General features: G+C 42.8%; 3 protein-coding genes across 21 annotated transcripts; 1 reads left to right on the plus strand and 2 right to left on the minus strand.

Moving 5' to 3' along the window:
- Positions 1-7,112: 7,112 nt before the first annotated feature.
- LOC308339306 (uncharacterized protein) lies at positions 7,113-61,956 on the minus strand. 16 transcript variants are annotated; one of them, XM_080797845.1, is made up of 8 exons: positions 61,819-61,936; positions 28,747-28,912; positions 28,427-28,653; positions 24,678-24,795; positions 13,604-21,072; positions 9,836-9,909; positions 7,994-8,118; positions 7,113-7,893 (listed from the first exon to the last, which is right to left on the minus strand). In XM_080797845.1, exons 5-8 carry the CDS (start codon positions 13,626-13,628, stop codon positions 7,539-7,541), a joined length of 579 nt encoding a protein of 192 aa, XP_080653971.1. In that variant the 5' UTR covers positions 13,629-21,072; positions 24,678-24,795; positions 28,427-28,653; positions 28,747-28,912; positions 61,819-61,936; the 3' UTR covers positions 7,113-7,538. The 16 variants fall into 16 exon arrangements, 11 of the variants coding, with proteins under 11 accessions (XP_080653971.1, XP_080653970.1, XP_080653972.1 ...); XM_080797844.1 differs by lacking the exon at positions 28,747-28,912 and having other exon boundaries at positions 61,819-61,948; XM_080797846.1 differs by lacking the exons at positions 28,427-28,653; positions 28,747-28,912 and having other exon boundaries at positions 61,819-61,923.
- Positions 42,454-45,177, plus strand: LOC308340331 (serine protease 58-like; the record flags this gene model as incomplete). The annotated part of the gene is made up of 5 exons (XM_080799461.1): positions 42,454-42,511; positions 43,042-43,222; positions 43,623-43,876; positions 44,491-44,639; positions 45,028-45,177. The coding sequence occupies 5 exons, from the start codon at positions 42,454-42,456 to the stop codon at positions 45,175-45,177; spliced, it is 792 nt and encodes a 263-aa protein (XP_080655587.1).
- A 34,539-nt stretch (positions 61,957-96,495) lies between the features above and the next one.
- NAB1 (NGFI-A binding protein 1) lies at positions 96,496-140,517 on the minus strand. Of its 4 annotated transcripts, none has more exons than XM_080798610.1 (8): positions 140,286-140,517; positions 129,650-130,487; positions 117,595-117,728; positions 114,946-114,997; positions 104,876-104,965; positions 102,889-103,048; positions 100,841-100,954; positions 96,496-99,015 (listed from the first exon to the last, which is right to left on the minus strand). In XM_080798610.1, the coding sequence occupies exons 2-8, from the start codon at positions 130,466-130,468 to the stop codon at positions 98,927-98,929; spliced, it is 1,458 nt and encodes a 485-aa protein (XP_080654736.1). In that variant the 5' UTR covers positions 130,469-130,487; positions 140,286-140,517; the 3' UTR covers positions 96,496-98,926. The 4 variants fall into 4 exon arrangements, with proteins under 4 accessions (XP_080654736.1, XP_080654734.1, XP_080654735.1 ...); XM_080798608.1 differs by having other exon boundaries at positions 102,889-103,051; XM_080798609.1 differs by lacking the exon at positions 140,286-140,517 and adding an exon at positions 130,967-132,293 and having other exon boundaries at positions 102,889-103,051.
- Between the last annotated feature and the right edge of the window lie 3,662 nt (positions 140,518-144,179).

Raw genomic sequence — 144,179 nt, forward strand, 5'->3', positions numbered from 1 at the left:
GACATTGGGCAAGTTACTTTATTCCTTAAGGCTTTGATTTCCTCGTGTGTAAAGTGAAGGAAGTACATGGCCTTCAGGTCACCTCTGGTTTCTTGATTATCTGGCAATATGATTGCACAGATTTTCTTGTAGGAATCTGTGCTGAAAACATATTTTCCAACTTGAAAGTTATGGCAATAGCCTTATAACAGAGAGGCTCGAGACATCTTACTAATTTTATTTCAGTGTGTTTCTCATAACCAGTTTTTTTTTAAAGATTTTATTTATTTATTTGACAGACAGAGATCACAAGTAGGCAGAGAGGCAGGCAGAGAGAGAGAGGGGGAAGCAGGCTCCCTGCTGGGCAGAGAGCCCGATGCGGGGCTCGATCCCAGGACCCTGAGATCATGACCTGAGCCGAAGGCAGAGGCTTAACCCACTGAGCCACTCAGGTCTCCCTCTCATAACCAGTTTTAAATAAGACTATTGACTCGAGTCAGATCATCAAGTTGAAGACCATGTTGTAAAAGACGTTATCCATGTGTATTCAGCAGACATTTTTGAGCAACTGTTGTGTTCTAGACACTGTTCTAGAAACTGTAATGATGCAAAGATAAAGAAGACACAGTCCTTATTATCAACAACCTGATGGTTTTGTAGAAAAGACAAAGTGAATTTGAAAATGGAATCCAAATTCTTTTAACCTTTAAAAGGCACATGCATTTGCATCAATACTCCCCAAAACAATAGCAATAGATCTGAGAGAGAATTGTGAGAAATTTGTTCTTTTACTGGATTCTTTTCTTTCTTGAATAATTACTGTAAGTCCCTGAGGAACACTTCCAGGTCCTGCCGTCTGTTCAGGTAGTCACTGATCAGCTGCCCAGCCATCCTGATCTAGATGGTGTAGCTCCAGATCCTACAACTGATTTTTTGAAGTCCTGTAAACATCTTCCCATGCTGCTGTTGGCTCTTTTTCATTTCACACCTGCTGTACGCTGAGTTCTTCCTTAATTCCTAGAGTGCCGCCAAACCCACCATCACACTTAAGATTTAACTGAAGGCTTAGGGATAACTCAAGCACCATACAGAAAGCACCTTGCAACTCAGCTGCCCCTAAAAGTTACTTGTTACTTTTAGGATCTTCCATTAATATTAAATACAAATAAATTAATATTGTGTGTTGGAGACATGGCAGGTCCCCCAGGCATCTTCGTGTTGTGGAGTTCTTACACTTAATCCTCTTCTTTTTCTATAACCAGGAAGAAGTCTGCCGTCTTCCAGTCCATTCCCGGGCCTGCCTCATCTTCCACCCTAGAATAACTGACCATGGAAACATCCAGTTCCTTTGACCTCATCCACCAGATGCTCTTTAGCCTCAGGAGGTCAGCAGGGTGAGAGTACCAGTTTCAAAGACATACTTCAAAGTCTGGTTTATGCGATTAAAAAAACCCGTGGGTGGGTTGCCAGCAGTTCAGCCATGGTCCCGCTCTTACAAGACCCTTCTGGGACTTAACTGCAGCATGATGCTAAGAGAAGGTAAGACCTGGCTCCTGATATAGACTCTTCTCAACCGATCTGTGAGAAAACTTTTATGTAAAGGACATTCATATCTCCCAACGAGAGAGGGGGGCAATTTTCAGGCATAAGACTAAATCCATATTTAGGAAAAAAATTTTATCTGTCTCTGTCTCTGCAAAGGTATATTAATGCTAAAGATAGCAAAATGTACATTGATCAATGGTGCATTTAGTGTGTTTGTCTGAAATACTAGCTTTCAGATTAATGGTGACTTAGTATTTTTCTCTAGGAACAGTAAGTAGTTATTCCGTTTATAAGAGTATTCTAGTGATTTTCTAAAGCAAAAGAATCTGCTCCCAAGATGAATTAATGTTTCCACTAGCACTTTGAGATGTCTTTCCAGTAAAGAAGAAAAAAAAAAACTTGATTTCACTGAATACCCCATTCTAAGGGTGAGAAAGGCCTTTATCCAGACGGGGGATGAGAGGGAGTGAGGATGGAGAAGCTGTTCAGGATGGGGAATGACTGAAGAGCGCGCCGAGGTCCAGATCAGGAGCCAAGTGAGTGGGGGCAGGGAGAGATCAGGAGACAGCGATCCAGGCAGTTGGGAAAGCATTTACTGAACTCCTAGAGACCAGAGAGAAAGAGGGTGCCTCTAAGAGGAGGTGACATTTTGGTTGTGAGGTCATGGAGGGGGTCACATTTTGGTTGGGCAGTTTTGACATTCACACCTATTTCATGACTCTAAAAACAAACAAACAAACAAACAAACCAAACCATTAAACTTTGATTTTTGAAAATCACTAGGCAATTTGTGAAACAGACACTCTCACCTCGTCTCTTATTCTCGAAGACAGAAGGGCACCACAGAGAGAAGTTAGGTTGAAAATACAATTAATTGTATGCTATATCAAAGACTACATAGTTTGTTGACTAGTCAAAATGGACATAAAATATCTTATTTCCTGAGGCTTTATCACAAAATTTCTCTGTACCTCATACCATGCCTGCAGTATTCTATATCTATTTGATGAATGAATGATTATGGGAAGGCTATAAAGGAATTTAATATAATTCCTCAAATAGGTGTCTCATTTCTAATTTTCCCATACCCTAGTAAGAGATTTAACTACCTTAATGAGATGATCTTATTATTATCTCATTTGATCATCCTAACAACTCCATAAAGTATATATGGCATATAATTTTCATTTTATGGCTGTAGAAACCTAAGTTCAAGGTAAGTGATCCGAGGTCATGATTAAAAATGAAAAAAAACAAAGTGAATTTTGAGTCTAGGTGTACGGCTTCTAGTTCCTTCATAATTTATACATTCAGCTAACATCTGCTGCAAGCTCTGTTGAAACCTCGGCTCAAACCACCGAGTCACACAGGACAGTAACTTGGAAATAGGCTCTGTTGTTGACTAGAACCATTTTATGAACTGAATCAAAACTTTCCAATATTTGTCACAAATAAAGACTTTTGGGGAGATTCTGGCTAATCAATTATATATTATGTCAAATTGTTCTATTTTGAGATATAAAGAAGTGTTGATTGCCTTTGGTGATCCCAGCCACCAAAAAGGTTATGAGGCCTTCCCCACCCCTCAACGTCTCATACATGTATTTCAAAACAATTTTTTAAATTTTTGTTTATTTATTGAGAGAGAGAGAGAGCATGAACAGGATGAGGGGTAGAGCGGAAAGGGAAAGGGAGAAGCAGACTCTCCACTGAGCAGGGAGCCTGATGCGGGCCTCAATCCTGCCACTCAGGGATCATGACCTGAGCCAAAGGCAGGCACTTAACTGACTGAGCCACCCAGGTGCCCCCCCCCCAATTTTTAAAATTATGATTCATAATGTCAGTGTAATGTAGTTCATTAAAGTCTACTTTCAACCCACTACTTGTAAACGCTTTTGGCATTCTGTGGTACACTAAGCACATACTTAAGTTTGCTCTCTGCTCTTTGCTTATTCTAATCTGGGATACCAGATGTCCATTTGTACATTTTCTTTCTTTCTTTTTTTTTTAGATCTATTTATTTATTTTATTATTTTTTAGAAGACTTTATTTATGTATTTGACAGACAGAGATCGCAAGTAGGCAGAGAGGCAAGTAGAGAGAGAGGAGGGAAGCAGGCTCCCCGCTGAGCAGAGAGCCCAATGTGGGGCTCGATCCCAGGACCCTGAGATCGTGACCTGAGCTGAAGGCAGAGGCTTAACCCACTGAGCCACCCAGGTGCCCCTATTTATTTATTTTAGAGAGAGAGAGAGTGAGCAGAGGAAGGGGCAGAGGGAGAGAGAGAATCTCAAGGAGACTCTCCACTGAGCATGGGGCCAGACATGGAGCTCGATCCCAAGACCCTGAGATCATGACCTGAGCCAACGCTGAGAGTTGGCCACTTAACTGATTGAGCCCCCCAGGTCCCCCTGTCCATTTTCTGTAGCATTGTGCCCTACTCGTATATTTGTTGGTTAATTTGGAAACCAGAGATCAGTTGGCAAACTAACTTTCCGGTTGAAGGCTATAATTCTGTTCTCAAGTGGAGAGGAATTATTGCCTTTTGTGCTTCAAAGGGAATAAGCTATGAAAGTCCCCTCCCCCTATCCCAGGTGGGTAGAATGGCCGACATGGTGTGGTATACAACTGATTGTGTTACTAGAATGCCATAGAGATCTTCTTCAAAAATTGTGGTCTATGTATTTTGGTATAGGAAATGTTGACACTTTTGAAGATAAATATTTGAAAAGGTTCTTGCTACTCCCAATGACCTGGAAATTAACATTTTTGAAATATTTCTGCCATTTTGAAACTTGAGCCTTCATTAATTACTTTTAAATTAGTTGTGAGAACTGTGTAATCTTATAATTGTAACCTACCAATAAAAATCTCTACCCTTGGACACCTGGGTGGCTCAGTGGGTTAAAGCCTCTGCCTTCAGCTCAGGTCATGATCCCAGGGTCCTGGGATCGAGCCCCGCATCGGGCTCTTTGCTCAGCAGGGAGCCTGCTTCCTCCTCTCTCTCTGCCTACTTATAACCTCTGTCTGTCAAATAAATAAATAAAATCTTTTAAATAAAAAAAAAACTCTCTACCCTTTTTAAAGAAACGTATTACGACCAATTTGAAATTTATAATTAATTAGGAATTAGCTGGAAAAGCTTCAAGACAACGAAGACTCTTGTGTAGATAAAGGCAGATAAATCTTGAGTTACAAATTAAGTCTTGTGTTAAACTTCTTTTCTCTTTTAAGAACAAGGGGAAATCAGAAAATAGAACTATTTTTAAACATCAGTCATATGTTGTGCAGGCCAAGAACACAGATATTTTCTTGACAGTGAGAAGTGCAAAATTTAGTTTCAAATACCCTGATCTCTGTGGATATACTATTTGAAGATAGTGTTCTATGTTGTTTGTTTAATGTCTTTTGGCTTTCTTTGTCAAAAATTCCAGTGATAGAGAAATAAGGAAGTCATTTGACTTTTGCAAATCTGAGTTTCTTCATTTATAAAATAGAATTCTCACACACACACGCACACACACGGTTGGGGGAAGACAGAGATACACATTTCATAGCAGTTAAATCAAATCTTGAGCTGTGGAGTCAGACAGGTATGGACTGATATCCTGGTTCTGTCATTTTCTAACCTTGGATAAGTTGATTCTCTAAACTTCAGTTTCTTTATTTGTAGAATAAGGATAATAATAGAATCTACTTCTAGGGCTCTTTTAAGGGTTAAATGAGGAATGCAGTTGAGTACATAGCATAGTGCTGGTATCTTGGACTTTGTATCTATTCAGTAAATTAAGTAATTATTGTTTTATTAAAAGCATTTTACAGATTCATAGTGCTAGTTGTTTTCATCAGAACCATTTATGAAAAGTGAGATTCAGGTGAGATCTGTATCTTCCTTCACAATATCAGAAGTAGTGACCACCCCCCTCAGATTCCCCATGCACACTTTACTCATTTTATAGATTCGCGTCCGACTTCTGCAGTCAGAAATGATTATAGCTAGCTAGAAATGCCTGCACCCATCCTTCTCACTGGCTTATAAATTCTGGAGGACAAGGACCATATATTTTGAGTTGAATTTTAATTTCACCCCGGCTGCAATTATACTGTCTGCACATAGTTAAATTATCAGCAAAGATAAAATTTCGGTCAACAGTTCATCCCTGCACTCTTGAGCCACACCAAAGAACAACTGAGAGGGAACCTCTACCTGACTGTTCTCTGGTTGGGGCCCAGCTCTACTAGATGAGTGCTTGTGGGGGTCCTACAGGGAGCTTTGGGGTAGGAAGAGTAGTTGGGCTTTGCTGGTCTCCAGGAGGAAAGCTAGCACTCTTCATGTTAACATGGTTGCTTGTGCCCTGGGTGTCCTTAGAGACGTCTATCAGGCCCTGATCTACCCCAGTGATTGTCTGCTCTTTGCAAAGAGTATATGTGATGGGATTATGAGACCTGAAATTCCATTTCTGCTAATAAATCTGCTTTCCTTCTAAACATACCCACATGTGCCCACACACAGACACATATACGCAGCTATATGTAACCATATGCAGAGTCCTCATTCAGTGCTAGTCCTGACCTGAGCTGCAATACCATTTTAATGGTGTGAAACTCCGTGGAAAGAAAATTAGAGAAGTCTGTCATAGGGTGCGTTTATTGTAATGCATCAGTATATCCATTTTAGAAGTGGGCGGTATTTTACATGGCTATTTTGTGTTACTTGAGGTTAATTATTTCAGATCTTTTTTGCTCATTTCTTTATAGTGTTCTGGAGAAAACTTTTATAAAGATGTAATCATAACTATGTCAATTTAATTCAATTCATTAAATCACTTTCGAGCTTCTATTACATACAAAGCACTGAACTAGGCAATATCAGAGATAGACAAATGAATACTACTACATGGTCCCTGGTCTCTGGAGAGGTCACAATTTAACATCACTAGCATTGTCAAAGTGTGTTTCTTCGTGATGATTCTATCCATATGTGGTATGCCTAATGGGGTATGAAACTGTTAAGCAAACATCAAAGCCTGCTCAATTTTTTTGTTGAAAAAGAGAATGTATATATATATAAATAATAATATGCTAGTTCCCAAGACTTACTTTTGACAAGCAACACAAACACTAATAAATATGAAATACGTTCAATTAAAAATTATAGTAAAGCTTAATCTATCCATATTATGAAAGAATGAGAATGTTTATGTATTTTAATTTTCCTGATAATGGAAACTTACATTCCTTTTTTTTTTTTAAGATTTTATCTATCTATTTGACAGACAGAGATCACAAGTAGGCAGAGAGGCAGGCAGAGAGAGAGGAGAAAGCAGGCTCTCCACGGAGCAGAGAGCCCGATGTGGGGCTCGATCCCATGACTCTGGGATCATGACCTGAGCTGAAGGCAGAGGCTTTAACCCACTGAGCCACCCAGGCGCCCCAGAAACTTACATTCCTTTTAAAGCACCAAAACATTTTAAATCTTAACCAGTTTGAGGTGTATCTTTCCAAAATGTGTGATCTATTTCTCTTCCCTTCTAAAGGTATGTATCCTGAACCAAATTTAACAGTTTCTTAATGAGACTGGAATATTATCGTGAACATAAAATCGTATGCTATATTATACATAGGGAAGTTTTCAGGAAAAATATTGAGGTGTACAATATAGTGGTTCAACAATTCCATACATCTACTTCAAGTATTTTTTCAGAAATCTTCTTCCCTTAGTGGTCTGATTGTCTGAGTCAGTCACTATTGCTATGTAATAAGTCACCCTAAACTTAGCAGCATGAAAAAAAATCGTTTTATTATGCTCTTAGAGTCTGTGGATCAGGAGTTCATTGTGAACAGGTCGGGGCAGCTCTTCTTTGCTCTGATGTCTGGCCCTCAGCTCGGAAGACTCAGGTGAGGAAGAGCGACTCTGGTAGACGACGTCTGCGGTACCTGGGACGAGAGGACCCAGTTGCAAGGTGGCGGCTCCCTCACGTGTCTGGCACCTGGGCCGGAGCGGCTAAAGGCCGGGTTTAGCTGGGACCGTTGCCCCGAACCCCTACCCAGCGCCTCTTCACGTGGTTTGTGCTGTTCACGGCCGGCGACTGAGTTCTGAGAGGGAAGGCCGCAAAGAGGGGCTTCCGGAAGGCGAGCCTTCGAAGAGAACCGAGGGCACGTTCCTGGCCTTTCCCCGTGGCCTCAGAAATCGTGCAGTGCCGCTGGGTTAGCAACGAGTGAGTCACGAGATCCGCCCCAGATTCAAGGGGACGAGACTGCGCCTCCGCTTGTGGACGGGGCAGTGGCCGGGCTCCACCGGAAGAGAGCAGGAGGGACGGGAGAGGTCGGTGCGGCCTTCTCTGGAAAACACAGTCCGTCGGCTGCCGGCCGCTACGTTTAAAAGGTAAATGTGAAATCAGAGTGTGCAGTCATTTGGGGGAGCCCTAAGGCTTTTCGTATGAATGGGGCGACTGAGTCTCAATACACGGACCTGAGGATAGCTAGTCTGGGGGCTGTGAGGCGGTGAGGGGATGCGGCGAGAAGGTGGCTGTCCGCAGGCCAGGGACAGAGATCTGGGGAGAAACCAGACCTGATCGTGGACTTCAGCCTCCAGAACTGTGAGAAAATAAATTTTTGCTGTTTAAGCCACTCAGTCTGTAGTATTTTGTGTGGCAGCCCTAGGTTACTAACACACCAGATAACTGACTTCTCGGAGGATATGGTCTTAGTCCTACTGCCCTACCAGCGTGCTCCTCTGTGCTCTCTCTGCTCCACCCAGATAGTCCCATTTCCTGTGCCATCCCTCAAGCTGTTCCTTCTATCTAGAAAGTCCTTTCCTTCTTGTCTGGGCCAATTAACTCATTTCTCAAGGCTCAGCTCCGATTCCTTCTTCTCTGTGTTTTACTTAACCATCTAGACAGAATTAGACACCTGATCCCCATACACATACCTTGATTTTATCATTTTTAATGTTGAGTGATAATTAGTCGTCTCTGATCCCCTCTCCCCAGCCATAGAATAAGATGGTTGAGGGGAGGGACCACATCCTGATTCCCCCAATCTCTGGTACAATGCCTGACATTTAGTAGGTGCTCAATACATATTTGTTGATTTCATACATTGCACTAGAAACACAAAAAATGTAAGATCTGGAAGACACCTCAATGATGATCCAATCTAGACTTTCACTTTATAAGTGAATAAAAGGTTGTTTCAGACAGATATTCCAAAGGAAATCACCACCACACTTCCAGTTAGTACAAAAAACACCCTGAAAAGAAAAAAAACCACCCTGAAAGGTAATAATTTTAGGGAAGACTGAACAATTGAAAAGGCACGAGCTCATAGAGTTGAGAAAGGGAATGTGTCCTGGACGTTGGGAGGGATATCGAGAAGGTTTGGAGACAGAGGGGGATGACTGCATAAAGTGAGTACCAAGTTAATGTGTGCACATTTAAAATACATTATTGTGATTTAGAGGGTCTATTCACAAATCGTTAAAGAAACTACATGTTAAATTTTGTTATTTTTATTATCTCTATCTCCTAATTTTCCCTACCTCATTTTTGATGCAAAGGTTGTTAAAGTGACACAAGTCAAAACTTTATTTAAATGTAGATTCCTTTATTTTCTGAGTAAAGCAGCATTGTGCTGTGTGTAACTGCAGATAAATTAAAATAATAATTTTCCCACCAATCAAATTTAAAGTAAGAGCAGAGATCTTAAACACCTCCTCTCAGTTCCAAACTTCCAAGGATAGGCAGGGTTGCGATCCGTCATCCCTCATCCATCTTCCCTCAGAAATACTTTCCATTCATTGGGGTGTCTGGGTGGCTCAGTTGGTTACATGGCTGACTCTTGATTTTGGCTCAGGTCATGATCTCAGGGTCGTGAGATCGAGCACCGTGCTGGATTCCATGCTGAGAGTGGGGTCAGCTTAAGGATTCTCTCTCTCCCTCTACCTCTCTCCCCACTCTCTCTCTCTAAAATAAATAAATCCTTTTTTTAAAAAAAGTGGGCGCCTCAGTGGCTCTGTTGGTTAAGCGACTGCCTTCGGCTCAGGTCATGATCCTGGAGTCCCACGATCGAGTCCCACGATCGAGTCCCACATCGGGCTCCCTGCTCAGTGGGAGTCTGCTTCTCCCTCTGACCCTCTCCCCTCTCATGCTCTCTCTCACACTCCCTCTCTCTTAAGTAAATAAATAAAATCTTTAAAAAATAAAATAATTTTTAAAAAAAGAAAAGAAAAAGAGAAATCCTTTCCATGCAGTCCTCAGGGGAAAATGCTAAGGGTTGTGAGAGTATGATTACTTTCTTGTCTCCTAAAACGTACTGGCAGTGTGGCCTCCAGGCAGTAACACGTGAAAGGGCCTGTTTGCCGTCCGCTTCTTAGAATGGTCTTTGTGTCTAAAGAGACAAACAAAACGAAAAATAACAACAACAAAATAGCAAGAAAGGCACAACAGGAGCCTACAACCGCACGCTTTCATTATGGAGATAAAGAGGATGTTGACCGACACCCAACCAGCAGCCCAGGGCTTGCCGTGCGCCTTCAGCCCACTGACACTCTGAGGCGCTCAGTTCACGGTTCACTTCCTGCGTGAGTGTGCGCGGGGCTGTGGACCGTTAGCTGTGAACATCGGCCAGAAGTTCCACGTGGCAGCATCGCTTGCCGTGTATGTGCGTGTGTGTGTGTGTGTGTGTGTGTGTGTGTGTGTGAGAACTTGGAATAATGACTTATCTTCATGACCCTCAGTTTTCTTGTCTGTCAAATGGGGATAACGATGCCTTTCTGGGGGGTTATTGTGAAGATTTGGTGAAATGATAAGGGAAGGGCACAGTGCCAGCCACTCACAAAGACAGATTTCCTTTTATCAGTGGCAACACTGGGGTTCTTTTTTTTTTTTTTTTAAGATTTATTTATTTTAGAGAGAGGAAGCGAGTGAAAGCGTGGGGCAGGGAGGAAGGGCAGAGGGAGAGGGAGAAGCAGGCTCCCCGCTGAGCAGGGAGCCAGATGCTCGATCCCAGGACCCTGGGGATCACGACCTGAGCCAAGGCAGATGCTTAACTGACTGAGCCACCCAGATACCCCAATACCTGGGTTCTAATTTTTAAAAACTAATTCTGTAATGACTTTTGACAAGTCAGGCCTTTGAAGCTCATTTTTCTCATATAAAATGAGGTGTTGGGCCAAGGGTATCTCTTTTAACTGGAACTTCTTAATGAAGAGGGACCCCCTCCATGGGGCCATCACTCACCATTTGACCTTGGCTTCCTCTTTTCTCCCTCTGCTTGTTGGGGTCACTGTAAGACCTGTGTTAGGAATCTTTATGAGATAATGACAAATGATTTGTCCCATACATGCCCAGGATTTCTCTTTCATGCATGGCTACCTCCTGAAAATGTTGAGATTACTAAGTAAATAATGTGTGCAGATGAAACATTTAATTGTGTTGTCATGGTCTGGGCTAGTGTTAGCACAAAGTTTCTGTTAGCGGCTCAGAGCTTGGATACCGTCAGGTATCAAATCCTTGTGCCTCCAAGCTCCACACTCTGTAGGAGTCATTCTCTCAGTATTTGTGCTTAAGAAAAAAATGGAGACTTGAGAGTTAATGATTGAAAGGACTTGATTGTAGAATTTTTAAAAAATCAGTAAGAGAATCCTGAACACACGAATGTCAGTCTGAAGGTTGACTATTTATATAGCCCAGGCCTAGGATTTCCTGTGTCTCTGCCAAGGTAGAAACTTACAAAAATGAGTCCCCTTTATCTTTCGCGTGTTAGAGTGAAGGTAATGAATGTGAAGTTTCTCAAATCCTGCTTTTCCCTGAAGTCCACAAGAATTAATGGGTAGCTAATAAGCACAGATTCTACGATGTATTAAGCATGATTTGTCTTCAGTGATGGGAAGAAAGTTCCCTTAGAATTGCAGTTTTCTAGAATATAAAGGGCACATAACACAGAATGAAGAAAAAAGCTTTGGAAAAGCAAGACTGTCCCTTTGAAAAGTAAGAAAGGAAATGGCAGTGGGAAAGGACGTGGGCGGCAGAAGATGATTCAGCCGGAGGGGGCTGGGGTGAGTGCTGTGGGCTGGTCTGACTGAGTGTGAAGTAGGCGGGCAGTTATGACTAGCATTGAATGGGAGATAATTAAGAGCAAGTCGGTACCAGTAACTGCCAGGGAAGGGAAGAGAATATGTCCAGAAAAAGCAGTTCTTTATTTTAATGCTGAATTTAAACACCTACCCGTTTGGGGCTTGAGAATTTCATTTTGAAATGAAAAAGTGTTTGCCGGAAACAGCATGCAGATAATTGTGAAATTTTACATGCCTTCTTCTAGTTGTTGTGCTGCAAGAGTTTCAAAATGAAATAACTGTGCTGGCTCCTCTTTCGTAGAAAGAACATACATTTTAAAATATGAGCCATTCTCTAAAGGAAAAGACAGTGCTGCTCAAAGTCATGCACAGCACAAGTATCGTGTTTCAATTTGGGATCAGCTACACATACATTTCTGAATCGTTTTTTAAGAGAAAGGGCTGAAAACGCACAGCTTCCATCGTCCTTTAAATAGCTTTCTGGATTGAGGAGCATTATAATTAAACTGCACCGAGTGTCACTGTAGAGAAGCTTCTAAATTATGGGTCTGAATGGGGGCGAGAAATGCTATTTGATTGCTTGACAATCAAACCAGAAGATGTTCAGATATGCTCACCCCAGACTTATTGTAATTATATCAGATGGAGACGTGGGAGGAATAGGTGTAGCCTTGAATTCAGTAATTACTTGTTTATCTCTCTTTCAAAAATTTAAAAGAAAAACTATTCATAAATACTCAGGAATGCATATTCACAGAGTAGTCTTGTATAAGAAAGAACAGATTAGCAAGTAATCAGTCCCTTCAGTGTGTCCCAGAAATTGGTCATGAAAACATGACCATGTATGCCCTCAAAGTACTCTCAAACTTCGGAAACTAGTACACTGAACTCTTCAATAGGTACTTTATTTCACACGGAATGTCAGAAGGGATGTCCGTCAGGGCTCTGAAATCTACTTGGTGCACTGGTTTGCTCTTTGCTCCCCGGAAGCTCTCCTTTCTCTCTTAAGGTGGAAAGGAATAGGGAGATGTTCTCAGAACATCGCTCAGACAAGTCAGAACCTTTCTTGCCCTTTAAAGAGGCCCAAAAGATGCCTCTTGGGAGGAAGGTAAGGATCTAATACCATGCCAGCACCTTTACAAAGTGTTTGATACTCTGTTAGGTACCACATATGGGGAACAAATATTAAACATTTGACTGGGAAACAAACTTCCCAGTTTTTTTGCCTAAAAACTATCAGGCTGAAAAAGGAAGACAGCACAGTTTTCATGATGCTTTCCCAGGTGAAAAACTAAGATCATAAATTATACACATAATACATGTATTATCTATATAAGCAAAATGATGTCATGTTCTCCAGTCTTCTGGATTGACCTTTCCTTTAACATTTAACAAACTATGGATCTAGTTTCCATCTCATGTGATGGGAAAGTCCATTATCCTCCTCCAATCTTCCCTCTCCTGGGCATTTTTCACTCCAGATTCTCACTACTGGTTTTGTATACTAATTAACAATTTTTCTTTCATAGATAAATGAGTGAAATGTAGAATATATTCAAGAACAATTAAACAATTTAAGAATTGGGATGAATGGTTCTTTCTGAAGAGGGATATTTCTAGACAGTAGTACCTAGTCCCGTCAAGTGAACCACTAGCCAGTCATAGACAGTTTCACTTTAGTAAGGGGAAGATATTTCTGTGGGTCAGAGGTTTCCCAAGACAGCCTCGGGATCTAGGGATGCAGAGCCCTTCATCTCTGGAGGTGTCTGAGTATTCACTGGCTACAGGAACTTGAGATTTTCTCACAGAAGTAGACCCTGAGACGAGGATCCACACAGAAGTAGCTTCTCCAGTAGGTGAACCCAGGAAAGACTGGTACGAAAAACAGAAGTGAGACAAGAAAAGGATGCTGGGTGTGAAGGATATACTGTTCACACAAGAGTCCAATATAGAAATAGGAACTCTAATTTCATTTGGAAATTCTGGAGACCAGTCTAAAACACTCACCTCGGGAGAGAGCTGGGATGCTCATGCACAAATTTCCATCAGCTGAGGTTGAAAACTACTCCAGGAAACCATCAGTCCTCTGCCGTTTTCCGCCTGCCTGGCGCTATTGCTGGCAGTTGAAAGCCAGGCTGGGACACGATGAACTGGTCAGAATGAAAACGGTGTAAGTCAGGGTCTCAGTAGTATCTGTTACACTAACTAAAAACTCGAGAAGGCTACTGTAGAAAAGAGACTGTAACATGATAACCAAAGGACTGACTAATGCCCAGGGATGTGCATTTAATGGCTTTTCACAGTGTCAATTTTTGAAATTGAATTTGAATGACCACAGGTGCTACCATACCCTCTTCAGTATGCCTCAAGCCCCATTACTCTCTACGGCTAGTCTCACGTGTTTGCATCACTTGTCTGCTCTTTGAATTTGCTGCCCAGAAGGAAATTCAAATCTGAGACAACGGATGAGTCTGGGGAATCTTGCAGGTCACTGCCGACTGTGAAATTCTGTGCTGCTATGACTAGATGATCCCTAAAACTCCTTTCAGCAATAAAATTTTGTAGTTTAATTATATGCTGTCTTTTTAATTATCTTTGCAAGTTCCTTAAGGCCAGTAATATAGGTGCATAAATGCTCTTGACTGGCTAAAATGCAATTATGCAATTCTAAATGCTAATAAATACAGCCACAGTCATGTATAAATTCACTAGCCTGACACACATCTGGACAGATAACAAAGAGGAAGAGCTCAGTGTTCAGCAGGCTTGATTTAGGGTCTACGGTCACACCTCGGTGAATTTGTTAAGGCAAGCGTGCACGCCGATGCTCACCCACTTCGCCTGACATCGCAAGGAGAGATGACCTTGGCAGACAGCGTTGGAGCTTTAAAAATTGACCTTACAGTATGCTAAGTGCAAGAAGCCAGACATTCAAGGCTATATACTGTATGATTCCATTTATATGGCATTCTGGAAAAGACAAAACTGTCTGGACGGAAATTAAGTCCCTCCTTGCAGGGTTGGATGTTATGGTGGGGGCAGCTCACTACGAAGGGGCAAGAGGGAGCTGTGTGGGGTGATGGAAGTGTCCCGTCTTCTTCCTCCTGGGTTACACCGGGGTGCACGTTCGTCAGATATCATCAAACTGTACATGGAAAAGGATGAATGTTATTGTATTGTATATTATATATCTATGTATAATACATTATATATATACACACATATATGTGTATACACACATACATATGTATATATATATACACACATACATACATATATATGTGTACATATACATATACATATATATGTATACATATATACATATATATACACACATACATATGTATATATATATACACACACACACACACACACGTATATATATAAAACCTCAGTAAATCTGACACTTTAAACAATTGAAGAAAAAAACAAACCTCTAGGTCCCAGGCAAGTTCCTTACCTGCTGCCACGTGGGAAGCTTCCCCCACATCCCAGGAAACCCCGGGGAAACTGGACTGGACGTCCTCTCAGATAAAAACACAGTTTCCCTAGCCCCTGCGTTACCTCTTCCTTTTAGCTCCAGATCATCTTTGCTCCTCCAACTTGACAAAACCAGGTCAGTGGATGAAATAAGGTTTGTTCCGTTGTTTTCAACTTCCCGCAACAGTATCTGCCTTAAGCCTTTTTACCCCGCGTGTTTTTCTCTAGGCCCAATTTCAGAATTCACAATCCAGTACACTGATGTACACTGATGTACACTGATGTGTTTGTTCTTCACTTGCGGAATGGACACCCGCAGGGGTATCTGGCTTCCGAGCAAAACCCTAGGCCGAAGAACCCTAAGTTGAGAGGAGCGACAATGTGGTTTGACTAAGCCCGAACGCCTCCAAGATTTACTTCAAAAGCTGAAGGGCTGGTCTTCCCGGTCCAGTCCGTTTCTGTTTTCTTGACTTGCCTGTGCACGATCCCTTCCTGAAGAAGCTTGTCCTGGATTCTCCCGTGGGTGAGCTGCTCTCCGTGCGGCTCCTTCAGGGGCAGCTGCGAGGGCACTAACGCGGGGAGCAGCCCGCAGGACGGAGTGTCGGGGTCACTGCAGCTCCCTAGACAAGGAGAGTGCGTGCCGCTCCGTCGGGGAACGAGGGTGAGTCTAAGAACCTGGGCCTGCACCGTGTATCTACTCTTGTCTCTGCCAGCCTCGAGCGTCCGGCACGTTCCCCGCCTCACACGAGGTGCTTGGTAGCGGCCGGTTATTGGACGGACGGACCCCTACTTCTCTCCGTGCCAGGGTTTCCCTCCCGGGCACTTGGACTCGCCCCTCATAGCTCCGTGCCACATGCTGACCCTCCAGATCCGTCCTTCCCTCCCAGCCAGCCCTGAAGTGTGTCCTAGGCCCCCCTTCTCTGAGCTTTCCCAAGATCTCCTCATACCTATCGTGGCCTCCATCCCTCTGTATTTTAACTGTTTCCTTAGTTTCTCTGCCCACCCCCTCCTCCAACAGTAGGCTATGAGCCTTTCATTCTTGGTGTATGTGTGTGTTCTATCTGGAACATTCTTGGTGTATGTGTGTGTGTGTTTTCTATCTGGATTCCTTATAAATGTTTGCCCGTGAGCCAATAAAAACTTGCTCATGCTACTTTCAGAAGTCAGCTGTGTTCGTTGGAAATGATTTCAAATACAAGTGAAAGAAAAGCTTGCTAACCTGTGTTGGCTTATACAAATAGACATTTCTTTGTCTGGTGTAAAAAAGGTTTGGAGAAAAGCAGCTGCTGACCATGGTTTAGACATGCAAGAGGTCAAGGCCAGAGATTTCTGTGATTTATTTGACATTTCCTTTATGATAACAAGATGGTTTTTTAAGCGCCCAGCTTTTGAGATTAAGTGAAAAGGAGCTATATTAGTTTTCCACTGTTGTGTTACAAATTGCCACCAATTTAGGAACTTAACACAAATTTGTTATCTCACAGTTACTATGGGTCAGGAGTCTAGTCACTGGTTGAATTCTCTGCTCAGAGAATCACTAGACTGTAATCAAGGTGTCAGCTGGGGCTACATGTCCTCCGAGGTTCAGGTCCTCTTTGAAGCTCGCTGATGGTAGAATTCAGTTCCTACGACTGAGGCTCTCACCTCCTAGAGGCTGCTCCAAAGCAGTTCACAACATTGCTGTTTGTTTTCTTTTAAGAGTCTGGCAGGAAATGATCTCTTTCAAAAAGCTTGCCTGATTACGTGAGGCCCACTCCCTTTTGATTGACTCGAAGTCAACCAGTTGGTAACATAATCATAGGGCGATATCCCATGGTTCCACATACTCAAAGGGAGGGGATTCTACAGGGCATGGACACCAAGAGGCCATCTGAGAATTCTGCCTATCACGGGAGCGATGTCATTTGAAAAGCAAATGGCTTCTCAGAGTTCCTCATAATAGAGTTCTGCTTATATCTCATTGGGCAGAACTACATTATGTAGCCAGTGCTAACTGTAAGGAAGGCTAGTAAAGAGGACCTCTAGCTTTTCCAGCTTCTACAGAGAAGACAAGAAAAGGAGAGGGGCTGGGAATAGATGTTGGATTAGTCCATCGACAGACAAATCCCCTCAAAACCTTAATTATAGAAGATTAGATCTGGAAGAGCACTGAAAATCATTTAGTACAGCTTTTCAGTTTTCTAGATAACAAAACCGAGGTCCAGAGAACTTAGGGACTTTCTTGAAGTCACACATGATTTCCTTTGATGCACTGGACAAAGCTACCCTACCATATTCAGCTTCTTTAACAGTTTAGTTTATCAAATCTCAAAAAAAAAAAAAAAAGGAAGGAAGGAAGGAAGGCAGGAAGGCTATTATACAAATAAACTAATGGTGGAGTAATCTCTCTTGAAGCTGATCACTGATATGCCTTTCTATCACATAAAACAGGTTTCTACCTTCTACTCGTAATTTGTGAAGCCAGCAGCTCTGGCAAGAGGGACGGCTGGTAAGGCACAGATGCAGAGGGCAAGTCCGCATGAGTCAGAGAAAGTAGATACACTCGTGGCTCAGGAAGTCAGGGAAAGCATCAAAGAGGGCCTGGACTTTGAGATGAGCCTTAAAGGACAGATAACGGCGTAGCACTGAGAGTTCGAGGAAGGCGTTCCGTCTAGAGGGAAACAGCAAAACAGAAATGATACGTTAAACTAGAAAAATGTGCAAGGAGAGATCAACTCAGCTCAGCCAGGCGAGTTTCAGAGGCCGATTTATTAGTCAAAGAAAGAGGTAGTGATGACTTGAACTTAGAGGTGACAATGAGGGTGAAAGGCATGACTGTGAGACGGAAGGAAAGCTGGATGTGCTGATCGGACAGGTTTTCCCTGAGTTTCTAAGCACAAATGTAGAAAGTGGGTTTATTCGCTTCCTATCCGCAGTCCCGTAACCAGTCCCCGCACATACGAAATACTCAAGTGTTTTTGGTTGAATTTCTGAATGATTTGGTACAGAAGAGAAAGGAAAGGTGAAAAGAGCCACGTGAGGCTGGATTGGAGGTCGGGAGGAGGGCGGAACTGGAGAGGGTATGGAATTCAGTTTCAGGTATGTTGAGCCCCAGGTAACTTCTGGAACCCAGCGGTGGTATCCAGTGGGTCCCTTGGGAGAGGAACCCAAGAAGCTGCCGGGCCTGGAGATGTGTATTTGCAATTTGTAGCTGTGAGGGGGAAAAAAAAGGTAGTGGAGAACTTTAGGCGGCGCTTACAGGTAGAAGGGGGGAAGACAAGGCAAAAAAGGAGAATGACGAGTTGAGAATATGCCTAAGGAGAGAAGATGACAGATCCCAGCGGACAGGGAGTAAGAGCGTCTCAGTGACAGTAACCGACAGCGAACACGACCATTTCAGAGAGAGTGGGGGAGGGAACGGAGAGCGAGGGTTTGAAGAACGAGTGCGGAGGAAGAGCTCACAGCTAGTACAGTTCACTCTCAGAAGTTTTAAAGATTTTATTTTTATTTATTTTAGAGAGAAAGTGTGTGTCTGTGTGTGCATGAGCGGGGGAGGGGCAAAGGGAGAGAAAAGCTCAAGCGGACTCTGCGGAGCTCAGAGGACAGCGCGGAGCTCAATCCCAGGACGCCGAGATCATGACCTGAGCCAAAACCAGGGCTCAGACGCTTAACCGACTGAGCCACCGGGTTCCCCCCGGAAGTTTTAACGATAAGAGGAAAATCAGGGATGACAGAATGAAGGGAAGATGGTTTGGTTTATTTGCTTTTGAAAATGAGAGTGACCTGGGCACTTAGCTTCTGTTCAGCGGGATGCGTCGGGGAAAACGGATCGTGAATATAGAAGAGAGATCCTGCTAAGGGAGACCTCACAGCCCCTGGAGGGCACTGGAAGGAACTATCAGGGGAGGAACTATCCCTTATCTTCTGAAGCGAGAGGAAGAAAAAAGGAGAGAGAAGGAAAGGAAGGCTTTTTCCATCGCCCTGTCACTTTGCCGCCCCTGGGCCACTTTGAAAACCTCGCTGAATCTCAGTCTCCTCTTGCATGAAGTCAAGCCTGGCTTAGGTGGGCCGTAGGATAAACTCTGTAGTTTTGCTCTAGACAAACTTCTTAGGATTCCCTCCCCTCCCCTGCTGTCGTCAAGCAACCAATTGACAATAATGGTGATAACAGCAATAACAGCAGACAAGTCTCAAAGGGCATACCCAGCTCGGGTGCATTCTGAGAAGCTACACAGGGGAGAAATCATTTGAGTGTACCTTGAAAGATGGCATGTGTATGTATATATGTATATTAAGCGTCTTAGTGCAAATATCTCAAATCTTATAGGTAATGCGGTCTAATACTTATTCTATTTCTTTCCTGAGTTCAGTCGACTCTCTCCTTTCTTCCTGGCTTTTTGTCTGTTACTGTTTCTCATATTCCCAAATGCTTGTTTGAGGATATATAATTCAGTTTGGAGAGTTGTGTTACAGCGGTGAATTTTCTCCCACTTTGACATTATTTGGAAGAGGAGTTTTACGAGTTGAATTTTTTGGATTCTTTTTGTCTTTTTAAAATATTTTTATTTTTTAGATTCTTTTTATTTTAATTTTAATGATGTCTCTTGCATGAAGACTGAGGTGCATTTCCGTGGGCAGGGCTGAACAGTGGGGTGGTTGCAAGATTTCCGGATCAAGAGCGCCCTCTTCTGTCAGTGTAGCAAAGTACTTTCTTTTTTCTTTCTTTTTTTTTTTAATTGATTAATTATTATTTTATGGAAGAGGATTGATAGGAAAAGAGATTATGCTTCCTTCCATTTTTAAAAAAGATTTTGTTTGTTTATTTTGAGAGAGAGCGTGCTAAAGCGGGAGAGAGCAAGAAGAGCAGGGAAGAGCAGTGGAGGGAGGGAGAAGCGGAGCGGAGAGCCCGAGGTGGGGCTCCATCCCAACACCCTGGAATCATGACCTGAGCTTAAGGCAGATGCTTAACCCACTGAGCCACCCAGGTGCCTGCCTCCTTCCATCTTAGAGAGAGAGGGGGTCTGATAGTTTCCTAAATTTGCCCCTCAAGTTTTTTCCCCTTACCCTGCATGATTTCTGAAAGCCACCTCTACCTTCTTCTGACCCTTCTGCCTAAAGCTCTGTCTCTCCAAGACTGACCCCTTGCACGTCACACGCACTGCGAGATACCGTCTCTGTAGCAAGCGCTCTCATCTATCAGCATGTTTTTTCGGTATTTTCAAAACTAAGTGGACTTTCTCTTTCGGTTGGTGGCTTTAGATCAATCTCAAATCCATCACTAGCTCCCCTTTTCTAAACTCTGCACAGTTTTTCTCAAACTGACTTTGTTTTCCTGAGAGGGGTTTGCATCAGAAGTGTGGGGGCAACTCGCTGGGGCTCAGTGTTTATTTTCTACTGACAGTTAATTTGAAGTTTGGACACTCTGCTTTCTAGTTATTATGAAGACATGGGCATTCTGTAGTGTTATTTGATCTTCTTGCTCTTGGTGCTTTTTGTGGAGGGAAGAATGTGAGAGATTCTGACTCATTCCGCTACTGTTACGTTGGCTACCTAGAATTCCTCCATAATGTTTGCTCTCAATGTAATTTACCAACAAGATACATAGGAGTCCATTGACTCAAATTATCGCATCTTTCTCTTTAAGCTTCTGTATCAGTTAAGAATTCGATTGGGCTGCTGGTTGAAGAGATTCCAAAGTCAATGGTTTAAACAAATAAGGGGTTTTTCTTGTGTAAAAAGAGGTTCGTGGCAGTGAGCATTGGTTCAGCAGCACAGTGATGTCAGTGTTTATATCTCTGTGACATCGTAGCCCTTCTCTTAAGGTTGCCACAGTTACAAGAGGATTGTTCCAGTTCTAGCATCAGCTCTAGAATCCAGCCAGGAAGAAGGACACAGTACACAGGGCCAAAGGTATTTGTTAGCTGTCAGCTCCATTTTAAAGATCTTCACTGAAAGCCCCATCGAAAAACTTTTGCTTATGCCTAATTGTCCAAAGCTGGGTTGATGATAACCTCTAGCTGCAAGGAAAAATGGGAAATGGAGTCTTTGTTCATCTGGGGGCTTTTTGTTTGTTTTTCCTAAGTACCTTATTACCCACAACAAAACCGGGGAGCTCATAATAAGGAAAAGGATATAGAGTAGGCAACTAACAGTTCTCTTCTACAGCTCCCAAATTGCAGAGCAGAGAGTTGCTGGTCTTGCACCATTGACCCAGAAACAATTCCCAGACCCATGATTACTGACCATCTTTGGAAGGTTCTAGGAGAAACCCAAATCAGAAGAGGTAAGAAAATGACCTAAGGACTGACCAACTATGGAAAATGGTCAGAATAAAGTAAAACTAAACATTGTCCCAGACTGATTGACCCTTATCTCAGGAGAGAGCCAAAGAGCTAACAAGCAGTTCTTATTTAAGAAAAAAATAAATAAAACACATTAAGGAATACCTTAGTTTGTAAACAAGGACATAGTTCTTGTCATATCTTTTGTCTTTTCTCCATTCTTTCTCTAAATGGACATAATTCTATATAATGAGAAAACTTCTTTAGGACATAAAGTCTAGTAGAAGATCATCTGCTCTCAGCATGGAAAGTTCTAAAATTCATTTCCAAAATGAAACTCAACCATTTCATCACACACACACACACACACACACACACTCCTAGAGACTTTCATGTATGATACCCTCATAGATACATGTCTCCAGGTAATCATGAACTGAGTTACATATCCATTTGAATAACCTCATTTGCTGAAATCGTACATTATTCTTTGGTCTTAAATGCAAGCTACTTTTGTAGGTACCCCAATTATTTAAGATTGATTTCAGAGACTAGGGAACGAGATAGTGAAAAATCTCCAAGCCCAAAGACAAGCATCCAAGTTTATGAACACACCCATTTATTTACTTCAGCAGACAGAATCTTGGCATATAATAATTACATTTTGAGCCACAGAAAACGCTTAGGAGATAGGAACTTCTGATTCTACCACTAGCTAACTGTGCTGTTTAGAGCAATTCACTTAGCCTCTCTGAACATCATTTCTTATTTTTAGAAGAGTGAAATTGGCATTAGTGTTTATTTCCTCTAAGTTCCAAAATCCTATGGTTTTGGAGATTCTAATATTCAGTTAGCATTTGTTCAATGTCTGCTCTGTGTTAGGAACTGTTCTACACACTATGGACACATTATAGTCTAGTTAATACAATGGGGGAGGATTTTTAAGTCAATTCAAAAGAGAGGGTAGGGGCGCCTGGGTGGCCCAGTGGGTTAAAGCCTCTGCCTTCGGCTCGGGGCATGATCTCAGGGTCTTGGGATCGAGCCCCGCATCGGGCTCTCTGCTCAGCGGGGAGCCTGCTTCCTCCTCTCTCTCTGCCTGCTTCTCTGCCTACTTGTGATCTCTCTGTCAAATAAATAAATACAATATTTTTTTTAAAAAGAGAGGGTAAATAAAATACCTAGAAATAAATTGAAACAAAAGGTGAAAGACCTATCCACTGAAAACTACATAACATTGCTGAAAGAAATTACAGACTTAGATAGATGGAAAGACATCCCATGTTCATGGGTAGCAAGACTTAATATTGTTAAGATGGCAGTAGTACCCAAAGTGATCTACAGATTCAATATAGTCTCCATCAAAACTCCAACCACCCTTTTTGCAGAAATGGAAAAGCCAATATTCAAATTTATATAGAATTGCAAGGGGCCTTGAATAGCCAAAACAGTCTTAAAAAGAATAGTAAGAGGACTCACACTTTTCAAAACTTACAATAAAGCTGCAATAATCAAAGTGGTATAGTACTGGCATAAAGACTGACATATGGACCAATAGAGTAGAATTGGGAGTTCAGAAATAAACCAATGCATCTATGGTCAATTGATTTTTTTTTAAAGATTTTATTTATTTATTTGACACAGAGAGATCACAAGTAGGCAGAGCAGCAGGCGGAGACAGAGGGGAAGCAGGCTCCCTGCTGAGCAGAGAGCCTGATGCGGGGCTCGATCCCAGGACCCCGAGATCATGACCTGAGCCGAAGGCAGAGGCTTTAACCCACTGAGCCACCCAGGTGCCCCAATGGTCAATTGATTTTTGACAAGGCCGCCAAATCCACTTAATGGTAAAACACCAGTTTCTTCAACAAAAAGTGCTTCTACATATAAAAAGAATGAAGTTGGACCTCTATCTTACGTAATATATAAAAATTAACTTAAAATGGGTCAGAGAACTAAATATAAGTGCTGAAACCATAAAACTCTTAGAAGGAAATAGAGGCAAATCTTCATGATCTTGGATTTGGCAGTGGATTCTTAAGTAAGACCAGAAGTGGGCAATGAAAGAAAAAAAGAGATAAACTGGATTTCATCAAAATTAAAAACTTTTATGTATCAAAGGACATTATCAAGAAAGTGAAAAACCAACCTACAGAATGGGAGAATATATTTGCAAATCACATATCTGATGAGGAATTAATATCTAAAATATATAAAGAATTCCTACAACTCAACAATGAAAAACAACCCAATTAAAAACTGGGCAAAGAGGGGTCCCTGGTGTCTCAGTCACTAAGCATCTGCCTTTGGCTCAGGTTATGATCCCAGAGTCCTGGGCTCGATCTCCGCATCTGGCTCCCTGCTCCACGAGGCTGCTTAGTCCTCTCCCTCTGCCCTGCTCCCGCTGCTGTGCTCTCTCTCTCTCTCTGTCAAATAAATAAGTAAAATCTTAAAAAAAAATGGGCAAAGAACTTCAATAGAAAATTCTCCAAAGAAGAAATACAGATGGCCAATAAACACATGAAAAATGCTCGACATCACTGATCATTAGGGAAATAAAAAATGAAAGCCGCAATAAGATACCACTCCGCACCCATTAATATGGCCATTGTCAAAAGGAAAATAACAAATATTGGCAAGGATGTGGAGAAAGTGGAAACCTCATCCTTTTCTGGTAGTAATGTAAAATGGTGCAGCCATTATGGAAACAGTTTGATGGTTCCTCAAAAAGCAAAACATGAAACTACTACATGACTCAGCGATTCTATTTTTAGGTATATACCATAAAGAATTAAAAACAGGGACTTGAATAAATATTTGTATGTCAATGTTCATTGCAGCATTACCACAATAGCTAAAAAGTAGAAAAAATTTAAGTGTTTATCAACAAATGAGTGGAGAAATAAAATGGGACATAGATCTATAATGGAATACTATTTGGCCATAAAAAGGGAATGAAGTTCTGATACATGTTCCAACATGGATGAACTTGAAAACATTATGCTAAGTAACATGAGCCAGGCCAAAAAGGACAATTATATAATTGTTCACTTAAATGTAATACAAGAATATGAAATATCTTCTACAAAATATTTGGAATAGGCAAACTCATAGAGACAGAAGGTAGTTTAGAGGTTATCAGGGGTTGGGATAAGGGAATTACTGATTAATAGTCACAGTTTCTGTTTGGGTGTTGGGACTAGGAAGTGGTGATTATTTATCTAATGCTGTGAATGTAATTAATGCCACTGAATTATACACTTAAAATTGATTAAAATGTAAGTTTTATATTACATATATTTTAACCACAGTAACATTTTTCCCCCAGAAATCAGAAGGTAACATACCTAGGTAGGAAGATTTGGAGACAGCTTCCTTAATAGGAAGCCACTGGCTCTGCCTTGAGACATGTATGCAGATGTATACAGACGCAGACTTAATCGTGCGTAAACACAATCCAGGTACCTAAACACAGATACCCAGATAAACACAAGAGTTACATGCCTCTTGGTATGTACATACCTACATACCTACCTGTATATAAGGGCGGTTGGTTTGAACCACCATCAGAATTCAACCATTCGCACTGTATTGGTGCATATACCTACACATTGCATTATGTAGTGATTTAGCTACACGGGTTAACCAAAGAACCTGTTCACCTACTGAAAAGCTGTTCCATATGCTACACACACAGAAATCCTAATGCGTGATGTAACAGCGAACGGGTTCAAGGGCATGTAAATGGGTTCACTGATTGATAGGAGGGAGAATCAGGGTCGTGAGCAAAGGGACAAGTGTTGGAAGCTAAGAGTTGTGCGGAATGGAGGGGGTTGGAGGATGGGTGAAATGACTGAGTGGGAAGATGAGTGGCTGTCATAAGAGAGCATCATACAGCTTCTTTGTCAAAGAGATTCAAATCAGAAAAGGCTTGAGTTGCCAAGTTTTACTCTTTCTCTCCGCTGCTACTATATGATCTCTGGTTGTCAGAGAACAAGCGATGCACTCAGTTACCTTTGGAATTGCACTAGCCCTTCTGGCGGCTCCCCACACGATTGTAGGGGAATTCTCGGGTGAGTTCGATGAGCTTTCTGTGTCTTCCTTCTGCCCAAATACAATGAGCCCCTCTCCCACACTGAGTTCAGCAGTGGGAAGGTGCTATGTGCACTGGCATCAAGCTAGGGACCGAGATTGAGGAGGGAAGCCCCACACTGACCGAGATCTTTTTATGGATGGTCAAGCTGCAGACGTGAGATGCTGGGAATGGTGAGTCCCGAGCTAACGAGCAGCATTTAGAGCTGGTTCTCGAAGGGAATAGCCAGTGGTGAGAAGACAGACGAGATCTTTAAGAGGAACAGTACTGTGGAGGCCTGAGTGCAAGGCTTCCCCCAGGACACGGCTTTTGTGCTGGTTCTGGTGTCATTTGCAGTGGCAAAAGCTGTAGTTAACAGAGAGTTGCTTAGGGCAGCACTTCGCGAGGGTCCACCTGGGAGCCCCCGATGGAGACAGAAGGGCCCTGTCTCCAGCTTCTTTCCCAGGCCTTTCCACCCCAGCACCAAAGCTCTGTTTTCTTCCCTTCAGGGACTAATTCCCTTCTACCTCCAGTGAAAATCCTGAATGACTACGAGAGTTGACCTCTTATCCTTCTCTGTTAAGAAAGAGAATTCTTACTGCTAACCAGTAAAATCAGGATGAATTACATGCGATCATCAGTACTTCCTCTTTTTCATCCTGTTTTGAAAAGCCAAAAAATAGCCTGTGCCAGGAGAAGATGTTACAATTTAGCAAAGCGACATCTTGGTGTGTTCTGTTTTTTTTTTTTTTTTTCTGAGTTCCATAATATAATAATTTTTTGAAAAGAGTATGCTTTTTTTTGAAAAGAGTATAAAGATTGAATAAAAGTTGGTCTTTAATGGAAAACCAAGATTGGCTTTGATTTTTGATTATAGGGGTTTTTTTTTTTAGATTTTATTTTTTTGACAGAGAGATCACAAGTAGGCAGAGAGGCAGGCAGAGAGAGAGGGGGAAGCAGGCTTTCCGCTGAGCAGAGAGCCCGATGTGGGGCTCGATCCCAGGATCCAGAGATCATGACCTGATCCAAAGGCAGAGGCTGAACCCACTGAGCAACCCAGGTGCCCCTGATTATAGGTATTTTTAAAAGTACACTACTTTCTGTTAATTTTCAAGTATAACTATTATAATTTTAACAGATATTAGTAACATTTGAGGTGTGTGTTTGTGTGTGTGTAAGTGACAGAGATGTATGATTTCGCTGAGTGAAGTCTACAGCCCATAAAATCACTATTCTTATTACCTAATGCAATTAAAAACGCTTTTGTCATTCGACTGTGATGTCCATATTACAAATTATTTGAACATAAAGGATGTTGATTCTTAGATGAAATTATCATGTTCTGGCTCTTCACTGACTTTGAATTCAATTGTGGTAGAAAAATTATTCTATCTTTGAAAATAATTTAACTTTTGTAAGCATGCACGCATGGATGACTCCGACATGAATAGTGAACTTTAGAAGCTGAAACCTCTCCTGACAGCAGCTCGACTTAATTCTGGAAGAAATGAAGTAAGAGAAGTCTCCGAAGTACGTGCCCTCTTTCAGGCGTAATACAGACTTGAGACAAATAGACAAACATTCTTGACTTGGACCATCGGAGGAAAGATTCTGACTGTCTTTCCATGTGATTTGCATATAACTCACAGGCCTACACAGAATGTCACAAGCCAGCTGCCTCTGCGGGTTTCCTACTCAGAGGAAAGAAAGCAGACCATTGTCAGAACGAGGGACGTGAGGAATGAGGAGCAGCGGCTGTGCGTGGACCCGCAGCCTGTCTAAGTCGGGCACCGAGACAAGGGCCGCCCCAGAGCGCGGTTCCCCAACCTCCATCCCACCCACCGGCCCCTCCCCCCCCAGTGGCTAGGACAGCTCCAGGGTCTCGGGCATGGAGGCCTGGAAGACAGAGTCAGTGTGGGTGTCCAGGTGGTGGTTGGGTTTTTTTCTTTGACATGTGTATGGATCAAAACTCTGTGTTTCTGTTTTAAATGTTAGGTGTTTTCATTTTTCGCTTTAAAATAAAAGTTAGGGGCACCTGCTAAGTGTCTGTTAAGCGTCTGCCTTAGGCTCAGGTCCTGGGATCCCCTGCTCAACAGGGAGTCTGCTTCCCCTTCACCCTCTCCCCCTCCCCTGCTCCTGTGTGTGCTCTCACTCAAATAAATAAATAAAATCTTTTAAAATATAAATAAAGTAAAATAAAAACTCATTTCTTTTTTAGAAAAAAATCACTTGTTTATGTAAGAAAATTTAAAAACAGGTAAGCAAACATTATATATATAAGATATCAGTTTGTACACCTATGTCTAGAATATCCATTTTGATTTTGATTTTATATATATTGTGTGTATATATAATCATTAAAAAAATCAAAATGGGAATATTCCAGAGAGACTTATAAACTGATATTTTTATAGAATGTATAAGGAACATTGTTTGATATCACTATATAGACATTTATGGCATCATTCATGGCCACATGATGTTGCATTAGAAGTAGCATTAATTTACCTTCAGTTGCTGGGTACTTATGTCTTAAAAGTGTTTCGCCATTATTGGCGGTACTATGCTAAGTATACTTGTACATGCATCTGTTTATATTACCTGTTTTTTCCATGGATGAAATTCTAGAAATAGAATTGTTAACTATACCTTTTTTGAGGTTTTTGATTCGCATAGGTAAATTTCCCTTCGGTAAGATTATCAGCTTACATTCCAGCCAGCTCAGTGTCATCGTGCTGGCTTCTATACATTCTCAAAAAAGCAGAATATTAAAATTCTTCAAAACTGGTTAAAAAAAATAGAAAGAAGAACTTGTAGAGAAGCAACACGGAACGATAAACGAGGGAAATACAGACAAGGCAAGAGAAATAATGTTCTTTTCCCCCGACAGCTCCCACTCTGGGCAGATTCCTTAGTCTTTCTTCTCCTTATGTATTTATTTACTTAGGCCATGTGAAGGACATTGCAGTAGACCCTCACCAGACTGATGTCTTTCCTTCCCGTGCACGCAGCCAGACTACATACCACAGGCTCCTTGAGGCTAAGCGTGCTCGTGATTTCTGCGTGACACGGTGCGGGTGGGAATGACAACATGCTGTGAAGCCTGGCCGGGTCCTCTTTGTGCTTCTCTTCCTTTGTCCGCTGGGTGCAGAGGCTCTGGGAGCACCGCAGGATGCCAAAGTCTCAGGAGGGAGGAGCCCAGGTCCCTAAATCACCTCACAGAAGTCCATTTGTCAAAGGCCCACACTGAGCTGTTAACACATGCAATTAATAAATTCTGTTGTCTTAAGCCATGGAGATTATAGAAAAACTATAGAATTGAGATAAACAAAAGAAAAAGTTACCCAGACTTCTAAAGACCAGAGGGTAACTAATTGTTGCGGAAAGTAGTCCAGCCTGACAGATCCGGGCATGTTGCTGCTTTTGGTGAACCCACATTGGAATTCGTGGTAAAAAAGGAGGGCTGGGTGTTATTTTCTCTTTCACAATATCATCCTCCCTTTGGGATACCTATTGTGGAAAATAATAAGCTATTATGTATAAAGTAATTATGTATAGAAAATTGTGCTTCTGTGTAGGGTGTCCTCTTCTCTACATACGTCTCACACTCAAATATTCACGACAAAGGAGTAGAAAATTGACAAAAGTAAATAACTTAATATCACTTCTTTGATTTGGGATGATGTCAGCCTGTGGTCAGAAAGGCACAGACCATTTTACGCAATCATCCCATCTATTCCCCAGACTCCTAGCTCCTTGGAAGTAAGGAAGACCATGTGGCCAATGAAAGGTGAGCAGAAGCCCCAGGGGTTTCTTCCGAGAAGGTTAGTGCGAAGCCCACCTGAGATTCAACGGTCTGTTTCCCCGCGGCAGTGACCAGAGAGCTGGGGCGGCCACAGGATGGCAGAGCCCCCACCAGCCTCCTCCCTGAGCGAACCCCCCTCCCCATCTGGAACGCACGCGTGGCACAAGCAAGAATGAAACCTTTCTTGCGTTAAGCGCTGGGGTTTCAGATGAGTCGGAAAACTGCAGCACAAACCGGTCTTGTCCCAGAGCGAGGCTCACCCAGTCCTCTGCATCTCGCACGCTCCCCGTGAGCGGCCCAAGCCACCATGGATCAACCTCAGACTCCCTGCGTGGGATCTGATTTCCCCGATAGGAGGGAAAGGGTGAGGTAATGAATAGGACTTCAGAATGGAGAAAGGTAAGCGCTCCCTTCCCAGTGCAGGAGTGATCTTCCCAACGCAAATAAGAGGCAGATGTGGTTTTTTGGATTTTTCTAGCCCCAAGTGGCTTATGAAATAAATTTAAATTACACTTACGCTATGTGAGAATCACTAATGGCGCATAGACATAAAGGTAGTAATGACAAGGAATGAGTCGGATTTCTTGCTCGGGGAGGCCAGTACATTGTATCACTTATTTTCCACCAGTTCATAATGAAAAGTGATACATGGCAAGGAGTGAAGAAGTTAGTTTGCAAAGAGAGAATATAAAATGAAGCAGACCTTTTGCTCCTGTAGTGTCTAATAGCTTTAAATGAATTCTCTTAAATCAATGAATGATATTTTCTATCATATCTTAATTCTCTTATAATGAACTTGTATTATTTTTGTAATTAGAAAAATGTATTTCTGTTTTGGAAAGAAAATCACCGTGAGTGAATGAAGAATTAATAATCATTTCCTCCATTAAGCTGCATGTAATAACACCTAACACAAACAATGTCCACCCGCCTCTTTAACTGTTTAGTTCAAGGGCTGAGCTCCTGCGGGGCAGATGCGGCTTGTGATTTCAGCGAGGAAGCACATCATAGAGGCTCAAATATGTGAGCTGCGTATTGGATGATTCTGCCTACCCTTTGCGTGTTTGTCTATCAACTCTGTCATTCCGGAATCGTTTGCCTTAGTTTCAGGTGATATCCCAAATAGCTTTGTGGGCTCTGGACTTGCCCATAAGTTCACACACTTAGCAGAATCCAGGGATGCAGTAATGGAATTGCCGAAAACAGAATCCGGATTTCTTGTTAAATGGAGTCTCTGTGCACAAACTCCACATCACTGGCATCATCACTCTCCCAGATAAAATCAGGCAAGCAATTATAACACCAATTCCCTCTCTTTTCATACTTTTGTATTACCCAATTACTGCATGTGGGTAAGTATATCAGAATCATCTTGTTATAGCTGTAGATCAAGTTTTTGTTATCCTAGTACCCATTTTAGCTTCTTTTTCCTTTGCAAGTTATTTGCTGTCATTCCTCACGCTAGGAACAGCTGAAGGTCATTTTCTAGATAAGCAATTTGCCCAATTTATTTCAATTTTCCCATTTTTAAAAAGTTTTGGCTGCCAGGAATATAAGATTTCACTTGTGTTAATTACCAAATTTCAAGTAAGTGGTAAATGAAAACTGCCTGTTATTATGTAAGGTAATTTAAACTCTTTGTGGGAAGCGATTGGTCTATTTTAAATAAACCTTCTGTTGACATTGTTTAGCTAAAACTATTTTAAAGCCTCCACGAAGGTCTATATCTTTCATTTTACTTTACTATTATAGTCATTTTACTAGCTACAAAACTACAGCCATCTATCTCTGGCTGTGTCTTTCTGACACCCACAGATGTATCCGCCCACACACTCACCCACACAAACCTACACTCTGACTCACATTCAGAACGATTGTCAAAAAATCCCCACTCCCTGTCTAACTAAAATGTTCCTTTCAAACACATGCTACTTGTTTGATCTATTTCCATGTATCTGTGAGTCAGCTGAGTCTTGTCTGATCGACCCAGTAGACGAGAGCCTACATGTATGTCTTTTTTTTTTTTAATATGGATTTGGCAAACCTGATACATATTCAAACATTTGAGATCATAAAAGCCTGGTGAACAGTTTTTCCACTCACAACACTTTTGACATTAATTGTGTAGGTTTTTTTCCTTACACCAATGAATTTTTCAACTCCCCAGACACCAACTGTGTGTCCTACGGTTCAATCCTGGCACGAACTGCAGAGTTAGTAGACAGGTTAAGAGCTCATTCCCACAAAACTGCCCCCACTTCAGACACCAGTCCTAAATCCCGGCCAACCGTATTTCTGATGGTCAGGCTATTTCCCATGACCCCCTTCTCAAGTTCCGTAATTTGTTAGAATGGCTCACAGAAACAGTTTGCTTGCTATTTACTGGTTTATTACAAAGGATACGACTCAGGAAGAGCCAAAAACCTGCTTGGGCAAAATATAAGGTGGGGAGGAGGCAAAGCGCTTCCGTGCCCTCTTCAGGCCTGGGCACATCACAATGACTGTTGGTGATTAAATCAGTCTCCAGCTTCACTCTCCCCTCCCTGGAGGTCAGCAGGATGGGGCCGGAAGTTCTAACTCACTAATAAGGTCGGCTCCTCTGGGAACCAGCCCTCATCCCGAAGCTACCTACACCTACGGGCACAACAAGAGTCGTGCCATTAGCATATACCACTCTGGTGTGGTTGAAACGGTCTTAGGAATGACAAAAGGTGCCCCTACACTCTTTCAGGAAATTCTAAGGGTAGAAGCTCTATGTCAGGAACCAAGCACAAAGGCCAAATATGCATTTATCACACTTGAGAACATTTACTATAAATGAATGCTGGCAATTATTGCTAATTTAAAATATTATTCTAGAACTGGCAACATGTTTAGGGCTATCATTTCAACGCACCTAAAGAATGAGAACAACTACAATTTAATATCACAGGCGTCTACCTGGACTGCTGTTGAGCAATTTCACAAGGAAAGGAAAAAGGATGCGACTCGTTTTATTACAGAACAGCAGAGCATCATGTCACTTACATATAACTCTTTCATCCAGTGTCATCTAGTATCTGAACCACAGCTGTGATCCAAACAGAAAGGATAAGACTGAAACCTCCAAATGAATGTACTCAAGCTTTTTTTGGGGGGAAGGGGGTACATTGCTTATAGGAGTGACCCTTGGGCACACGCTCTATGCTCATTTAATTTAATTTTACGTGGACTATTAGCAAGTTTGTTTATGTGACTGACCAACCCGTCAGCTGATTAGGGAGCATCAAATTATAGCAACAAATTCGAGAGAGAGGCTGAGAGAGGCCGCTGCATGTAGCTGGCATTCTGTCAGGATGAAGAGACAGCTGACATCTCACAGCAAAGCAGACAGCAGAAAATTTGTGAGAAATAAGTAAAAGTGAGGACATTTAGTGTGGGAGTAAACCTTCCAGTACCCTCCAGGACTATCTGAGGGTATCATGGTTTTGTAGTACAGAGAAGAACTGGGTTTAATGATGATGATAATCATCAAAAGAAAACTCAGTTTGGCTCTGTTTGAGAGGTCAGAAATATATAACCCATTTGTTTGTGTAAAAATAGTCCCAAGCAAATTTTTTAAAATAGCAAAATAATATGTATTAATTTTACTTTAAAAAGTATTCTTTATAGAAGAGTATAAAGGGAAAAGTAAAAACTTTCATTTAACTGCCCCTACCCCTTCAATCTTCGTCCACAGCTTAATGGGGGAAACTCCAGAAATCTAGGAAATTCCTTTATCTAGAGAACCCATTTTCTCATGATCTTGGCTAAAGGCAGCAGGGCTATATCTATAACTCAGTCCCCATACACTAATCTGGTCAGGATGTTTTTGCTACAGAAGAAGATAACGCCAGTCCCAAATATGGAGATCAAAGGTGATATTATCTCTTCTTGATACTAGCCTCTGTATTCATATCTCTTTATAGCCACTAGTCTGACCACTTCTCATTGTTTTTTTGGATGCAAGACCAAATTCTAAAAGAGTACCAATGCTTAGTTTAATGAGTTCAATCATTGATGCCTGGTGGTTCAATGTGCTTTATTTATTTATTTATTTATTTTAGATTTTATTTTATTTATTTATTTGACAGAGATCACAAGTAGGCAGAGAGGCAGGCTGGGGGGGGTGGGGGAAGCAGGCTCCCCTCCAAGCAGAGAGCCTGATGCAGGGCTCGATCCCAGGACCCTGGGATCATGACCTGAGCCGAAGGCAGAGGCTTAACCCACTGAGCCACCCAGGCGCCCCTCAATGTCCTTTTTAAAATATGCCAACAAGTGCACCCTTCGGCAGCACATATACTAAAATTGAAATGATACCGAAAAGATTAGCATGGCCCCTGAGCAAGGATGACACACAAATTTGTGAGGTGTTCCATATTTTAAAATAAAATACATTAAATAAAATAAAATAGCCAACAAACCTAAGAAAACCATTGTAGGGGGTCACAGAAAAAGGGTAGGCAGCTTGGTTTAGCAAGAGGGCTGGCCTCTTGGCCTGACTACTTCCTGTCCCCCTGGTTCCTTTTCAGATCTGGACCAGATGGGAAAAACACCAAACGTCCACTACCACCATCGCCTTATCTTCAGAGGTAGTTTCTAACAGGAGCTGAATTCCCACGGACCCCAAATAGTCTTAGTTATAGGCTCTAGGGTCTCAAGCGAAGGCTTTCTAAGTCTAAACAAGAACCTGGTCTGTGCCAAAAATATCTGTCAGAATGAAAACCGCTGTTTCTTATTTGCTTGAGGAGTAAAGAGAGGTGTTTAAAACAATAGACAACATTAAAGTACAGAATTTGAATATCTGCTTATACCATTTGAGGTCAAAGTTTGCTCAGAAAGAAACAAATTTCCATTGGTAACCGCTCTTTTCTTATGAACTCTGTATAGCTTGCAATTGAGACTTATCTATAGGAAGCTGGAAACTTTCACAAGTGGCGCATGAATTTTTGATGCATTCGAAATACAGATTGGGCTGAAGTTATCAAAATAGAATCATATTTCAAAGTAAGAAATGCTGTGAGTCAGGACAGTCCTACCAATTGCGGTAACCTCGTTTCTGAACGTCTGAGAGCCTGGGTCAGCACGATGACCGCAAAGCAATGTTTTATCAAAACGGTGCAGTGAAGAATGGGTGGTGGTACGTTACCCCTCCTCCCAAGAGTTCCAAAATGCCTTTGAACATGTTTATAAATATTTGTGTTTGTGTCATTTTAGGGGGAGCTTTCCATTCAAACATTTGGCTTTCAATGAGTCATCCCCAGTCTGGTTCACACCCAGAAGCGTCCTCATGGCCATCAGTGGGTACTGGGCTCCGCAACTGCCTTGTTTTCATAACCGGCTGGAGTGAGGATGAGGAAGGTGGTAGAGGGAGGAAGACATATTGAGACAAACATGAGAACAGTCTTGTTTCCTTATGGGATTGCGACAAATATGCACCAATACCGTACCATTTAAGCTGAGCTTAATGCTGGGATTGTGATGGGTTTGTTTTTGACCTTTTAAGAAACATCCAGATGATTATCCCTGATGTTGTTACTTTTCTCAGTCATCATGTGTATTTGCTAGCTAAGGACACCCCAGAATTCAAATTACAATATGCAATTTTACTTTTATTGTTGTAATTACAGTTATTGGATCCTAAAACCATGAACTAAAAGCAACTGGAAGAATAAATTACCCTTCCCCGTATTGAAATCGAAGAGAATGAGGGTCCTCAGTTAGGATTTTAATTAAATTGTTCTTCAGCTAGAATTAAAAACTTTTATGTAAATAAGGAAGCAACAGTGATGAAGCATATGAATTAGCAATGTGTCTCTTTTTTATTTCCATTCCTAAAGGGAAAAACTTGGGAGTTGAAGTAGCACATTATATATCTCGGGGGTTAGATGTCAATAAGGAAAAAAAACCACTAAAGCTAAAATTGCCATGGATGTTAATGTGAATTACAGATTTTTTAAAAATAAGAAGTAAGTACTTTGCAAATTATACAGTAGGTAGAATATACTATGTATTCCTCTTTACTGGATTAGAGGAAGGGTTGCAAACTCAGGTCCTTGTATCTTGAGCGGCACTCTGTGTTCCTGGTCATATTTTGTTTGCAGATTACATACTAAATGCTTAGGAATGATCTTTGTTCTCTCTTACCTCCCCAAAACACTATTCCCATTTTTCTTGAAATGTGTATTTCTCTCTGTTTACATTTTATTCGTCCCAATTTTTGTGTGGACTTGGTTATCAAAACAATATCACTTTTTCTTCACTTTAAGAAAAAAATGGTGTGAGTCATACATTTGTGACTGACAACTGCCACTTAGCCTTCAGGTGAAAGAGGCAACGAAGAATGGTGACGACTGTGATAAAATAGAAAAGCACATGCCTCCTTTGAAATGAGGATCCGCTTCTACATACCAGGAAATATGGCAATAGCCATATCCTTTTTTCAAGAGAAAGCCCGAAGGTATTTAAGTACTAAGTATTTAAGTATTTTATGGCTCAATGCTTTAAAAACAAGAAATTCCATTTTAGGAGGCTGAAAAAACCCCCAATAATTACCACTGGAAAATGTGAGACAGTAAATATTTGTACTTCAGTTCACATTAGGGGAGGAGAGAGATGGAAAGTGCCGAGGACCCTGGAGTGGTTTCCCTCGTGGTCGGCCTTCCACCTCTCAGCCAAACACCAACACAGGTACTATTCATGGGACACCTGAGGTGCCATCAGTCATCTCTGATCCTCTTATAGAAACCATTCCCTAATTTGCTCCAGAGTGAATGTTTCACACTTGAATTCATACTTGCTGGGAGAGATGGCAAAATCTTAGGGCAATTATAACAATAACAATAATGAACTCATGTTGAGCATCAGGCACTATTTATTCTTTCACTTAACAAGAACTTACTGAATGCCTGCTATGTGCTAGAACTAGGTTTCTGGGATGTATTAGGCAATTTGTAGGCATTGGAAATATATCAGTTTTTAAAAAAAAAGAAAAAAATGCCTGTCCTTATGGAAATTAGATTCATTGGGGAGACAGATAATAAAATGAATAAGTATACTAAGTACATTAAAATGAATAAGTGTATTAAGTTATACTTAATAAGTACTATTAAGAGATGGTAATATATGCTATGGAGAAAACTAGAGTAAGAAAGAGTAATTTCTCTGGTACCCCAATGTGTAATTGAAATGTATATACTTGGTAACTGGCAGAACCTCCACACTGATTTCTTGTACTGTGGGATAAAAGCTGTATCAGTGGGGAAGACAAAGTGAAATATCTGAAACCCATATATGATAGTGAATAAAAAACTATCACGTCCTGGGGGAAATGGCAGAGTTTAGTGCTACCAATCAAGACCTGAAGAATACAGGGTGATGGCCCTCATTTATCCCCATGTAATTCACCAGTCTGACCCTTACAAAAACATCTGATCCTGGGAAATAATAAAGTCAACCAAATAGTTGCCCTGATTGCAATCGCTGTGCCAGATGTAGTATCTCTGCTGAAACAGACTAATATGGCCTCGGGTACCTTACATTGATTGGCAAGTGCATTCATTTCTATTCCTATCAAGGGAAGGGAACAGAAGTATGTGAATGACACAAACATTTACAGTCTTGACCAGCATTAATTCTTTTGCTCTCTGTGGTAATATAAGCAAAGGAACCTAGACTGCCTGGACATTCTGCATATCATCACAATATTGAAGATATCATATGTGGTGGTTTTTAAGTAAGCCCACAAATGCTTTGGTATTTCTCCCTTCAAGAGACAGAGCTTAATTCCTGTCCCCTGGAGTGTGGTCTGGCCTTAGTGACTTACTTCTAACAAAGAGAATATTGCAGAAGTGATGATATGTGACTTTTAAGACATTACAACTTCATTCCTTGCTCTCTTTTGGATCACTTACCATGAGGGAGGTCAGATACCATGTGATAAAGGCACTGGAGTAGCCATTTCAGAGAGATTTATGTGGAAAGGAACTGAGGCCTTCTGCCCAAAGCCGTGTGAGTGAGCCATCGCCGAAGCAGATCCTCCAGCCCCAGTCAAGCCTTCAGATGACTGCAGCCCTGGACAGCATCTTGCCTGTAACCTCATGAGAGACCTTAGCTATACTGCCTAGCAGACCTATGCTATTAGAGGTATGCGTGATGGGAAAAGACAATTTATGGAGTTTCCAGCAAGCCCTGGTAAGAGAATCATTATGAAGATGTTAGAGTTCTGGAACAATGTTACACCATCTGTGGCAGACACCATTCAAAATATAGCTCCTGATGTGCTACTAGGCCTTGGTAGAGACAGAAGACCTGATCTTGGGATATCCAGTGACTGTGCAGCCAGAACTGTTTGTTACAAGGTGTGTTCTGTCAGATCTACTAAGTCATAAGGTCATGTGAGTGCAACAAAAGTCCATGAGATGGAAGTGGTACATCAAAGGACAAGTAAGCTGCATGTGTAGATGGCTTAGATTCCTGATTCAACCATCACTATGGCACCATTGTCTCTCTCTCTCAGCTTACATTCATGGTTTCTTTTTGGGGGGTGCAGTGGTGGACAGGAAAGTTCCCTTATGATCAACTCATGGAAAAGGAAAAAAAAAAAAAAAAACCTGTCCTGATACACAAATGGATTAGCTTGGTATGTGGTGAAGCCAGAAATGAACCACTGTATTATAATCCCCATCCAAAGACGGCCTTAGAAGACAGCCGTAATGGGAAGAGCTTTGGGGTTACACCTGGTCATCTATATTGTGTGGAAAGAAAAGTAGCCTGAAATAAAAATGTAAGATTCATGTGATGAGTAATGTAGCTGCTTAGTCAGGGGTTTGGAAAGAGAAAGATTGAAAAATTGGGAATGAGCAGGTCTAGGGAAGAGACATGTGGATAGACCTGTAGGAGTCCATTCCTCCAGCTACTGGAAGTATTGCAGAAATCCTATTCAGAATATATTAAAAACCCTTCACATCTCAATTTTAAAGAATGAGACAATCCAGTTTAAAAATGGGCAAAAGACCTGAACAGTCACTTTATTGAAGAAGATGTATGGATGGCAAATATGCACATGAAAAGATGTTCAACATCATCAGTCATAGAGAAATGCAAATTAAAACCAAAATGAAACACTATTTCACAGTTAGGAGAATAGCTGAAGTTAAAAAGACAGAACATATTGTACACCTCAAATTCATACATTATAATATGTCAATTACATCTCAATGTAAAAAAAGTTTTTAAAAGACTGAGCACACCAAGTATTGGTGAAGATATAGAGGGACTGGAACACTTACACTTCTGGTGAAATACTTTAAAATACTTTTAAAAAATCTATTTATTCACATAAGAGAGAGAGAGAGTAGGGAGAAGGGGAGGGAGATAGAAATTTTAGCAGACTCCTTGCTGAGCTCGGAGCCTGATGAGAGGTTTGCTCTCACAACCCTGAGATCATGACTTGAACTAAAACCAAGAGTTGGAAGCTCAATTGACTGTGCCGTCCAGGGGCCCCAAGAATGTAAAATATTCAGAAAACAGTTTGGCTGTTCCTTTAAAATTTAAATATACACTTACTATATATGATCCAGCCATTTGATCTTTATTTACCCAAGAGAAAGGGAAGCATATGTTCACATAAAGACATTTATACACATATGCACCTACATAAAGACCCACATAAAGACCCCATAAAGTAGTCACAGATGCTCTATTTTTATAATCCCAAACTGCAAACAACCAAATATCCATCAATAGGTAAACAAATTTTGGTCTATCAGTACAATAGAATACTACTCCGCAGTGAAAATAAATGAACTCTAGAGTCACACAACAACATGCACGAATCCAAATTAATTATGCTGAGTGAAAATAGCTAGACCAAAAAAGAAAACTTACTGTAATGACTCTATTTATCTAGTATTCTAGAAAATACAAATTAATCTATAGGGACAGAAAAAGATTAGTGGTTGCCTAGTGATAAGGTGGTAGGTTGGAGGGAAGGAGGAGGAATTAGAAAGGGGCATAAGGAATCTTTTGGGAATATGCTTATTAACTTACCAAATTGTATATTTTAAATATGCAATTTATTGTATGTCATTACACTTCAGTTAAGCTTTTAAAAGAAAAAAAAAAAAGATTAAATCTCATGCCAGTGATGTCTAGTACCTGATCCTTGGAATCAAAAGCCATAATCTTGAAATGCTATTCCCATTAACTCACAAGGAAGTGACCTGAGGCAAGCCAGGGAGCTGACATTATCTAGAGGTCAGGTCAGTGTGACAGGCTGTTGGGAGTTTTAAGTCAGGAGATAGGTGGTATTCACTTATTCATCCAAAAAACGTGTGTGTGTGTATGCATGAGTGTGTGTGTGTATAAAATCTGCTATTCAGGGATGCCTGGGTGGCTCAGTCAGTTAAGTGTCTGCTTTTGGATCAGGTCATGATCCCAGGGTCCTGGGATCGAGTCCCCCCTCAGGCTCCCTGCAAGGAGCCTGCTTCTCCCTCTGCCTGCTGTTTCCCCTACTTGTGCCCTCTCTCTCTGACAAATAAATAAATAAAATCTTTTTTAAAAATCTACTATGCAGTACCAGGTATTATTTTAATATCTAGGGACACAGAGTTGAATCAGATACAAATCCGGCACTGAAGTCAAGGTCATGAACCAGGTAAATGGAGCTTCTTAATCTGAGACCATCCAGAAGCATGTGAGTATCTGATAGGATGAACAATGAGTGTGGCGGTGACAGACCCAGATCAGGTAGTACTGGGCACTGAAGGAGAGCTACATTGATCCAGGAAGTGTCTCTGAGGATCCAGATTCTGGCCCTTGACATCCAGGCTTGAGTCACTTAGCAAGGGTTATGGACAGGAGCAGACTCCCTGATAAGCGGTGAGATAGGGTGGATGCCCCCAGTTTTGTCTATACATTGAGCCAAAGAATGAAAGGAAGCCTGGAGGGAAATGGTCAATGTGAAGAATACCGAAGAAACTAGCCAAGCGTGAAAAGTCTACAGTGAAGAAGAGAAAAGTAATGCACCAGGGAGTAGTTTGGTGGGAGAGACAGTGGAGACAAACTGGAATCTGAGGGGCTCTTAAGACCCAGTCTGAACAAGTGGTGCTCACTGGGTGCCAGCAGGGGTTAGCACGAGAGGGAGCCGGGAAAGGTCTTAGTGAGAGGCGCAGTCCAATCAGAGGTTGGATGAGAATCCTTTCTCGTATGAACCCAGGAAGTATAGACAAGGACTCACAGCCAGTCAGGAGAATATATTCAAAAGAGGCCTCTGACCAAATGATGGGGGGAGGAGCCAGTCCTTGCTCATCAGTAGGGAAACAGATGACCAGGGAAGCATGACAGTCATGACATTTTTGACAAGGATCCAAGGAAAAGATACCCAGATCAGAGCAGAAATTGGTGCCTATGGGGTGCTGATGGGAGCTGTCCAGGGGAGGCCAAGGTAAGAGGGCTAAAAGTCAAAGATTACAGCCAATTTTAAAAGATATTAGGACACACAGAGACTAGGGTGGGTCAGAGAGAGCTAAGTTCACCAACAGATCTTACAAGGACACAGGCTCCTTTGGAGATCACCCAGGGACTCTGACTCTGCCCATTATGTCATATTCCTGCATAGTCATGTGTCAGTCCCAGGTTACTGAGGGCCTCGGCAGTCAAGCTAGGAGTTTAGACATGAAGAAATGGGCATGAGGAACAACTGTAAGCTTTCAAGCAAGAGCACAGCAACAACAACAACAAAAATCACTCTGGCAAGTTGGACAGAGAAGGAGATAGCTTGTCGAAGAAGCCCAGTTTGGAAACGATCACAGTCACTCAGGGGCTATTTGGTGAAGGTGGCAGCTGTGAGAGAAGGAGTTGCTGTCAGAAAGGAGAGAGAAGAAACCAGACTGTAGGAGATTAAGCTGGTTGCCCCTATGTGGTAGATAGTTGGATAGCTATGTAATAACACAAAGATAGTAAAGTGTTAGTTGAAGAAAATAAGTAGGAGGCATGGCAGTATCCACAGTAGAGTACTTTTAAATTTTTTGTATGTTTAAAAATGTACACAATAAAATGGCAGGAAAAAATGGCAAAAACTATGCCCCTTCTATCTCTGCTCTTGTAATATGATTTTACACATTCTCCCTTCAGGTAGTGGACTCTTTTCTACCTGTGACTCTGAGTCGGCCATGCAACTTGATTTGGCCAATGGGATGTTAGTAAATATGACATATGTAAAGGCCTGAAGATTTGGGCATTGAGATATACCATTTTTCTGAACTTTGCAATTACCATCATATAAATGATCTTGGACTAGCCTGTTGCATAATGATAGACACATGGCCTAGTTATCCTCATCACTCTAGCTGACAACAAGCCAACCGTTGGACATGTTTGTGGGACCATTGGCTGCCAGTTGATCACAGATGCATCAGTGAGCCCTGCAGAGACCATCCCAAACTGGCAACCTACAGAATTGTGACCAAAATTAACTATCATTTTAAGCTACTAAGTTTTGAGGAAATTTGCCAGGAAAAGCCAACTGATACATTCTACCTGTTATCCCTTTGACTTCATTCTGAGGGAACTCCATGCTGAGCCCTGTCTGTCTTTATGTGGCTCTGCAAAGTTTCAGGGGGAGGTCAGCTGCATCTGGGGATTAGAGGGAGGATGACATGGTATGGGGTCTGTGACATGAGAGGATGCTATGGGGTGGAGCCAGTGTGACATTAGGGCAAGAGTCAATGTGACATGGGGGAAGGCTTAGTTTGTTAGATGAGGGCTCTAGCTCAGAGTGGAGGGAGTTTATTTTGAGGTTGAGGGCTAGTAAATGTCGCACAGGTAGATGAAGATCAGCCACACGAAGTGAGGACAGGTGAGTAACTGTAAGGGAACCGGGGACTGAGGTATTACTGGGGACAGTGGAATAAGGCAGACACAATTGGCCAGTTGAGATTTCTCTTGGGTAATAAAGTTCTTAACTTACAGGATATCCCTCTGTGGTCAGGCATTTCACCTTAGAAAAATTTCCCAGACTATAATGGGAGGGCAGACACTCTAGAGAAATAGGGCCTGGCTGTCTTTCCTCCCTTTGATGCCATCCTCCCCTGGTTCGGAGCATTTTGCTCCCTTGATATTCCCACCCCCTTGATATTTCTCCCTTTGCAAAGCTTCTAGGAGATCAGACTTGTTGGTAGTTCACTCCCAACTGTAAGGCTGTAAGGTCTACTTACAGCCAGCGAGCATGGAGATCACAGGCATGAACCACCTCTTTCTAGTCTTCAACATTCTGACAGCGACTGGTGAGTGCTGGTGCCTAATTTGGCTTAAAACTTTGAAAAGGTCATATTGGAGTAAGGTGTAGGAAATGGGTCTCGATAAGACTGGTGGAGAGAACATTAGTTAGAAAGATAAGAATTTAGGATCCTGTGATTGGGAGTTGCCTTGCACACTCAGCTATCTAGAGCCACTGACTTTCCTCTGGCTCCATGGGTCCAAGAGAAGATTCATACTGAGATAATAAGACTTGGCACAGTAGATGGTGGGTGTCAGCAAGAGGATGTGATTTTGCTATGTAGTTAGGAAGGAAGCTTGAGGAAAAGAGAGGATAATCAAGCTGAAGGAAGAAAGGAGAGGAGGAGTAAAAAGGAGGATGCAAATACAGAGGGAAGTCTAAGGGAAAATTAACAAAAGGACCCTGACATGGTTCAATAACACCTCAAGCATCAGTGACACATTCACTATTTCCAAGCATGTCCACATAAAGTGTTTCAGACTTCCATCTTCTGGAATGTCCGTCTGTCTCTAAAATTCTGTCTTCCTTTCCCGACAGTGGTGACAACAAAAACTGTAAAACCAACACCAGTGCAAGTAAAATTAGCCCAGCAGTTCAATCAGGTGGACAGCAAAACTGTACCAACCTTTTTGGTTTTCCTGAACTCAGAATATGAGCCTTGTTTGGGGACCCTGATCCACAAACAGTGGGTTCTCACTGCAGCCCACTGCTTCTTGCCGTGAGTAATGGGGGGTCTAAATGGAGAGGTAGCCCCCTTAGTCACCGAGATTGCCATGGGGATACTGAGGCTCAGCCCTGAAGAAACTTGCCCAGGGGTTCTCAAGCCTGAGAAGGGATTGGGAGGAGGCGGGAAATAGATCTAGGTGGTTATGAGTTGGAGTTCTGGGTGGGACCATGTAGACAGAGGGAACTGAGGACTACGGGATGGATCGGTAGGGAAGAAAGGCCCGTATACAATGTGGTACAGATCTGCAGTCGAACTGCTCATTTGCCAGACAAGGAAACGGAGGTCTTGGCAAGTTGTGGAAGGAATTCATGCAAAGTCACAAAGCAAGTTGGGGAGAAAGGATACAAGGTGAACAATAGAATAATATCTAATCCTTCATGGCCTATTACAGATTTCTTGAGATAAACATTGCTGCTTCAAAAGAGAGTTTCCAAAACAAGATTGGAAACTTAAGACCCATGCTTACTGTTCAACACCCAGATTTTACCCGGGATTCTGCTGAGCATGACCTCATGCTTATCAAGCTGAATCGTCCCCAAAAGCTCAATGATCAGGTGAAGCTGGTGGTTCTGCCCAATACCACAGATGACAGAAGAGGGGAAAAGTGCACAGTCTCTGGCTGGGGCTGGGAATGGAAGAATTCCAGTGAGTGACCTTCAAGACAGACCCTTAGTGCTCCTTAAGTATCCACTCAAAGAGGATTATCATATAATTACTATTATAGATTATGAGAATTGGAAGAAGCCTGAGAACTTATCATATCTTAACCTCTAGTTTTATTCATTTGGAAACTGAGGCCCAAACTGGTAACATGACTGTTTATGGCGGGAGGTGTCTGGAATCCAGTGTTCTTGGCTCCCTCATCCCCCAGGTGAGGGGTGAAAGGTGTCTGGGTGAGGATAGGGCTGGCTGGTGATCCTGCTGGTGGAGCTGAGTGTGGCTTATTCATTAGAAACTAAGAGACAAGCATTCACAAACAAGAGCACGCACACACGAGCCCACGGTCTGCAGTTTGCGACACTGGGACTAGACCATGGTTTTCTCGTTTCATTATGTTTCTTCCTTGGTTCCTTTTCATTTTGGCTTCTTCTTTGATTGAATAATGGAGAGGTTAATGACAGAAAAGAGGGAGGGAAGGGGAGAAGAAAGGGAGATGAACATGCTAAGGTTCAAAGAAAAACAAAGCCTTCTCTCTCTCTCTTTCTCTGTGTGTGCATGTGTATGTGCACATGTGTGCTTGCACATGCTCGTGTGCATAGACACAGAGCCTGATATCCAGATAAACCAGACAGTCTTTTGGTTCCCTAATGATGACTGCCAAGAATCCCCTGTGAGAGAATTTCCTGTTAAAATCACAGAGAACATGTTCTGTGCGGGATCATCTCTGGAGAGCACACACACGTGTAAGGTAACTCTTTTCTCTCTGCCCCATTTGAGTTTGGTCTGGGACACTGTTCTGGGGTCCATTTATCTCCCTCAACAAATCTAATTTCCTGTCTCTACATTCAAGAAGAGGTAAAGGTAAATGGGATCCAGGAAAGGATGTGTCCTTCCAATAATGAATGAACTTAGATGCCAGGGTGAAAACATCTTAAAGTGTTATTTCTTCATGGATAAGTCTGATGTGGCCTAGAATGAGTGCTGGGATGTGCCCAATATGTCCAGCGGACATTTCTGCCTGTCCTTGTCACCTAAGTCTCTCTGTTCTGGACCCCTCAGATAGGGACTTTGCACTAGGTACCAGGTCATCTTTGTTTTGGCCATCCTGCCTGACCCATCTGTCCTTTCTCTAACAGGAATTAGCAGCTGCCCCAATCCTGTGCCAGAATCAGCTCCATGGGATCCTGTCTTGGTCCGCAGGATGTACTCTGAGAGGTGACATTGGCTACTACACCAGGGTTTCCCACTATACAGACTGGATCCGCAAAGTCATCCGCAGCCCCTGAGCTCCCTCTTCCTTCTCCCAGTGGCCTCAGAACTGGGTCTGCCATCTTGACCCTTCCTTTCCCTCGAGTCTCAGAAAAAGATGGGAACAGAGTCTTTGGCCATCAGAAATTGTCTGTTCCTCCTGTTCTCTTGACTTCCCTTTTCCTTTCTCAGTCCTAGCCTGAATGATCATCGAAGGATTTGAGCTGGATAACTTTCTCCTACATAAGCTAACTTCTCACCACTCCCTTCCTCTCCTCCAACTTCCGACTCACCTGCCATGGTTTCCTCAGACTTTTACGGAGCAGTTCTCCTCCAACCTCTACCCTCTGGAGGGCATGTGGGCCTCAGGAATGTGATGGTGAGACTTCAGGACCCAAGGTGACTCCTTTGTCTGACATCACTTAGAGCTGAGTCAGGCCTCTGAGTCAGGCCTAGACCCTTTCACTCCATCGTATCTAATAAGGCTCAGTAAATGCTGCAGTGTTATTAGGCTGCTGGCAACATAAGAGATGGAAGCTGGAAGCTTATGACAATAAGAACTATAAGGGTTGCAAAGAGGGTTAGGAGATGAAGCAGAAGTGGGTGCAGAGAGGGGTTAGATGGGTCAGACCACCAACAGGAGAAGGGATGATCTCCTGAGAGATCTTTCCTAATGCTAAGCACAGAAAAATCTAAGGTAGATGGCTGGAAAGAGAATGGTAGAAGGATAATAGGGAAATTTTAAAACCTAGGTGAGTATAATTGTGTTTGTGTGTGTCTATGAGGGTGCATATGCACATGTGTGTATATAGATTGGTGGAGATGTGTGCAAAGAATGATCTCACTGAACCAACCAAAATCTACCCTACACCTATTACCAATTCAGCTGATTTTCTCCAAATCCTGAATTCACCTGCTCTTATCCTACCTTTCTCAATTATTAAATTAAAAAGAAGAACTAAAGTAGATCCTATTTCTATTATAATATTTTATTTTGAAATTGGTTAAGATAAGAAATTGTAAAAAAAAAAAAAAAAAGTTACAGGAAGTTCCTGTGTACCCAGTCTTGCCCCACTGATAATATTTTCTATAACCATAGTAAAATGTCAAAACCAGGAAATTCACAGTGGTACAATTCTGTTCATTCAGGTACAGATTTTATTTGGCCGTCATCAGTCTTTCTTTATATATACTCTTTTTCAGGGTAAGATTTGAAATCTTATCACATGTATGGATTCCTATAACCATCACCACAAGCAGAACCCAAAACTGTTCTATCACCATATCATCAGAAAGAAACTTCTTCCTGTTACACTTTAATAATCACACCATTTCCTGGCCCTAACCCTTGCAACCACTGATCTGTTCTCCATCACTACAATTTTGTCACTTCAGGAATGTCCTATAGTATGCAATCTATATAATTCCACTGCTCTTTTTCTCATTTGTTATGTTCCAAGGGTCCTTTCATTGTCATTTCCTTTCCTTCTGAATAGCTTTTTAGCCATTCTTTTAGAACAAGTCTGCCGGTGACAAATCCTCCTAGTGTTTCTTCACCTTATTTCTTGAAGGATATTTTTTGCTAGATAAAGAATACGGCAGGGGGCAGGGGGTTGTGTCTGAGGGGCTCAGTCCATTAAGCATCTGCCTTCAGCTCAGGTCATGATCCAGGGTCCTGTGATAGAGCCTTGCGTTGCTTCTCCCTCTGCACCTCTCCCTGCTTGTGCTCATGCTCTATCATAAATCAATAAAATATTAAAAAAAAATTCGGGGTTGACAGTGCTTTTCTTTCAGGACTTGAAAAATGTTTGCCTTTTTCTTCTGTCCTTCAAGTTTCTGAGGAGGGATCTGCTATCTCTTGACTCATTGTTCCCCAATAGGTAATGCATGGTTTCTCTCTGGCTCTGGAAGCTTTTGAAAGTATTTCTTCATCTTCTTTCATCTTTCCTTTTCAGAGATTTAATTGTGACATGTCTGGCTGTGAACTTTCAAAAGTTTGTTCTGGTTGGGGGTATATTTAGTTTCTTGAATATGTAGGTTTATGTCTCTCACCAAATTTGAGATGTTTGAACCATTATCCTTTCAAGTATTTTTCAGTTTAGTGTTCTTTTTCTTCTGAAACTTTGATAACATGAATGTTAAATCTTCTGTTATCATCTCACAGGTCCCAGGAGAACCATTCATTTTTTTAGATATCATTTTTTCATCTGCTGTTCATATTGATAATTTCTATTGTTCTGTCTTCAAGTTCACTGACTCTTCTGGCCTCCCGATTTTGCTATTGAACTCATTAATTTTTGTTTTTATTTTCTACATTTATGATGCTTTCATATCTTGGGAGCTGTGCTGGCTAGGGAAAGAGTGTCCTTCCTAGAGCTAACTAATTCCTGGAGGTAGTAAGTGATTCTGTCTACCACATGTTTTTTTATATGCAAACCTACCAATCCAGAGCTGTACCCCAACCACCTCCTTTAGTCTAACTTTCACACACCAAACCAATATTTCCCCTGCCCTAAATCACACAGGGCCAGGTACTGAACAACTGGGGATCACCACCGTAGCTCAGAGCCTGCTGAAATTGTTCAAACTATTCAATCCTAAATTTGTTCAAACTTGACTACCCTGACTCACCCATTCCTTCTATCGGTTTCCAAATAAAGGCTTGTACCTGTGCTTTCCTCTCACTCCTCCAGCCTGACTGACCCTGGTGCTTCCTCATGCAGCCTTGCATGGCAGCATGCTCTTAATAAACTCCTCTTTCCATGGTACTGACCTGTCAGTGTTATCATTTAGTCACTTTTAGAAATTAAATCCTAGGTTCAGTTAAAACACCCATCTAATGAATTTTTTATTTCAGTTATATATATATTTTTTAAGATTTTATTTATTTATTTATTTGTCAGAGAGAGAGAGAGAGTGAGAGCTAGCACAGGCAGACAGAGAGGCAGGCAGAGACAGAGAGAGAAGCAGGCTCCCTGCCAAGCAAGGAGCCCGATGCGGGACTCGATCCCAGGACGCTGGGATCATGACCTGAGCCGAAGGCAGCCGCTTAACCAACTGAGCCATCCAGGCGTCCCTATTTCAGTTATATTTTTAAATTCTAAAATTTCCATTTGGTTTATCTTTATATCTGCTATAAAATTTTGCTCAGATTTTTCTGTTTCTTTTTCATTTGATTCAAGAGTATTTGTAACTGCTTATTAGAATATTTTTGTAATAGCTGCTTTAAAATCCTTGTCTGATAATCCCAACATCTTCATCATCTTAGATTGATATCTGTTGATTGTATTTTCTTGTTGGAGTTGACATTTGCCTAATATGGTGAACAATTTCACATTATATCCTGGACAGTTGGATATCCTAAGAGTCTGATTCCTACTTAGGTATCTTAGTTGAGGGGAGCCCGAATCTTGGCTTAGGCATCCAAATCTTGATTTCAGTTTAGGTCCTGATTTCAGAGTCATGGGATCAAGCCCCATGTTGGCCTCTGCACTGGGCATGAAGCCTACTTAGGATTCTCTCTCTCTCCCTCACCCTCTGCCCTTTTCCCACCCCCATTCACTCTCTCTCAAAAAAAAAAAAGTATCCTAATTGAGCATGTACTTAACCTATTAATGTTCAGAATGTACGGCCTAGCCCACTTTCGTGGGCTATGATTCAAATGTCAATTTGGTTTATAAAGTCTCTAGAATGTTATTTTGTGGTGACAGAACAATGACACACCCCCCCCCACACACATACAAACTGTCTACATCCTAATCCTTAGAACTTACAAATATGTCACCTTACATGGTAAAAGAGACTTTGCAAATGTGACTAAGTTAAGGATCTTGATAATGGGATTAGCCTGGATTTCAAGGGGAACCCAATGTAATCACAAGTGTCTTTATAAAAAGAAGGCAAGAGGGTTCAAAAAAGACAGAGATGTGATCACAGAAGTAGAAGTTGGAGTGATGTGCTTTAAAGATAAGAGGAAGAGGCCATGAGCCAAGGCACACAGGCAACCTCTAAAAGTTGGAAAGACAAGGAAATGGATTCTCCCCAAAGCCTCCAGAAAGGTTTCCAGAAAGAAGGCAGGTCTATGGACACCTTGATTTTAGCCCATAAGACCCATTTTGGCTTTCTGATCTCTAAAACTGTAAGATAATAAATTTGTGTTGTTTCAAGCCACTAATTTTTGGTAATTTTTTATAACAACAATAGGAAACTAATACATGATAGAAGTTAGTTAGAGTTCTGCCAACTAGCCCCACTACTGGAGCACCACAGGTATGAGGGAGGACAAGTCTTTTTCACAGGTTTTTGTCTCAAGATCAAAGAAATTACCAATAACTTATTGGTTTAAAGCAACAAAAATTTATTATCTCATGGTTTCCTTAGTTAAGAATCCCATAGCTCAATGTTTCATGAGGCTAAAATCAAGATGTGGGCCAGCTACAACCTCACCTGGAGATTCAACTAGGGAAAGATCCACTTCCACTTCCTTCACGTTGCTGGCAGAATTCATTTCCTTGCAGTTGGAAGGCCAAGATCCCCAAGTCTTGCTACCTGTCAGCAGGGGACCACACTCAGCTCCTGGAGGCCATTCTCAGATATTTGCCATGTGGACTCCTCCATCTTAGCAACAGAAAACCACCCTCATGTCAAATGCTTCTCATGCCTTGAATTTCTCTAACTTCCCCTTCTACTACCAGGCAAAGAAAACTCTTAACTTTTGAAGGGCTTATGTGATTAGGCCAGGACCACCTGGATAATCTCCTTATCTTTATATCTACCACACTGTATAACATAGCCTAACCACAGAGGTCATGTCCATCAAATTCACGGTTCCAGGTCAGGGCAAATACTCAAAGGTAGGAAACATAAGGGGTACATCTTAGAATTCTGCCAACCACATATAGTTAAGAAGTTTCTGTTCTATTGGGCTTCTCCTTTCCTAGTCCTTTGGCTAGAGAAAGAAGATTTTCTCATTTCTGTTGTTGCTGTTGTTTTTGTTTATTTGTTGTTGTTGTTGTTTGCTTTTTTGTCTCTCCCCACTGTTGTTTCCAGGTTACAAATATTTTTAGCATACAGACTTGGATACATTGAGGGCAAGAAAAAAGCCCAGGAAATGCACTACCAAGTCATTCCTTAAGTCTCAAGATGTCTAGCTAATTCACTTTTTTCTCACTTTTCAGATCTTCTGATAAATGACTTGTATGTTTTGTTGAGGGTTTTCTGGTATTGTTAGTGTTATTAACAGGAGGTATAAAATGGGATGCACCTACTCTGTCTTGCCTAGAACAAAACTTTAGTTACGTGGGACATTGAGAGGATGAAGGCAATGCAGTTAAGAGGAAAGACCACTAAACTCTAACTCAGGAGACCTGAGCTCTGATCTGGACTCTGTTATTGACTAGGCAATGATTTTCATGTTGTATGTGCATGGACCCTAGAAGGATGTAAGAAGTGAGTATTAAAACTTCTGTTTGCAATTAGTTTAGCTCATCCTTTAAAAATTTCTTTTTGGGGGGGTGCGTGGATAGCTCATTCAGTTAAGTGTCTGCTTGGTTTCAGCTCTGGTTGTGATCTGAGGGTCATGAGATTGAGCCCCACATAGAGCTCCATGTTCCGTGCAGAGCCTGCCTGAGATTCTCTCCCTTTCCCTCCGCCCCTCCCCTGCTCAAGTGCTCTCTCTCTCTTTCTCCCCCCGCCTGTCTAAAATAAATAAATAAATACATAAAATCTTTTTAAAAATTTAATTCTTTGGCAAATGTTTTATAATGTGCACACGTTGGTACATATATATATAAGTACATAGATAGATAAATATACATATATTGGTGATACATGCTCAAAAATGTTTTATTGGATTATTTACTGGTAACATCCCCAGATATCTAAAATTAGACTGCCCCAGATTTTCTGGGACATCTAATTGCCTAAATATGTCATATTTGATTTAGGGCAGTTCTCTTCAACATGGAACAGACTGTAATTCATCAATTAAGATTCTTTTATATATCTTTAGTTGAGAATATAATTCTTAGCTCAAATAATGTTTCCTACATTCCTTAGAATTTTCATATGGAGAAATGATCAAATGAGTGTGAATCATTCTTAGAAAAGTAACCCTTTAAAAACAAAATACAATAAATAAATTATAAGTTTATATTTCCAACCTAATAAGCTTAGGTGAGCTGAGTTAAAAGAAATAGGTGCTTTCTGGAATTCATTTAAGATTATACTTAGTTGAGGTGCCTGGGTGCCTTAAGTCGGTTAAGTGTCTGCATTCGGTTCAGGTCATGATCCCAGGGTCTTAGGATCAAGCCCCATGTTGGGCTCCCTGAACAGTGCGGGGAGCCTGCTTCTCCCTCTCCTCCCCACTCATGTTCTCTGTTGCTCCCTCTGTCTCTCTCTGTCTTTCTCTCTCTCAAATAAATGAATGAATTAAAAAATTTTTAAAAGATTATACTTAGTGAATTTGCTAAGCATAAAATTCCATTAGGGGCACCATTAGGGTGGCTCAGTGGGTTAAGCCTCTGCCTTCAGCTCAGGTTGTGATCTCAGGGTCCTGAGATCCAGACCCACATCTGGCTCTCTGCTCAGCAGGGGTCCTGCTTCCCCCTCTCTCTCTGCCTGCCTCTCTCCCTACTTGTGATCTGTCAAATAAATAAATAAAATTTAAAATAAATAAATAAATAAATAAATAAATAAATAAAATAAAATCCCTTCCAAAAAATAAATAAATAAAAAAAATAAAATCCCTTCCATTCCATCTTCTAGCAACAGCTCCCAATTTTCATATTAAGTTTTACTCTTTCCTCATTCTCCCTCTCTTCAGTCCATGTTCTTGACCAAGGTTACACCTCTGTCCTTAGAGGTGAAACATACTTCTTAGGCTTAGGCTAGTCAGTGTATCGTACTCCCTTAGCCACAGTGATTGGTTCAGGGATGAGAACGTGACTCAAGTCACTAACTTGAGTTCTTAGGAAGCCAACTTGCTCTTATCTTTTCATCTTGAACCTAAGAGGTTGGAAGGACTGGAGCACTACTGTGTGGAACCTGATGCTGAAGCTATGCAGAAGGCATAATTAATGGTTAGAGCACCAGAGAATTGTTCTGCTTGAATCCAGCTGTACTTCCAGCCTTGGGACCTACACTCGGATTTTCTAGTTAAACAAGATAGTAAATTTACTTTTGGGCCAGATTGGGTCAGTTTTCCTGCCACTAGTAACCAAAAGAATCCCACTCATTCTTTAGAGTCTTAGCCTCTGCTGAAGGTGAGTTATTTCCACTCATTAATAGAGAAAGGATGTATCTTTCTATTCTGTTGTTCATAATTTTATTGCTTGCTACTACCTCCAAGATTCTTAAACAAAAATGTGTCACGTAAAATACAAATGCCTTGGCAGTAACAGTCAATGGACACTACTTCAGAGATATTTTATAACATCTATTTTATTAATTTTGAATTTGCCATGATTTATGGCTTATGTATTTTTGGCATTGATGGTTTACCATATTCATATGCTTTAAAAATCTAATATTTTCTCTAATTATGTCTTCCTAAATCTAAATATGATGCACAATCAGAAAGAGTTCAGGCTGCAGGGAAAACCAATGGGGTGTTAAATTTAGAGTTTTACTGCACCATCAGGACCTCTTCTTCGTAAGGCTATTATCATTAAGAGCAGGAAAAGTAGCTGACTTTCCTAATACAGAGAAACAGTTGCAGAGAATCAGAAAAAAAAATGAGAGAAAGAGAAACATCGCCCAAATGAAAGAATAGAACCAAACCACATCATGAGACCTAGGCAAAATGGATATAAGTTACATGCCTGCTAGAGAAATTAAAGTAATGATCATAAAGATACTCACTGGACTTGAGAAAAGAATGGAAGACATCAGTGAAACCCTTAACATAGAGATAAAAAAGAACCAATAAGGGCACCTGGGGGGCTCAGTTGGTTAAGTGGCTGCCTTTGGCTCAGGTCATGATACCAGGGTCCTGGAATTGAGTCCTGCATCGGATTCCCTGCTCAGTGGAGAGCCTGCTTCTCCTTTTCCCTCTGCCTGCTGCTTTGCCTACTTATGCTTCTATCTCTCTGTCAAATAAATAAATAAGATATTTTTTTAAAAAAGAACCAATAAGAGATTAAGAACACAATAAATGAAATTTAAAATACATTTGATGGAATAAATAGCAGACTAGATCAAGCAGAAGAATGAATTAACAACTTGGGAGACAGAGAAATAAAAAGTAATCAAGTTGAATAGATGAGAGGAAAGGAAATTATGCAAATTGAGAATGGTCTTAGGGAACTCAGTGACTCCATCAAGCATAATAACATTAGCACTATCAGAAGAAGAGAGAGAAAAGGGGACAGAAAATTTATTTGAAGAAGTAATAGCTGAAAACGTCTTGAATCTGGGGAAGGAAAGAAATATCCAGATCCAGGAGGCACAAAGATCCCCCCAAAAACAATCCAAGGAGGTCCACACCAAGACACAGAGCAACCAAAATGGCAAAAATGTAGTGATAAAGAAAAGAAGTTTAAAAGAAGCCAGAGAAAAGACAGTTACATACAAGGGAAACCCTATACGGTTATGAGCAGATTTTTCAGCAGAAACTTTGTAGGCCAGAAGAGAGTGGCATGATATATTCAAAGTACTGAAAGGGGAAAAATCTGCAGCCAAGGGTACTCTATCTAGCAAGGCTAGCACTCAGCGTAGAAGGAGAAATAAAGAGTTTCTCAAACAAATAAAAAGTAAAGGATTTCATGACACAAACCCAACCCTACAAGAAATATTAAAGGGGACCTTTTGAGAGGAAAGGAAAGACCGTAAGTGAAAGTATGAAAAAGAAAAAACACAAAGGCCATAAAAATAAGTATCTTTTAAAAATCAGTCAAGGGAGTTGAGGGAAATTGGAAGAGGAGGTGAACCATGAGAGACTGTGGACTCTGAAAAACAACCTGAGGGTTTTGAAGGGGTGGGAGGTGGGAGGTTGGGGGAATCAGGTGGTGGGTATTAGGGAGGGCATGGATTGCATGGAGCACTGGGTGTGGTGAAAAAACAATGAATACTGTTATGCTGAAAATAAATAAAAAATTTAAAAAAATAAAAAATAAAAAAAATCAGTCAAGGGATTCACAATATAAAAGGATGTAAAATGTAACACCATATACCTCAAATGTGGTAGGGAAAGGAGTAAAGAACAGGCTTAAATTTAAGCCGCCATCAACTTAATATAGACTGCTATGTGCAGAAGATGTTATATACAAACCTACTTGTAACCACAAATTAAAAACCAGTCATAGATATGCAAAAAGTAAAAAGGGAGGAATCCAAGTTTATCACTACAGAAAGCCAACTAACCGTGAAAGAAGAGAGCAAGAGAAAAGAACTACAAACACAGCCACAAAATGAGTAACAAAATGTTACTAAGTAATAAGTAACATTTACTAATAATTACTAAGTAATAAGTACATACTTATTAATAATTACTCTGAATACAAATGGACTAAATGCTCCAATCAAAAGACATAGGGTGGGATGCCTGAGTGGCTCAGTGGGTTAAGGCCTCTGCCTTCGGCTCAGGTCACAATCCCAGGGTCTTGGGATCAAGCCCTGCATCGGGCTCTCTGCTCTGCGGGGATCCTGCTTCCTCCTCTCTCTCTCTGCCTGCCTCTCTGCCTACTGGTGATCTGTCTGTCAAATAAATAAATAAAATCTTAAAAAAAAAAAGACATAGGGTGACAGGGATACCTGGATGGCTCAGTCAGTTAAATGTCAGGCTCTTGATTTTACCTCAGGTCATGATCTCAGGGTCATGAGATCAAGCCCCCATCAGGCCCTGAACTGAGCATGGAACCTGCTTAAGAGTCTCTTTCTCCCTCTGCCTCACCCCTGCTTGTGTTCTCTCTCTCTCTCAAAAAAAAAAAAAGACATAAGATGACAGAGTAGATAAAAAAACAGCACTCATCTATATGCTACCTACAGGAACTCATTTCAGACCTAAATTCACCTGCAGATAGAGAAACATTTATCATGCAAATGGATGTCAAAAGAAAGCCAAGGTAGCAATACTTGGACAAAATACACTCTAAAACAAAGACTGTAACAGAAGACAAAGAAGGACCCTATATAATAATAAAGGGGACAATCCAACAAGAGGATATAACAATTGTAAATATTTATGTACCCAACATGGCAGCACCCGAATACATAAAACATTAATAAACATAAATGAAATAATCAATAGTAATATAATAATAGTAGGGGAATTTAACACCCCATTCATGTTGATGGACAGATCATCCAAACAGAAAATTAACAAGGAAACGGGGCTTTGAATGACACATTGGACCAGATAGTTTTAACAGACGTATTCTGAACATTCCATCGTAAAACAGCAAAATACACATTCTTTTCAAGTGCACATGGAACATTTTCCAGAATACACCACATATTAGGTCACAGAACAAGTTTCAACAAATCTTTAAAAATCAAAGTCATACTAAGCTTCTTTCTGACCACAATGTTACGAAAGTAGAAATCAACCACAAGAAAAAGTCTGGAAAGACCACAAATAAATGGAAGTTAAATAACATTTGGGTCAACCAAGGAGTCAAAGAAGAAATAAAAAATTACATGGAAACAAATGAAAATGAAAACATGATGGCCCCAAATCTGTGGGATGCAGCAGAAGTGGTTCTAAGAGGGAAGTTATAGCAATACAAGTGTACCTCAAGAAGCAAAAAAAAACTCAAATAAACAGCCTAACTTTACACCCAAAGGAGCTAGAAAAAGAACAACAAACAATAACCCAAAACTAACAAGGAGAGACAGAAACTAAAACAAAACAAAACAAAGAAACAATCGTATAGATCAGTGAAACCAGGAGCTGGTGCTTTGAAAAGTTCTACAAAATTGATAAACCTCTAGCCAGATCCATCAAAAATAAAAAGAGAGAGAGAGAGAGAAACTGAATAAACAAAATCACAAATGAAAGAGGAGAAATAACAACCAACATCACAGAAATACAAACAATTATAATAGAACCATGAGAACCAGTATACCAACATACTGGACAGCTGAGAAGTGACTAAAGTCCTAGATACATATAAACTACCAAAACTAAAGAAGGAAAAGAAAATTTGAACAGACCAATTACCAGCAATGCAATTGAACCAATAATCAAAAAATTCCCAAAAAACAGAAGTTCAGGACCAGATAGTATCATAGATGAAGTCAACCAAATATTTAAAGAAGAATTAATACCTATTCTTCTCAAACTATCCCAAAAAAACAGGAGTCAGGAAAATTCCCAAGTTCATTGTATGAGGCCAGTATCACCCTGATACCAAAACCAGATAAAGACACCACCAAAAAAAAAGAGAAATATATGCTAATATCTCTCATGATTATAAATGCAGAAATTGTCAATATTAGCAAACAGAATCCAACAATACATTTAAGAAATCATACCATGATCAAGTGATATTTATTCCTGGGATGCATTAGTGGTTCAATATTCACAAAACAATCAATGTGATATGTCACATCAATAAAAGAAAGGATAGATGGGATCGGGAGGGAGACAAACCACAAAAGACTCAATCTCAAAAAACAGACTGAGGGTTTCTGGGGCGAGGGGGGACAGGAGAGAGTGGTGGGGATATGGACATTGGGGAGGGTATGTGCTATGATGAGTGCTGTGAAATGTGTAAACCTGGCGAGTCACAGACCTGTACCCCTGGGGATAAAAACACACACACAGAAAGAAAGAAAGAAAGAAAGAAAGAAAGAAAGAAAGAAAGAAAGAAAGAAAGAAAGAGAGAAAGAAAGAAAATAAAAACCATATGATTATTTCAATAGATACAGAGAAAACGTTTAACAAAATATAACATCCATTCATGACAAAAACACTCAGCAAAGTAGGTTTACCTCAACATAAGAAAGGCCTTATAGGAAAACACAAAGCCAACATCATACTCAATGGTGAAAAAGTGAAAGCTTTCCCCCTAAGAACAGGGACAAGACAAGGATGTCCACTCTCCTACTTTTACTCAACATATTACTGGAAATCCTACCTGCAGCAATTAGACAACATAAAAAAATAAAAGGCATCCAAATTGGTAAGGAAGAAGTAAAACTCTTACTATTTGTAGATGACATGATATTGCATAGAAAATTCTAAAGACTACACCAACAAAAACCACTAAAACTGATAAATAAATTCATTAAAGTCACAGGATACGAAATCAATGTGCAGAACTTTGTTGCATTCTTATACACTAATAATGAAGTAGCAGAATGTGAAATTAAGAAACAGTTCCATTTACAATTGCACCAAATACAATAAAATATCTGGGAATAAACTTAATCCAAAAGGTGAAAAACTTGTACTCTGAAAACTATAAAACACTGATGAAAAAAAAGTCAAGACAATACAAAGAAATGGAAAGACATTCATGGGTTAGAAGAAGAAATATTAGTGAAGTGTCTACACTACCTAAAGCTATCTACAGATTTAATGCAATCCCTATCAAAATACCAAAAGCATCTTTCACAGAACTAGAACTAAACAATCCTAAAATTTGTATGGAACCACAAAAGACTTTGAATAACCAAAGCAATCTTGAAAAAGAAAAAACTGGAGGTATCATAATTCCAGATTTCAAGTTATATTACAAAGTAGTACTAATTAAAACAGTATGGTACTGGCATAAAAACAGACTCATAGATCAATAGAATAGAACAGAAAATCCAGAAATAAATCCACAACTGTATGGTCAGTTAATCTTCAACAATGGAAGAATGAATATACAATGGGAAAAAGTCTCCTGAATAAGTGGTGTTGGGAAAACTGGGCAGCTACATGCAAAAGAATGAAACTAGACCACTTTCTTTCACCATACAGAAAAATATACTCAAGATGGGTTAAATACCAAAATGTGAGACTCGAAACCATAAAAATCATTGAAGATAGCACAAGCAGTAATCTCTGACATGGCTGTCGCAACATTTTCCTAGATATGTCTCCTGAGACAAAGGAAATAAAAGCAAAAATAAACTATTGGAACTATATTTTTTAAAAAAAAGAAGAAAAAGAAAACAAAAAAACCCTCTGCACAGCAAAGGAAATAACCTACAAAACTAAAAGACCTACTGAATGGGAGAAGATATTTGCAAATGACATACCCAATAAAGGGTTTGTATCCAAAATATGTAAATAACTGGCACTACTCAATACTCAAAAAACAATCTAATTTAAAAATGAGTCAAAGACGTGAACAGACATTTCTCCAAAGAAGACCTAAAGACAAATGGCCGATAGACACATGAAAAGATGCTCAACATCCCTCATCATCAGGGAAATGCAAATCAAAACTATAATATCACCTCATACCTGTCAGAATGGCTAAAATAAAAAACTCAAGAAACAACAAATGTTGGCAAGATGTGGAGAAAAAGAAACACTGGTACACTTCTGGTGGGACTATAAACTGGTGCAGCCACTGTGGAAAATAGTATGGCGCTTCCTCAAAAGGTTAAAAATAGAACCATTGTATGGTCCAGTAATCACACTACTGGTTATTTACCCAAAAAAGACAAAAACATTAATTCAAAGGGATACATGCAGCCCTATATTTATAGCTGCATTCTTAATAATAGCCAAATTTTGGGAGCAGCCTAAGTGTCCATCAGCTGATGAATAAAGAAGATGTGATATACACATTCACACACACACACACACACACACACACACACACACACACCATACCATATATACAGTACCAAGCTGTGGTATTGTATGTGTGTGTGTGTGTGTGTGTGTGTGTGTGTATATATGTGTGTATATATATATATACATATACATATGTATATATATGTATATGTGTTTATGTATATGTACATATATACATATATACACACACACACAAATAATATATATATATTATTTGGCCATAAAAAAGAATGAAATCTTGCCATTTGCAGCAACATTTAGCTAGAGAGCATTATGCTAAGCTAAATAAGTCAGAGAAAGACAAATATAATATGATTTCACTCATATGTGGGATTTAAGAAATAAAACAAATGAGCAAAGGAAAGAAAAGAGGGAGAGAAAGGGGCAAACCCAAGAAACAGACTCTTAGATTATAAAGAACAAACTGATGGTTATCAGAGGGGAGGTGGGTGGGGGCAAGGGCGAAGAGGGGATGGGGATTAATTGTACACTTAGGATAAAAAAAAGAAAATATAAGAAAATATAAGGAAAACCCCTAAAAAAGTTAAAAAAAAAAACCAAAACTATTATTTTCTTCTTTTTAAGACTGTTAGAACTAATTTAATAGGAATGTTTTAAGTCCTTTCCCTCAGGAAAATATCAATGTATTGTATTGGTTTAAATATATTGTTATCAAAAGTGGATTTGATTAAACTGAATCACAATCTTCCTTTCTATTCTCATGAATTTAGGTGGGAGGAGCTGGCTATATTTTCACTGATTTCACTAAAGTTAATTTTTCTGAAATAAATTATTACTATTTTATTCAAAGCTTTTTTCCATAGGCATTGTGTAATATACACACTGATACATCATGCATCTGTGCTCCTGACTTCGATTTCTCCTTCACGCTTTCGCCATGGATTCAGGAGCTGGAACCGATGTGTCAGAACTGTGTGTGAGGCCGGTGAGTGGCCGAGCACGTAGGCGTGAGTGTGGGGGCGTGTGCTCAGATCGCACCTGCTGATGTGTGGGAGCAAATGTTAAAAGATCAAGATCTGTGTTAGAGTTCAGAGGTTGCTAAAAACTGTGCACAATGGCTTTATTTTTATATCAGTTTTCAATTAAAACTTTGATTTTCAGGTTTTTGAGTGTGTGCGTGCACTATCACAGATCTCAAATTAACATTTTCTAATGGAATCCATAAAGTTTTAGGAAAGGGTTGTGTAGACCTTGTTGTGATATGTCATCTGTCACACTTACAATGTAACTTCGCATTTTACAGCTCTATATTACCATTCTCCAATATGTTTATATTCCAATTATTTATATCTCTTTTTTTCCCACACATTGGAACTAGAAAATGTCCTTAACACTATCTCACACACACACCAAATATCCCTATTCTTATAATACTTTTTTAACCTGAATTTTAATCCTATAATTTTTGAAAAGGATGATTTTATAAACATAACTAAATTATATTTTTCAGTTTGATACTTTTTCACAAAATGCAACACATTAGAGGAACCTGTATAAGAATCAGTGTTCTTGGACTCTACTTCTAGCCCTGATGTTAACTTGGCACATAATCCTGAGCAAATAAAATCTTGTGATTCAACACTCAGACTTCTCATCTGAACTGAAGTGGTTTAATTAAATAATCCTCAAGGTCCTTTCGAGGTCCACAACTCCCTAGAAGAGATGATTTATAAGTCACAAATACTACCTTTGTGATTAGTAAGAAAGAATATGGAGTACCTTTGAAGCCTTATCCAATTATTTTATCTTGATCCTGGATAATAGATTTATACATTTCGTTGGGAATAAAAATACTTGAAGTTGGAATTTTGCCCTTCTTATCTCAGCTGGAGATAAGAAGAGAGCAAGGATACTAAATAATTATGATGCAATAAGCTTTGCAAAGGAAAGGACTTTTGGTCATTGCTCAATCCCCAGTTCCCAGAATAATGCCTAACATATGGAGGGACTTAAAACTTGTTAAGTGAATAATGAGAAAGTGTCAAGATGGAAGGATTTATAAAACCCAGTGAGAAAACAGGGAGAAGGCTTTGCAGGAAGGATGATAATTGAGCTAAACCTATAGGGATGAACGAGAGTTCGCTAAGCAGAGAAGGAAATAAACACATTCCAGACAGAGTCAAGTGGGTTGTGGCAAAAACAGTGAGTTATCCTCAAGATCCATTCTTCTTCCTTTCCCAGAAACAGAACTTCTGAGCCTGTGACCACTGGAGTGAAGACTATAATCGAAACCCAGCAAAACCAAACCCACTTTATCAATTTTTTTTAGATTTTTAAAATTATTTATTTATTTGTTTGCAAGAGAGAGCGTGAGTGAGGGGAGAGACAGATGGAGAGGGAGAGCCCACTTTACCAATTTTAACTAATTTTGTAAAAGGGAATTAACAGTCGTTGCTGTCACAATGAAGTAAGAACAATTGTCCAATACCAATGATTTTAGAGGCAACTCGTAGTCACTCAAATTCCAAACCACCGTACACCGACCCCCTCCTAAATTCCCTAAAATGGTGCAGGAGTTGGGAAGTCAGAGAGCTTGGTTGGAGGCCTAGAGACATTATCAGCACCGGAGCTTTGGGCAAGTCTCTGGATCTGTCTCATCCTCCGTTTGTGATAACCAGCCCCAACCCAGCAATCACTACCTACCTTTGCAATACAGCTCGAATATCATTTCAAGATGAAAAAATTATAAAACTGCCTTCAGTTAGCAGCTTCCTAAATATGCCTACGTATTAACATTTTTATGGCTAGAAAGCAGTGTCGCTTTCTCAGTGATGTTTCTCAGCTCAGGGAGTTGGGTGATGTAAGTTTTAAGATTTTACATTTCTCCATGAGACCTAAAAAAACTTTTCATTTTGGAAGGGGGGGAAACAGAAACCTGTAAACTTTTTTATATTCCTTGAATTCACAAGTAAATATCGCTCACCTCTGACACGCTCTCTCAATGATGCCTTTGAATTCTAATACGGAGTGGCTAACCCCAACTTTGGCTTGAGACTGGGACGCTTTTCTTCACAGTCTCAGGTTTCCGGAGCCATTCCTGCTCCTCCTGAACAGTCCGTCTGATGCTTACGTAACTTTCCGGCCTCTTAAATGTACCCTTAGTGTCAGACTGTACCGGGACGATGTAACTCACCTAGTGGCTGGGTCAGGTTGTCACAGTTGAACTAACCTGGCAGACTCAACGGATCTAAGCCAATAGTTAGAGAGTTCAAGGATGGAAAAGGCCACTGTTAGTAAGGCAACCCCAGCACACAAAAGTACAATACTACATAAAAAGCAAAAACCAAAAAACCCCACCCTTAATTCATAGGACTACCATGCAAATTACTATTGGCTTTGGGAGTTTTTAACCCTTTTAAAGAAGCCTCTAGTCATGTAGGTCTAAATAGAAACCGATGGCTTTCTAAAGGAGTAGACGAAGGCAGGTTGAGCACAGAGGGCTATATCATCGCGTACCTTGAACTTACTGCAAATTTAGCCCTGTGAGAGGGGCAAGGGCAAAGAAAGAGAAGTTTACTTAGAACGATTCTGCTTTCCACTCAACTCCCTATGTTTCATTATGGCAGAGATTATGATACGAGAAAGGACTTCCGCGCCATTCTTACAACGAGACGCTCATCTGTACGCTCTGAGATGGTCTCCAGAACTCTAGCCATCAGATTTTCATACTTTTCACCCAAAAGCAAGAGAAAGGCAAAGAGAAAGTACACTCACAAACTGATGACACCTTTCCCGCAAGAAAGTGCTCTCCTACATGTCTTTCCCAACTATTCTGTGGAGGAGCAAATTAACCCCAAACTTAGCAATTTAAAGCAACAAATATTATCTCATAATTTCTATGGCCAGGAATCTCCATGCAGATTAGCTCAGATCTGCTGGCTGAAGGTTTCTTACAAAGCTTTAGTCGAGTCATCGACTAGGACTGCAGTCATTTCAAGGTTCAGATGGGGAAGACCTGCTTCCAAATTCACTCATATGCTTGTTGGCAGGATTCAGGTCCTCCAGGCTCTGGCACCAAGGGTCTCAGCTCTTCTCGGGCTGTTCACTGAAGATCCCTCTTGGTTTCTTGCCATGAGGGCCGCCCCCAGGGCAGTTCATAACATAGCAACTGGCTTCAATCAGAGCGAGCGAGTGAGAGAACAAGAAAAAGTAAACAAGATGCAAGAAAGTGTCCTGTTGGTGCCTAATCCGCGTGGTGACATCCCTTCACTCTCTGCCGTATGCTCTTCGTTAGAAGCAAACCACCAGGTCCAACCCACACTCACAGGGACGAACACCAGGAAGGATAGTTGGGAGCCGAGTTAGAGCTGCCAACCACCCTAACCAATGGATAGTTTTTCAGCATTCTTATTTAAAAGCCACAATGCAAAATTCTGCGGCAAAGATATAGAAAGCTGTACAGAATTTTTGTCAATGTATGTCTCTGTATCTCGAGAATAAGTACAGGTTTTTAGATCAGTGAAAGGAGTTCCAAACGGAGCTAGACTCAAACAAACTTTTGAAACTCACAGTAGGTGAAAACCGTGTGTTTCCTCCTGGTCTCGAAGGTAGAGCTGCCCAATTTGCGCCCTGTGAATGGATCTCATTGTATTCCAGACACCGCGTCCTTAGTAGAGTGGGGCGTGACAGTGTGCCCCAAGCACAGCAATCTCTCTCAGCCCCACTCAGCCGAGACGCAGGGGTTGCAGTCAAGGCAGTGCTCTGCCCCCGGCCCCTCCCTCAGTAGGCCCCTGGGCGCGCACCCACACGGACGCAGAGAGAGGGGCATCGGGCGGCTTGGGCAGGGGCCTCTGACCAGTGTAGCTCCTGACCCAGCATCTGTCCTAAGTCTCTTATTTTCACATTTATTCAATGTGCCTGTCTATTTGCAGCAAGGTGTCATTTTAGGGACATCCAAACCTGCAGCGTAACCATACTGACAACGCATGTGTGACGGAAACACAGTAAGTGAATCTGAAAATTTTTTACAGAATTCAAAAACCCTGTCATCGCAAAGAATGTCAACATTATGTTTGCCCATGAAGAAAAGGAAAGCTATTGGTTTTTATGTTTTCAACAGTAGTGAATTTCTGAATTGTTATTTTAAGGTTTTTTTAAGATTTTTTTTCTGTCACCCATTTGGGAATAAATTCTTATTAATACTGACTATCAACCATTTGAAGAGGTCTTCATTGAAGAACATCGATAAGGATGACATGTAACCATTTCAGGGATAACTCACGTGAAATGTCATGTTTAAGGAGGCAAGCACAAGTTTATCAAATTAAACATACTTTATTCGGAAATTTCAGACAAATCCAGTATCTAATATCTTCCCTACTACTTTGTATTGTACTTGTTCATCGTAATTATAATATAAATAAAATGTAATCGATGGTTTTACCAAGCCGCGCATAGGAGTCCTCAAATCTCCTCCTGCCGACCCCAGTTTCTGTACAGATGCTGAACTTGGCGTTCGGGAAGCTTTGGTTTAGAGCAAGCTACCTGACCGTGTTGGTTACTTATCTGTTGGTTTTCAGCTTTATATTTAACATTTTGTCATCTACTCTGCATTCCTTGGTGCCTAAAGTTTGCAAATTCTGCGTCTCAGACTCCCCGCCGGTGGCCTCCCGTTGGCATGTGCCAACGGCAGGCTTCGGGAAAGACCAGAGGAAGGGAGAAGCCGTTCTGCCTCTAAATCCAACAGGAGCAGAAGGGACAGTGGGGCTGCGACCTCCAGCCATGCAGACAACAACGGAATCTCTTTACTGCTTCTAGCCGCAGCCATGGAGGGACACTTCTGACAATCCCAGTCCCTGAAGTGACCGCATCCACAGCTGCGCGGGGGCAGGAACGGGGCACCGGGAGCAGCACCGGGAGCAGCACCGCGAGCAGCACCGCGAGCTTCCCGGACTCTGCACATCTCGCCTTCTTCCTTCTGTTCTTCCCGCCCTTCCAGCACTTTGTACACCACCCCCTGGATCAAATCCCTCCTGTCTGGAACACTGACCGTGGTTTCCGTTTTCCCGACTGAATCCAGAATAGTCAATTGAGTTTTGAGTCAGGAGGAGAAAAGACATACGGAACTTGGGTTGGGTCAGTCTGGGTCCGTGAAGAGTGTTTGGGAAGGGGTCGCTCTAAGTTGTCTTTCCTGAAGCATGGACAGAGGGTGTTGAGGATGGATAGTGACTGAAGAGAGTAGCACGGTGACAACAAACGGCTCACGGTTTTACCGAGGGGACCCGAGGAGCCACCGGCAGACCGGCGGCCGGGCGAGGACTCCTGCTTCAGAACTTATCTTGGCATCAGAAGAACAACATCGCCGTCTTGCCCAGCTCTCTGAGCGGCCGTCTGACCGCTTCGTTGGAATCTGTACTTCTTTCTGGCCTCTCCTGACTTGGTATTCTTAGCAACTTTGCGTCCCATCGGAAAATCGCATGTTGAACCATTTATCCAGGCAGCCTGAGTTACAAGGATCAAATATTACTATTTTCGTAGAATTAGGGAAAATTATAAATCTTGGTGTATCCCTTCTCTTGGTTCACCAGCTACTGAATAAATGAGGTGCTTTCTTCATTCCTGATTTGCTTTGAGATCAACAGAACAGAAGATCTTAAAATACACACCATAACTCCACTCCAGGGAAACATAAAAATCATTTCTTTTTTTAGACTTTTTTTTTTTATTAACTGACTAGTCTCATTCCAAGATATCTGTAGCATTTCCAGCAACATTAACTATTGTATAAGCTATTGCATGAGTTATATTTCACTATTAAATTCCTCAAATACTTGCAGAAAAGGCAGATACATCTCTATTAATTACCTGCACAGCTTCATGTACATGTGTTCTGTGTACTCGAGCTTTGCCGTGGAGGAACACGATGAACTAGCAACCCGAACTGCACCCTCGTGGTCTGCAAATACTCCGGCATGCGCTGGGGTGGTTGTTAGAGACTCTGACGGGCTTTTCTCTGCTTGCCGTAAGCTCCCGCCTGCCCGCGAGCAGAGTGAGAACGGGGCGGCGGACGAGGCAAAGTCCAGTGCCGGGGGGACCTGGGCAGATGGAGACTATACCAGCACAGCTGAGGAGAAGACAGCAATTAATGATATTCCCTTTCGGCTTCATTTCTTTTCACCCTCAATGAAATGAAATTTCCCCAGAGAACGGTGCATTTTGCTATAAACCCCAAACGGTCCATCCCTAGTGGTGAGCTGCTGATCGGATTTGAAACATCAGACTGCAGCGCCTCGCTCTGTGTGTTGCGTGGGGTGTGTGGGATGTGTGTGAAACGGCAATTAATGCTGCTCGGCTTGCCTTTTGGAGTCATTGTGGTACGTTCTAATGACTTTCGGTGTAGTGGTTTCCAGTAAGCCTTGTTTGTAGAAGTAGGAAGTGAGCCCATTTGTAATACAGAACTCTCAGATGATGTCAGTATTAATGCGATCACTTTAGAGTCATGCGGAGAGAGTGTTCCAGAATACCAGCCCAAAGGTTTATTGTACAACAGCAGTTTTCTCTCTTTTTGGGTTCTCTTTCCTTAATAATTCAAGTTCAAAGATACTTAATCCAAAATTATGTAAATGCTTTTTGTAACATACTTGTTTTTTGAACTTCACTCTGTGTCATATCCTCAAGTATATGCTTGATGCTAATATGCATTTGACCATATTTTCCAAAAACTTTCTATGGTTATTTTTATACCACACACGCCCTTTACACATTTCTTGCACTTGTGGTTTTTTCTGCTTGGATTGCTCAAAAGTCTGTTGTGACAGCAAAGTGAGCTGAGAGCTTCACATTCTTAAGGTCGCCGCCGCCACTTAAAGTTGTGCGTTATCAAGCTGGATCTGCCATTACTAAGGGGAAAACACTTTGCCTCAACCCGCCTGCTGCTCGACCCAGACTTTGAAAAGTCTCTCTAATCATAGGGCATATCAGGGATGTGGTTTGAACACACAACCACGCAACACCACCGCCACCAGAAGTCTCCAGGGACTCTCTGAATAGTTGACTTCTTTAATAAAAATGAGACTCAGATGTCCTTTAGATAATCTCTGGCTAAAAAGGGCAGCTCAACCACCAGGACCTTCACTGCTCGTGAAATTCACCTTTCCCTTGAGAAAGATGAACCTTTTGCACCCCAGCCACAGAGAAATTATGTTTCCTAGCTTTGCTTGTAACACAACTGAAAAAAAAAAGCATTTTGACTCCAGGCAGAGGTCACAAAGGGGAAACTAAGCACACGCTCCTGGGAGTGAGAAGCAAAGGTTCTCCAAAAAGGAGCGCACACACCTCAATGTATGAGGAGTCACTGGGGCACGGTGTGGAATGTTAGAACTTTCCACACGTACTTTTTTTTTCTACACCTACTTTTTAGCTCATCTTTTAAACATCACTATTTGTGCCTGTTCTATGATGTATAGAAAATGTTGGTAAAATGTACGTGTATGTTACATATACACAAGTACATATGAAATTGAAGATACATGTCCACATCTGTCTGGGGGTACATAAACCAGAACATTTGAGGATCACTGGCTCAGAGAGCGTACGGTTTGTAAACTATGAGTGATCCCATAAGGATTAAGAACTCTTGCCCAATAATTTTCTCTTGCTCTTGTTTAGCCAAATCTATTGATTCAGCTCAAAGGAGAAAGGAGAGGAAGCCTTCTTACTATTTTCAGAGACACCCATCAAAGGGCGTAGAGACACAGGGATCTATTTTTGCTACCAAAGAGTTGAGGAGGCGAGACTTGAATTCCGCCTTAAGGAGGCAGGCCGAGAAGGTTTTGTGGAGGAAGCAATGGGTAAGGGACCTTTAGAGAGGGGACTGATAGCATAAACAAAGGAAAAAGGAGGCGAAAATACAAAGCTTGTTCAGTCAGCAGAGTGAGGGTAGCCCAATGCGAGGGAAAGAATAAGACTGGCTTAGTGGCTGATACCAGTTTCTCAGGGCCTTGTACGCCTTGCTAAAAAGTTTAACATTATTCTGAAATCAATAAGAAAAAAATGAAGTTATTTTGTTTTAGTTTGGCATCAAAATTAAAAACTCACATGGGGTGCCTGGGTGGCTCAGTCGGTTAAGCGTCAGACTCTTGGTTTCAGCTCAGGTAGTGATTTCAGGGTCTTGATCTCAGCGTCCTGAGATCACCTGAGCAGCCTCCCACTCTGCGCTCCGCGGGGAGTCTGCTTCCCCTCCCTCTCTCCCTGTGCCCCCCGACACTGCTCCTGCACTCTCTCTCTCTCTCTCTCTCTCTCTCTCAAATAAATAAATAAATCTTTTTTAAAAAAACAAAAACCAGGGACACCTGGGTGGCTTAGTTGGTAAAGCGTCTGCTTTCAGCTCGTGTCATGACCCCGGTCCTGGGATGTCGCCTTGCGGGTCAAGCTTCCTCATCAGTGGGGATTCTCCCTGTCCCTCTCCCTGTCCCTCTCCCTCGCTCCTCCCCAGCTCATGCCTGCGTGCTCGCTCTTTCTCTCTTTCTCTCAAATAAATAAATAAAATCTTAAAAAAAAAAAAAACCACCAAAGTTTGAAACTCACTTATTCCAAGATTTACATTAGAAGGATGAACTTGGCAGCCGTGTGTGATTGGGAAGAGAACAATTAGGGAACTGACGTGATTATCTTGACGAAAGTATCATGGCCTCAATTATGGCCGTGATGGCGGTGAAAATGTAGAGGACAAATTTCGGAGAAGCTGAAGAGAGAGATATCTTTGGATAATAGAGATATGTTTGGAAGGGCTGTCAGGCAGCTGGATGGGAGAGTTTTGAGTCTGAGATTACGAGATTAGCAGACTGGGAAGAGCAGTGGTACCATTAGCTGAAATAGAGCCGCAGGGAAAAACAGCTCTTGGGGAGCCATGAGGAAGTGAATCGCTCAGGCCAAGTTTTCTGAGATAATGAAGATTTGCACGCAGAAGGTTTTTTGGGAAGTTTGGTTATTCGCCAGGAGGTCTAACAGGACTTGACACGTAGCTGTACTCACAGATATAAGTTGTTGCAGCAAAAAGATATAAAGAAAAACCAGCAAGGCAGAGAAGGCACAGGGGCCAAGTCCTGAGGAAACCAAGCACGAGCTTCCGAGAGTCCTCGCCCCGCGGAGTCCCACAGAGCTTGGGCGGCAACACCCGTGAAATGGTGTCCACTAGGGAAGCTCGTTAGAGATTCAGTGCCCGGGTTTTTGACTGGACCCTGGTCACAGGCATCCTCAGCTTCGCACACATCCAAATCCGGACTCCCAGAAGGAAAGGGGGTGTTTAGCTTACATTGCGTTGTCTCTACAACAACTTAGGCACCGTGAGCTGCTCTTACTCGGTTCTGGGAACGGCAAAAATCCTACTGAAACCCGAGTTCCCAGGGCCAGCCAAAGGCTAAAGTTATAAGCAGGTGCTTCAACGGATATCAGGCTCGGGCTGCTAAGTCAACTCCTTTCTGCATAGGCAACACGTGACCTCTACGGAAGGAAGGGAAGCAGGACTGGGCAGAGGGCAAGGTTGGACCATGAAGCAGTTACGGCAAAGACCGCAATCCCACAGAGAGCTCTGCAACTGGGTGGTCCTTTAGAGATGTCCTGAAGGGAGCCCGGGGGGCCAGACCTCCCTACCCACATTGACTAGGCATCGTGAGCCCCTCTCAGCTGAGGGCAATTCCCAGGCAGGGAAGGAAGGAACTGAGCCCCCCGCAGACAACCGCCCAGAAAGCTAGTTCAGTGTTGTTTCTCCTGCGGCCGGCACACCCCCCCCGCACCTCAGAGGCCACATGAGTTGAGTTGTTTGTATAAATGGTACCTCTGCTCCTTTGCCAATTTGATCCAACCACTCTGAAGATGTTGGAATTCTAACAGCAGAACTTCAAGTTCCTGGGTGTCTAAATTCAAGCAGTAAGGAGGTAGAGACACGCGTGTCAAGCTGTGAGAGTACATAGAACACACAGGACGGAGAATTTCTGAAGCATCTTGGCACCAAAGAGCCTTCAGTACGGCCCAACTTTTCTCCCGAAAACCATATGGGGAGCTTTACTGATCACACACTAACATCTGCCTAAATCCTATTACCAACACCGAGAGGAGTTCTGGATTCGAATGCTTTGCTCAGGACCCTGGGATCTGCTCCACGGGTAGACAGAGATAGCGTCCTGGCCCTCCAGTGGGAAGGAGTCCAGTTTCCAAGTACTTACACCTACAATAATATTCAGACATCGTTTCGCTTGGCATCTTGGTTTTCACATCTCTTTTACAAATATTAAGTCTTCTGATCTCGTGTAAACGTCAGCTAGCAATGTGACAATTCCTATAATTGAGGAAATTGAGGCTTAGGGGTTACAGGGTGAACCTAGAGTTCCACTGCCAGTAAGTAACAGAGGCAGGCCCGAGACCTGCTGAGTCTGATCTCCGGTGTTCTTCCCGCCACCCCACACGTGTCTCCTCTGCCTCACAAAATTCCTCTCCCCGAAAACAGAACCAGAGCCTGGACGTGCTGCAGGGAGACCGGAGTTTGTTTGTTTGTGTGTTTGTTTGTTTCTTTTTAATTAAAAAAAAAACGGAACTTTAAAAGATATATTCTTCATTTTCTTTGGGGCTGAAAGGCCAGAATGACTAGCGCGTAAGAGACCAACAGGCTTGCACGTAATGAAGAAGGAGGCTGTGGAGGTCGGCAGAGAGAGCTCCTGCTTTGGGAATTCAACTATTCCACTGTGTGAGAGAGATTCTGTTGGTTTTGGAAAAACCGTGAATCATTTCCTGAAAGAGCAAAATAATGGAAGCTTTTCAATCCCAAGTTTCCAAGAAATGTTGTCTAAAGGCAGAAGACACTTGGGAACACCAGGCCATGTGTAGAGGCCTTTGCTGTTTCCTGGCCTCACACAGTGGGTGCCCACCAGGAAGCACCGACACGGCAGCAGTGGCTCCTTCCTCCTCGGTCATTACGTGGTTCAAGGAGATTTGTTTCTCTTTGTTCTCATAAGTTATGCTGGTCAGGGAGGCCCTACTTTGATAGTTGGCGAGCCTGGAGACCTACTTTCCAGAACATTATCAAGGGTCTTGGCACAAGGGAATTTCCAGTGAGGTCACTGCGTGTGCTGTCTCTCTCACCGATAACCCACAAGAAACTCAAAAGTGCAAGACTCGTGTTTGCATCCGTGAGATTTAAGTGGAGTAGATGTTTGTCAGCATCAGTAAGGTCAGAGCGCAGTCAGTATTTCCATTCCAACCCTCCCAGGCTCCCCCTCAGTCTTCAGCCCTTTGTAAGCCAGCATAAAAATTCACAAGTTGAAATTTGAGGCCATTAAAAAAAATTTTTTTTTTAAGATTCCATGTATTTATTTGAGAGGGAGAGAGAGAGAGTGAGAGGGAGCACAGGTGGGGAGGAGAGGAAGAAAACAGGCTCCTCTTGAGCAGGAGCCCGACGTGGGACTCGATCCCAGGACCCCGGGATCGCGACCTGAGCTGAAGGCAGACACCCAACCCACTGAGCCACCCAGGCACCCTGAGGCCATTTTTTTTTAAAGGTTGGGAATGTTTTTCTCAAATGATAGAATTGAGATCAATGTGATCTTTTGTGGCGAGCCGGGCGAGAAGAGTGCGGCCCTGAGCGGCACACACACCATGGAGTCCTGTCTCCAGGACTGAGACCGAGTAGGGATTGTGTCCCATAGGGACCATCTTTCTGAGTTTCGCCCAAAACATACAGAAACGTAGGAGGATTCTATAGAGCCCAGAACAAACTTTTCCCTAGAAAAGTTATGCAGCTATGAAGAAACAGCTAGCAGGTGACAAAGTCAGTCTTTACTTTAGTTGTCAAAGACAATCTCCCATTTCTGCCACATTGCCTCTTCGGGTGATCAAAATTGGTCTTCTCAATTTGATTCAAATGATGTGTTTGTGTTTCTATGCTATCTTCTTACTGGGGAGGAGCGAAAATCAAGCTTTAATGATTACAGTTGGCAGTGAACCCTTTTAATCCCGCTTCTTAGACGTGGTTGGGATCTGTGTTGTTTCTCTGAACTAAAGAATGGCAGGGTGTGATGGGGGTTCCTGTGACAAGAAATCATGACCTCCACAAGGTCAGTTGTGGTAAAGACACACCAGAGTGCTCGGAGGTGCTCTGTTTGCGTAACCGTGTTCAGATGCGACTTTCTCTGTGGATAGGAATCACCTGCGCCTCACACGCCAGGAAGGTGTCTGAGGAGAGGAGGTATGGGACCGGGGGAAGCGCCTCAAGATTTCTACAAGCACCAAAGATGCCTTTGGTGGCTCCGACTGTCAGAGTCCTCCAGCGAACCTGCATGTTGCATCCTTGAACCTACGCTGGCGATTTGTTTCCTAAGATAACACATACTCGAACCCGATGAGTCGCACAGATCAACGTACCCGCATGTTTTCATTGCACCAGGCTATGGGGCTTAGAGTCACAAAATCGACACTCTGTCCGCACGTCACAAAACTGAAGTGCTGAGCTGGGTATTATCACTAAAATCACAGGCTTTGGTGGTAAACACCCCGGTGGTGTAGTTGAGAAAGCCAAGTGAGACAGCAACATTTAACCATCTGTATGATGCTTTACGCTTCTGTGTGATGACACTACAGCACCTTACGAACGCAGCCACGGCAAGGAAGGCCAGGTAGTTGATAGAATTACAGATCCCTAATGTCGTAAGGGATCCCCCGGCTGCAAGATGTCGGGAAATTCTTCAAACTCCAGTGGCCTTTACCACCCGCTCATCCCAGGCGACCCTGCCGTGGGGGTCTCATGCATCTTCTCTGCGTCTGAAAGCGTCCACCCCAAAAATCTCAGAGTCCAAAATTTACTCTTGGAAAGCAACCTCCAAACACATCTGCTGCCCCAGAGCTGTTTTTTTGTTTTGTTTAGTTTTTTGTTTTTTAAACCCAGCTGGCTCATGGCCTTCCAGGGTAGCTGCAGCCTCACTGACACGCCCAACCTTGCCCTTTGCATTTCTTGCTGACACGCTTGGAATGTCCCCACCCCTGTCCCCTAAAAGCTATGTCATGTCTTGGCTTGTCCATACTGTCATTCAGCTACTCAACCAATATTTACTGAACTAGCCTTATGTGAGAATCATGTCACTCGGCCCCTCTGTCTGCAATGTCAGCCTCCTCTGACCCGCCCCCATGGTGCTCCCTCCCTCTTCTAACTCCTGCACGTCATTTAACACACAGTCGCGGAGGCCCATGCTCTAAGGGGCCTCTATTAACCATCCCTTCAACCCCTCTTCTCCTTCTGTCACGGTATGTGCCCCCTAACAACGCGTGCGTATCTGCGCCGATGAGTCAGCCTCCCCCCCAGACCGGCGTCCGCTGGCATATTCACCTTTGGAGTAAGGCAATGGTTAGAGCTCAACGATCTGTTGTCACGTCCTATCTCTCCTCCTCACTAGCTATGACAATCTTCGGCCACTTATGTAACTTTTAAGCTTCAGTCTCCTCCATCTCCACGGTTACTAGTAGGGACTGTGGGTAAGCCTAGCACAGTGCCTGATATACAGTACATGCAAAAGAAACACACGTTGAGTAAATCAATGCCACCGGAGCACCCGTCGAGGAGTCCCTAAAAGGAAGATATTTATCTTCCAAACACCTGTAGTGGCAAGGAGCTCGTTCCATGAGGGATAACTCCAATCACAGTGTAACTCAGATGATACGGTTTGACTCGCACTAGTTTCACTGACATAAATTAGTCCCCACCTCAGAGTCTCCTGCTGTGCTTAAGGATCTCGAGGATCTCTAGGTTCCCCCGTCATGTGTATCATCAACCCGTCCCCCAAGTACCCCTGTTTTGTCCCCCACCTCCGACGGAACTGGCTGCTGCGCGATGGCTGCTTTCAGGCAAAGCTCTTCGAAGCTGGTGCCCCAGGCTGGCCGCCACCACCACTGTGGCCTCAGGACAGGAGTCACAACAACCCCCCCCCCCGAGCTGCTTTGCCCCATGTGTGGTCGGGGACCTTTTCCCTTAGTTCTGCTCAGGACATCGGAAGTCAAAACACGCAACAGGTTGATCAAATCTTAATGAAGCTCAGAGACAAGGAACAGGAAAGGGAACACAGAGAACGCGTCAACGCTCCAGCCCCTCCCGGAGGAAGCGCGTCACTCCTAGCAGCCCACGAGCTTGGGTAGCTCTCCAGGGCCTCAGAAGGTGCCCTTCCTGGGAGATCCTGTCAGTCGGACTCTAGGTTCCAGAGTTCTGGTTTCCCGACCCACAGATGACCTCTTCTGAGGACAGCTGGCGGGCGGGTGAGCCGTTCCAGTCCCTTCGGGGGAAACCCACCCGCATAATCACACAGTGACTCATCACCAGTGCATTTCCGCAAAGCTTTATCATTCCGCCTTGCCTCTTGCCACTTTGTTGTTAATGAAAATATTAGCTACCGCATCTGGTTTATCAAACAATCCTAGTTCACAGGAGGGTGAAACATGAAATCATTTTGTTTTTCTACAATCACTGCCTTCAACTCTGCGCTGTTCGCAATCTCCCTGTTGTGTCCCCAGACACCATTATCTCTGGCAGTCTTCTAGAGGGCTCGGCCTTTGGGGATAAAAAGCCCAATCCAGCTAAGTCTGATTTAAAACTTCGGTCTTGCTTTAATACAATGACCACGTCCCCCTCCCAGCCCCGGCCAGCTCCCCTATCACAGAGGGGCTTCCCTGCCCCTGGGCCACCCTCCTCTGCTGGCCACGCTCCCCCTCTCCGTGCGGGGAGAGGGAAGAGGAAGAGGCGCGACAGACAGGTGTTTCTTACCTGCCTGGGCTGTCGAAGGCCTCTCTGGCGGTGCTGGCTGTTGGCTCCCTCCCCGTGGCAGACATCCAAATCCGGTTTCCTCACTGGCCCTTATGTGAGTTTTCCAGAGACCCAAGGGGAGGCCTCCCGCTTCGCCATTTCTACCATCTGGTCCTACTCTCGGTGACTCACCCACTGTTTCTTGTGGCTAGGGTCGACTTTGCCGGCAGCCCCCTCTCTCGGGTGGGGTGTTAGAGAGACGACCTCAGCCCGGGTGCCGTCCCCGGCATCCCTTTGACCCAGAGCGAATCGCACATCCCTCACCAAGTGCTAAACGTTGGTCATGGAAGATTCTGCTCTTTACCCCTGCTCTCCGCTCTGCCGCTCCTTCCAGTTCTCTCTTCCGCTTACCAAACTGCGCAGAGCTGGGCCAGCCCATCTACGGAACGAGCAGACACCCGACTGGTAAGTGAGGAGAGAGCAGGAAAAACATCTGATCCGAGTGTGACCCCCCAAGGATGCAGCGACTTTCCAGGATTCTCTCCCCCTGGCTCCTGCCTGCTTCTAGGGACGGGGAGCAGGTGGCGGAGATGCAGGGTAGAGAAGCAGGCCGAGTTCAGCCACTTCTGATAAATCTGAAAGGAACGTCTGATTCCTATTCACTTCGTGTTTCTTGTTTGGTCCTTGACGAATCTGCCCTCATCTTTGGATTCCAATTGTTACTTCCAGAGCAACCAAAAAAAAAACTTCCCATGAACATTCTGTTTGACCTGCTCAATTCTAGATGGTATATTTGGGACTTCATACAAACGAATCTCAAAACTGTATCAGTGCCTGTATCTTATACGTTTCCCAAGTTCACACAGCTGATAAGGGAAGCTCCAGGACTTAGACTCGGTGCGTCAGAGTAAAACCCTTGTACCTTGATACAACATCCCTTGTATAGAAAGTTCTTCTGTTTGAGCTAAATTCTGCATCCTTGGAACTTTAAATCCCTCGATCCTAATTCTGCTTTTACAGCCACACTAAGGAAGCCTAACCCTCTCTACACGCCAAGAGTTTCAGATTTTGCTTATTCTAGAATTTGGCGCATGGCTGGCTTTATCAGAAGATCAGGCAGTTACGACTTTTCATTCAAACGTTTAAAGACAGTTATGGTCCCTGTGGCCTCTTTCCTCCAAGCTAAGCGTCTCCATCCCCTTCCCCTGATTTTCTCACGCATCCAGACCCTGAGTAGTATTTTACAAACATATTTAAAGGCTGGGAGCACTTTGGCCTCCTTGTGGTCTCTCGGTGTTTCTCTTTCGCCTTTCCCTATCCTACTTGCAGATCCTACTTTTTGCTCCCTCTCCATTCGGTTCCAGACTTGACAGAGAAGGTTCTGAAGGAAGCCCCCCCTTTGGACCTCAAACCTTTCCGATGTAGCTCGAGGCGGGCTGGGCGGGCTGCTAGGTGGTGGTGCGCAGGGATGGCTTCTCGAAGTCTTCCGCTGCGATCATTTCCTGATTCTTCTCTTCCACAAAAGGCCCTCAGGCCCTCTCATCAACGGGGCATAGCCGTGTGCTGGCTCTTCTCCCTTCAGGCTAGAGCCCCACAATACTCTAGGAAGCTTTTAAGCTAAAATGCCTGGGCCCCGCCCCAGAAGAGAATCCGTGTCTTCTCCAGACTGGATCTCGGGCCGAGGTACAGGTGTGAGGCTCCCCAGGCGAGTCGGGGTCGTGGTGAGCGTTGAGAACCGCCGCTTGAGACGTTCGGCTTCTCAGTGTCACCCCAGCCCCGGCTGCGTGGCACTAACGGTGGGGATCGGGTCTGCAAGCTCGTCGCCCTCACAGATCCCGCAGGGGCCTTCGGCCTTTCCTGGCTCAGCCCCCTCTTGAACTGGGCCCTACTTTCCAGGTGGACAGAGACCCTGGTTCTTCGTGTTTGTTGGGCGTTAGTGACTGGCTCACTGCGTCCACAGAACGATCCGGTTCCCCCTGCCTCGGGTCGCCGGCTTGGGTCCCTCTCTGAGTCCCTTCGGCAGTCCTTCCAGGTCCCTTTCCCTCTCTGGATGCCCTCATTTGTAGTAAAACTAACATGTCTCAAACCCAGGAAGGCCTGCATGACGCGCACCTGCACCCTCCCTTCCCAGGGTCGCGCCGGGCGGGGCCGACCCGTCAGGCTGCAGGTGCCTCTGAGCCGAGGCTCGGCCTCCACGTTCTCTTCCGTGCAGTGCTCGGGGGGCATCGCTGGCTGATCAGAGCTGGCACTGGAGATGAACATATCAGCCTTAAACACACAGTTTAAAATGATTAAATAATATCCAACAAGGGAAGACGAGGGATGTGGTCTTTACTAGCTCAGATCCCATTTTTATACCAGCCTTGTAAGAGGTCATTCAAAACAGAAAGATGACGTGCCCTGTGACAGCTCAAGTTCAGATGCGATGTAACTGGTGACAGTTTCCCATCATCCAGGTCGCTCACTTCCTTCATAATAACACTGACCCCATTTTCCTTGGTTGAACTTGTTGAACTCTGCTTACAGCACAATCGTGGGCCTTTACTCTGTGTTAAACTATAGCTTTCTTGTTATTTTCCTGTCCTCCCACAACTCATAGGTTGAAGCCCTACCTCCCAAGTGACGATATTTGGAGATGAGACCTTTAAAAGGTCATTACGTTTAGACGAGGTCATGAATGTAGGGTCCCGTGATGAGATCGGTGCCCTTATAAGAAGAGGAAGACAGGGAGCTCTCTGTCTCCATGTGTGTGCATCAAGGAAAGGCCACGCAAGCACACAGTGAGAGGCGATGGTCTGCCGCCCAGGAAGCAGGTCCTGACAGGACACAAAACAATCTGCCGGCCCCTTGCTCTTGGACTTCCCATCTCCAGCCCTCAGAAACAAACGTCTACTGTTTAAGCCATTCAGTCCATGGTATTTTGTTTTAGCTGCCTGAGCTTACGACAACGATACATGTGCCCACTTACATACTTGAAGACAGGATGAGGCCTCAAAGAATTTAATTAGAATTGAACATATATAGGGCTGAAGGACGCTTTCATCCATCCTTTTCATGCTCTTTCTTTCTATCCACTCTTTCTAGTCTTGTTTGCATTAAAAAAAGAGTCAAAATTAAACGACCAATTCTTAAGTATTAAGGTTAACAAATGAAAAGGGGGACAGTCTGAATTCATAATATATTAAAAATATGCATAAGAGAAAACCTGAAATGTACAAATCACAACATGCAAGCAGTTGCCTTTTTAGTCTAATGGAGTTAGAATTGGTTTTTTTCATCTTAGTTTCTACATTTTTAAAATATAATGTGAGTGATGGGGTCCGTGATCAAAGGAGCGAGACGGATACAGAGCGAAGGTCAAGCAAAGCTTCATTTCGCGCCAGCGCCGAGAATCAAACCGACCAGCCGGGGCCGCCCCTTACGGAGAGAGCGACCACCCCCAGCTTCACAGACTGGCTTTTCTAGAGCAAAGGCCACGTGGTTGAGCCTGGCCAATAAGATCGTCTCCACCTGACCTGACCCATCCTTGTATCAGGGACTGGTCGACCATGTTTTACTGGTTTCCCAGACTTGTTAAGTTTTACTGCGCAAACAACAAAACGGCTGTTTAACTGAGATGGAGTTGCTCTGGCTACGTAGGCCCCCACAGTGAGTGTATTATTTTATAATAAAAATGATTCATGTTTTGAAATGTCAGAAGATTACATTAGTGAAATTAGTGTTGTCTTTTAAAAGAAGACAGATCAAATTTCTTTTTTGTAGATGTTCTATTTTGTAGGGTTTTCTGAAAGCTCCTCCCTGGGTGATAGAGAAGACAGGAATACCGAGTTTGACTTCACAAGAAATGATTCGGTGAGTGTCCCGGGGTCTCCCTGTGAGGATCCTGAAGATGCTGCTGAAGAGCTTAAAAAATAAGTAAATAAAAAGATTTTCTCTTAAAATGAGTATAAGGGGTGAAGAAACAGCTATTCCTCCCATAATTATTTTCCTGACCTTGCAGTCGGTCAGACACAGTTTAAACCCTTACTGGGCTGGGTTCTGCTGTGTTTCACCGCGGGCAGGTTACACCAAGTCTGGACTCCCTGTGTTCACGCTACAGTAATCTCTATCTTGCAAGCCTGTTGAAAAGAAATATATAGAAAAGCACAAACTGCCTCACACACAAAATGCCTGGATAGAGTTCATTACAGTTAAATTTCTGAGATCAAAATCCAATGTTCTTTTAATTTTGTAGCACAGTTTGCTGTTCTAAACCCTTTTGGTATGTCCCATGCAGAGTAGTACCCTGGGCTTCCTCATCAAATATTTAAGCCTTCAGAATTTTAGTGACACATTTTCAAAGGCACATACAATAATCTGTGTTGTGAAAACACATCATTGAAAGAAATGGCATTCACTCATGAAGTTGGCAAAAATACTTTTTTTCTGAGGAGTCTAATTTCGGTAGGATGAAATCTCGAGTGTAGTAAAGATTGGCTTCTCTATAGACCAGATAAACCAGGCAAGGAGCCTCTTCCCCATCCTGGCTCCAGCTCTGAAATGTCCCGCGGGCTCTCCCGGCCCCCGTCTTGCCCAATTTTGGCAACACCTGCCCACCCACTCAGTGGCCTCAGCACTTCCTTTACTCATGATTTCTCATATTTTGTACCCGAGAGGACAGTTGGAACCAGATGATAGATCTGAATCTGTTTTCATCTCTAAGACTTGATAGTTCTAAAGACATAATTAAAAGAATTCACTTTTTTTTTTTTTTTTTTTGAGGAGAGCGCTGCTGAGCGAGTAGCTGGAGAAATGAATAGATCTTATCTAGACCGACTGTAAAGTCCTTGAGGATGTGTCTTCCCAGATACACTTCTTGCCATTTTCTGTATTTTTTAAATGAATAATATTAAATTTAAAGCAAAGAAATGTAAATGAAGGTAACTGTTCTGCCGTTCATAGTGCATAAATTGTACTCCTATGGAAAGCTCACGTTACCAAGAATTTTGTTATAAACGTGATTATTTGCATGGGAGATGGGGTTAAGATCTAGAGTCTCTCACACACAATTACTATCACTTTCATTGTTATTACAAACAAAACACAAAATTAGTATGAGATAACAAAAGAAAGCCGAGTTAAATGCGCAGCCAGCCCCACAAAGCAGCAATGTATTCCTGGCCTGTGTGAGCCACAGCATTTTCATTTTTCCTATTCTGGTGCTAGTTCTTGATTATAATTGTTGGAAATTTGTGTTATGCAAAACATGTTCTTTAATTAGTCAATTGTCTTTCAAGCAGCTCATGTTAAGAAAACTTGCTCTGAAAAAAAAAAAAAAAAAGAAAACTTGCTCTGATCAAATAGTTTCTGTACTTAATACCCAGAAATTGAAGTGTGGTCCACCTCATTCCAAACCTCTTAAAGGGACCCAACCCACCTAAACCAACCCCTTGAGAATCCCTGATTTTTGAATCTTTGTCCTATTTTGGTTCCATGTCTTGGCCCTTGGTCTCCTCATAGACCTCCAGATTGGTGTCCTGATTCCAGATTTAGTATCCCAGAAGCCTCTGCAGGACAGAGTCCTTAACCAGCCAACCGTGGGTGAGAAGAGATCCTCTGTCCCTGAGCACTGGCACAGCATGTGACGTCTGCTGGCCTCTGCCCAGCTCTCACCTCCTCAGGGAGGAATCCTGGGCAGGTGACAGTAAATAAGAACCACCCGCCAGAACTCTCAGTTCGTTCTCAGCCTCATCCGCGATGCTCACTGACAAGATTCTTGTGCCTTTGGGAGGTTTGATCTAGTCTAGTTTGGAAGAAGAGACTAGGATTTCTTCCCATCTGGAGATCCCATAACCTATTCTTATCAGTGCTTGCAATTACAGAACAAAGTTATTTTGAGCAGGGATTTGTAGTTTACGGCTCGATTCTTCCAGTGTGAATAAGCAGGGCTATTTATAGTATCTCATTTTATTGCTTTAATTTATGTATCTGCAAGAATCTGTTCTAATTGTGGGTGATTATCAGGAGGGAAGTGTGCTCTCGTGCACCTCAGGGGGTTCGTTTGTGAGCCTCTGGTTTTAAATAGCCCATTTATTCCCCAGTGGGTAGAAAACCAATTTTATGGATCTTCAAACATACATAATAACCATCATGAATAATAAGGTAAATATCAAAGTGATATTAACACATTATTTGCTTTAATGATTTTTCTTTTCTAACTGTAAAGTTACCTGTGTTTCTACTATGTACTTTCAAGGGTATTTCTAGTGTAATACGATACAAGGAGGGGCTTTGACCCCCTCTAGGTTTTACTAGGAGGATTCAAAATTGGTTAATAGCCTCGATGGGGAGATATGAGGCCTCAAGCAACAGAGAAGCTCCTCTAAGGCACAGAAATGACAGAACTGGATTTCTGCTAGCTACAGATGACCTTAAGGAAGCACAGTGTGTCTAAGCAGAGCTCACCAGCCCTACATGGATTTGACACGCGTCCTTCCAACCCAGCCTTCTCATCAACAGAGAGTTCCATTTCTCAACCAAAAATTAGACGAGGATATTCTTTTTTTTCAAAACTGGAAAAGCATTTTTGTTGCTTTACCCATACTGTTCCCCCAGCAGTATGATACTCCCCAGTACTCTAAGCCTTTGTATGTTATGTCACCTGACCTTAATGCCATTGTTCACCTACCAAAACCCTACTCAGACTGAAGGATAGTAAATGACACCGCTTCCAAGAAATCTTTTCTGATCAAAATCAGCCCCCTCCAGTTAAATCAACACCCCTCCATCCTCATTGGCCACTTCTTAGTTATTTCGTTTTTTTATGTCATGACTCGTTGCTCTATCACTAGTTTCTACACTCCTCGAATTCAAACTGTCTCCTTTATCTACGCATATCCCACAAAGTCCCTATGTAACCTGTGAAGTTACATAATTGTTATCTGGGCACCGTGGAGAGAGATGGGATGAGCTAGAACCCCCTGCTCATGGTCACGGTCCTATCAGGGGGAAACTTGGAATCCAAAGGATCTGAGCGGAGCCTGAGCCACCTTCTTGCACAGCTGCTGTAGTGACTCAAATCTTCAAGCTGGGCCCAGTGAAGAAACAAGTGTTTCCTGACCTCAAAAACAGTGGGTTCCATTTTTCTGAAGAGAGTAAGAAAAAACCATGCGAATAGGAGAAATATACTTTCTTCAATGTGAGTTTAGACCGTGTTGTCTTAAACAACAAGTAATGTCTGCATTGATAAGGTGTGATTACTTCTAGGTTACCAGCAGGGGAAACCGACAGCAGTTCTCATGGTGGGGAGGGAAACTGGGATTACAATACCCAATTTCACCCTCATTCAGCAGCCTAGAGTTTGTCCCTCCCCTCCAGGGCTGACGGAACCAGCATCAGTGCCCCAAAGAACACCTTGTCAAAGCCTGAGGACCTCAAGTTTTCAAGAACCAAAATGGTTTCTCTGGGCAGTGCTTCTTCTTCCTCCTTGGAAGGGATTTCCCCAGAGAGAGGACGAGCCCCTCAGAGAAGGAGGGAAGGTGGAGGGAGGAAAGGACAGGAGGATGGATCTACAGACAATATCTTTCCTTTAAAGCCCAAGTTGGAAGGGCCTTTCCTAAGATGGGATGAAGGAATACCTTGGATAGAAACACAACCAGTGTTTCTCTCACACAGCCCTGCTGTCCTGGGATCTGACACAATAAACCATTCCATGGCAAGCCAACGGACCAGGCAGAGACAGAGCTGAAAGGGACTCTTCCCTCCAGCGGATCATACCTGGTTAAGGCAGTGATGAGGAGACCTACTGTCTCTAGAAACAAAGAACATGAGGAGGCATAGAGATGGTCGCACTGGATTCCCAGACTGTATCCATATGTCAGTAGGAAACATCCTAAAAAACAGATAGGAGGGGCCTCATCATTCCGTGGTGACGAATAATAGGGATACTGGTGTGAAATTTCCCTTGGGACTTTCATAGCTGGAGGCTCAGTGTAGATGAGTAGAGATTTAGGGTACCATCGGTGGACTCTTTGCTGAAATAAATCACTTACATTGGGAAAGAAGGAAAAAATTGAAGAGAGCTTTAAGGGCTCTGTGCGCTTCCTCCCCCCGCCGGCGGGTGCTAGGATCCTGTTCCCCAGCAGAGTCAGATTTGTCAAAGGGTATCAGTGGCTGCACCGGATTTCAGAAGCCCCTTCTGGGAAGAAGCTCAATCCAAAGCCACGTAGGAATCCGAACTCACTCTTCATCCGAAGGGGCCGGGCCATGAGGACTCTGGGGATGAGACGCAGCACAGAAGGTCTCAAGCGCCAGACGGGAAGGTCGTCTACGCCAAAGCACGCGCTTCGCTTTTTTTAGTGAGTCGGGGCATGGGCGTTTAGATAGGGACAGAACTCCTCTCAATGGTGCTGACTCAGCCTAAAAAATGCTTGTCTAAGGAATTTGGATTTTGTTCTATTAGCATCAGAGGGTCATTGAAATTGTTGGTTGTGTTGTTTTCTTTAACAAGGCAATGAGTGGGAAAAGTAGTGTTGAGGGGCATTATTCTGGAAACAATGTACAGAATGGATTGGAGGATACTAAAAACAGGTTGAAATTGCATGCAATGAATAGGGACTGAAATAAAGGGTGACAATAAGGCTAGAAAGTAACGGATTTATGTACGAGAAAATACAAATGAAAACTAACAGGACTTGGTATCTGACTGACTACAAAGGTTAGAGTCATTCAAGAATGACTCAGGTTTCAAATTTAAGTGAAGAGAAAAACACTGGCACCAATCCGAAGTCAACCTAGTTCCCCTTTCTTTGGTCTCCCCTTCAAATTTTCCTGAGTGTATTTTAGTGAAAATGGCTCATCTTCTGGAAGTTGATAGGCTATAAATATTTGAATCAGGTAGTTTGAGCTGAAAAAGGCCAAGAATTGACTTTTCTCCTAACTACAGAGTTCTTCTAACTATATAGGGAAGATAATAAAAGCAGACCCTAACAAAGACGTCATAAATTCAAGGCAATATTCTTTAAATGTTGTTCCACATGTGTTTAATAGGGTGCAGGATAAACTGATATTTTATTAATGAAAGCTATACACTTATTTATGTTCAAAAGAATTCATTTATTACATGACCTAAGTGTAGCATATTTTCACTTTTCAGTTTTCCCATCACTGCTGTCACTAATGTCAATCAAACTTTATTCTGCTGAACCCATTGGCACTTGCTTCATTTGGAAAAGAAAACTGTTCCAGTTCCAATCAGCTTTCAGTTATAGAATCTTAAAGTAATTATCTGACCCAGCAGGCAACTAAAACTGTCTAATTTGTTCATATCACAATCAGAAAATGAAATGTATTCTATGCAAGAGTCTTTTACGGAAACAAGAGGAAGACACATTCATTTAGGGATTTATTCCTAAAGCCGAAAGTAAAGACTAAAATAATTTAGCCAAAAGATCCAACTTATCTGTAGTTCTCTTTCGGGCCCTCTGTTTTTCTATCTCTTTTTCTGGTTTTATTTTGCATTTTTTTGAAGTAGGAAACTTCTTGGGTAACGTATTAAGTGTTCAAAATGTAAGTAATAAAACAAATCACTTGTTTCCAGTAAACAGCATCATGCCTTGCCATATTTGGTGTCATAATTTTATTTTATTTTTTAAAGATTGACTTACTTATTTGAGAGAGAGAGAGAATGCACCCAGGCGAGGGGCAAAGGAGAGAGAGTCACAAGCAGACCCTGACGCGGGGCTCGATCCCACCACCCTGAGATCCAACCTGAGCCAAAACCGAGAGTCGGAGGCTGTGCCACCCAGACGCCTTGGTGTCATAATTTTATCTAGTTGAGACTAGAGGAAACCATCAGCTGATCTCCTGTTTAGTATCCAACTTAAACTTGCAGTACGGAACAGGCACGTTGCCAGACGCTCACTAGAGATGGTTTTGTCTTTCTGCTCAAGAGCAGCAGAGGAGCGGAACCGCTTACGCCTCACCTGCCGGACGACGAATCATCACCCCGTCCCCGGCTGGTTCCTGTGGCTCTGTGGGAACGCTGTAGACCAGACAGAGTCCCAGGACAGTCAGCAGGGTGGTTACCTTTTAAACCAGCTGAGTTTAAAAGAATTTCTCTCGTGGGAAAGCCTGCAGGACTCAATGGTTAAACAGTTGGTTTCTTTCACAGAATATTGCCATGAAATCATTTGAAACTGTCCGTTTCGCTATTTGCGAGGTCATCAGTCGCTAGCTGGGCTGCAAGTACACCTTTTTTTGGTTCCATAGTGACATGTTTACTTTACATGGACAATAATGTCTTCTCCCTGTTCTTAAAAAAAAAAAAGTCGTAATTTAACGAATCTTTTAGCCTGTTTTGTTGGGAAGTTTATAAAATTCAGAAATTTCTTTTAGAAAACAGTGTTAGTTTTCTAGGGCTGCCACGACCAAGTACCACAGACCCAGTGGCTTAAACAACAGAAATTAGTTTCCTTACAATTCTGGAGGCCAGAAGTCCAAGTTCAAGGTACAGCAGAGCCGGTTCCTCGTGAGGGCGGGGAGGGAGGGTCTGCTCCAGCCTCCCTCCCCACCCGCTCGTAGGGGGTCATCTTCTCCCTGCGTCTCCCGCCCTCTGTATGCGTCTGCGCCTGAATTTCCTCTTTCTCTAAGGGCACCAATCAGATCAGATTGGGCCCACTCAGAAGACCTCATTTTCGTTCCATTAGCTCTTTGAAGACCCCGCCTCCGAGTCCGGTTACAGTCCGAAGTACCGGGGAGTTAAAACTTCACAACATGACCTCCAGGGGGATGTGATTCGCCCCATAACATCTGGAGACAAAACGTCAAGTCAGCGCGGCACAGTGGCTCTCCGGCCGGGCGGGTCCCCCCAGCGCGTGGTTTTCCCGCGGACCCAGCGCCCGCCGCACCGGCCCGGGCTCGCGTCTCCTCGTCTCTGACTTCAGCTCCCGCTTGGCGACGGCCGCTCCTCCGGAGGCCGCGGGGCGAAGCCGGCCCTGACCACCGCCCGCGAGACGGCCAGCGTCCCCGCCCAGGGCGCACGGTCCGGGCCCAGGAGGGCCCCTGCCGCTGGCCGGGCCGAGGCGACGCGCCGCGCTCGCCGCCGTCGTGGAAGGGCCTCGGGAGGCAGCAAAGCCACGAGGCCCCGCCGGCCGCGGCTCCTCGGCACAAGGGACCTCGGCGAGCGCGGGCTCACTCCGGTGCGACGCTCGACCCGCAGGCCGGCGCGGCCCTCCCGTGCGGCTCCCAGCCCCAGCGGTCTCTCCGGACCCACCCGCCGCCGGCCGCAGGGCTCCCCTGTCCCCGGCGCCGCCGCGGACCCCGCCGCCCTTCTCCCCGGGGAGGGGGTCATCGCGGCCCTGGCTTTCTTCCAGCCTCTCTCGGGCGTGTTCTTCCCAGAACCCTGGTTCTCGCCCTGCCTCCTTAGGGCCGGGCCTTCCCCCAGCAGAGCAGCCTCGTCCAGATCAAAAGCTTTGGCCTCCCTGCGTGGGGGGGGGGGGGCAGGAAATATATGGGAAATCTCTGTAAGTTCCCTTCAATTTGGCCGTGAACCTTAAACTGCTCTTTTTAAAAAAGGGGGAAAAAGCTTGGCTCCCAGAACTATTGTTTCTGACAGGCTCTTGCAAAAGAACCTTTTTTTAAATAAGGAAAAAAAGCAAGTATTGACCGTTGCTTTATCTTTGCATACTGCCTGGGACCTCCCTAATTCTCCTTTAGACAATGTGGACGGCCCGGGGGGAGCAGAAGGAAATAGCAAACAGAAACGTAGTCACGGATTCGCATTTCCAGAAATCGGCTCACGAAGCAGGTGAGCTCACTGTGGCTGGCCGGCCTGTCCCACTGTGTCAACGAGAAGCGGGGCAGCCGGTGGTCAGGGACAGCACCGCAGCGCACTGGCAGGGACAGCAGAGAAGGCAGTGCGGAGAGGATGACGGTTCCCGTCCCTTTCTGACTTCCCAGTTTCTGCCCAACTAGAACCCTTTCATCCTCATGCCCTTACCCATCACTGTATTTCTAAAATAAATTTCTAATTTTTCTTCAGCTAGCTCAAGTGCGCTTATCTATTTAGCGACCAAAATGGTGCTAACGAAAACAGTTTTATAGTTTCAAAGCTAATCTACATTCTCCTGTCTTGAAAAAAATAGAGAGAGATTCATCGGTGGTTAAATGGCCCAAAACTTTTATCATGAACATCTGTATTATTTACCGGAACTCTGCAGTCACCATTTTCTTGACAAGGATATCAGAACGTGGTGGCAACACACAACCTTACGCCTCGGTGTCCATCTGGAAGGAGATCTGGCCGAGATGATGCCCCGGTTCCGCCGACTGGCAGTTGCGGGCCTCGACGTCTTCTCCAGATAAAGGCTTCCTCTGAGCCTCGGGGAGCGGCAAGAGGCGGCTGGACCTCGGGAGGCGGCAGCGGCGCGCCTCCGCCCGTCACTACGGGATTCTCCTGACGCTGCTGACTACCTGGCCTCGCTCTGAGGTCGGCCGGAGGGATGCAAGTTGTCTCCTTTCCCTGTTGTTCTCCTGCTGGCTTTTGGGGGAATCTGCGCAAGCCCCCGTCTGGGAACTTCGGTCCCACGGCTCCTTCCAAGCGATCGGTGGTGACGCAGCTCCTCACCGCTCACTGCAAGGCGTTCCTGCCTCCAGCTGGAGCAATCACCTTCTCCCGTAGGGAATTTGGAATTCGGCTTTTGAGACTCACGTCCGTCCTGGTTGAAATCTGGGCAGAAAGCCTGTGTCAGGCTGAGCCAGCCAGCCCGGGGCAGCCTGAAGCAGACGCCGCTGGCCCGGCAGACGCGCAGAGGGAAGGGCTTCGGCTTCTGTGCCGCAGCAAGAGACAGTAACTTTTGCTTCTAAATCCCAACTTCTTGGGCTGTAGTTCTTCCTGAAGCGGCACTGACCTCCCGCCGGGGTTCCTTGAGATAACCTTGCACCCTTCCCAGAAACTTCCCCGTGTGCTTAAACTGATCTGAACCAGCTCCGTCGAGAGCTCACGGTAGGGGCCAATCATCATGCAAGATAAGAGAGCGTGTAGCCTGCCACGCATTCACCTGATTCTCAAGACGGGTAAGAGCAAATAAAAAGAGCATAATCTAAGTTTAATTTTTCCCCTTCCCGTGTATTTTTTCAAGCAGAGAGAGGTATTTCAACTTCTTGAATTTGCTTTTCAGTATGAACAGAGATTTAAGACCTCGTTTTACCAAGTGCCATTTTATTTTCGTTGTAGGCCTAGATGTGAAAACCACAAGATACCTAGACCTGAGATTCGAGATTTTAAATAATACTGAGGCCATCAGATCCTTTTCCTCACAAATTTCAACTATTCGTGGGGTGACCTAGTGCCAGAACTCTCCTACCATCTGTAGGATTCAGATTGAACTGTAATGAATAAAAAAGCTACCTAGAAATGAAATGCCATCTTCGTCCAAAATAGATACAGACAGCTTGGTTGGAGCCTTTCAGAGGATTAAAGCTAGAAGAGATCGAGGAGGTTAGGGCTTATTACCTGGAGTCCGTTATATATACTGGGTGAGGCTGAGTCCACTGAAATTTATGCAAAAGCTCTGTCTATATCAGGAGGGGATTGGGGCACTTCATCAGCTATCAAAGGGCACACGCTACTAGAAACCTGTGAAAGCCCAACCTCTTTTTACGGATGGGGAATGACAGCATCCCAAAGATGTGACCCAGTAAGCCACATAGAAGACAATGGCAGAGCCCAGGACTGGAATCCTGATGTCCTGGACCTTAGTCAATGCTCTTTCTCTGCATGACAGCACCTCCTAAATGCTCAAATAAAAAAGCCCCTTTATTGATTTCTTAAAGCCCCTTATTTTTTTAAGTAGTATTTTAACAAACAAGTAAAGCATGTTCTGTACTGGAAAGAAAAGTTGCAGAGTCCAGTAACTTCTTTCCAAAGTAACTATTAGCAATAACTTAAACATTGTAAGATAGCCTCGGGATGCCCATGGAATCAGGTGAGGCAGTGCACCTTGTAACTAAGACTGACAAATTTAGAGCACCTTTACGTTTTTTATATGCCATAATCCCACCACAATCCTGGAATCTGGAGAGCATCTCTTAAGATTTACATTTTACAAAAGAGAAAACTGAAGGCCAAAAAGCGTTCATGACTCCCTTAAACGTCGCATCACCTGAAGATAAAACCGGTTTTAAAATGGAGGCTTTTTGACGCCCAGTCCTTTGATCCGTAGCACTTGGCTTTGAACTGCCCAAGTGTACTTCTCTGCATAAGGGAAATGTAGCTTTAGATCAGAGATACAAAGTGACGTGTTGGTGGTGGTCAGACAAACCGCAGATGCGCCAGGACTCGAGCTCACGTTTCCTGAATTGTCTCTAACCACTAACAGTAAGAAGTTTCTTGTTCGGGGAAGTAACACCAGTCTTCCCTAGTGGAGAATTAAAGTGGTGCAGGTCTCGGCTCCGTCCCCACTCGGGGGCTGTGAGACCGCTAACCCGTCACTTCCCAGGGAGGCTTGGCTCATTCTGAGAGCAGGGCATGTGCTCTCAACATTCTGCACTGTTTCAGCAGGAAAGGTTCTGCCGACTCCTCGCCTGTGCGGATCACCAGCCATAAGATAACGTTTACCTTACAGAATTCCGGCCCCCCACTTGCAGTCGAACAAACATAAAATGGACATCTTGTGAGAGGTTTTGAGAGAATCAAGCGACTTTTATTTTACTTTTTTTTTTTAAGATTTATTTATTTAACAGAGAGAGAGAGAGATCACAAGTAGGCAGAGAGACAGGCAGAGAGAGAGGGGGAAGCAGGGCCCCTGCTGAGCAAAGAACCCAATGTGGGGCTCGATCCCAGGACCCTGAGATCATGACCCAAGAGAAGGCAGAGGCCTAACCCACGGAGCCACCCAGGCGCCCTCAAACGACTTTTAAAAGCTACTTTTCTTGAGTTAAAAACAGCAAATTTCTAAGAATGAGGCTAATTTCCTAAGCTCAAAGGTTTTTATAAAAGTTAATGGCATGTAGACTACTAAACTTTGAATTTTTATAGCTCTTTACTCCTGCTTCCCATGTTCGAGTCGAGGCAGGCCTCTCTTCCCAAACAGCCAGGACGCGGCTGGGCGCGCAGTCCCTTGTGGCTCTGCTATGCGCGCGCCCTCCGTGGGGCGGCAGAAGCAGGAGCGGGTGAGTCAAGTGCCGGGTCATGGAGTTAAAGTCGGCAGAGTTCATCATCTCTGTGAGACCGGGGAGAGTCGGCATCGCGGCTACCAGCTACCGCAGTGTCCTAATCCTACCTCAAAGCTGCCTTCAGCAGGAGGAAAACAAGCACATTTTAGACGTTGAAACATATTTCAATTTTTTAAAAACATATTCATTGGTGAATTGTTACTATTTTTTCCTAAACATTCTCTTCATTCCTGACTTTTGCTACCTGTTTCTGAAGCCTTAAAAACTATCCATAAGCAGTGATAAAATAAAAGTAGTGTTTTAACACAAACACAAGATTCTTACAAATAGCCAGATGATTGTGACGGTGGCCTGGTGTCATAGGCTGAGAACCATCAGTAGTTCACTGTTAAAAGGTCATTTTACTGAAACACATAGAAAAACAAAGGAAACAAAACATACGTTTTCTTTTAAGCAAATCTGTTCGGCTGTGAAGTCTGGCGTTCCCAATGAGATGCTACAGGACCCTACTTCAGTCTTTGGAGAGGCAGACTCTGGACAGGGCCTGGGATGAGTTGTTGAAGGGTTCTAGGTGCACGGAGTTCTGGAGCACTTGACCCGAGCTCCCGATTTTTCGATGTCTAGACTTTTGTTGCCAGGTAAATCCTAAACAGCTTTGCTAAGACCAGTTGAGGCCTTCAAACTCAGCACGTCAAACACAGACCCCTGCAGAAGGCGGTCCCACAACGGCCTGCGGTGACGGCCGTTTTTTGGTTTTCATGCCCTGGAGTGCAGGCAGAGAACAGAGCTCGGTGGTGGGCACGGCTTGTAGGTTTCGCTCTTTGCATCCGTTCAGAATAATGCTGTTTATGCCGGAATGTTGGGAGTTCAGGAATTAACTAGTTCTTATGTGTTAGGTCCATAGCTGTGCCTAAAACATGTGTGATGATCATTTTTGTATTTAGAAAACCCTTGAGTTTTTAAAAAAAACATTTAAAAAAATGTTTTATCAAAACATGATTTCTCTTAAAAAAGACCTTCAATTTAAGAAATAAAGTACAATACTTTTACATTTGATTTGAAATTTATCTTAAGCCATTAATGCCTATGCTGCTGCTTCTTCAGCCCTTCTGGAACAGTCTCATTAGAAGCCCGCACATAAGGAGGTGGAGGCAAACTGTGTTTCTTAAATGTACAGTCTAACTTCCCTTCCTCGTTAAGGACAGAAACCAAAGCAGAAGCAATTATCACCTGTAAACTGACTCCTTCTCTAGGTATCAGTAAGTGCCTAAATCTCTTGGGAGTTTTTTTCTTTCATAAAACAGGGAAAATAATGCCAAATTTGCAGGGTGTGAAAGGATTACTTAGGTCACAACTGTAATGATTAAAAAAAAAAAAAGGATAAATTGGATCACAGCGGCAAGCTTTAAGTGAAAGCTCTATTTCTAGAATTTTTGCACTCCGTTCAGGAGAGGAGAATGGACTAGATGTCACAATTGTAGAATTAGCTTTCTCTCTTTGTAATGAGTAATTTGTGGGTGAAATTTGGAGATGAAAATGGAGTTAAGTGAACCCTGGTTCCAAATCTAGCACGTTTGTTTCTTTCTCTGAATCCCTCCTGTCCCTCTGCCCTCTGCACCACACACTGAAAACATACCTGAACCTTGAGGTTAATTTGCGGTTGGCGGTGTAGCCATGTAACAGACTTTGCTCTTGGTGGAGTCTCTCTAGGAAAAGGAGTTCAGAGTCTCCAAAGAGAGAAGGAGCTCCAGCCTGGACTGCCTACGTCACGTCATCTTCGTTTTGCTAGTCTCGCTGCCCGCGTGGCAGCCGACTCACATGCACGTGCAACTCCCAAACGCAGCGTGTGTGACACAAAGTACCATCAAATACCAAATTCTTCTCTTTCCTCATTTCTTTTTTGGAGAGTGACGCTACTGTTCCCTCCTTTTCCCAGGGCAGAGGTGTGGATAATCTCCATCCAGTTGGTCAATAAGGTCCTTTCTGATGAGCCAGACCGTTATTTTAGTCTGTTACTCATTGTCAACCATCTCGATCACTGTCTTCCTCTATGACAGACTGAGCATCCCTCACGGGAAGGGACAATGTCTTAAGATCTTTGTGTTCCCAGTTCCCAGCTGGATATTTTCAAGCTGATGGCGTGACAAGAGTCCGCAGAGCGAGTGCATTGTGGCGCGCTGGGGTAGCCCGTTACTCCCCTGGTCCGTATTCTCGCCGCTCGGCCGCCCGAGGGTTGGGGCGCTGCAGCCACATCCCCGGCGACTTCCCTGCACCCGCGCCAGATGCCAGCTCTCCGGGGGCTCCCTCACGGCCCTTAAAGATCCAGTTTGTGTCACTCTGCTCTCGTGCTCCAAACGTCTTCGGACTGTTTCACTACTCTCCGGAAAAGCTTCCCATCACTTCGCAAATTAAAGGAGAACGTCATGGGAGTTTCCAAAGATTTCATTTAACAGACATTCTCTTTTCCAGTTGTTTCACCTCTAATGGGATTTTTGCTTCTATTCTTTGCTCTAATCCATGACATGTCCCAGTGCAACTTGAGTGTGACGTTCCTGCTCCCCTACCTGGGCCTGTCCTTCTACTTCTCTGCTTAAATACCTGCCTTCGGAATGGCTTCATACTTCCTTCCTTCACGAAGCTTCTGCTGGAATCTCAACACCACCATCAACCAACCAGCTGACCAGCACTCATAGCCTAATTGTTTCTATGTGTTTTGCTAAGCTTCATGTGCATTTTGAAGCGTCTACTGCACTAGAATGCAAAATGCTTACAATAGTGCAGGCCAGACGCCTGGCTCAAGGGACCTGCGGCAGGACAGGGCGCACGTGGACTCTGCCGTCAGAGTCAGAAGGGCCCAAGTTACCGTTCCTAGCCGCGAGCTGCAAAAATGGGTTAATAATTACCTCCTGGAGTTGCAGAGGATTAAATGTGTAGCAGTCGGCCCAGAGCTGGGAAATGGTTAATCTGACATAAGGCAGTAACACAGTCACCACTAGACTCCGGGTCTAAAACTCCGTTTGAGATCTTTTGCTTTTCAAAGCAGAACTAGTTGTCTTTTTCATAAGGGAACACGGGAGAAAGTGATTTATTTCTCCTGTTTAAAGTCTTAGGAAATGAGACCTTTCTTCTCACCTTTAAATATTACGGCATATTAAATTTTTGATTCTCTGAATTAGGTAACCTCAAATCTATCTCACCCTGAAATGCTAATTTTTAAGATACGTGCGAATTGTTTTTTTAATACCCTAAGAGTTGGAGTGAAGTACCTGGCTATCTCTGTGGTTATCCTTCTCATTATATAAGCGGTCTTGTCTTCTCATCACAAACAAAACAAAACAAAAAACAAAGATGTGGTCCGATCTGAGAGTGAAGCCAATGCATGCAAAAAAATTCAGTTGCTATATGGACACGTTCTGATGACAGAAGAACTGGCTGAATTTGGAAAGGAAAAGGATGACCTCATCCATTTGACTGTTGATGGGAAACGTCCTCACATTATGTTGCTGGGGACCCGAAGGTGGAAAGAGTGTTTCAAAACTGGAACTTAAATGATGAGCCTCTGAAGGGCCCTACAGTGTCAGAATATGCTACCAAAGACGTCACTGTCTTCTGGGAAGGACGACAAATGGCAGGGGACGGGGCTAGACCTCGGGTGTCTGGTTTGACGGTTCACAGTGAGGGTGGTCGGGAGGCTCCGAAAATCGTAAAACGCTTCTGCCGAGCCAGTTCCCAGCAAGACGCCACCTCCGTGCGCGGCACTTAAATATCTGCCCACAGACTTGAGCCCAAGTGACCTGGCAGCAGAGTGTGTCTGTGACAGTTACAAGACAATGGCCTTGCTTGCTTAGGATGGTGCGTGGGTGTCAAACACGGCACTTTAAACATGAATTTATGAGGTGCGAACTTTTAATGCAGAGATGACTCATACAGTTTCGGAATGTGTAAATACGGAGCACAAGCGAGCTGCACCGTCACCGCGCTCACCCACGGCAAAACCAGGCTGCGGACCCACCTGCCTGGATCACCAGGACGGTCACAGGATTTGCTCTTCGGAAGCTGAGGAAAAACCTCGGCCTGATGTCAACATTTGTGCTGCACTACCATCTTATCTGGAACAAGTGTTTTATTTATTTCATCTGCATTTTGCAACATGTTTGATGGCAGCATTCAATTCACTTTCTCTGAGTTTGTGAAGCAGTCAATGTTTTGGAGAAGTTACGTTGGAAAACTTAAAGACAGCAGTTGTATAGTAAAGTAAAAAAAATTAAAGAGGCAATTTCTCACTGAAGTGTCTGGAATCAGGCAAGAAGAGTAAAATGGGGAAAAAAAAGGATAAAATGGAAAAAGGAACATAACTAAACATTTCAGGTATATGTTGAAAAAAACCCTAAGATTAGTATTTTATGTGATTCATTTCTGATGTTCATTGTTTGAGGGTTTTATCCAATTGCTATAAACATTTCTTTTAACTGAAGATGAACTTCTAAAGACCAAAGCTTTAACATTATTGGAGTAATATGTTGGAAGTAGATAATTTAGTTGTCAGAACAACCTTGGAAACTGTGACCAAACAGATACCCAAATTTTGGAGACCCCAAATTCAATAGGATGCTGTTTTAATACTTAAAAATTTTGTGGCCATTAAAAGACAAGGAATAACAGAGCTTAGTTAACCAACTCTGTAAATAGAACTAATCATTATTCATAGTTCCCTTAAAAGTGATTAAAATTTTCTAAACTGATAAAGATTTGCAAGTTAAACTTAAAAAATACATTTCTGATTAGATTTTTCTGCATACAAAAAAAAAGAACTTCACGATATTCTTTTTTTAAATATTCATAGGTCAGTAGAAACGAAATCAGAGGTTTTAAAGCTTTAACCACTGCGTACTCAAAAAGTTAAAAAAAAAAAAAATCCAAGCCCTAGCATTTAGTTTTTGATCACTTCTATGTAAAATAAGAATGATTTTACACAGTCAGTAAGGAAATAGTTGACAGTAAGGTTTTTAGGATTAAATATATTTACAGTAAAAATACATTTCTGGACATTGGATCATTCTTTTATTAATTTTGGAGGTCCATTTGAGAATCTCATTTATGAGGACACCCGCAGATAAGGAATAAATAAGCCGGGATTCCCTGAAACAACACGCACGCAGCTGGACCATACGGTGGTGTTTAGTTAAAGAGCGGCTACCATATTTGGTTATATGCTTTAAGCTGTTACAAACACAAAACATTTACTCGATTCTAACTTAGCTGTTTGCTAACCAAATTCATTTCCTATAAGAAAAAGACCTCCTGGTTTCATTAGGTTAATACCTTGGTTGATTTTCTTTTGAGGGCTCAGTGCAGTATTAAGGGAAGTTACAGCACAGAAGCAAAAGAGGTTTGTATCAATAATTCTTCGCATCTGAGTAACCATGTGAGCAGACTACAGGTGATAAAATTCCCTGCATGCTTATTTAGGTTTTAAGTCTTAAATACCATCAACTATAATTGTAAATGTACATTAGGTGCTAGTAGCCCCATAATCACCAAATCCTAAAGCTTTTACCCAAGTGGTCTTACTAACTGGGGATAGGAACCCCCGTCTTCTGACAGTTCAGCGGGACTACCGAAAACAATTCTTACCTGGCAAGCAGATCTAACTGGCTGAAACTAAGAATTTTTTTTTTCTGTTAAGTGGCCTCAGAGCGAAGGACATGCACTGCCGCTATGTCCTTCTAGCACATCTCGCCTCCTGTTAACTGCTCTAGCTCTGGCTGGTCTCTTCTGCATCTGAGTCAGGCCAGTGTTTGCTTTCACCGGCCAAGTCCCCACCACCACCGCGCCCGCGGAGGACACAACACACTTCAACGTCCGCTCCTTGTTCACCCAAGTCTGTGACACACTGAAATGTGTATTTTATCTGAGTGGTACTCGTTCCCATTCAACGAAGCACTACATTCACAAAGGGAGAGGACCATGCCTCATGTTTCCTCTGTAGCCTCCACCCACGCCCCGCCGGCCGGCACACTGTCGGATCCCAGGAAGCTCTTCATTAATCTACCGGATGCAGCAATTACAACCTCATGGCAGGGGTGCCTGGGTGGCGGTTAAGCACCCAACTCTTGATTTCGGCTCAGGTCATGATCTCAGGGTCAGGAGATCAAGCCCCGAGTCGGGTTCTGCCTTGGCCGTGAGGCCTGCTTAAAATTCTCTCTCCCTCCCTCTGCGCCTCCCTCACCACCACTCACCCTGCTCTCTCTCAATCTCACTCTCCAGAAAACAGAGCCAAAAAAACCTTCCTCGCAAAGCTTCTGCTCATTCTCTACCATAGGTTAGCTCGGTATCATAATTTGCCGTAATACCGAGGCCACATCACATTAGCACTTTACAAATATTAATATATTAAATATGTTAAATGCTAATGTTCCTTTTGTTAATTTAGTTGGTTAGACAGGATGGACAGCTTTTACGATGTCTCTGTAAACCTCTCGTAAGTGAGAACAACATAAACCAAACCCATTCCTCGACAGACCAGAGTCAACTGAGCACCTGTATGCCAAAAAACTTTCTAGAAATGAAGGTCGCTGGTAATAATACTTTTGTCTTGACGTAAGGCATAAGTCCTGGCCCCGGCCCCTCACACCGAAGCCCAGACCAAATACTCCGAGAGGGGAGGCAGGCGAGGCTCGCATCACCTACTGTGAAAAGTGCTTTGCAGGAAGTTATATACACATACGTGTGTGAGGCACAGAAATCTTTATTGCCACAGGAAGCAAGTGCACTCATCCCACCTCACCAACAGATGTAAGAGTCACAGGAACACAGACGTCACATGATCAAGTACAACGCAGACTTGGGGAGAAACGGTCCCTTGGACTCTATCGGCTGTAATACTGAGGTAACCAATTGACCTTGTTCAGTGAAAATACCTCAAACACAATGAAAAAATCAACTAGTTATAACATCCAATTCATATATACAATTCAAATAAAAATATATATTATTTGCTTCAATGTATAGCAAATTTAATACATTAGTGTTTACAAAATAAAAACTGTATTCTACTGAAATTTTTCTTGTGCTTCCCCCTTATCATTAAGCTTGAAACACCAGGAAAGTGTGATACTTAAGGAAACTTACTTATGGATTTAAAGATGCAGTTTGTGGGGCCATGAAAGACAGGTAAGTATTAACTGGAAGGTTACTGCATCTTTAAAAATTGTTGCTTATTAAAATCTACAAACTTGAACTGTAAGACACAATTAAAAAAAAACCCACAAAATTTCTCAAAATAGATTAGAATACAGGAAACGTTTCATGAAACTACTGAGATACTAACCAGTTCTATGGCTAATATTAAAAACTGAACAATCTATTTAAATCGTACTCAAACTATTTCTACACACAGTGAACAATACAACCACAATAATCAATCTCAAGCTAGCAACAAAGTTGCAAGGTCCATAAAAAGCTTCTTCAGTGGGCAAAACACTATGGTACAATTAAAACACTTAGGGGAAAAGAGCCTTTCAATAGTATAAAAGTTGTTTACTGGTGTTTCTACTATAAAGCTATTCTACAAATCAGAATGAAAAAGCAATTATACATGTGACAGTGATCAGAGACTACAGTCCAGACATTTCATCTAATGTGTGGCCGATGAGCTTCAGTATAACGGATTATGACTTAGTATTTTGTACACAGTTAGGACGTAGAGCAGAACTAAAAACAAACAAAAAAACACCACATATCCCAACTCAGGATGCTGTTCTCAGCAATATCTGGGTTTAGATGAATCTGGAGGAAGTAGGTAAAGCTGTCAAATGTCTTCTCTTAAACCAACAGAAAAAATGAAAATTGGTAGAAATGGTATTTTTTTTTAAACTATGGATTCCAATGTGAACTTCTCGTAAGTATGCAAGGACATTATCAACATTTAAGCACACCCCCATAAATATGCACACAGCCCATTCATTAAATAGGGGGAATGAAACAGACTTTCAAGCTAAAATGAATTTAAGGAAAAAACTGCATATGCAAATATGAAAGGTACACAAAACTGTAAAATAAATAATGAATCCAGGTGTCAACTAAACCTCCACAGGATTATGCCTGCAAATGTGGATGTAACAACTGTCCACACTTGGGACGGTCTGGGTGGGAAGACATTCCCCAAGGGTAAGACGCCCACTTTCTCTGACTCCATCCAGGACATCAAGAACTGCTAGACATACACTGGTGCTGACTCTATTTTATACTATAGCCTTTCTGACAGTCACCATCCTTATCACATTTGGGGTTAACTTACTAAGACTTAATCTATTGAACACATTCTTCAACAACAATGTTTAAGTCACGGCTTTTACACATCAGTTCACTTGTTTCAAGTTCTCTGTCCAAGGACCAGCTTCCTATTTTTATGATGAGATAATGATATACCTACAATCCGAATCAACCACGTAAGGGAGATTTTCTACTCTCTTGCTCATCTTTTAAACTTTACTTTAGTATTTATTAATTGCGTAAGCGTGCCTGAGCCAGCAAAAGTGACATTTTACTTCCAAAAATGACACATTTCCTGTTACACAAAGTCAGTTTTATCAAATATTAAATCCACAATATTTTCCTTGGTTTGAATTGAGCATTTGCATTCCATTTTTCCAAAGCCACTGCAACCTTGCCAATAACTACATTGCTTAAACTTTCTTTACGACTGCAAAGATTCTAAACTCTAACATATAATAATATTTATGCTAAACACACTTAAAAGTAGACAGTGAAATTTCAAGTAAAATAAACTGTATCCACATTTACTGGACCAAACATGTCTCCACATCTAGATTTTAACTTCTATAAATTACACAAATACATTGTACATTCTTAAATAATGAATGCTTACAATATTAATTTGTAAGCTTTTCCACATAAAACGACTTACACAGGAATGTGAATGGATCAGTATTTCTGTTACAGACTGCAACATTCTCTCAATTTTCTCCTTTGTGGCTGCTGTGTTATCTTCCTGGTTTCCACAGACTACGTCTCAGTCCTTATGCTTTGGCTATGAAATCTGTTTGAGCTGAATGAGGCAACGTTGGTTATTAAGGCTTATTTCTATGATGGAGCATTATCCTTAAATTGCCATTTCCAGAGAACAGTGGGAGAATCACAGCTATCTTGAATCTTCAGGCTCTGTTTTGATGACTTTCTTTTCTAACGTAAAAGCTGAGTGAGGGTAGTCTTTTAAAATCCCAAGACTCTCTGCATAAAAATGGAAACACAAAGTGTGTTGATACGTTAAATCAATGGATCACAAAAAAACAAATTCCAACTTACGAAACCAACCCCCAATCTCCACAGCAAACAGTTCAACTATTCATAATTCTGCAATTCCATACAGAAATTTTATGTTTATAGAGTTGCAATTAAGAGCTTGGATTCTGGGGGCGCCTGGGTGGCTCAGTCATTAAGCTGGTGCCTTTGGCTCCGGTCATGATCCTAGGGTCTTGGGGTCGAGCCCCGCATGGGGCTCCCTGCTCAGCGGGAAGCCTGCTTCTCCCTCTCCCTCTCCCACTCCCCCTCTGGTCCTTGTATTCCCCCTCTGGTCCTTGTATTCCCTTGTGTCTCTCTCTGTCAAATAAATAAATAAATAAATAAATAAATAAATAAATAAAATCCACCCCCCACAAAAAAAAGAGCTTGGATTCTGGATTTAAATTCCATCTCTGCCAGTTACTAGCTGTGTATATCTCCAGGCAACTCACATACCTCTCTAGACCTTAGTATCTTTCTTCTTCTATAAAATGGGGATAGTTATCTATATAGGGTGGCATGAGAGTTAAATCATAAAAGGCACAAAAATGCATACAGACCATAGTTTTCTTTGATGGTTAGTTCAACATTAAAAAAACATGTAAAAAAAAACCTGGTCATGCATCTACCAAAAAAGTTATTAGTAAAATAGTTAATTACTATCAGTGAAAAAGAGACAGAAAACATCTTCCATATTCAAACATGGAACCCTTGTGAAAAGTTCTGGCCACAAAACAGGAGGGTGGGAGAAACAAGATCAAAGAATAAGGGCCACTCCCATAAGGACCCGCTCCTTGGAGTTACGCGTGTGTAGTTACTTCAACCTCACGAGGACACTATAAACGACAAGAAAATGTAGTACCTATGCGAAGGACTAATGCTGGAAGATACATATCCACAAACACGTGTATATACACATGAACCCTTTGAAAAGGATTCTAGATGTGTAACCAAAACTAACAGCTAATCTGAAATTAGGCAGCTCAATTTATGAATTTGCTCTCTCTATGCAAAAGTAGATTTTAAAATTATCAAGAGTCTAGAAATAGTAGCTACCATTTATGGGATTCCTATCAGCAAGGCAATTCGTACGTGCTACCTTGTTTAATACTCTCACCTACACTGCGCAGCAGAAATGATGTCTGTTTCACAGACGAAGCAACGGCGTTCAAGTGACTCCTGACGCTAATTTAACTCCAAGATGGTATGATACCAGATACTTTCAAATGGTGTTGCTCTCTAATACTTTGTCTAACTCACTTTTTCGTGGGGAAAAATAGTCAAGCATCTAACTATAATACGGAACAGCTTATTCTTTCATGGAGTTCAGTTTAATTCTAAAATATAAATACCATCCCCGAAATGCACCTGCAAGGAAAGTTTCGATTTGGGTATACAAGGCTTCCTTAGTTTGCGAGTAAACACGTAATCCATTGATTCCACAGTATGAAAGGCTGGAAAAAGGCAATTACATAACTCAAATCAGCCAGGCATTATCTGGTGTAAAATTCTGTATAACAGTTAATTAAAACAGTATCATCCTTCCTGAGGTTTTCCCTGTCACTTCTTTAGAATTACCACGTTCTAAAAATAAGTGGCCATTATTATGGCAAATCTATTATTTCCAAAGGGAGAAAAACTGGTAACAGTAATGACCCTTTTTTTGGCTGGGAACGGGGGAGAGGAGGAGTGGAGATAGTGGAAGGTAGGAAAACAGAATTTAATGATGTCTTATTCAAGTGTCACTCTCTCTAATCACATCCCATACTCTTACCTGATTGGGACTTCGCCTCACTGGAGTAAAGTCTACTCAGCTCTCCATCCACCACAAAATGATGGGGTTGTCTGTTCTGTAAATTAGGCATTCGAAGATTCAAAGGTCTTTCTCCTGAAGGAAAAGGAAAAAAAAAAGTATGAATAAAATTAAAAACATACTATGGTTTTTCTTAGAAATACATTTTTTTGGAAGATTTTATTTATTTGACAGAAAGAGACACAGCAAGAGAGGGAACACAAGCAGGGGGAGTGGGAGAGGGGGAAGCAGCCTTCCCGCCAAGCAGGGAGCCTGATGCGGGGCTCAATCCCAGGACCCTGGGATCACGACCTGGGCCAAAGGCAGATGCTTAACGACTGAGCCACCCAGGTGCCCCCAAAATACATTTTCACGAATTCCCTGAATACTACTTAGGAAAGGAATAAGGAAAGCCAACAGGCACTGAAGAATTTAAATAACAGCTGAGAAGTATTTTAAATAATAGTTTAGGAAGGAAATGGCAACTCATGCTAGTTCCAAGGTTTACAATTCTGCCAGGATATTTTTCAGAGTAAAACGTGAACCAAACAAAAGACTGAGATTTCCAGTAAGCACTCCAGCTCTCGCACAGACTACGTCCCCTCTGTAAGGCATTTTCTAACCAGTGCACAGTTTACCAAGACGTGTCATTAACATACTATAACAAGTGCTAGAGAAATAGAGATGGCTCTAACAACTGCCCATTACTGAACAGCAGAACCCGTGGCAAACCCATGAAGACAGAAGTAGCACAGACAAGGTAAAAATGCTTAAAAGCCCCATCACTTTCTGTCATACACCTAGACCCACACGCTTAGCAGACTGCCACCCCATGTGTCATTATCCTGGCTCCACCAATTACGGTCATTCAGTCTCTCATTAATTTTGCTTTTGCTTCTTAAACTCTTAAGTCTTAACTGTCAAGGATGATTGGAGAGGTTAAACAAGACCTCAACTCAGCAGTTTCTGTAACATCTTTAAAAAGGAAGAATGCGCTTCTCCTCCAGCACTCTGGTCTGCTGACATATTTTACTCTCCAGGTGGAGAATGCTTGTTAAGATCGTATTCTCACTTAGAAAACTTTTTTTTTTTTTTTGACAATGGTAGCCACTCACTAGAAAAGTATAACAATATGTAAAACAAGAAGGTCCTACAAAATTACTGTTTTTCTTCAAACACACATCACTATCTGAAACCCTGTGTTGTGTTCTATACGTCTGCCTCTACTGGAGAGTGAGCGGCGAGCCAGCAGGGACTTAACGCCACGGATGAGCCCGTGGTGCCCAGAAGCACGCCTGGCACGCAGGAAGAGACTAGGAGCGCACGACAACGACGTGAGATTTCCTTCATGTGTCAATGCAACAAAAATGAAAAAAAAATTTTTAATTGATAAAAATATTCATAAATCACAGCTCTCTAAACTTAAGAGTTTAAGAGAACCATTTCTAATGCACCACACCAAACAGTTTCATAGAGACCGTGGCCAATCTAAAGCCTGAAGAACACAAAACTTGAAGTCTCTCCATTCTTAATACTATCTCTACACGTCTCTGCACTCCTGTCCCAGTGCTTGAGAAGCAGTTACCATATCCTCTTAGAAACCAGATGTTATAAATTTCATAGACAAATTTGTTTTTGAAGTCCAAGAAAATATGAAGCTGTGAGCTTTTAAAAACTGATAAATGTCTCCCATGGCATCGGGTTCTTTGGGGAAAAGGATCTTTACTGTTTACATGTCCCATTCCCACTCACCCTGTACAAAATACGGGTCAACTGCACGAGTCAGCTAGTTTAGGGATAATAAGGTAAAAAAACATACAAAAAAAACAAGCCCAAAACTTCTGCTAGTTAAATCTCCAGGATGAATCCTTTCCTTTTGTGAAAAAGAGACAATTTGAAGATGAAGTTTTACAGAGAACGAATAACATAATCGCTCTAAAACACCAGGATTTAAAAACAAGCCGACTTTTGTCGTTCTCTACGGTGCACACAGCCCCCGGCTCGCCGAGCGCAGGTCATCTAAGACCCACCTTGCCCATCCGAGGCGTCAGAAGCCGCGCCGTTCGGGCTGTGCTCCTCGGAGGCCTGCCTGTAGAGCCCCGCTGAGAGCCTCCGCTCGGCGTGCTGCAGTCTCTCATAGCCAGCTGGGGTGCAAAGGAACTCAATCTGCTTTGCCATCACCTTTTCAGCCTGCTAGTAAGTAAAGCAAAAATAAAATCAGGAACTAAAACAGTCTACATTTTTTTTAATGCTTTAAAGATGCCAACTTCAGACTCCAGCAAATATATTTAGTATTCATTAAATTAGTTCACACTTCATGTGGTTTACACGTTCCATAAATATGCTTAGATGTCTGTATCATCATGTTAAAACATAAAATGTTGGATTCTGTGCAAGAGGGGAAAAAAAAAAACCTTTCTGCTCATCCTTTAAAGAGAATTCCGTATTTCAGCTCAAAGGCAAAATAACCTTAGCTTTGTTTCCCGAAGTACTGAGTCCTTTAAAATATTTTTTAAAAAAGGAACCTCAGAGCAACAGCAACATCTGCTAGAAACCGCTTCTAACACACAGGGTGAGATCTTGGCATTCTTATTTTAGGATCTGGCACTACGCATACTCTGATATGATGACAGCATGTTGGGGGAGAAAAGGTGTAAAATGGCTGTCTAGAAGGACAAGACAAACACCCCTCCCACCGAAATTAAACAATGCAAATTATGCAGGAAAAACATCAGTGACAACGAGACTCTCCCCTTCACCATGGAATGAAACTGAAGTATTTCCCAACCAATCATAAAAAGACAACTTTAAAATACACAAGTAAAGGGCACCAGGGTGGCTCAGTGGGTTAAGCGTCTGCCTTCGGCTCAGGTCATGATCTCAGGGTCCTGGGATCGAGTCCCACATCAGGCTCTCTGCTCAGCAGGGAGCCTGCTTCCTCCTCTCTCTCTCTCTGCCTGCCTCTCTGCCTACTTGTGATCTCTCTGTGTCAAATAAATAAATAAAATCTTAAAAAAAATACACAAGTAAATAGAAATTCATCTCTGCATGTGTTAAGTTCCTTCTTTACGTACTGCTTTAAATTACTTATATGTGATATTCAAAGCAGTGCATTTGTGATATTCTGCCAAGGAAGTTAATAGTCAAAATGCAGATATGAATCACTGCTGTGCCATACAGAAGGGTAGTACAAGGAAGCCGCTGTATAAAATTACTTCCAAAAAAATCCTGATTCACAATAGTAAAAATCAATAGATGAAAAATATTAACTCACAGAATAGGATAAAAGCTTATACTATTTTTCTGAATGCACGTAAACCAGATCAAAAGGAGCTTTAACTTTCATTCATTTGAACTTATTACTAATTAATTGGGAATTTCAGTAAGATTTCTAAAGAAGAAGTGTATTTTTCATTCTCTTAATAAAAAAAAACAAAACTTGGCACTACTGAATTTGACCAAGAGCAGTTGCCAGGCAGAAGGTCAGCAGGAGTAAAACTTCTAGTCCTTTCTAAAAGGTGCTATTTGCAGAGATGACTTTTTAAAACGTTAATTTAAGGATACAATGATGAAACAATAGCAAAAGCACCCGAAGATACATATTAAGAATTTTTTCTCATCCATGAATCAAAATGACTTAAAAATAGCTACAGTGCTGATGATTAATGTTTTCTTGAGAACTAGTCCTGTTTTATCTCCAAGTTCTATAACACACAGCCGTAATCAACATGGCTTTCTTCCTGGTATCAAATTCCTCTACCTCTAGGTAGAGACTCTATGTTTCTTCCTACAAAACTACAAAGAGTAAATATCACGGTATCAGATTCTGCTCATAACCCAATCAAACTATGTTGTCACTGCTCTCTTGTTGACACAGCTGTTCATCAGTTGACTTTTCAGAAACAAGCAGAAATAAATCCAGTCCTCAGAGGCTTAAAACTGAAGCTAGCTGAAGCACCCATTTGTTTTTCAATCTACAGGTATTATTATAAAACGTTTACTGGAGGTCTGCGTTACCTGTGAACCAAGGGCAGCAAGCTCTTCGCTCTTTGCTTTGGCCTGCTGGAAGAGCGTTTGCACAGAGTCCTGGAAATCTGGAAATCCATCCTATGGGTCAACAGTTAAGTCTTTTTTAGAATTTGTAAATAAAACGCCAACAACTCAGAAAACAGAACAACAACAAAACACTTTGATCCTACTGCCCAAGTAACCATGATTAAGATTCTAATGTACAATTTCAGTCTTATATGGCACAATTACCTTGTTTCTACACTTGTAACTTCACTAAAATACAAACGAAAAAGATAGTAAAAATTACACATCTACACTGGAATGCAGACTTCATGAGCATTAATAGGAGTGGCTATATAATGTTTCAGATAGCATTTCATCTAGTGGCTCAACTAGTAATAATCACTATTTTTACATCGGACATTTAGATTCTTCTTATTTTTAGGTTGAAAAACGTTGCAAAAATATTTTCACAGGAACAACCCTTCCATAGCTTAGGTTACCCAGTACAGCAGATTCCTAGTACAATTACTGCAAAGGGATGAAGATTTTTATGAACATTTTTCATTCACTACTTTCCCCAAAGGCCTTTACTGGCTAATTAGACTGTAAGTTTTCCTTGCCAGCACTGGGTGTTGTTGTTATCTTAATTTTTGCCAATTCATATTTTTGTATTGATATTCAAAATTTTTTAAATGTTATACACTGTAGCTGTACACACTTTTATTTTGTAAATTCTTCTATCACTGTAAGCTTCAGAAAGGCATTCTGCTTTAGAGATCTGACAAATACTCAAATCTACCTTCTAGTTTTTCTAAAGCTTTACTTGTTTGCTTTGTTTCTAAAATCTCTCTAACCCATCAAGAATTTATTCTGCTCTATGTATAATGTGAATGGTCTTCAAAGTGCTCCCGAATAACCCCAATCTGAATTTCTGAAGAATTCTTCCACGCCGAGCGGTCATTTCTCCTTCAGCATCTCACATGACAGGCAACGGGGATTTGAATTAGAACAACCCCCACTGAAGGCTCCTGGGGCGCACAGTTCGGTAAGCAGCCGACTCTCTGAGTTTGGCTCAGGTTGTGATCTCGGGGTCCTGGGATCAAGCCCCAAGTCAGGCTCCCTGCTCAGTTGGGAACATGCTTCAGGTCTCTCTCTCTCTCCCTGTCACCCCACCGCTTGCTCTCACACTCTCTCTAAAATAAATCAATCTTCAGAGGAGGAGGAGGAGGAGAAGAAATAAAAAAGGCCTGCACTCATGTTCCAATTCTACCACTTACTAGCTACCTAACACCAGAGAAATAACTCAACCTTTCAGAACGTTAGTTTCCTAAATATTCTTAAATATTTTCACAAAAAATACAGGTAAGAGCACCTCTCTGTGAGGGTTGTTGTGAGGATGTAGTCACTTAGAGCGTCATCACTGCCACGTAAGTGCGTCAACACACACTAAATTCGTCCATGCAACAGCTTACTCGAGGCACTCTCCTCCTGGACAGCACATCAACTTAAATGACTTTCACTGAACTTTTTATTATGAAAGGCCAATCCATCTACTACTTTTTTCAGGTTGTTTAGTGGTTTTTGCTCATTTACTGCTTTACATGAAATTTATATCCACAAACATGACAAAAGTGTGATTTTAGTAAATTTACTATAAACTACTGAAGCATTCCTCACAGAAATGGTCACGACCTCCAAAATATTCCTACCCTAGTTTCATGAACTATGTATTTGTAGGAAAGGGTAAATCGTTAAAAACAAAAGTTCTTATAATAACCTAGCAGAAAGAGATGTATTAATAATACAATATTGTATCTGAAGTAAGGGATACTGATTCAGAAGTTTTTCCCCATCAGGGTCTTACTTCTCCACGGTGATTCTCATGTTTTCAAAGATTTCATCTACCAAAATTCATTTCTTAAGTAATTTGCCATTTTTAAATTCAAAGACATGAAATAGAGTCAAGGGCAAATAAATTTGACATCTCCAGATAGTCTCATGTAGCTTTATGATGGGTCAACATACAATCGGCATTTATTTGAGAAAGAGAGAGAGAAAGAAAGAGAATGCGAGCAAGCAGGGGGAGGGGCACAGGGAGGAGACCCCCTGCTGAGCAAAGAGCCCAACTCGGGGATCCCAGGACCCTGGAATTACTACCCCAACCAAAGGCAGACACCCAACCAACTGAGCCACCCACGTGCCCCCAATCAGCACTTTTAAAGCATTGAAAATAGTTACCTTTCTAGGCCCCCCCAGACCGAGGACTCAGAGGAACACATGGCATATAATCGTTAACTGAGCTAGAATGAACGTTATACAAATGGATGCAATTTAAATCTAAGCGAAAAGTACACTTGCTTCGTCATTCCATTTTTCTCTAAGAATTTATTCAGACCTAAATCTAGCTTTCTCTTAGCAGTCTCTCCTTTAGGTGAAGAGCACTCATCTGTTAGGGTTGGTCAGTGAGTTCAACAGGGAAGGCTGGGAGAAGACCTGGGAAACGGGAAGCTATCATTTTCCAGGTGACGACCACGTGCCCCTGGCTCCCCACTGCGTTGTGCATTTCACATGTGTCCACGTAATTTCATCCCCAGCACAGACGCCCGCAGGCTCCTCTCATGTCACGGCTCCGGACAGTGGCTTCCAAGCCTCTGCTCCTGCTCTGCATTTGTAAGGCGCACAGCAGTGAACGCAGGCACAGCTCTTACAGTGCTCCTTCTCGCAGCTGAACTGGCCTAACTCCGCGACCTACAGGGAGTTCAAAACCCCATCCTACTACTGACTGACTGCGATACTGGACAGACTGTTTTATCTTTGTGTGTCTCCTCAGCTAACTGCAGAACCGTTTTAAGGAACAAAAACTCACCAAGAACACTTAGCACAGTGCTTGGCACATAGATATCAGCCAATTAAAGGTCTGTTACTGATATTTATTAAGTTCCCTTTTCAAGCTACCGGAGTAATCACAGTAAAACAGCAGGCTACAAGTGACTTACTGCATGTCTATGGTACAGGGGGAATTGAGATAAATTGGGGGGAAATTTACACAGTATAAACATCTTAGAGATTACTTACATAGTATAAGATATCTTGGGTATTTAACACTAAAACCAGCAAGAAAATATTGAACATATTGGTAGGGAATGGTTTTAGTGGAAAGAACAACAGAAATCTGGAAATACTTGTTTATTCATTCATCAAACATCTCTCGTTTGCCCAACAGGTTCTAGACTCTGTACTCAATGCTGGGGATTTGAGGACTCCGGCCTCCTGACAAGCAGTCTAGAGGAAGAAAAGGACAAAGAGATCCAGCCAGAGCAGAGTGGAGGCCGGCGCCAGGGGAGCCTTGTGAGAGCGCATGATACTAGGCCTCGACTTGAAAGAAGAGAATTCCCCAGGGAGAGAGAGCCGCTTGTATAGAAGCCTAGAGGTGGAAAGAACGGGACGGCATCCCTCAGAAGCTGCAGAACCACGGCCACCAGGGGAAAGACACTGAGAAAGAGGCAACGGCAAGAGAAACCGTGGACACGCAGGCCCAAATTCTGTGAGACCTTGTAAGCCATGTTAAGAATTGTCGATTTTATCTTAAACTCAAAGAGAAGCCACTGAAGGTCTTGGGGAAGAAACGAACCATCTGTGTTTCTGGAAGCTCCGTCTGAACGTGCGGGAGACAATATATAGTTCGAGCTTTTCAGGAAGCCCTGGGCGGGGTGTGCCCAGGCCAGAACCTCCAGGACTCCTGCGCTGTTTCTAAAGGACCTTACAGAAGAGCGAGCGATCTAGTCTTCTCGTACTAAGAATTCGATGTGTGACCCCAGGCAGGGCAGTTAACCTCATGATTTCCAGCGTTCCCAATTTTTAAGTGGAAATTAAACCACCTGCTTTATCCACCCAAAGGAGAGTCGTGGGGGTTAAACGCAGTAACGCAAACGGCAACTCTCGGAAAAGCGCCCGTTGCTACACAAACACGTGGTGGCCCCACTGTCAGAATGCTTCAACCAGGAGAATGCGACAAAGCTGGAAGGGGGGCTGCAAACTCTGCATGTGGCAGTTGCTGGGAAATGGCCACCGCTCCGTCACTGATGGAGAGAGGCAAAGACATGCAGTTAGCAACGTGCTCCTTGTCCAAGCAAGCAGCGGTCTCGAGAGACTGGGTGCGAGTCACTCTGATTCGCTCGCACGGTCTCGGACGGTTCCCTACGGGCAAACTACAGGGCTCCGCAGCCGTCACTCCCCGACCTACGTCGGCAGGGACCCAAAATACGTGGCTTAGATAGAAGAGAGAAACTGGTGTCTTTCGCGAGACGTCTGGCGCAGGACGTCGGCTGCACGTCTCTCAAGCTTTTTTCCCCAAGCAGCAGCCGCACCACGCTACGAGCCGCTCATCTGCAGGTCGTCTTCATGTCGCCTTCATGTCACGGCGACCGCCACTAGTCACAGGCTCCCTCACTGCTGAGCACGGGGAAAACAAGACCGGGGGTGGGGTGCTGTTCGTGACCTCGGGACTGTCATCCCGCTGGGTCCGCCCCCACCCCTCCTCAACCTCGCCCCCGAATACCGCAAGCTGCTTTACAGCCACTGCTTAGCTTCAAAACGGCTTGTTTCCACAGATGTTCTCGGCCTCACACATGCATTTTCCTTTTTTCTTCTTTTTTTACTCACACTTTCTATATGAATAGCAGATTATAATGCTTCTTGTTTTCTGATCCAAAGGGGGAAGAGTCTACATCAAATTAGACCAGCTTGTTTTCAACAACCAGCGTAGGTGGATGTTCTGACCCTCTTCCCTCCCCCCTGCCTCCCTCTCCCACCCCTACCCCGCTGGAACTGCTCGCAGATGTTTCCTCTAAGTCTTTCAAGATCCAATTCTCCGACTTTCTGGTCTCTATTAACAAACTGCATTTCTTTCATCCAGCTTTCTCTGATTGCTCTGCACTCCCAGCCCACACAGGATCAAGAATGCTGTCCCCTCCCATCTCTCCGCCTGGTCTCCAGCAAGTTCGGTGAGCGAAGAAAAGCTACAGATGAGATCTGAACGGCACCAGCCCCTGCAGTCAGCTGCCGCGCCTACTCCGGTGGCCGGTTCTCTTACATATTCTGTCTTCCAAGATCTTACTTACTACAAACACGGGAGGGGATGACGGGATTTGTTCATGTAACACGTTATGTTCTTAATGAAAAGGAAAGGCTGTCAACTGAATCCACTTTTAATTATTATTTTTAAAAGACACGAGTGCCAGGGACTTTGGGTGGTAGTGTTTCATCTTTAACTCATTGTCAACCTGTCTGAAATATACTGTCATAGTTATGACAGAACAAAATCAAACTAATTTTTCTTGATTTACTGTTTATTTTCCCCACACCATGCTTCTCCTCCTTCCAAATAATCAGTTTGTCAAATGGCAATGCTTTATATTTAAATATATTTTGTAATTTATATTGTTAAATTTCTCACTCAAAACTTAACAATTGCTTGGACATGCCTCCTTGAAACAGAAATGGTAACCGCCCCCCTTTCCCTCTTCTTTTAAAGGCTACACTTCTGCAAACCTACAAGTGGGAGCAAAGGTGAAACGCCAATAGTGCTTCTCACACCGAAGGTGCGGTGTGAGTGCTCGTCAGCACGCGGGAAGGTTGTCTGCAGGCCTGGCTGTGCCACTAGAGAGCAATGCGGCAGCTTGAGCAAGTCATGGAGACTCTCTGGGTGTCTCTTTGGCTATAAATGGAAATTCTAAAGTGTCCATAAAAGATAAACAAGAAGGTTTGTGATAATGTCCCTAGCAGGGACAGGCATTAACAGAGTCAATAAAAAAGTTATTTTTTTGCATGTGTCCCAGAGCTAGATTTGAGGCCTCCAATGGAAAACAAAAAACAAAAAACAAAAAACATAATTCGTCTCCATTTAGCTGAAAGTGGATCCACACAAAGGACTGTATTCCAGGTGGACAAGCCGTTCATCCGGTCCGGACTGGAGAACCACTCCCAAACCTCGCTTACCAACACACAGGGCTGAAGGGGCGCCTTCCCTAGGGGCATCGTTCCAGGCGGTGGGTTTCCCTACAGTCTTCCCAAGCCGGCAGGCTTTTTCCTCTGTGTCTACTTCATTACTCTCAAATTACAGAGTTCAAAATCTCTCTGTTCCTTAATGTCTGACATTCCCTACAGGAAGGGATTATGCTGAGCACCCACCGTGACGCTGTGCGGTATGACGCAGCCGCCACAGAACCAAGAGCGATCAAGAACAGCTAGCTATCCTTAAAGGAGGACAGCCCACTACACAATAAGAGGAAAAAGTCAGACAAGGATTTTAAAACCTATACCCAACACTTCAAGAACAGACCAGGAAATCACAACATTTGGCAAAAAGAAAACACCTTCCCAAGTCTGAACGAAGTGCTAGTCTTGTGAGTGTGTCCTAATGCACTGCCATACGAGAAAATGTTTCCTTCCCTTACATGCCTACTTTTTATGTCATTTCTATTTTATCTACTGGACATTACATTTCTTTTTGTACACTGTAAAAATTATCTTTTTGAGATTAAAAAAAAGTCAGCAATTTGGCATGTATGCTAATTGGTTATTGTCAAGGATTTTAGAAAAATGAAAATGAAAGAAAAAATTCTCATTAACTTGGACCTAGTAATCTGCTATAATTTATAATGTGCTAAGCTTATCTTTATAGTATTTGCTTTTAATAGAAAATTAGTAATTCAAATGAAGTAAGAAACAGTATGTTCAAAGAATTCTAAAATCTTTCCAGTTTTACTGATGAAGTCCTTGGTGTCAATCATAAAATCTACAAATTGGTCTCGCCATTCTTCTAAACATGCACAGTATTCTCTTACCCATCTCTTTGCCCACACTAGTCTACCTCTGTAATGCCCCTCCACCTGACACTGACCTTCGAAAATCCTTTCTTCTAAAACCCAGCTCACATCGTGTCTCCCGTCACTGGTGGCCGCATACAAAACAGGTATGAACAGCGCACTGATACTCGATGAAATGTCGTAAGGGAGTACAGCCCATAGAACACTAACTCCCTCAGTGTTGGCTTCTGGAATCGAGTGAGTAGCACTGGAATCTCAAATCTGAGTTAGAGTATGTAAGAGAACCGAGACAAGGACTGGAGCCAATACTGTGTGTTTTGCAAAGGATTACCCTGGATCCATGTGTCGGTACACCCAGGCATAAAACACACACTCTCGGGAGAGAGACTGTTGCCCTGCGATCCAGAAGTGCTTTTAAAAAACAAAGCAAAAACGAAATTTAAACAGGCCAGCAAAATAGGCAAACTATCGTCCCAGATCAAAAGCTCAGGTCCCTATTTATTTCTGGGAAACAAAATCAAAAGTTTAGTGCCTATAAGAGCATTTAAAGTGGTCTGGGCTGACGAGTCACTTGTCTTATTTAGGAAGGGTTAGAACTGTTATTCCCAGAAACACCGATTATATTAATTCTAAGTCCAGAACTATTCAAGCGGCTCTGGGAATGCTAGTAAAACAGTCCACTAACCAAACAGAACCATCGTTCAGTATCTCTAGTGGGACGTATTTGAAGGAACAGAAGGTCATATCTAATGCTATAACCCAACACTCCGAGCTACTAAAAAGAAACTCAAAACCCTGTGCTGGATACAAAAAACACTGCTTGAACTTCAGATAAGGGCCACCAAGGAGGCGGTCAGAAGACTCATTAATACAGCTAAACGAGAGACAGTGACAGCTCAAACAGCCCGGCAGATTCGTGATCGCAGATGTCCAAGAGTGATCTCTGAACACAGACAAAAAAGGAAACCAGGGCTTCAATGTGAGAAGAGCCCGAGTCAGGATTACACAGAGGGCCAACGGTGAGAAAGAGAGGCAGATAGAATTTCTAGCCCAGCGGCTGACTACTCTTCCTGGCCCCTGCGCAGGTTTTGAACCTTCCTTCCTCTAACTCCTCTGACAGCACATGCTTCTTCACGGTCTCTGTATTCACCTGATTGCCCGTTCAGTGGCAGAGTCAGTGTATCTACAGGGATCCTCTCTTGTTCGTTACACCCTGGGATACAACAGGATAAAACCATGTCATCACGAGTTAGATTATCTTCTAATGGCCTTTTTGGTAATTCCAGCCATTTTTTTGGCATTGTATCTGAGGCTAACTGACCTTAACATTACTCAAGAGCTAGCAGTGACGCTGATTACAAATACAAGCACAACTTTTAAAAGTGTGGCCTTTTTTGGACAAAATTCTTCTCTTCTTTGAGAACCACTGCTTTAGGATAAAGTTTTTAAGAAGTCAAAGATGCTTAGCCATAGCCACTCATTATCTCACCTCACTGATTTTATTAAGTGCCTACGACGTGCAAGGCACTATTATCAAATCCGAGTACAAAGCAGTGGACAGACGGATAAGAGCTGTATTCTCATCCAATGTGCCAGACTGATAACAAAAACAAAGACATCATAGTTTCAGATGCCGGCGAGTGCTGTGAAAACCAACAAAACAAAGCAGGCGAAAGAGCCTAAACGCGACTGAGGTAAAGGGGCCCTTTCAGAAAGGGAGGCAAGAAGTCAGAGGCAGCTCGGCTGTGAGCTGAGGCCGGCTGAAGAGGTGCAGAACGAGGCACAAGCAGCGAGTGCTGAGGCAGGATGAGCTCGGCCTGTTCTAGCACCGGAGAGTGGGTCAGTTTAGCAGGGAGACAGTTAAGAATGGGGAAGTGTGGCAGCAGATGAGGTTAGATACGCAGACAGAGTCAGATCACGTAGGGTCTTACATGTCTCCCGAGCGTAGATTTTATTCTAGGCACAGAAAGCCAACGGAAAGATTTAAGTGAGAAAGTGAGAAAGGGATACATGTTTAAAAGATAATTGTGGGGGCGCCTGCCTGGCTCAGCTGGTTAAGCGTCTACCTTTGGCTCAGGTCATGAAGCCAGGGTCCTAGAATCGAGTCCCTCCTGGGACTCCCTGCTCAGGAGGGAGTCTGCTTCGCCCTCTGCCCACCCACCCCCGCCCGCGTGCATGTGCACATGCACTCTCTCTCAAAAATAAAATCTTTAAGAGAAAAAAAAGAGCTGTAGCTTTGGTGTGACTGAAAGACCACAGACAAACAGATGCTTAGTTAAAATAATGAGAAGATTTAGGGTAATCTAATACAGCTTATTTGCTTTAACTTGAAATTAAATAACGAATGTCTAAGAGAGTACAGGCCCTCATCCCCTGCCCAAGAAAAAAAAGGAAGGATCTCTTAGACTTCAAATTTCTACTCTGCTGAAGACCGGCCTTTAAAAAAACATTCAATCCAAATTAAGGAACAGTAGTTTTGAAACCATTCTATAGTTCTGACAGCCCTAAGAAAGGATATATTTGTTCTTGCTCAACTCCCACCTTACCTCTTGCAGACCTAAAATCAGAAGGACAACCTCGGAGCTCCTGGGTGGCTCAGTCAGTTAAAGCATCAGACTCTTGATTTTGGTGCCGGTCATGATCTCAGGGTCCTGGGACTGAGCCCTTCGTCAGGCTCCTAGCTAAGTGGGGAGTCTACTTGCCTCCCTCTCCATCTGCCTCCCTCCCCCCGCTCATTCTCTCTCATTCTCAAATAAATAAATCTTAAAAAAAAAAGAAAAAAGAAAAAAGGACAGCCTCGACCATGATCCTCTAAAAGAGGCTTGATTATAGGAAAGTCTCCATTACTTGGAAATACTAAATTGTCATTTATTTCTCTCAGATCATTAATATAAACAACATTTAGCTCCTCTAAATTTGTACTTGGTAAGATTACTAATTATATAAATAAATTATTAAAAAATCATTTAATGAGTAGAGTTTTTAAATCTCTAAGAAACACCTATTGACAAATCAACCTGTGATAAATTGACTGGAAATCAATCTCATTATTGTTGTTTCCTTCTAAGAATTTCTTTAGTATTCTAGTTCAAATCAGATACAAATCAGATAAAGCAACAAAATTCTATTTTGTCTTAAAGATTCTACAATTCATTCACATTTTTCATTTGTTTATGGAACACCCTTTTTTTTCAGTTTGAACTAGTAAACATTATTAGCATAAGAAAATTCAATGCATAATCTTACCTCCACTTTAATTCTCTTTGGGGATAATTCATCTCTTTCTCCACATTTTGACCTGAATGAAATGGGAGGGAGAAAAACTTGAGAAGGTAACAAATTTTATTCTAAAGACATCTCAATCTATAAACTTCCACCAAAACATATACCCCTGAAACCCTTACACCAGAAATAAGACATTCATATTACGGACATAACAAAAAAGACTTTTCATCACTTCTAAATTAACATCAGGGAAATATGCAGACACAATTATATTATACATCTTAAGCCACTACCTAAAAACTTCCCCACAAAGAAAGTACTCAATAAATATGTAATGATTATCAAATAATGCAAAAGGAAAAAAAATCAAGAAGGGTTATATTGCATGATACCTTCTTATGGATCAGCAGGAACACTTCAGGATAAAATGCCCAAAGTGGCCATTTAAGATGAATGCTTAAGGCTACATAAGATTAAAATGCATCTATTGTCTATCTATTGAAACTACAGATGCATCTTCACTCAACCTAGAGATCCCTCTCTGCTGGGACTCTATCCCAAAGGCACCTACAGATACATGTATTAAACTGTAATAAGCCATTAATCATAAGTTATCCTTCAAAGTAAAAGATGTTAAAATGTGAAGAGTACATTTCAGAATCAACAAAATATGTATGTCATTACTTATTATGATGCTATTTATAATGATAACGGGCTAGAAACAACTCAAGTATCCATCAGTAGGGGCTGGGTAAATAAATCATGGTGGGGCACTGGGATGGCTTGGTCGGTTAAGTGTCTGCCATTAGCTCAGGTCATGGTCCTGGGATCATGCAACTGAGCCCAGTATCAGGCTCCCTGCACAGCAGGAAGTCTGCTTCTCCTTCTGCCCCACCCCCTGCTCGTGCACGTGTGTGCTCTCTCTCTCTTTTGCAAATAAATAATCTTTAAAAAATAAATAATCTTTAAAAAAAATCACAGTACATACACACAATGCAATACCATGGCGCTGTAAAAAATAATGAAGAAGATGTGTACATACTACCACAACGAGTTCGCCGAGACATGTTAAAAGCAAAATACAGAATAATACAGATACATACTACCTACTGTTTTTTGGTAAAAATGAGAAAATATATATCTTTGCACGTGCATTAACACAGACTGGAAAGATGAAAAAGAAACTAATAAAACGACTTCTACTGAGGAGAGGAAGAAGTTAAAGGAGACCAGAATGGGAGTGTAACTTTTTATATTACATATTCACATAGTTTTGGCTTCTAAATGATGCAAGCGTGTTATATATTTAACTTAAAAAGTACATAAATGGAAATACGACAAGAAACAGCTAAAAATTGTTGAAAGTAATTGCCTCTGGGGTGTGGTATCCAGAAGGGGGCAGGGGTGGGGCAGGGAAACTGGTGAGTTTCAGTACAAGCCCCATGCACCGTATGACTTCTTAAATCATGTACACGTATCACCTTGATTAAATTATGTAAATAAAGCAGTCAGAAAATTTTGTGTAATACAGTGAAAAAAATTTAAAAATCACTAAATCAGCTCTTGATTATCCAACTGAGAAAAAAATCTTATAATTCTACAATATTGCTGCTGTATATTCTTAGCCTGTTCACTTAGTCTGAATAACTTCACTTTGTGTCTATGTGGGCTCTTAAGGCATAGCAAAAGAAACTGCTACGAGTTTGGGGCCATAATGACAGTAAATGCCTCAACAGTCGCTTTTCAAATGTGAACAGGTACGAGAGTAATCTGGGACCCTTGTGAAAATTTGGATTCCAAGACTCCATCCCCCAAAACTGTGATTAATTAGGGCCAAGGAGGCCAGGGAGGGTGCTCAGGATGTGGTTTTTCAACACGCGTTGAATTACGCTAATGCCAGGGGGTCATCTGCATCTCCTCAGCAAAGCAGCGGCGCACACGACTCCTGGTGAACTAGAAATCCACATGCGGCAAGAGAACAAAAAAGATGGAAAGTTGAAAAAGAAACTAATTAAATGAGTCTACTGAGGAAGTCAATAGATTTAGGATTTAAATGAAGATGAGATGAACAATAAAACGTGTTTATATTACATTTTAAAACCACCACTGCTTTTCAACATGTAAGTTTTTTACTTCAAATATTCCATATTCCACTTCTTATTTGCAACACACGTCCATATTCCATGTAATCTGGCATCTTCCAATGTTCCCTTAAGTACTGGCCAATGGAGTCTCTTCATCCATTCAACTAATCTCATTGGATTGCAAACACCTTGCCAAAGGAACCACTTGGCTTCTACCAAGAGTTCAACAAGTTCACACGGTTAGGGGGTATACAAGTAAGTCTATACATACTAACTAAATCTCATCATCACACTCAAAACCAAAGCATCTGTGTGAGAAGAATGTTAAAACCACTACCAGAACAATGCTATAGTGCTATGGAACTGTCTTTCAAAAGAAAGACAAAAGGAGAATTAAACAAAACAACAAAACCACATTAGCAATGTTTTGAAAAGTCACTTCACTCTTTAATTTTATAGAACCACAGTCACATTACACTTCTATTTAAAAAAAAAAATGCCTATATTCTATCAATGGGTAATGCTGTAAGTTCTACCACTACCAAGCAATGCAAAAATATTGCCTGCCAATTAGTTAGACACTTACTTAGTGGTTCTGTAGGTATATTTGTAGGTGACTTCTCGAGAAATCTGCCTGGCTAGGGCAAACAGTTCATCTCTTCTCGTCAGTAGCGCGTTATCCTTCACACAGAGCTGAGCAGCCGCTTCATTAACAGTGAGCTGTGTATCCAAACAGAGTTTAAAAATTATAAACATCTGTATTTCATCAATTAAGAAAAATGTTTCACTTAAGGATAAAAAATGTCACATTGTATAATGAGATCATAGTTTATAAAAATCAGGATAGGTCTTTATTAGTCCTACGACCTAATTTCAGAAGAAAATCACATCACCTACCATCTCTCAGAACTCGAATTAACCAAAATAGTCACCCTGGTTTTATGTATTTATATGCTTAATTTTTGTTTAGGCATGGATTTATGGAAAATAAGCAAAATAAAGTAAAAAAAAAATTCTGTATCTCATTTTCATGAAAAGCCAAGGATTTGATATGACTTGTTGATACTATTTCCCTAACTAAAAGCGAGTATACGTGGTCTGGCAGGTATTTTTTTTTCAGTGTGAACTGATATGAAACTTCTTAGGAAGGAGTAAGAGTTAGATGATTTGAGTTAAATATTTATCAAATTACTTAGTCAAAAAACAGAGTTATCACAGACTAGGGCCATAAAGGAAAATCAGGGTCTTGGAGTCACTAAGTCTCTAAAATTAATCTAATCCCACTCTTTTATCTAAGTGTTAAATAATGTCAATACAGAATTGCTACTTGACACAACAACTGTATTGAAACTTAAAATAGCAATGTTATCCACACTGAAAATCTGTTAATCGTATAATTAGAAAAGTTTTTTTCACATAATTTTGCCAATGTAAATAGATGTAGGGAATTGCCAAGCAGTATATCAAACTTTTTCAAAAAGCAAGAAACATACTCATTGCAGGCATGACTGACGGCAAACAGAGTAATGGCAGACAGACCTGAGGTGAGTCCTGCTGCAACACTTAGCATCTGTGTGACTCTGGGCGTCTAAAAACTTCTCAGAGCCTCAGGGTTCTCAGAGGCAAAAACAGGATAATCAAAACGGGAACTACCTCAAGTGACTAACAAGAAAGAAAATGAGACACACCTGGCACAAGGCTGTTCTTAGTATTAGTTCTTGTTTTCCTTTCATAAAAAAACAGGCATTTACTTCCTTCCTACCCGGGCATCCCATTCTGTTCACAAAAATGTTCTATATTTAAAATTTTCAAAAATACAGAGAAGCAACAGAAGAAATTCAGCCTTCCGTCTATTAATGCAATGCAGAATGGTGGCGATGCAGAGTGCAAACCTTCCATCTATTAATATTTTATTTTTTATTTAAGATTTTATTTATTTATTCATGAGACACACAGAGAAATAGAGGCAGAGGGAGAAGCAGGCTCCCTGCAGAGCCGGAAGCCCAATGTGGGACTTGATCCCAAGCCCCTAAGACCTAAACCTGAACTGAAGGCAGATGCTTGACCAACTGAGTCAGCTGGCACCCCCATCTATTAATATTTTAATGTATATTACTCTAATATCTGTGTACATACAAACATGTATGTGAATACAGATTTGTAACTGCCTTTTTTCACTTATGTATGCTGTATTTTTTACTTCTATCATGTTGTTAGGCAGAAACTTAGCTTATTTACGTCAGCATCTAGCATGGGTTGGCTACTCAACAAGTACCTGTTGGCTGATAAATGAGTAAATATTCTTTACGATGTCATTTTTACTACCTAGACATACAATATTCCATTGTAGGGAAGAGCAATATATTATTTAAACCAACCTCACTATGAACATGAAACTACCCCCACTTTTTCATGTATTACAAGATAAGCTGCAAAGAATGTTCTTAACTGTGTATCTTTGCACACATATTCAATTATTTTCTTGGAATAAACTCCTAAGAATAAATTTGTCAGGTCACAGAATATACTAAATTTTACAAGATTTATAGATTTCCCCAAATTACTCTCCAGGAAAACTGCTCCAAATCATAACACTACCAACAATTATATGAAGATCCATTATCCAGAATCAACCAATACTGGCCATTTTATTTTAAAAGCTTTACCAATTTGATGTATTTTCAGTATCATTTGGTTGTAATTTACAATCCTTTGACTATAAAACTGAACCTTTTTCTCATAAAGTATTTTTAAATTTGCTTACTCATGGCAGTTGCCTGTTTCTTCTACTGCACTATTTGGTTTCTCAGGGACTTCAGGAACTCTTTATTCATTAAGAGCACTAACTCTCCATTATGCAGTGGCTTTTCTTTTTCATACTTTATCATTAGCCTCACGGTTTTTGTCTTGGGTGCCATGCATAGAAACTCCCTTCTTACCCTAAAACATGAATGGTTTCCTGTAATTTGGCATAACAGTTTTATTTTTTCCACTTAAGTGCTGAAACCATTTAGACTGTGTTATGGTGTGTGATATAAATCATGTATCTAACATCCCCCTCCCCAGATTTCTACCTATAATTTACATTGTCTAATTCTCAAACAATTTTGCTACGGACAAGGTTATAATACACCCGGGCCTCCTATTTTAAACCCACAACTGAAAATGAGAGCATAATAGGAACAATGTGTTTTCAGTCTTCTCCCCTTTTCCTAAAGAATCATCAACAGATCAATTTCTTCGCTAAGTGCTTTTTTAAAAAATATATTTATCTATTTATTTTTATTAACATATAATGTCTTATTAGCCCCAGCAGTACAGGTCTGTGAATCGTCAAGCTTACACACTTCACAGCACTCACCATAGCACATACCCTCCCCAATGTCCATAACCCAACCACCCTCTCCCTCCCCCGCCCCAACCCTCAGTTTGTTTTGTGAGATTAAGAGTCTCTTATGGTTTGTCTCCCTCCCAATCCCATCTTGTTTCCTTTATTCCTTTCCTACCCCTCAAACCCCCACGTTGCCTCTCAACTTCCTCATATCAGGGAGATCTTATGATAATTGTCTTTCTCTGACTGACTTATCTAGCTAGCGCTTAAGTGCTTTTGAAAGGCACAATGTAACTGGAGCTAAAAGTGAAATATACTTTAAAGAATGATTTCCTAAATAAATTAACTTCAATTTTGGAAAAGCAGTAGCTACAATGACCTTGAAGACCTTCTTAAACCCCTTCTTAGGTAGCCCTTTCTTTCTTGCATTCGTACCCTAAATTAGTAGGGAGAGCTTCGGACTGTTAGTAAGGTGTTTTAACTGACATTTCAGAGGTACCACCTTAAGCACAACCACAGAAAATAACCTTTCAACATCAACTGAAAATAGTGTTCTAGTATTCCATCAACCTACCAGAAACCAAAAACACAAACATAGTATATTCTCTGTTACTGAATTCAGTCTTCGAGAGATCAAAAAAGTTGACTGAGCTCTCCAAGACCTTAGGGAAACTTCTGGTATTAAAACTGAGGTTGTAGAAATAACTATCGCTCACCTCAAGTTGTAGTAAGAAGCTGATTCATCAGGGATCCCCTCAAAAATTGCATTTTCTATTGATGTTTTCTGTATTTCATGCTCCTTATTGTTAATAATTAAATCAGTAAGTATTATGATGTATTTTTAAAAATTATACAAATACTCTAATATGTTAGTCACTGCAGTACCATACCAGGTTTTTTAAAAATTCTAAGTTTCCAGGGGCACCTGGCTGGCTCAGTTGGTGGAGCGTGTGACTCTTGATCCCAGGGTCCTGAGTTTGAGCCCCACACAGGATGTGGGAGCCTACTTAAAATTATAAAAAGAAGAAGAAGAAGAAGAAGAAGAAGTAGTAGTAGTAGTAGTAGTAGTAGTAGTAGTAGTAAAAATTCTAAGTCTTTAGTTTCTTTAAGTAGGCATCACACACAGTGTGGAGCTCAAGGTGGGGCTTGAACTCAGGACCCTGAGATCAAGACCTGAGCTGAGATCAAGAGTCAGATACTTAATCAACTGAGACACCCACGTGACCCTACGGTTCTAGTTTTGTTAAAAATATAAAATAGATATTCTAATTGGTTTACTTCCTCCAATTCCTCTTTTTTGTGGCTAAAAATGTCAAAATTCCATTCATATTTTTGTGTTAACTATTCCTTAAAGTTAGCTTTCTATCATTTGTAACTAGACCTCAAGTTTTCTTTACTGGTAGTTAAAATTATAATCTTTAACAACCAAATGACTGTAACTTTCCCTTTTTGTAGTGTTAGCATAAAAATACCATGAGAATGCTGTGTCACAGGGTAGCTCAAAAGGCAATCAAAGCTTTCATTTCCAGTACAGGGAGGGAATGACTGGCCTCCTCACAGAAAACAACAAAGAATATTGGATAAAAATAGGAGGAAAAATATCTTAAATGCCATCATTAAGCCAGCAAGACAACAGTAAGGACTAGTAAGGATAAAATGAATGAAGACAAAGAAGTAAGTTGAGGACAGCTGCTAGACCAGATGACACTGAGCTTCAGCTCGCAACCTCACAGGTCTGGTTAGTGTGGGAAGAGGACAGGAGGAAAAACCCAGGATCCACCAAAGGGGAGGGAGTCTGAGAACCCTCCCACCACAAGCTGAAATCCCAAACCACCACACCCCCACTGTAAGCCTGAATTAGAAATACACCTGTACTCCCAGGAGAACGCAAGGGAAATTACCTGTCTTGAACCCTGCTACTGAGTAGGGGAAAACAGAAGATACTCCCTCGAGATTTCATAAACCACCCCCCCAAATCAGCCTGCACATGATTTTCAGCCCTAATTTACACTGTGTGGGCTGAGGATTTTTTTCACAGGGTTCCAGAGTGGTACTGTGCAGAACACAGGTGACTGGTAGAAGACAAAGCAAACAACCTCTAGAAGAATCCGTTTTCTTCCTAGGCCTCAAAACATTCCCACAGTTCTAAGAAATATGAGTTATAGACAGAAATCGTAAAATATCCAAAGAACTAGGCATCAAAAGTAGAAAACCAGCAGAAATGACAGAATAAGACCCTCAAAAACTTTAGAAAAGTAAAAGAGTTGAAAATGTGACTAAAGAATAATAAAAAAGATCAAGAAAAACTGAGAAAACAGAGAGAGAGAGAAAACTGGGGTAGGGGCAAACAGAAAACTTCAAAAGCAAACAACAGACAACACTGATTATAAACACGACAATGAAAACCAAAAGCCAAGGAAATATCTTCAATTAGTAAGGGAAGATAAAGGACAATACAGGATTTGATACCCAGAATAAACAACGAGGGCAAAATAAAGATGTTTTCCAGTGGGTTGTGATAGGACAGAATTTGCCATCTGTAGGCCTCTGTTAAGAAACTTCTACATAAAAATAAAAAAAAAAAAAAGAAGAAGAAGAAAAGAAAAGAAACTTCTACATGATAGATAAACTTCAGACTAAAGGAAACTAATTCCAGACAGTAAATCAGATCTAAAGAAAGGGAGGGACAGAAATACAAAATAAAAGAAGGGAAATAAATTCAGAATAGTAGTCATTATAAAAAGTGTAAATAAGTCAATCATTCCAGGTAAAAGAAAAATGTGCCTAATTTTTTAATTCCAATACAAGAGTTGGATATAAAACATGGATTCAGAAAAACTGAAAGTAGAAGGATGGTAAAAAGATAACAAAGAGAAAACACATGTACTTGTATTAATATCATACAAAATAGGCTTTTAAAGCAAAATGGGCTATGAAAGATTAGAAGAGTTGGTGCAGAACACAGAGAGAAACAGAGAACTCCACAACCACAGTAGCCGGTTTTCACACAACTGTTCCTGACAGAGCAAGCAGACAAAAACAGACTACCTTAGCGTAAGCTTGCTAAAACAGACACACACAGAACACGCCACCTGCAGAAACACACACGGAACACGGGCCACACTGAACCACACTAAACCACACTAAAATCTCAATGGATTTTAATATATGCAAACCATGTGCTCTGACCACAATGTAATTCAGTTAAAAATGATTAGAAAAATAATTAAGGAAAAGCCCTCATATTTGGAAATGAAAAAACACTTCAAATAATTCATGGCTAAGAAATCATAAATAAAAAGAGAAGTAATCAGAATTGGGGGGGGGTGGAACTTGATACCAAAACTTTGGGAATTACACCAAATCAGTATACAGTGAGAATTTACAGCCTTAATTGCTTACATTAGAAAAGAAGAACAGCTAAACGTCAATGAACTAGGAAGCACCTGAGTTAAGTTAGAAAAGAACAATAAAATGAACTGTAAGCGCGAGCGCGCGCGAACACACACGAACACACACGAACACACACACACACACACGGCACAACTAAGAATATCAACTAAGCCAAAAGTTGCTCCTTTAAAGATCAGGGATTGGAAAGCTTTTGCTGTAAAAGATTAGATAGTAAATATTTTAGGCTTAACAGGCCAAAGAGTCTTTGTTACAACTACTGAACTCTGAAGCTGTAGCTCAAAAGCTGTCGCACAGAGTACATCAATGACCTGGCCTGGCTGTGCTCTAACGAAAACTTACTGCAAAAGCAGGAGGTGGGCCACATTTGGCCCACAGGCTGTAGTTCAAACACCCCTGAAAAGATGAATAAAACAGACAAATCTCTGGCAAAACTGATCTGGGGGAAAAAGAGACAAACGGGAGTGGCTGGGTGGCTCAGTTGGTTAAGCGTTGGACTCGGTTTTGACTCCGATCATGATCTCGCAGGTTGTGGGAAGGAGCCCCACATCATGCTCCATGCTCAGCGGGAATGTGCTTGAAGATTCTCTCCCTCTGCCCTTCCCCCCACTCATGCAGATACACTCTCTTGAATAAATAAATCGTAAAAAAAAAAAGATGAGAGAAATGTACAACCAATAGTAGGTCTTTAAAACGATAAACAACTTTACAATAATGAGTTTGAAAACTTAGATGAAATGGACATATTTAGAAAAATGTGACTTACCAAGATGACTCAAAAGCAGACTACCCTGATAGTCCTATAACCCATTTTTTAAAACGATTAAAAAAAATTCTTTTCAAGCATATGATGCTGAAATCAATGCTTTCTAAGAGTTTAGAATAAAGCATCATAACTTACCAATAATGTATTCAGGTCTATGGGGGTCCCAGGTTCAAAAGTCCTCCCCTCTCAAAACTAAGACTGCTGGATTCCTCTGAAAGCTTCAGCCTTGACTTCTCAACACTACAAGGAAAACTGGCCTAAATGTGGCATATTCTATGCGCCCAAGTCCTTATCTTAGTAACACACACACTTCAGTTCCTATAGAATTTCCAGTAGGTCTACAACTTACCCACTTACCCATCCTCCTCCTCCCATCTTTAAGTGCCGGAACTCTCCAATTGGAAGTTGCTGTCTGACAACAATCTCACATTTCTGATACCGCAAGCTCCTGCCTCCTCCACTGCCTTGCTGCTCTCAACTTTCAGTTTCTTTCTCCTCATCCATTCACTGACTTAAGATCTGACACACACTGCTTGTCTGCTTACAGTGTAACACACCTCGGGAAAGACGGAACATCCTGTCTGCCTGGACTTCTAACACTTTGGGGTTTGTCCCTTAGAACCGGCCTCACCCCCACAACCGAGTGCGGTTCAAGGCCCAGCCACTCACACTATCTTCATGGTCTGACTCCTATACACCAGGCCATATCCAGCCAGGTACCAAGACCATCGCTGATTTTCTAGCTTTAAGAAAACAAAAAAGTGTTAATTCTAACAATGATTAATTTCATAATTCTTTACTGCCTGATATATAGTACATTTGGAAACAAGTATAAAAATGCATGTAAGAAAGAGAATTTTATGTAGTTTAGAGCTGAAAAAATGTTTTCAGGTGCAGATAACTTTTTGGTTTTCATTCACTAGTGACCTACATATTACAGCTGTAGGTCTTGAAAGATTGAAAGAACAGTGTCCACATGGGGTTCATGAAGAAAACTCTCAAATACTGACAGTGACTTAACAATGAGTCATATATTTCCTTATTTGGAAATTGAGGACAAACCAGTACTGTTCTTTAATCTTAGGAATTTATTAAAACTCATGTATCTTTCACTCATTTTAAATAGTCAAGGGAGAAAATGTGAAATTGCCATACCTAGGAGGTACACTTAATGTAGTACCTTTCTTTTCATTCTCTCAGGATTTCATAATATCCACCAAGCTGCTGAATGGCTACTGGTTTGAAGGAAGCATCCTGATTCATAGACATCTATCCTAAACTGTATTTTTGGACAAGATTCACATACTTGAGTTTACAAATAACAAGTGGTCTAAGTTTCAAAAATACAAGCCACATATTCTAAAGCCCCGGCCCCCACATCTCAGCCTTCTAGCACTCATTCTGAGTGTTCTCTTATTTTGGGAAACTCATGATAATCTCATTACCTAAATACCATCTGTACCTATTTATCCAAAGAAGCAAAGAAACCTTAAGCAAAAGCCAAGTGTGAAATAATTTTTCTATTTTTTAAAAGTAGGTTAGGACTTTAAAAAGAAAAAAAGTAAGGTTGATTTGATTTATCAAAGTCATCTCTTAACATACTTTCAGTTTGAAAATATACTGACTCAACTTTGTGTTTCATCTGCTATATTTTAAAATTACATTAGAAACTAGATTAAAGCATGAAACTAAAATTACCAACATGTATTGCCCTTTGTTTTCTATTAATGACAACCATAATTGCCTTTTGGTAGATTCCTCCATTAATTCATGGGTAATGAAAGCATCAAAGTGTGTCTGAATTATAATGCTAACTGTATTTTCTAGATGGATTCCTAAGTTCTTGTGAGTCAGTTACTGTATGGCAACTATACATACAATTACAAAAGGATATGCCCAAAATAGATCAAATCAGATGCACTGTTACTTAAAACATTTTGCTAACCAATTTCCTTATTTTAAGCTCCAGTATGCATTCACATCTAAAAGCATTTATTTAAAAATATGACAGTGGAATTGCCGAAAACAAGATTAATATACAAAAATCAGCCAGTGACAGTAATCTTTTTTTAAAAGCGGGGAAAATTTTCATTTATAATTATATCCTTTTAAAATCTTATATATTTGCATATCCTCTATTAAATAAAAACTTAAATATATAGAAGACATTTAATATGTGTATATATACTTCACAGTATTTGACCTAACAAGAAATATGCGAAACCTCTGTGACACGTGAATAAAAAACTGTAGAATCACGGAGGAATATAAAAGATCTAAATATGTGAATATATGCACTACACTACTATATGGAGTTTTCATTATTTTAAGTATGTCAGTTTTTCTCAAATTAATCCATACCTTTAAGGAATTTAATAAAAATACCATAGAAATGTTTGGGCAATTTAATAAATGCATTAAACATTTCATTTGGAGGGGCCTCTGGGTGGCTCAGTAGGTTGGGTGTCTGACTTCAGCTCAGGTCATAATCTTAGTGTCCCGGGATTAAGCTCCACATTGGCACCCTACTCGGTAGGGAGTCTCCTCATCCTCTCCTTCTGCCCCTCCCCTTGCTCATGCATGCACACTCCTACTCTCTCTCAAATAAATAAAATCTTTTAATAAATAAATATAAAAATTACATTTGGAGAAAGAAATGCATGACCACCCAGAAAGATAGAAGCTACAAAACAAGACTACTGAAGGAACACTTGCCTTTCCAGATATCAAAATACATTATTTAGCTACAGTAATTAAAGTAATTCTATACTGGTAAAGGAATAGAGAACTAGACTAATGAAAACATATAGGATAAGATCAATAAATATTACTATATAAAATTAAACTTCCACACGGCAAATGAGTCTGAAAGGTCAAAGGACAAATGATAATCTGTGAAAATGTTTACAACGTAAGACAAAAGGTTAATATCCTTAAAATATAAAAAGTTCTAACCAATCAAATTTCTTAGGGGTAAGAAAAATAAATTAAAACATCAAACAATTAAACATTAAACAAGTAAAACAAAACAAATGATAAGAACATAAAATTTTATGTCTGTTATACATATGAAAAGATACTCATCCTCACTAAGTAAAGTAAATTTGAGCAATGAAAATTTTTCATCTATTAGACTGTCAAAGATTAAAAAGAATGATAAATGCAGTATTATCAAGAGTGTGGAGAGGGGCGCCTGGGTGGCTCAGTGGGTTAAAGCCTCTGGCCTCGGCTCAGGTCATGAACCCAGGGTCCTGGGATCGAGCCCCACCTCGGGCTCTCTGCTCAGCGGGGAGCCTGCTTCTCCCTCTCTCTCTGCCTGCCTCTCTGCCTACTTGTGATCTCTGTCTGTCAAATAAATAAATAAATTCTTTAAAAAAAAAAAAGTATGGAGAAATGGACAGTTGCATGTAATAATGGAATTATAAAGTTGCAGTTTTGTAAGGCAATTCAGCAGTATCTACTAAAATATTAAATCTATATATTCTTTGATTCCATTATTCTACATGTTGGAATCTATTCTACAGGAAAACACGCCAAGTCTGTCTGTAAAGGAGTACGTATATAATGTTCATGTCCGCCATATGTAGTATCAAAAAAAATAGGAACATCCTAAATGACACCAAGTGAATGGTTCAGATAAATAAATAAGGGCACATTCACATTTTGGAATACAACACGACCCCAAAATAAAAAAGGTAACTCTAGGTGTATTCATGTGGAAAGACAGCTAATATATATTGCACTGTGAGTATAATGTTACAAGTTTTTTTTAAAAAAAGGAATTAGAGGATAGTGTACCAAATACGATCCCTTATTTGTACACGTGAAGAAAACTATGTGAAAGTTTACAGATGCAATTTCTTTACATCCTTTTGTAATAACTGAATAATTCTGCAGTAAGTATACATTCTTTGCTGTGTTAAAGTACATGTCTGAGGGGAAAAACCTAATGTTTCTTACATGGAATACTATATTCGAATGAACATTTTCTTTCTCCTACAGGATTTATTTCTTCTATACGATAAACGCTATAAAAAATTTAGCAATAAGATAGTCTTTTTAACTCTGAAAATGCATTTATTTGCCAAACATGTATAGGGTGTGTTAGACTCTGAGGATATAAACGTGAACGAGACACTATCTCTGCCCTGAAGAAAACCAAAGTGCACCGTGAGGGACAGATCAGCATACAAGTAAGTACAGGAAAGTGTTTAAGGTACTGCGACAGCGGTGTCTGCAGGGGCAGAAATGGGAAGGGAAGGGAAGGTCATTCTACTTGTGGGAAAACTTATCAGAACAGACGTAAGCTTATCCTTGGGCTGCATCTCAGCAGTGACGCCCGGACCAGACGCACTAGAAGGCGGCGGCGACGCGTGCACGAGACGTGGACGCGCCCTCCGCCCGGGAAGGGTGTTTCTGGACCGAGCGCTACAGACAGACGATGAGGATTTTAACGCCGAACGTCAAACCGAAACAATGTTCGAATCCATCCTAACGCTTGTCACATTCATCTAATGAAACTGTGTTGTCTATGCTAATTGAAAATTACTTTTCAGTTCTGGTCATTTTTTCCTGTAACTTTTTTCTCTAAAGTCTACGAAAAAGGCCACCTGTCGTCCTCCCTCTGTGGAAGAGGGAGAGGAGGGGCGGACACAGACCCTCAGGCAGGCTCCAGGCGCAGCGCGGAGCCCCCCGCGGGACTCGATCGCGCAACCCTGACAGGGCGACCTGAGCCGACATCAAGAGTCAGACGCTGCCCTGACTGAGCCGCCCAGGCACCCCACGTGCCTTTTAAGCGAATGGTTCTATTTAAAAATCCTATTTAAAAAAAAAAAAATAAAATAAAATCCTATTTTACGTCTTCACTAAAAAGCCGGCCGCCGTCGAGCGCCAAGGCTTCCGGCTCCCCCGCTGCAACCCGGGGTCCCCGGAAGCCCCCACGCGGCGGCCCCTCCCCTCGCGGACACGCCCCGGCGCGACAGAGGCGGCCGGGGACCACCCGCCAACACCCAGCGTCTCCGGCGCCGCTCCCGGGCCGCGTCTCCCGGCGGCCGGGCCCGAGCGCGCTCCCGCCTCGCGGAGGAGCGACGAGGGCGGCCGCGGGCGCGGCGGCAGGGCCCGGCGGCGCCTCACCTCGTGCAGCGTGAGGTGCTTCCCGTCCTTCCTCTTGGAGTCGAAGCGGCCGTAGATGGCGCTGTACTTGCGGATCTCCTCCTCCTTGCGCGGGTCGTCGTCGCTCATGTCGAAGATGTGGCCCACCATCTTGGCCAGCTTCTTGTTGCTCCTCAGCAGCTCCCGCACGTCGCCCGCGTCGCTCCTGGGCAGCGACGGCGCCAGCCGCTCCACGCACTCGGCCACGGAGAGCGCGGCGGCCGCGTCCAGCGCCTCGCTGCTCTCTCGGGGGGACGCGGGCGAGCCCAGGTCGGCGGGGGAGAGGCTGTGCTCGCTCTCGGGGGCGTGGGGGCCCTGCCAGAGTCTGGCCTCCCCGAGGCCCGGCAGCACCACGCTGCCCGCCGCGTCGGCCTTGCCCTGCGCCAAGCTCTGCACGCAGGTGGCGGCGGCGCACTTGGGGATCTTCAGGTGCGGCTCGCGGGCGCTGCTGCCCCGGTCGTAGCTGCTGCAGGACACGCCCAGCCAGGCGGCCGAGCCCTCGGGCAGCTTGTAGATGGGGATGCTGCTGACGGGCAGCGAGGTCAGCGGCTGGTTGAACAGGCCGGGGTTCGTCACCCAGTCTCTCAGCGCCTTCTGGAGCCTTCGGACGTGCAGGGGCTTGCTGGCCATGCCCACGAGGGCCATGATTTCCAAGAACTCCTCCTCCCCCGCTTCACAGAGCTGCTGCACATCGTCACCACCTTGTTGGATAAAGGCGTCAAAATAAGACAGCAGATTGGCTTTCTGTAAGATTCTATACAGCTGCAACTCCCCCAGCGTCCTGGGTAAGGCCGCGGCCATTACTGTGGATGGACTCAACCTGCAAGAGGAAGAAGAGAGGAAACACTCGTGAGGCGGCCCCGAAACTCCTACACGTCCTCACCGGACACTGCGGAACGGACAGAAGCGCTCCGGGCAGGACGAAGACAAGGAGCATCTGCACAGCAACTGCCTTTACTTAAGGAAGCATCCCCCCTCGACCAACGTCACCGCATTTTATCCTTCTACCAGTCCTAGTGGTCGGTATAACTGTTTCCATTTTAAAGTGAAAAAATAAAAAGAATATAAGGAATCAGGGGCGCCTGGGTGGCTCAGTGGGTTAAGCCTGTGCCTTCCGCTCAGGTCATGATCCCAGCGTCCTGGGATCGAGTCCCGCATCGGGCTCTCTGCTCAGCGGGGAGCCTGCTTGCCTTACTCTCTCTCTCCCTGCCTCTCTGACTAATTGGGATCTCTCTGTCGAATAAATAAATAAAATTTAAAAAATAATAAAGAATACAAGTAATTTGCCTGAAATCTTACAGCCAGTCAAGCAGAAGTCAAGGCCTCGAATCAAGGCTCACGGGGGCTCTCTATCCCACACTTTTGTCTATGCGTTTTGCTGCTTGCTTCCGCGGTGTGAAAGGTGAGGTGAAGAACAATCAGATTCAGGGAGGAGAGGAGTCTGGTACGCTGCCATGTGCCGAATACTGACTGCGTCAGACAGTATGATTAACACTTTACGTGACATCTACAAACGGTACCCAACTCACAGGTTCGACTTACGATTTTTCAGCTTTATGATGGTGGGAAAGCCATATACACTGAGTAGAAACCATACCACTTTGAGTTCTGATCTTTTCCTGGGCTAGTGACACTCCTGATGCTGGTTAACGACAGTGAGCCAAAGCTCCCAGTCAGCCACACAATGATGAGGTCAACAGCCGATATGCTTACAATTATTCCGTACCCACACCAACCATTCTCTTTCCACTTTCAGAACAGTATTCAATAAATTACATGGGCTATTCAACACTTTATTATAAAATAGGCTTTGTGTTAGGTGATTTTTGCCCAACTGTAAGCTAATGGGAGTGTTCTGAGCACAATGAAGGTGGCTAAGCTAAGCTCTGATATTCAGTAAGTTAGCTGCATTAAATGCAACTCATGGCAATTTTCAACTTTGGACGGGTTTACTGGCATATAACCCCAACGGTAAGTCAAGGAAGATCTGTAATCCTTGTAGCAGCCCTGCCAGACTGGTACAGTAATTCCCACTTTATAAAGAAAAATGAGTAAGATTGGCCTGGTAGGCTGAGCACAATGGATTTCAGTATGAACTGGAGGTCAGAAGATAGGTGGTGTATTTAAGAACCCAGGGAAAAAGGCAGGAAAATTTCAAAATAAATGACAAGATTTGGTGATCACTTAGGTACTAGTGATAAAGGAGAGGAAATGGCTACCATTCTTTGACACTTTTTTGCTGAGTCCATGAAGAAAAGAGTAACAGATTGACCACAGCATTACATCTGTGAGAGTCTAAGAACTGCGAAGGCACTGGGGTACAGAAAAATCAGGATGATGGGATTCTCTTGTAAACATCCAGCACTTGAAGATGGCGTAAGGTAGGATGTTTCAACACATCTGCCCTGCGTACAAAGCAGCAGCCTGGATCTCGGTGTGTGAAAGGGTCAGAGACCCAGGCTGGAACAGAGGCTGCAACAGCCTCTAATGTAGCTGCAGAGAGCCCAAGACAGTCGAGGAAGAAACAGAATTTTGGGGCCCAATCAAGACCAAGAAGCCTGCTTTTAAAGAGACAGAACAAGACCCAGCAAAGCACTTCTTGACCTCTTAGCAGCCTTTAAAAGTTATTCACAGTTGCCTGGAGACCTCCCACATACAAAGAGGAGTTGGCCAAGTACTTCCATTTAAGAGAAACAAACAAGCATGTTGTAATCAACTTGCACCTTTAGGATTAAAAAGGACCTTGTGGCCCCCTACAGAGAACATTACAGAAGAGCGTAAGAATATGTAAGAATATGTACCTGCATCAGAGGGAAATGGAAGGTCAAAATAGTACAGAGCAACAGTGAACTAGGAGATAAGGCAAGCAGAAGAGTATTAGGACATCTCTGAAGGCCAGAAGGCCACCACATCTGGGACTTGTTCTTTATACCATGATCAGAATGCTATCAAAATTCTAGTCTCAGTCATCCCACTCAGGGAGACTGTATCTCCCTGACACCCTAAGGACTGACTTCTGGGAAGCCCCATCTTCAGGAACGTCTGTGTCACCCACAATCTGCTTTGATCAACCAGTGACCGCCTCAAATTTTATGGTCCTTTATTTTATAAGGGTATTTCCAGGTGACTTCATAACTTCCCAAGACATACCAAAAAAAAAAAAGATTCATTTGGGGAGCAGCAACTTTCTGCTAGCACCCAGGACGGTCACTTGGAGCGCTGATAATTTCCCGGACGCCTGGGCGGCTCAGTGGGTTAAGAATCTGCCTTCCACTCGGACATGATCCCAGGGTCTTTGGAAAGTCCCTTATCATGCTCCTTGCTCAAAAGGGAGTCTCGTTCTCTCTCTGACTGCGGCTCCCCTGCTTGTGCTCGTGCACAAGTGTGCTCTCTCTCTGACAAATAAATAAAATCTTAAAAAAAAAAAATACAATTTCCCAGGTCATTGTGTTGTATATGAGACTCCCACGGTTTAGCAAACTTGGCAAACTACACTAGAAGATCCCTGTTTAGTGTACCTTCTGGGCACCAGGAACTCCTACTTGCTCTGTGATGATCCAGATTCTTTAAATCTACCTTCAGGTCCAGGCTACTTGACCCCTCTGGATAAAAACACTCTTGCATCTTCTATGTCACACACAGGAGTATCTACTTGTCCTCCCACTCCAGGGAGAGTGTATATCATCCAGCTGGACACTAACCCACAGAAACACAACTCTTGGGAACTATGGACACAAGTTTAAATCTGTACTGGATTGCATTATACCAACTGAAGGACTCGGAGAAAGCGTCTGAGGGAGAAAGAAAACTTCCTTTCCCATCATACACTGAATGCAAGAGCTTCAAAGACTTTCAACTCCAGTACACAAAAAAATACATATACACGTAGAACCACACATGCGCACGTGCACGCGCACACACACAATCTTTCATTTAAATTCAATTAGTTAACATATAACATATTATTGGTTTCAGAGGTAGAAGTCATCCATCTCATATAATACCCCGTGCCCACACAATCTTCCTTTTCGAAGAGAGCTATGCAACTGCAAGGTTTATGGTGTCATCAATTATCTCATCATATGTGCTCCCCAAAATTATGGAACAGATGAAAGAGTATGTGAGAAAATCAGCTAAGAATAGTTTTTGAATCTTTTTATTAGCAACAAGACAAAAGATATGTCAAACTTAAAGAGAAACTTAAGGAAAACTAAAGATCCAAACTTAAGTTTTATTCTTCTAAAATGTCTATAATTTTGGAAAAAATTAATTTCAAATCTTTATCCTTTCTCATCTTTACCCAGGAAGAAAAGAAACCCCTAGTTCCTAAGGGGATAAAAAAGCAGTAGCCGGAAGAAAGTAGTAGTTATTACACTATCTCCGTAATGACTGATAGGACCACGTGTGCATTCCCAAAGTCAAGATACCAGATCAAAGATAACTCCGTGAGCTCGTCAGGGTCCCAGGAGCCTTCCGAAGGCCCACACCTCCTGCTGGGAGAGGAATTTCCTCAAGCTTTTGCCTTGAGAGAATGTTTCAGTTCCCTACAAATGCCAGTTGTGATGTGATCATTCAAACACCCACCACTTCATACATTAACTTGATTTGATTTAAAAGAAAATTCTTATGAGATTTTCTGTTTTTACAAATGCTGTATCTATTCATGCTTTAACATGAAGGTCAAATAAATCAGGAGCGAGCTTCTAACTGCAGCTCTCGAATCTGAAGCAAACAGGAAAAGATCCTGCCAACAACACTGTACACACGTAGCTAACAGCACAGTGAATTTACTCAGCTGAAGACCGTTACCTGGGCTTTTCAGGATGCTGGAACAACCATGCTGAGTCTGACCTTTTCGTGAATTCCACAGTGAAGAGAAACCAGTTACTAATTTTTACTGCATTCGAAATCCACACCAAAGGCCTGCTACCTACACACAGCGAGCGCCACTGGCACCAGCTTGAATGCGGTTCAGCCCATCCGTTCCAGGGGAAGAGGGATTCAACAATGGATTCCTTTAGGGCCATTTGTTGTCATTTGTTATTCATTAATCTATTTTAAATGGTAATGGTTGTTCCAGAACCTTAAAAATAAAAAACAGAACCCTGCCTTCTTAGCAGGTAGGATCAATCATCTGTCAGACTCAAAATTGCTCAATGAAAAAAAGGGGTGAGTTTAGCCCAGAAAACTCGACTGGTCAACTCCTATGTTGTCACTGAACCACAAGGAAGCACTCGGCACGCCTGTGGGAAGCAAGACTTCTCTGCCGTTCTCCGAGCGGGGATGTGGGAACGTGGTGTGGGACGGAGGGTCTTCACGGTTTCCCTCCCTTCCGAGGAGCTTCAGTCCGCCTCCCAGGGCTCGGACTCCCACCGAGCTCGGAGAAACCACCGTGTTATCAGCAGCCCCTCCCTCGAACCTCTCCGCGGCTGGACCACAGCTCCTTGAAAGGCTCGCGACCTGACTTGGTTAGTGGCATATTACGCTCTCTTCCCTGCCTCTTAACTCATTTAAGAGCGTAACCGAATTCATGGCAGCTGTTCTTACAGTATATGAATTCTCAACAAATACTAAAAGTAAAATTATCAGTGAACATCTGTCATGTTTTTAATGTACAAAAAAGATCCTCATAATGGACAAGTTTGAGAACATCAGCACAAATCATTTGTGATAATTCTGCCTTTGAACTACTACCTGGAAATTGTCAAAATCTCAAATTTGTCAGTCCAAAAGCAAGTGTCCACGTTTCTCTCCTTCCAGAATCCCAACTCTACCCTTCCCGCTTCTCTCTTCCAGCTGCATCACTACACTTTCATCTTTGTGCTTTCTTCTTCTTCCTTCTCAAATCTTCATCTCCTTAAGCCACACATCCATCCTTTTCTTTCTCTACCTCAAAAGCACCTAATTCTAGTTTCACCGCTTCTTGCTTCACCTCTGAAAACAGCTTCCTTACCTTCAAGACATCCCACCCTGCAATACCACCTTTATCTTCCTAAAGTACAGGTGTGACTCTGTACCCACCTGTGCAAATTTCCCCACTGCAACGAGAAAGAAGTCCAGACTTCTCAGAGAGGCATCCCAGATCCAAACCTGTACCTTTCCAGCCTTCTCTCTGGTCCCAAACACGGCCCTGTACTTATACCAAACAGATACACCGGGCACTCCTTGAATGTGCCTCCCACTTCCCTGCCCCTGTGCCCGGCATACTCTCTCCTGCCCACCTCCGCTGGAAACCTACACTACTTTCTCATTTTTTCCCCACTTCTTCAAATGACCCTTCGTGGAGAATGAGTTACGAGGGTGAAGGAAAGACAAAGAAGCAGGACATTTAAACACAGTGATAAGTGCTAAGTGTTATACAGAAGGAGCTATGGGATGAAGAAGAAACCTCACCAGGCTCTGCAGAACAGAGGTTTTAAGCTGCCTGAAGGCAGAAACTGAGTCTCATTCATCTTCTTTCTCCCACTTCTAGCCAAGTGTTCAATGCAGAATAACACCTCTATAAAGGTTGCTCCTGAATGAAATCTGACATCTGAGACAGATTATGATGAGCAGCCTCCCAAAGGGATGCTCTCTTTGTGAACTGGTGTCCCAATGACCAATCTATCACTTTAGCTACTACTTTCCCTAAAAGCTTTTACATTCTCTCATCCTCAATACTTCCTTCTTATAAGGCTGTATTTGGATTTCCGTAACATGGCTATTTTCCCAAGAGATCTAAGGATGTATTTCCAGATACAGGAATTATATGTGCTTGGTACTATAATATACTTCATGGATTAGCCCAGTCCCAACACCAGCATTTTAAGAGGTCATCAAAGATTCTAGGTCTTTTCCTTCTTTGTTCCTATAAATTAAAATGCAATATAAGTTATCCACAAATATCAAATGGATTGATAATCACTACTCCTGAATCCTCCTCTTCATCATGCATGAACTACACACATACACACACACACACACAGTATATACACACTTCCACGAAGTCTGTGGCATTCCAAAGAACAGAGACCCTTCAGGAATGAGGAGAAAGCAAGGGCAGAATCCCAGTAAAATCTGACTTAGTTTTCATGCAAAGGACTATAAATTCCTTCCTCCCAACACAGCCTGAAATTTTTACTTTAAAACTGTCTAAGTTAACAGCAGCTTCTTACAGATTTATAAAAAATGTGAAAAACCTTGGGAAGAGTTAGCTCATGAGTCATTTACAGATTAAGGTGAATTAGTTCCACCAGATTGTTTTCCTCTTAACATCTAGATGAAATCTAGTGCATGCTAAAGGAAATGAAAAGACGGACTGGAAATGTTAAGGAAAGAATGAGGAAACCTAAGGGCAGAGACTGCATTGAAAGCCTCAGAAGTGTACCACTGAGTTTGGAAGAATGGAGTCGGAAGGTATAGGGGCCTGGTGAGAAGGGTGCAGTGGGTATACTGCAAGTTGAAACGGAAAAGGTTTAGGACAAGCCAGAGGTTCGCTTAGGCGAGGATAAGCATTAAGCCTAGGAAATGAATTCTTTTAAACTTTTGTCCTAGTGCTAGAACTCAAGCTGAAATAATTACATATAAAGTTTACTTACATCATGGGTCACTTCAGATTGCAGAGTTGGTGTTTCTGTGTTCCAAGTACCACATAATTTAACCTAGGCAAATCAGTAAGCACTCAGTGATCTTAGAATATTCAGGATCTTATTACTGTCAGAGCTATGAGTTGAACACACAGCTCCTAATGAATTAACAGTAATTTGGGGAACGTAAAATGTTCCCTCCTATTGGATTTTTTTCTGAATTCTGAATGAAACTGGAGAAAAAAGTGTTTTATCCCTCCCTAGGATATGGCCGGAAATTCCTCAACCAACCAACAGACAAGTCATTCAACAAACATGAATGTCCTCTGAGCATGTAGAAGGTATGCTTTTTCTAGAAATTTCTCCTTAAAATTAATATACTGTGCAAACTAACTGCGCAGCCCCCTAAATCCAAGGTGTTGAGAAATGACAAAGTGTTTGAAAGCTTAATGCCAGGTTTTAGCTGTGCGAATTCTGACAAGATGAGGATTACTATTTTTTTCCAGCACCAACTTCTCAGAATTCCCACTTGTTTCATTATTAAGTTTAAGAGTATACTCTACTATTGTACTCGTTTTTGAACATGTCAGATCAAAAAGAAAATTTGCATTTAATATCATAACTACTATTCTTCATTCCACTGAACAGAATGAAAGAAGCATATAAGATAAAACTGAATCCAAAACAAAGGGGCTGAGAATCTTATATCATGCTTGAAAGGGTATTATTTATTCCTTAACATACTTAATAAACTCCACGATAAAATATGCATATGCAAGACAATTATACGTTAGCAGGATCTTAATACTGATCAAAACATATTATAAAATGCTTATTTCCATGAAGGTAACATAAAACATCATATTCATAATGCACATGAACAGCACCAACAAAACAAAGAGACCTCTAATGGAAAGGCCCAAGTCTTAGAGTTTAGGTCAAGAGACACAAAAACCTGACATATTTCTGTTTCCATCCAACTACCTTTTACTTTAAATACTTAAAGTTCAACCCATATAGTCTTCAAAAATCTCTCCCACTTTGTAATACACTTAATTTCTTTTTTCAAAGCATCCACAGTGCAAACCCCCCCCAAATCTTGAAGAAAAAACCATTATGTCCTTAAAGTATGATTAAAATATCAAATGCTTTAACTGATTCTCTAACAACCAGGGGGGATGAAAATATATTAACTTCCCTATAAGACGATGGGTGTTATTTACTGGTCACAAAAAGGGAAAATGTTAAATTAATTTAGTTGAGGCTAAATTGTATTAATAATTCTGAAAAAGGACAAGATGTAAATTATTAAATATATCAATTTGTTTACTAGACATATGAACTCACTAAATTCCCTTTTATCAGCTATAGTATTGCTAAGAATTTCTGTCATTTTAATAACATCCACAATTAGCAGGCAAAATGAAATAAAAAAATCTGCAATGCCTCCATGTTTTTATTATTATTACTGATTCATTCACCTATAACTGGGAATCACCAGAGCCAAGAAATATAAAGTGTTTCTAATACCAGGACGGCATATTAACTTTCGTACAAGATACTAATAAAATTAAAACAAGAAACTTCCCAATGGTTCCTTGAAATTATTTTCTTTCAAGACGTAATTGTCCAGCATCCTACACCCAAACAAGAATAAAGGAGGCTGACCTTGCCAGACAGCCATAGGTTCTTAAGAAAACCTTTATATGCATATTAGTACCTGTAAGGATACCATAATTTTAAAATTTAATTAAAGGACAATATTAAAATGTCTCAATACTAAAAAATGGAGGAAAAGGGATACCCTTGAATCTAAGAGCCACTTTTACTGGCACTTAGATTGAAAGCAGCTCCTTTAAGTCTTCAGGAAAATATCAGTCTCCACCCCAAAATAAAGTAAATGCTAAGCATCCCTTTTCCAATATTTCTTCTTGAAACCCACATACAAATTATGACGTGTCATAATCTGGTATGTCTTAGAAAGGAAATTTTTCAAAAAAGTGAAAATCTAAGAAGGTAATTCACCGTGTGCACACTTTTCTAACAAAACAGCCTGGCATTTCCTCTGTGACTAATCTATTTTAAATTCCGTGCCTCTGCTCCTATGCAATCTAATATTATCTATTAAAACTGCCAAAATATTTTTAAACAAGATCCGAGCATTTCCGTCTCCGCTTCCGATCTTTGCACTCCTCGAGTCTGCACACAAGTCAGGGGCAGGCCGGCCGGCCGCGAGCGGTCACTCCACGTCGACCCTTTAACCTGGCAGCTGCCCCCGGTCTCCGAGCCCGCCGCCCTCGGAGACTGTGGGGGCAGCTGCAGGCGGGCCGGGGGGGGGGGTCCTCGCGACCACCTGCTGCGAGGCCGGTGCGCGGAACCCACGCGCGCCTTCCAGCCCCACGGCCCTTCCCCGAGAGCGGAGAACACTGGGGCTCACTGGCCGGGGTCGCCTCCCGTCTCGGTCGCGCGAACCCGGAGGCTGGAAGCCGCACCCCGACTGCCATGCTTGTGCACGCGTGAGGTCGCACAGCTCTGCCCCAGGCTGCCGCCCCCCGTGCCGGGAACCCCACGCTCGGCCCCGCGAGCACGCGTCTCCCGCTGCTCCGCGCCCGGAGCCAAGTTTCTGGCACAGCCACTTCCAAGAAACTCCTTCCGCGGCGGAAACAGAAACCGCGCTTGGGAGCGGGGGGCACCCGCGGCCGCGATCAGGGCCGTCCGGGCCACATCTCCCCGGGGCGCGCGCCCCCAGCACGGCCGACACGGCGACGACCCCGGCCGCCCTCGGGGAGCGCTCGCACCCGCCGGCTCGGGAGCAACGGCGCGCGCCCCCGGCCCGCGGCCCCGCTCGCCCCCTTCCCGCCGCCGCGGCTCCCGACTTTCTCGGGGCATCGCCCACACGACCAGAGGCCGCCCTCCGCTTCCGCCGGCGGCCGCGCGGGGCCCGCTGCCCCGGACGCCGGCCCCGGGAGCCCGCGCCGCCCGCGACTCCGCCGCCCAAGTTCGCCCGCGAGCGCCGCGCGTCCCGGCCGAGGCGGGCCGGGGCAGGTACGTACTCGGCCGGCGGCTGCGGCGGGCTCGGCGCGCTCTCCCGCGAGGACGGCTCGGCCCCGACTCCGGAGACACGGCCCCCAGCGCTCCCTCCTCAGGCGGCTGCGGCGGCCGGGACGCCCCCGCGCCCATCGAGGGGGGAAGGGAAGGCGGTGGGCGCGCGCTCCGGCTCCCCCCGGCTCGGACGCGCCGCTCCCGCCCGCCCGCCCCGACGGCGCTCGGCTCGGCCGCGTCGGCGGCGGCGGCGGCTCCTCCGGGCTGCGGCGCGCGGGCGGTGGCGGCGGCGCCTCCCCCGCCGCGCCCGCCCTCCTCCTCGCTCCCCTGCTCCTCCCGGCGCGCGGCGCCCTCCCCTCCCCCTCCCCCTCCCCCGCCCGCCTCCGCCGCCCCCGCCCCCCGCGCGCGGTCACATGGGGAGATTCCGCGCTTGCCACATTCGCCGCTCCGGCTCCCGCCCACGCGCGGCCGAGTGACGCAGAAGCCGGCGTGGGCCGGCGCGGGCCGGGGGCGGGGGCGGCGGCCGCCGGGGCCCGGGCTCGGCCCCTTCCCGCCGCCCCCTCCGCGGAGCCCGGGGGGCGGCCCGTTCGCGCGGCAGCTGGGAGGAACCGAGTGGGCGCTCGCGAGGGGGCGGCGCCCGGAGGACCGCTCCGGGCGGGGGAAGGGGCGGGAGGCAGGGCCGCGGGGGAGGGGGCGGGCCGCGGGGGAGGGGGCGGGCCGCGGGGGAGGGGGCGGGCCGCGGGGGAGGGGGCGGGCCGCGGGGGAGGGGGCGGGCCGCGGGGGAGGGGGAGGGCGGGGACGCCGCCTCGGGCCTGCGCTCCGGCCGCCGCGGAGCCGCGAGGATCTGCAGTTTGGGAAAAAAATCCGTTCCGAGCGCGGGAGGCTCCCGGTGCCGCGTTTCAAAGAGCGCGGCCCGCCGCACCGGCTCCTCGCGAGGCCGCCCTGAAGCCGAGCGCGCCCGCGGCCCTGCGCGCCCGCTCGCCCCCGCCGGAGGCCGCCGCGCCGGTGCCCCTCGGCCTGCGGTGCCGGCGTCCCGCACGCGGGGGGAGGGGGGGTCAGCGCGGCCGCCCGGCGCGGGGGCGGCAGGTGCGCAGCCCGGGACCGGCCGTGGCCGTCCCGCAGGCCCCCCGCCTCGCCCCTGTCGCCCCCGCGCCCCGGCTCTGGCGGCGGGAGTGGGGGAGGGGCAGGGCGGGAGCCGACAGTCCCGGGCGCGGCTTTGACGACCGGGTCGCCTGCGGGTCACCGGATTCCGCCCCTGCCACCCCCCGAGAGCCGGCCTGTTACTTTGCAGGTCAGCGCGGTCCAGTTGCAGGGCGAGGAGGTCCGCTGGCGCCGCAGCCCTGCGGGGCCGTGAAACCGAGTCCCCGGGCGCGCGACAGAGTCTGAGTTCGGTTTGCATAAACTTTTCTAACCAAAGTATTGAAAACCTCCATAAATGTACTTCAGCTATTGCAAAAAAAAAAAAAAAAATTGGAAATTTGCTTTAGAATCTACCCTCTCTTTGCAAAGACGGGAAAATGGGAGAATTCCCCGAATTTTAGCAATGTGCTCTTGCAGGACAGAATGTATTTAGTAAATCTACAGCTGCTGCCAAAACAGGTAGAATCCCGTTTTAGCATGAAAACCCGGTTTCTAGAAGCCTTGCCCGCACCCCGGCTATCCTCCCGGACGGCGCCCACTTCGCGGCAGGGGTGCGAGGTGCGCTCTGAGAGGGGGTTTCCTCCTCCCGGGTCGGCGCGCCGCAGCCGCGGGCGGGGCGAGGGCGCGGAAAGGAAAAGACGCTATTAAAGTGCTGCGCGGTTTGTTCCTTCTTGTCACAAACCTGTTGAGAGAAGGGGTAACGCCGCGATGGGATGTAATATATGTCCATAATGTATACAATTAACCCCTTTTCCCCTGTGAGTGAGGGGCGTGTACGGAGTGGTCGTGTTGGAGTTTCCAGTGAATAAGCAGGCTCGCGCCCTCAAATTCTCCAATTGGAGAACATCTGCCGGAGGTTTGTCTTAACCTAGTTGTCATGGTTTTGCTGCTGTGGACCTTGTCCTGCTACAGAGACAGTTAACAGGTTGTTACAAAATAAAGACGATTTCTTGGAAAGATACAGGTTAACAAAATTTCAAGCAATGAAAACGGCAAAATTCTAGTTTCTCTCTGGAATCTTGATGTTTTGCAAACATTGCTGGTTGTAAAGGGTTAGAAAAAAAAAGAATAACTTCCTTCCATAGGTTTGTACAATTAGTAATTCACAAGTCATGAAATGAGCAATCTTAACCTGGACTATTGAGCCTCCCAGTAGAATTGTTTCCAGAGTGGGCAGAAACACATTAAATTCTCTTCCTGAACCTGTATGTTTGGCCAGTATTGAACAAGATGCTGAAAAGGAAACATGTTAGGGAAGATATTTTTCTTCTGCCTTGTGACTAGTTACAATAGTTTCCCCTTATCCATGGGGGGTATGTTTTAAGGCCCCTGGTGAATGCCTGAAGTCACGAATAGTACCAAATCCTATCTATATATATAGTGTTTTTCTCCTGTAACTATCTATGATAAATTTATAAATTAGGCACAGGAAGAGATTAACTACAGTAACTGATAATAAACTAGAACAATTATAACAACATACTGTAATAAAGTTAGGTAAATGTCTCTCTCAAAATATCTTATTGCACTAGACTAACCCTTCTTGCGGTGATGAGATGAAGTGAGGTGAATGACTAGGCCTGTGACACGGTTTTAGCTCATTGTCGGCCTGCCCATGTTATGTCGGAAGGAGGGTCATCTACTTCTGGACCGTGGGTTCCTGAAACCATGGAAAGTGAAATCTGGGGCTACTGTATTTCTACAGTTAAACACTGAAATCCCTTCTTGTTTGTTTTCTGGGCACGTTTAGATAGTATATCCTTCCCACATGAAGAATGGTATTTTTGGCCCACTTTGCATTGCCTTAAACACTCTCTGGTGCTAGGGGAAGTGGTGGGAGGAAGGAAAATGAAGAAAAGATAAATTTTTAAGCTTTTAGGCATCCAATTCTCTGTCTACAGTGTCTATATGACAACAGTATAATCAGTATGGCTGCTCACGAACAGAATTGAGGTATTCATCTGTATCTGAGACAACTCAGGTAGAGGAGCATGATTCTTAAGACCTCCTCACCGCTTTTGCCACCCAAGCCACCCTCAGCACCACCTCCCATTCCAGCCCCACGCCCTGGACGCACACCGTTATCTCCCATTGCCGGGCCCTGCTGGTTTAAGGGAAAGCACTCCATCCCATAGGGTAACAATTAGAGATTCTGATTGTTCCATATCCCATTCTGTCCCGTAAGTGTGTCTTATACTTCTTTTGAATTCAGTAGGTATGTGTTTAACAGGATTTTTAAAATACTATTATTGAAAGTACTTCAGTGGGGTGCTTGGGTGGCTCAGTTGGTTTAAGCGTCTGCCTTTGGCTCAGATCATGATCCCAGGGTCCTGGGATGGAGCCCCACATTGGGCTCCCTGCTCAGCGGGGAGCCTGCTTTCCCTCTCCCACTCCCTCTGCTCCTGTTCCCGCTCTCACTGTTTCTCTCTCGCTGTCAAATAAATATATAAAATCTTAAAATATATATATATACACTTCAGCGGCGCCTGAGGTGGCTCACCTGGCTGAACGTCTGCCTTCGGTTCCAGTCATGGTCTCAGGGCCCTGGGACTGAGGCCTGCCTTGGGCTCCCTGCTTAGTGGGGGAGCCTGCTTCTCCCTCTCTCTCCGCCCTTCCCCACCCCCTCCTCCCCTGGTGCGTGCTCTCTCTCTCTCTAATTCTCTATCTCAAATAAATAACATCTTTTAAAAAAATACTTAAGTGATTGGTATATTTACAAGAATAAGGAGTTCTTTTCCACATTCTGAAACAAAAAAAAAATTTAA

The sequence above is a fragment of the Martes martes genome (assembly GCF_963455335.1).
Source record: "Martes martes genome assembly, chromosome: 3".
NCBI classification, from domain to species: domain Eukaryota; kingdom Metazoa; phylum Chordata; class Mammalia; order Carnivora; family Mustelidae; genus Martes; species Martes martes.

Coding starts and splice junctions, on each gene's coding strand:
- NAB1 (XM_080798608.1), bottom strand. CDS start 130,468: ATGGCCGCGGCCTTACCCAGGACGCTGGGGGAGTTGCAGCTGTATAGA. Junction 117,729..129,649: donor AGCACCTCACGCTGCACGAG/GTGAGGCGCCGC, acceptor TTGGATACACAG/CTCACTGTTAATGAAGCGGC. Junction 103,052..104,875: donor TTGCTGCCCTTGGTTCACAG/GTAACGCAGACC, acceptor TTTACTTACTAG/CAGGCTGAAAAGGTGATGGC.
- LOC308339306 (XM_080797840.1), bottom strand. CDS start 11,805: ATGCTGTTTCCGGCAAACACTTTTTCATTTCAAAATGAAATTCTCAAG. Junction 9,910..11,747: donor AATTCTCAAGCCCCAAACGG/GTAGGTGTTTAA, acceptor TTGTCTCTTTAG/ACACAAAGACCATTCTAAGA. Junction 8,119..9,835: donor GCCTGGAGGCCACACTGCCA/GTACGTTTTAGG, acceptor ATTTTCTCACAG/TTCTGGAGGCTGAAGTCCAC.